This window comes from Pleurodeles waltl, chromosome 1_1 (genome assembly GCF_031143425.1).
Source record: "Pleurodeles waltl isolate 20211129_DDA chromosome 1_1, aPleWal1.hap1.20221129, whole genome shotgun sequence".
In the NCBI taxonomy this organism is placed as follows: Eukaryota; Metazoa; Chordata; class Amphibia; order Caudata; family Salamandridae; genus Pleurodeles; species Pleurodeles waltl.
In genome coordinates this window covers 509,777,301-509,921,479 of record NC_090436.1, presented here as the reverse complement: position 1 = coordinate 509,921,479, position 144,179 = coordinate 509,777,301, and positions in this window count along the sequence as shown.

Below are 144,179 nucleotides of genomic sequence, written 5' to 3'. Positions count from 1 at the left end.
TGGCCAGGAGTGCTGATGTCGGATCTAATAGTAGTCTGACATACCAGTTATGGTTTCTCTCACTGTGTTCTTCCTTTCTCCATCTCTCTTGTAGCCTCATTTGCTCTCCTACAACCTGTGGAGACGTCGGCTCACCATGGGAAGCAAGATGGCTGCTGCAGCGGACAGTCAGGGAACATTGTAAATGCCCCTGTGCTTTAAAGGAGAGACTCGAAAGGGAGGGTCAAGGACAGAGCATGAAGTTTCAGCTTGTCTTTAAAGTAGTGCAGGGAGGAAATGTGTTTATTAATCCCCGGCACTGGACTGTGCAGCACACAGGGAGTTTAGTTTGCAAGCCTCGTTCTTTGAGCAGCAGCGACCCCTGCAAGGGCTGACGCCCACCCATCTTGGATTAGCCATGATTGATTTCTGCAATCTTTCTCAACAGAATGGAGCCCGCAGAAGATATGTTAACACAACCATTTGTTCCTGTGGGCAGAACTCAAATTACAGGACGATGAGGTTTCTGCAGATAATGAGCCAAGGAACGGGGGCCGCAACTGAGAACGTAACATGTCAGAAGATTATTTACGAGAGAGAGAGAGGACCGGAGAGGATTTCTTTCATAGCATGGACCGATTCAAGACACTTTTTAGTGTTCTATATCTGTGGCAAGGGTAGTGTGTCTGAAGAAGATTTAGGAGGTCATTACGAGTTTGGTGGGCCAAAAAGGCTGTCCGCCAAAGTGCTTCCACCCACTGGGCCAGTGGGGAAGAGCCCACAACATTGACGCCAGCAATGTTGCGGTGCACAGTGTGCAACAGCATCTGTTGCGCTTTTCACTGTCTACAATGAAAAGCTCAACAGGGCTGTTCATAAGGTCGTGCACTGCACTGCAAAGTGCATGGGCAGGGCAGGTACCCCCATGGGGCCTCCTGCACCCCGTCTCCACCAGAAGTTACATGGTGGTGCAATGCCATGTAAAAGCTGGCAGAGAGGGGGGTTGTAATCCCCAGGGTGGTGCCGCATGCAGCGCAGCCCTGGCGGATTAGGACCGCCAGTCCTGCCAGTCCCTCCAGTAGAGGGAAACTGGCAGTGTTGGCAGTCCGACTATGGTCCAACCGCCACAGTCATAATTTGGTGGTCTGACCACTGCCAAAGTGGTCGAACCACATCTTTGGCAGCGGTCAGACTGCCACCGCAGCCCTGCCGGTCTGAAGACCACCAGGGTCATAATGAGGGGCTAAGTCTACAGTGGACCAAGAGGATTTGTCATTGTTGATTAGTCGCCTCCTGAGGTCGTAACACAAATACAAGAGGTTTACAAGTCACACGCATCTGATTCTGTAGTTCATAGCATTCCAAATAACAAACCTCAATATATTAAAGAAGGGCCCTCAATGACTGTTGAAATGGCACATATTAACTTGTTTTGTGTGACTGGGGTCCCAATTCACTCAGGCTGCGACTGCACCCTACACACACTCAACCACTTCTATGTTTTTTTTGTGAGATGTCACAAACGTGCTACTGGGCACCTTACAGTGCTGAAAAACTAAAATTTGTATAATGAGTAGTAGAAGAATTCCACGAACCTTAACAAGGGTCATAACAATTCTAGGCGTTCTGATTACTAGTTCGAAAAGTATTATGGTCAATTAAATTTGGACAATAAAATGTACAAGTATAGAAGCTATTGCAGAAACTGTACATATGTGATGCTCGAGTCTCACTCATTGCGATCTCGTCATAGAACAGTCTCAGTTCTGCAGTTTCAGTGAGGGCACAGTTGACGCTGCAGATCTGAGAGTCCTCTTTTTTTGCCCGAATCTTACATTTAGATTTTGCATCCTTACTCTAATATGGCATTTCTTTATATAATTTGATCCTGAAACCTAAGGGGGCACAGTAGATAATTTGCTCAAAAATCTTTGCCTCTTGATATATGATGGATGTTATATCTTTGCATGCACTCATGCCAGTGCGAGTATGTAGTCTCTTTGTGTGTGTGGGGGACGCGTGCTCTCCTGACACATGTCTGGTTTTGTTTGGTGTGAGGGGGATCTTTAAATCATGATGTTCATAGGTAATGGTTCTGTTTGTGGAAGGGAAATGTGCGCTGGTAATGTGCATACCTGACCGCTCGCTCAAATTTTTCGTGCTTATTCGTCATTCACCTAATGTGATTACCCTCTTAAACGTTTGACTTCACCCACATTTTTTTCAAGGGGTTGACAGGTAGCAGTATGATCCTGGTTATCTGTTTGCGTTTTAACTTGTAAAAACTTGGCCCAAGGAATTAGAGTGCTTTACACAAGTACTGGATTTTATTACACAAATTATCTTTTTTTAAGGAGCTTAACTATTTTTATCCAGAATCACAGGTTACCGCAAGTTCATAAGAATGGCAATAGCGCTATGCAAATATCATCACTCCACTACATACAAAACAACAAAAGTAAAAAAGAATGCCATTTTCAGCACCAAGAGCCCTAACTTTCACAAATGCGAGACTTATTGCATTGCAAATGCTTGCTATATTCACACCTCGATACACAAATAAATTTGCCAATCCCCTCAGGACATCCTCACTGGCATTCTCTTAGTGCTGCTTCATTTTTTGGATATAATAAATATATGTTGGTTCACTCGTGGTACTGTTATCTGTTTTTTTTATGTGGTTTGACAGTTACATTAGTCCCTTTTTTATGCTGCTGCTCCATGGAGCGTGTTAGCCATGTAGCTACAACTCATTCTCTACTAGGTAAGTTTTTTACCTTTATAGATATTCTTTAGGGATGTGATAGCATTACAGGCTTTTCAGTTTATTTATTGCAGCATTGATGCTTATTGTAGGAACCCTAGATTAATTTGCCCTACCTTGAAGTGTTTCATAACAAAGTGATTCAGTTTGATGCTGTAAGAGTTGATGTATACACATTAATTTGGTACTAAGGTGAGGCTTTATTGTGTATAAGTGAGGCCTTTGTAACTTTGGTTTATATCTATAAGGATCGCTTTCATCTGGTTCATTTGATTTATTTATTTATTCTTCTCCAGATTATTCTGATTGATTCATACATTCTCGAAAGAGGTGAAGATTAGGACCTTCCACTGGACCACGGTCTTTATATTTGGGCACCCCACGATCCCCATTGTTTGGGCAAGTTGGTTAACCACTGGATTACAATGGTATGTTAGTAGACACTCCTTTGCCTGTGAGAGTCTTTAGTGACTTTGGGCCAGATGTAGGAAGGAAGCAATTTGCGAGTTGCAAATTGCGAGTCCTTCCGACTCGCAATTTGCAACTCGCAAATTGCTATGCAGTACGGTGTCTCAGACACCGACTGCAACTCGCTATGGGGTCGCAATGACCCACCTCATGAATATTCATGAGGTGGGTCGCAAATTGCGGCCCCATAGCGAGTATAGGCACTCGCTAACATGGAGGCCTGCTGTAGTCAGCAGGCCTCCATGTTAGCGACCTGCTTTTCAATAAAGCAGTTTTTTTTTTTTTTTAATTGTAGCCCGTTTTCCCTAAGGGAAAACGAGCTGCATTTCAAAAAATCCGAAACCTTTTGTTTCGGTTTTTTCAGGGCAGGGAGTGGTCCACGCCCTGAAAAAATATTTTGGGGTCCATTCACAAAGGGGAAGGGGTCCCATGGGGACCCCTTCCCGTTTGCGAATGGGTTACCATCCACTTCAAGTGGATGGTAACTGCGACTCCATTTGCGACCGCATAAGCGGTCACAAATGGAATTGCATACCATTGCGAATCGCAAATAGGAAGGGAACACCCCTTCCTATTTGCGATTCGGAAATGCATTTTATTTCTGCATAGGAAACACGCATTTGCGAGTCGCAAACGGCAAATTTTGCCGTTTGCGACTCGCAAAGTGCTTCCTACATCTGGCCCTTTGTCCTTTGTTTTTTTAAGGGATTAATATCCAGCCCTTTAATCTCTTGTGTTGCTACTTTCATTGCTACTATCCATTTGACGGCTGACTTTCAGAATTTTGCTTTAATAGGCTGGTGAGTCTCTATGTTTTCCTTTTTTGGCAGCCTTGTCATCTCTTTTTAGGTCGAGCGTTAGCGTTCAGCCTGCTGTATACTAAAGTATACAATAGAGTGAATTCCAGCATTTTGATTTGTTAGTTGCAGTGTCCTTCAAAAATCCTTGCTTGCTAGTGGTCAGTTCTGCCTCGTTTTCCTGCCTTTTTTCACTTTGGGAGCAGCACAAAGTACTGTTCAATTACGCTATGTCCTGTTTATCTCTTCTATAAGAGACTTTTTTGGGGCATTTGCCTGTTTCACCTCAACAGTGTGGGTGCTTGTTCAGTCCCTTCTCCCCACTAGCTCCCTCTGTAAACATAAACCACAGCAGAGGGGGGCTTTCCAGGGCCAGCTCACCCTCGCTCTCTTACTTTTGTTATTTTCAGTCTGTCTGGCAATAAAAGTCCAGTCAGTGATTTACAACGCTATGAGCTCTAACTTGAGCAAACACCAGACTATTGCATTCCAAATGCTTGTTCTGTCTTGCATAACATCTAATCATCTCAGGAAGGGTTTCCACAAGATACTGAGCCCCAGCTTTGCCGGCTTCGCTGTAACGTGTGCTCCATGGAGTCGAACAGTGATAAATGCCACTGCTTAGAAGCGCTTGTTGCGCGCACACGCACTTGTGAAGTTATCACAGTCAAGTGCAATAATAGCTTTACACTCCAGGGCATCAGAAGGCTTCAAGTATTCTTAGCGATCAAACAAGAAACTGTATCCAAGAAATGTGGTTCCACAAAACATCAGATAACTACTGCGAACTGCGCGCTACGGTCTGTGCAACACAAAGCTGGCACTGCTTTGAAATTCCTCTGTTCTTTCGATAGCGCCTCTCAGACTCAAAATGGAGGGAACAAATATGCTTCCTGCCAGCTAAAATAATGCCACAGATTGCATCAGTGGCATGGAGCGTTTGCACTGACATTTCAGGAATGCAAGGGTGCAATGTGGTGCTGTTATCTGCACTTAACAAGCGCAAATACAATTGTGCCGATTAGTGCTAAAATAATATGCCACACAAGTCAGTCCAAATGTTTGTGCATATTTCACTTTCGTGAAAAAGGAGACCGATAAAAATCTGTGACCCCCTACCGTATGAAAAAGGGCAACCTAGGAGTTCCTTGCACTCTGTCTGCTGTCAGTTCTTGTGACAGTGATTCACGACCCATAGTGAGTGGGGTGGCAGTGCAGCCTACATGACGCAAAGGAGGCTATCTTGTTTGGTTACGTGTGTGACGCAAAGCATTTAAACTGTTCACGTACCATGAGAAAGAGCCACAACAGGAGCAGGAAATTGTGCAGCACAGTGCAAGTGGCGCACAATCATGAGTAAACGTAGGCCCATGCGTGTGTGCAAATATGCTCCAGTTCCATCTATGTAACTCAAAACTTCAGTGCAATATTTCACCAGTCTAGGCTATGTAATATGAAATTTAAAAAATTCAGCAAACGGTAGACGCTGTTCTACTTCTAGAACTTTGAACGTTTTGAACTATTTATTTCACAAGTACAAATATGATGCAAAATATTATTCACACAGTGTTGTTAAACTTTTGGTGCCAGCCAACAAGTTTGCTAATATAAGTGATACAGCTCACGATGAGGTTTTACACATTATGTGTATATGAACGGATAAATCACTGAAAAAATTAAATATTAGCACAATTGAAAGGGATATGTGGTGTACGCAGGCGGATATGGTGAGCATGTGTGCACTGTCTTTGCCATGGTTCAGACAGCACACTACGTACCTAGAAGCCTATACCGAATCAGAGGTATTCAGAGAGTTTTAATGCCCTAGGGATGGGAAAGCTTCTTAGAAGTAGAATTTTCACTGTCTCCATGTCTTTGACAACTGCATTGAGTCCTTCTAAGGTATTTGTCTGTAAAGCAGTCATGAAAAAGTGCCAGGTGATATTTTTATTTTTCAAAAAAGAACATCCTAGGAACGACCTGATAGTTTATGGTAAGAAGTTCTAATCCTGCTCTTATGAGGTGCACAAAGTGCTCTATGTCACATGACACTGTAATTCAGGAGCAGTTTTCAAATAAATTAGAAACAAAAGACGTTCTTATATGTGCTGTATAAAGAAAGATGTTTATGTAGCAAACCAATGCATCCTGGGTGTTGTAGTCTTGGCTGGCTCCACAAATGTTCCATTACCCAATAACAAATTACAATAAGTTGTCAAAAACTAAAGGACAGGAATGGAAACACTGTGTCACCCTATTCTATCAAGTACTGCGTTAATCTGACTGCCTTATACTAGCATAGTTGAATTAACCTATTGCCTCATTTCAGCACTTATGCCATTGGTTCCCTAGTGAAAATGAATCCACTGTACTTCAAATCCCCTGCTCAGATCTCTCAACCTTGTCTTCAGGTGTCTGAAGGTAGATCTCCCTCCGGCGGTGAGGGGCGATCTCATGGGAGGGCATGGAATGAGGGCAACAATTCTTCGGTGCATGAGAAAGCTTTACATGCTTGTGCCGCACCTGAAGGGCCCAGGAAGCATGTGGCATGCTGGTGGAATGAAAAAGATCCCAACGCCCTTGACACACTCCAAATGACTGTGGCGGAGGGATATGCACGATTCTTGGTATTTTGAGTTGCGATGCCAAGGACTGAATGGGACTGCAGCAGTATGCTCCCATACACTAGTTAAGACACCAAGTGAGCACGGTGAAGGGTAGTGGGCACAGTTAGGTAAGTGCCAATCTAGTCATTGTTACAGGTTCAATGCAGCATGCATAAAGTCAAGTTAATAGTATAATATTTGAAATTATGTTATTTTGTTATCAGCATTTGCATATCACCTTCTACCATTAATGTTGCAACTAAGGGCTTTCTTAATCTGGGCACTACTTGTATTTGGCAGGAACCACATGTAGGAAAACATTACAATCAGTGGTTTAAGGTTGCAGAGGGACACCACATCTAGATCCCTAGAAATTGGGTGGCTCTATCAGAAGGACCTGAATAACTTCCTCTTCTGATAGCACCATAAAGTCCATCCTAACATTTTCTAGAAGCAAACGCCACAGTCTGGGAGCACAGTCGCAAAAGACATGATTTGCAGTTTTGTCTTTTTAGGTCGAGCATTGCAGCGCGCAAGTGCTGCTTTTCCGACCTGTTGGTAAGTATCTGGGCTTTTAACAACGCCCACCTCACGCCCATCACTACCACTCGTTCGTGGGCTTGCCCTTCAAAAAATACTTTGATGACATTGGTAAGTGGTTTACCTTTGTCCCGCCTTGGGGAGGTTTTGTTACCGCCTTGGCCATCGCCCCTGTTACATGGCTAATTGCACCTTTGCCAATTAGTTTAACAGCGAGCAAACATTTTTTTCCTTTTGTGTCCCTCTTCACGCTGATGCTCCTGGCGGTCGTGGCACTGTGAATCAGCTCCCCTATGTGAAACTGTTTAACTTTTAATTTTCAATTTATGTGGCAACAAAAGTCCAGTTAGGAATCCACAACACTAATAGCTCTAACTCGAGCAGATGCGAGACCCGTTGCATTGCAAATGCTTGTTTTCTTAATGGGATGTCCATTCTCTCTTAACAGCGCCACATTGCCTATGGTCCTGATGGTGACCGTAAATCAAGATTTCATAAGGTCGTTGACAATTAAAGCAGCAAAAATGAAGGTTTTCTGTCTTACATGACAATTTCATTACTTTATAACACTGTCAAATTCACGTATCTTAAACTTACAATTTATATATATGCAAGACACTTCTCATTTTATCTCTTTGTTGTGTTTCACATATGCCGATTTGGGGTATTTATTCATGAGCACTATGTGTTCACTTTTCTTTAATCGCTGCACATTTTTGGATAAATGTGGATGCTATCATTTTCTTATGTTTATTTAATCTTTACATATATTCGCAATATTCTATCTGCAACTTCCCTTTTGTCTTGTTTCTGTATGATTTTGCCATTGTTTATTTAATTTTTGATTGATACCTGTTGCGACGTTTTTGCTGGTGTCACTAATTACCAAGGTCCGGACTACAGGTTCCCCTGTAATTGTTATTACAATAGTTAACGGGCACAGGTTTTGGACTATTTTAGTGATGTGAATAATATGTACTCAAAAAACAGCAAAATGTCTGAATCGCACGGATTCCCTACAAAAGTTGTTCCCAAAGAGATCACAGCATTGAAATGACCAAAGCGTCTTTAGCAATTAACTTTCTCAGATGTTTTTCACGTGCGTTCCATCAATTAGCAAGGCTGTTTTTTACTTTCACTGCTTAGAAGCGCTCCATTCAGTCACTGTAAATACTGTATTCTCTGGAAAAATCCCCTGTCCAACTGAGAGAACTAACAGAATCTAAAAAGGATTTCGGAATGTAAAGAACCGCAGAAGGGTGTTTTCTTAACTTGCTTGGAAGGTGAGGTCTCTGCGCTGCTCGCGTGCTAGAGCATACTAATCACACAAGTGCTTGGCTCGGGGAGTGGTCCGTTTTATTACGACGGCCATCGACAAGACGTTTGAGTCTCGCGTGATGTCACGGGGCATAACCTGTAACTACAAGCAAAGAGTTACGCACATGAGTTACGCATATTAAAGCGCATTTCTTAACTGCGCTCTGTCCCTACAAGCGAGTGCCGGGCAGTACAGTATTTGAGAGCTGTCCCCGCAATCATATCAATGTGCAGAACGAGTAGCGTACTGTAGAGCACCAGAATGAGTGTCTCTAACATATGGCAGGTTTGTAGCAACGTAGTATCCTCCTTTCCTTACGGAATGTGCATGCCATGCTACGAAACACAGTACACATGATAAGTCTCCGTGTCCCACATATGGTGTCTCATTCAGAGCATGCTTGTAACAATACCACATAGTGGCTTCAACTTATTTCTCATGGTGTCTCAGTTTGGAGCATGCTCATAGGACTAGCGTCTCAAGGCAAGAGGATGGCCTGATAGCCAGACAAACCATGACAGAGGCACGGACGGCAGGGGAGACATGAAAGGCAGGCATCAGTGAGAAAGGGACCAGCACTAAGAACTTTTGCTCCCTAGGGCCTGGAGAGGTGTTAGTGCAATAGTGAGACCTTGTTATACGGGGCTCAGCACGGCATAGGCTCTTCGTTTGGTCAGCATGTAGGAGGCTCCAAGACAAGGACTGTGAGTACCCGCCACACCAGTCCGTGGGGAGTTAGTAATAGGTGATAATATGAGTTCAAAATGAGATTCCGAAATCACTGAGGCCCAGATATACTAAAGTTTTACCCATGAGCTTGCATGATGCTAAGCAGCTCTTCAGGGTACGAAGATGCACAAACAGTAGATCAACGTTCCTGTTCTGAAGATTTTAAGCGTTAAAGTTGACCTTCATGCAGCATTAAACTTGGTTTGCGCTCGAAGTGACAACAGCTTTGTAACTATGAAAAGGGGAATAATGTCTCGAAAGATCCAACACAAACACTTCCTAAATTTGACATAAAGCAAAATTAAGTCAAATATTTTTGCATCAGATACCTACACCATGTGAAACATGGTGCAAACAAAGGGCAAGCTGCGTATCTCGTGATTTTACCTACGCAAAAAAAATGTGATTTACATGAACTGTCATATCTGTAATGGCATAGCTTTGTGCAGGTGTCTGTGTATCAGAGCTTGTACTGGAAGGTGTACCTTGAGTAGAACGCTCACACTAGATCTACTGGCTGGCCTTTGCACCACAGGACAAGGTGGGGCGATATGAAAACAGGCTCGTTATGATTGAACACTGCTGATTACGCATGCACTAATGTAAATCTTGCTCTGCACAATCTCTTATTATTCACACAAAATAGCGCAGTAATTTTTCACACGGCACTCATTGAGTGAAGGCTAGTAAATCTAGGATATAGTGTTATTTACAACAAAAGCTGAGATGTAGATTGCATATGGGTTCGCTTTACCGCCAACCACTACACAATAGGGGAATGCATAGCACTGAGATTAGAAATGAATGCCACAGGGGAAAGTGTACCAGTTATATCTAACAGTCCAACTATGAATACACACAACACTTTATGTAAGTGTGTGTGTGTATCTTTTAGGGCATGCAGACAGTGCATGAAGTTCGGGCTTGGGTGAAGTCATAAGGAACGCTTGAAATGTTTCACTGCTTGGCACAATATGTACACTTTTGGGCATGAACGTGAGATATGGACTATTGAAAAATATGTCCCCTACCTACTCAAGTCCAAAGTATGGAGTCCTGTAGTGCAAAGCTGACAAGATGTATAGGATCACTAAAGTAAAGTGCATTGTCCATAGTATTGCTGTATATTGCTGGCAATCTATGCCATCTATGCCACCTAGAGATGAGACTGGGATACTCAGTGTTGACAAAAATCCAAAATTATCCTGTGCCCACCCTCTGGTAGCTTGGCACAAGCAGTCAGGCTTAACTTAGAAGGCAATGTGTAAAGTATTTGTGCAGTAAATCATACAATAACACAATATAGCACAACAAAAATACACAACACAGTGTTTAGAAAAATATATAATATTTATCTGGATAATTGCAGGTCAAAACGAATAAAGATGCAATGTGAAATTGTAGAGATATCACTGAAAAGTGATATAAAGTGTCTTAAGTCTTTAAAAATCAAACAAAGTCTCTTTCAAGCACAAAGTACTTGGTTTAAAGTGGAAAATCTCCGCAAAGGGCCGCAGAAGAAGAGATACGTGGAAAAATGGTGTGTGCGTCGACTTCTCTCCAGCACACACGGACTTGCGTCATTATTTTTCATGCGGGGAAGTGGGGCGTCGTTTTCCGGCGCGCGGGCAGTCTCTTTCTGTGGTTCGCGGGATAACCAGATGTCCCGGGGTCTGTGCGTGGAATCCTAGGCTTGTTTTCCGGCTGTGCGTCATTCCGGTGGGCTGTGCGTGGGATCTTCTCCCTCACAGCAGGCGTCGCGTCGATTTCCTTTCTGGAGTCGGGCGGCGTTTGTCCAGACGAGGCCGTGCGTAGAAGTTCGGGTCGCACCGCAGGCGTCGCTTCGAGCGGCTTCTTTCCGGATCGGAGTGCAGTGAATTTTTCACCGCGGAGCAAGCTGTGCGTCAAATTTTTTGGCACACAAGGAGTACAAATGAAAAAGAGAAGTCTTTTTGGTCCTGAGACTTCAGGGAACAGGAGGCAAGCTCTATCCAAGCCCTTGGAGAGCACTTAAGCAGCAAGGCAAGAGTTCAGCAAGGCAGCAGGGCAACAGCAAGGCAGCAGTCCTTTGTAGAAAGCAGTCAGGTGAGTCCTTTAGGCAGCCAGGCATTTCTTCTTGGCAGGATGCAGGTTTTGGTTCAGGGTTCTTCTCCAGCAAGTATCTGATGAGGTAGGGCAGAGGCCCTATTTTTTACCCAAATGTGCCTTTGAAGTGGGGGAGACTTCAAAGAGTGGCTAAGAAGTGCACCAGGTCCCCTTTCAGTTCAATCCTGTCTGCCAGGGTCCCAGTAGGGGGTGTGGCAGTCCTTTGTGTGAGAGCAGGCCCTCCACCCTCAGAGCCCAGGAAGACCCATTCAAAATGCAGATGTATGCAAGTGAGGCTGAGTACCCTGTGTTTGGGGTGTGTCTGAGTGAATGAACAAGGAGCTGTCAACTAAGCCCAGCCAGACATGGATTGTAAGGCACAGAAAGATTTAAATGCAAAGAAATGCTCACTTTCTAAAAGTGGCATTTCTAGAATAGTAATATTAAATCCAACTTCCCCAGTCAGTAGGATTTGGTATTACCATTCTGGCCATACTAAATATGACCTTCCTACTCCTTTCAGATCAGCAACTGCCACTTCAATACTGTATGAGGGCAGCCCCAATGTTAGCCTATGAGGGGAGCAGGCCTCACAGTAGTGTAAAAACGAATTTAGGAGTTTTACACTACCAGGACATGTAAACTACACAGGTACATGTCCTGCCTTTCACCCACACAGCTCTAGGGGTTACCTAGGGCTGACATTAGAGGTGACTTATATGTGGAGAAAGGGGAGGTTTAGGCTTGGCAAGTACTTTTAAATGCCAAGTCGAGGTGACAGTGAAACTGCACACACAGGCCTTGCAATGGCAGGCCTGAGACCAGGTAAAGGGGCTACTGAAGTGGGTGGCACAACTAGTGCTGCAGGCCCACTAGTAGCATTTAATCTACAGGCCCTAGGCACATATAGTGCACATTACTAGGGACTTATAAGTAAATTAAATAGTCCAATCAGGCATGATCCAAGGTTACCATGTTTAAAGGGAGAGAGCACATGCACTTTAGCACTGGTTAGCCGTGTTAAAGTGCGCAGAGTCTAAAAGCCAGCTAAAACAGTGTCCAAAAAGTGGAGGGAGGCAGGCAAAAAGTTAGGGGTGACCACCTTAAGGCTGTCAGGTCTAACAACCTATCATTTTAGCCCCTTCTTATCCTCAAAACAATCTGTCATCATCATTCCTATTCCCATACGATCCCGAACCTGAAAGCACTTAATTGCGGGCCCATGTTTATCTCCCTTTTTATCTATGAGGTTTTGTTACACTGGTATGGGGGTCTCCATCTGGCCTTTTTTATCAGTACAGCAAAGGAAGACCATTGACTGGATTGCGAAAAGGCTTGGGAAGGAGATGTGTAGGGAAGAGAGGATACAGATGTTGCAGCAGTGCTTTATAGTTCCCGTTGAAAGTATGGTCTCCTCCTGCCACTCCATCATGCTTAGTGTGCCCACTCTCCGGACCAGATATCTATAATGAAAAAGAGACAAAATATTCTGTATATGACTGACACAAAAAGTCACTAGCCTAAGTAGCTGCGGCCCTTCTCATGTCCCTACCTGCCACTCACCTGTTGCTTTAAGCATTTGTTATTGTAACTGGTGTTTTTCTTCCTTATTCGTCAGTGTTAGTACTAGTGGGATGATGCCGAACCGCTGGTGAACAGACACTAGAAAATAGAACATTTAATTTCACTCTAGGGGCAATAATAAGCCAACTTTATAGAAGTATTGGTATGCAAAAATTAATGTATGTACATAGGGTTTATCTAATCTGTTACTTTCCTGTTCCACTGTTTGCCAGAGTGGGATTTTCAGCACCATAATATTGTCATTAAGGTCTCACAATAAATGTTTTTTCACTCCTAGAATATCACACGTTCCCACATTGGGTGCATGCTAACATGTTGGATTTTAGCACATCCAGTGTTTCCCTCAAGGTGTTCCCACTGCCATGTTCTCATTATGAATGTTCACCTCACGCTCCAATGGTTTTATGTAAGGTGTTACCATTGCAGACTACTAGAGCAATAAGATATTTGAACACCTCCATAAAATAACCACTTCTCAAAGTGATATGTGCAGAAAAGTTACTAAGGATTACCAGTACTGCAAGAAACAACAGTCATAACCACCAAAGCCCAATTCCATGCCATGTCTCATTGACACTTTATTAAAAGGCACAGGACGTGGGAGAATGTGTTGTATAAGTAGGACAATGCCCTGGTTAGAGAATAATTTATTTCTGCTGCCTCTATGAACCCATGACATAAAGCACAGCCTGCGAGAATGTGAACATTTATTTTGGGATAATTTACGAATATGAGCCAATGAGTCTTTTTAGACAGTGAATGTGTTGTGGTGGCACGAAGCCTGCTGTTTTTCTTGGCTTTTGCACTGTTTCTACTTCCAAGTTTATTGACTGGAACATTGATGAATTAAGGCAGATAGCTCAACTCCAGAAGCTTTTATTGGTGATCTTGGATGGGCAGTCCTGAGGATCTCTTCCCTCAGCAAAACGTTACCAACGTAAAACAGAATTGCCCATGGGTAGCAAGGTGATGAGACCTTCCTGGGCAGACGAAATGGAAAACACTGACTCCTCTGGATCATACTATCCATGTCCCAATCGCTCATTATGGGGAAGCACTCCTGAAGAGACATACGATTTAGCCATGGGTGTCATTCCTTTAGGCACCTTCTGGGATGCCAAGTACCCTAAGATGGTCCCACTGGGACTGGTTCTCAAGATCCTCGACCCTTGATGAAAGTGCAACCAGGTGAGACTCGTGCTGTGAGGACTGTGTTTTGATTTCCCCTACTGCAGTCTGAAGATTCTCCTGGGTCTTCTCATCTTTTCAAAGTTATGAATTAAGGTCATTCATATTCCTAGATAACTTCCTGAGAAGATTTGTGTCTTTAAGTGGGCAGTTTTAGGTGTAATCGAGTCCTTTCAGTACTCTTCCCCGTGCTGTTGCAAAACGTTGTAAATAGCAGCTAGAGTTGGAGAATCTGGCTTGGTAGTAGGGATGACAGAGGAGATGGAAGAGGTCAGAGCTCTACTACCACCAGCCTGCAATGGAGCAGTACCCACGTCTGAGACCAGGGGAGAAGAATTTGTCGGGGTAAGGCTAGTGCCGTCGGGATCCCACAGTGGCTCATCTTCCTTTACAAATACAGATATTGCACAATCAAGAGACTCTTGAGTAAAGACTAGTGTTACCGGATCCTCAATTTGAATAGCTGTGATGGAGACGTTACCTACTTCCTGTTCTTTACTGTCTGGAGTCAGGTGACCCCCTGCAGCTTTAGCTCAGGTGGTCAACAAATCTTTAAGACTGCCCATCCCAGTGATCCCTTCTGCTTCGTGGTCTTCCGAATCAGAGTCTGATGAACTCATAGAGTCTGATAGGGAGAAAAAGGTCTTGGGGATTCTGATAGATGATATACCTTCATCCACAGCTATGGTTGAGTTTGATGCACCAAGATCAGACTACCTGGGCCGCCTGCCCTGTCTTCACTTCTGGTGCCCCAGCAGCTGCTTGCTGAGCCATCATTCCTAGAGGGTCACCCATGTGAAGCTCAAGATCATGACTAAATCCAGTTGGGGCTATGGAAGGTACTTTCTCTCCAGATAATGGTTCTCCTGTGCAGGCAGTGACGGCCTCAGATGGCTCCCCATGAGCGCTCAATATCCATCTCTCCCCAATTGTGTGAGCAGCTGACTGAAGAGGAGAGATACAATGATTCAGGGTCCACTAGGAGGATGATGAAGTAGCTGGTGCGGGTAGAATTCCTTCCACCACAGCATCCATTTGGCTCAGCATGCCTTCCAAAATTTTGCCCAGGCTTTGTGATTTTCCACTCTCTGTCGTAGGCCGTGGGGCAGATGATGATGTCCCCTCCTTTACTATGAGTGCTGTGACAGTGCCCTCCCAGTTACTTATCTGGCTAACACTTGCCACTCTGCAGTCTCTTCTTCCCCATGGTCTGTGGGCTATTGATATTAGGGGGCTGAGAGCAGCCCCCCAACAATTGTATTTGACGGCATCCTTAAGGCAGCACTACACTGCAAGATCTAAACCATAGAATGCCACCGGATAAATAGTTGCAACAATGATGGAGGCAAATATCTAAACTTCTTCATTTGTTCGGACTTCTGACATGAAACAGTGGTTAGGTGGTGGCAGCTGAGGGAACATATTCCTGCACTTTAAAGCTTCGGGCTACCGTCTCATTGCTGCAACCAGCTACTTTGTGTACCAAGTATGAGGGGCAAGTGCATTTCTACTTCGACGCTCTGAAGGTAGAAGAGCTACTGGCAAAATAGCAGCAAGTGAAATGATGGTCTGCTAACCAGTGCTAAAGTGCATATGCTCTTTCCCTTAAAATATGGTAACATTGGCTCATACCCAATTGGCATATTTAATTTACTTGTAAGTCCGTAGTAAAGGACACTGCATGTGCCCAGGGCCTGTAAATAAAATACTACTACTGGGCCTGCAGCACTGACTGTGCCACCCACATAAAAAGCCCCTTAACTGTGACTCAGGCCTGTCATTGCAAGGTCTGGGTTTGCAGTTTCACTGCCACTTCGACTTGGCATTTAAAAGTACTTTCCCAGCCTTAAACTCCCCTTTTACTACATAAAAATCACCTATGAAAGGAGCAGGCCTCACAGCAGAGGAAAACAAATTTAGGAGTTTTCTACTAATCCTGCTTACTGATGAGATTGGATTTTATATTACTTTTTTAGAAATGACACTTTTAGAAAGTGAGCATTTCTCTGCACTCAAATCTTTCTGTGCATTACAATCCACATCTGGGATGGGCTGGTTGACTGCTCCCTTGTGCATGTCACCCAGACAACCACAGACACAGGATGCTCAGTCACACCTGCACACGTCTGCATACTGAATGGGTCTTCCTGGGCTGGAAAGGTGGAGGACCTGACACCTATATTTCAAAGGACAGTGGCCTGCCCTCACATAATGGACTGCAAAATCCCCTACTGGGACCCTGGCAGACAGGGTTGTACTGAAAGGGGACTTTGTGCACTCCAAACCTACTCTTTGAAGTCTCCCCTACTTCCAAGGCACTTTTGGGTATATAAACCGAGTCCCTGACCCTACCAATTTAAACACTTTGGGACACTTCAAGATACTTCTTGGGACAGACATCCTGCCCAGACCCTGCAAACTGCCAAGAGGAACTGCCTGGCTGCCCAAAGGACTCACCTGGACTGCTTTTCTGAAAAGGACTGCTGCCTTGCTGTTGCTCTGCTGCCTTGCTGGCCTCTGGCTCTGCTGAGAAGTGCTCTCCAAGGGCTTGGATTGACCTTTTCTCCTGTTCCTGAAGTCTCAGGGTCAAAAAGACTTCATCTCTGCAAAGAAGTTTCTTGTGCAGTGAAAATCGACACACAGCCTGCTGGAATCAACGCACAGCCTGTCTCTCGGTGAAAGAATCACCCCATTGCCGATCCTAAACAACGCAGCCGGGCTCCCCGAGTGGAGATCGATGCAGCGCCGGAGTTGCGACCGGAACTTCGACGCACAGCCCACCGGATCGTGCATCACCAAACCGGAATGACACAGCCCAACTTCCTGCGTGAAGAATCGATGCAGCGCCTGCTGTGAGACAGAAACTCTGACGCATCGCCCACCAGATCTGCGCAATCCCCTGTGACTTTGTCCTGCACGCCCAGGATTTCTCTGCATCATCCCTGGGCGTCAAAAGACCCCACATCGCAAAGAGGATTCAAGTCTGCATGCCGGAATTTGACGCAAAGCCCTTGTTGCGTGGAAAAGAATGGATGCATCGTCTGTGTGCACCCGGAAATCTGACGCACACCCTTCAATTTCCACGCATCTCCTCCTCTGTGGTCTCCGTGTGTGTAATTTTGATGCAAACCAGGTACTTTGTTCTTGCTAGAGACATTTGTTGCTTTAAAGAACGTAATACTATTCTTATTGATATCAAAGTAATATTTTCAATTATAAATTATCAAATCTTACTTGTTTTGACCTTAATTTATTCAGATAAATATCTTATATTTTTCTAAACCTGTGTGGTGTCTTTCTGTGGTGTTTTCACTGTGTTATTGCATGATTGATTGCACAAATACTTTACACATTGCCTTCTAAGGTATGCCTGACTGCTCAGTGCCAAGTTACCAGAGGGTGGGCACTGTATAATTTGGATTGTCTGTGACTTACCCTGACAGGAGGGAGGGTCCTTGCTTGGACAGGGGGTAACCTGACTGCTAACCAAAGACCCCATTTCTAACACAGTGCTACTATAGAAAATATGCTGTAGATCCCAAAACTTTGTGCCCTACCCCAGGATAGAAAGTAAAAAAACTTGGACCTTACTTTCAATCCAGATATTTAGTTTGATCCACAAATCAACTAGGTGGTACAATGTGAGCTTCTCACTATTTCTGACCTTTTAAATTACTCTGGTTCCTTATGACTAGGTATGAACTGTATAAATGCCACATACATGTATACAACATACATTTAGTTGTTGACTAAATCTCATCCTCTTCCACATAACAACAATGCATAGCACTAACCAGAGCCCTGACATTGCCTGGTTGGACTGTTGCAACATTATGTCCATTGACTTGCCAAAAAAATAAAAAACAAACTTAGACATCAACAGGCTTAAAACCAAGTGTCCAGACTAAGCCTCAATCTCAGAATCCTCTCCAAAAACATCAAGCTAGCTATAACAAGTTAAACTTGTCAGCATCGTCACCCCAGATTTTATGCCTTTTTCTGGACCATATGTTTACTGTTCTGAAAACTCTGTGGACTGTGACATTGCTATTCAGTACTATAGTACATGTGCTCTGGCCCTAAAATGATATTGGTATTAATGGCACCAGTGATGTGGAAGTTAAATGTCATACGTGGCTTGACAAAATATACGGCTGCCAGGAGCACTACTGTACTCTGGATGGGCTGATGTTTAACTCCTTTGCTGCTAAGCCTTTCCCCCTCCTGTGCTAAGCCTGTTTTTGGCTATTTGGAGTAGTTCACACTTAGGCCTCCATACCTTTATGTCCACACAAGCTATCCATGCCAAATTTGCATCCTTTTTTTTCAACACCTTGGGGCGTCTAAAGGTGTCCAGAGGTTTTGAATTCCCCTGATGGGGGCTGAGAAATTAGCCAAACTACACCTAAAATGTTTTTGGTTTTTTTTAAATGGGAAAAAGTGCTGCAGAAGCAAGAACATTTGCTTTCTTTTCCTGCAAATGACATTAACAAAGGGTATGCGGTGCTGAAATCACCATCTTCCCAGCTTTCAGGAACAGGCAGACTAAAATCAGAAATCATATTTTTCAACACAGTTTTGGCATTTTACTGGGACTTACCCCATTTATCCTGATTTTTGTGCTTTCATCCTCCTTCTAGTTAGTGACAGAAATGGGTGTGAAACTAATTGTGGATCCCACAAAGCTATACATTTGCAAAAAGTACACAAAATTCTGAATTTGGCAAGGGGTAATTTGGGTAGGTCCTTCAAGGTTTCTCTCTAGAACGTAACAGTTGAAATAAAAATTTAGTTGGAAAAACAGCCATTTCTGTCTTCGTTTTCATCTGTAACTTTTTTCAGCTATGGCAGATTTTCAAAAGCAATATACTGTTATGGCTACTGAACCCTTTTGTTTGCTGGGACATATCGTGTTTGTAGATTCACCAACATCCCAAGGTACCCAGAGCCAATAAATGAGCTGCACCTTGCAATGGGTTTTCAATGTGTACTGAGTACACCGCAATTCATTTGGTAAAATATAAAGATGAACAATAGGTATCACAAAAACCTATGTATTTCTGAAATGGGCACAACATATGGAGTTTAGAAGCATTGGTTATTTGCACATCTCTGAATTTGCGGGTACCTATACTAGCATCTGAATTACAGGACATTATTCAAAATGACTTCTTTCTTACACACTGTTTTACATTTGGAAGACGCAAATGCAGAGAAAGACAATTGGTAATAACACTTGCTATTCTGAGTTACCGTAAATCTCCCGATAAAAATGAAGTCTCACATGTGTGGGTAGGCCTAGTGGCTGCGGCAGGAAATGCTCCAAAACGAGACATGGACACCACATTTTTCCACTGAAAAATGAATAGTTTTTTGCAAAGTGCATAGTTGTGGAATTTGGGCTCTAACTCCACCGGCACCTAGGGAAACCTAGAAAACCTGTACAATTTTGAAAACAGACACCTAGGGGAATACACAATGGATATCTTGTGGGGCTTCAACCAGGTTCTGTCACCCAGAATCCTTTGCCACAATCAAATTTGTGTAGAAAACACATTTTCCTCACATTTCGGTGATGCAAAGTTCTGGATTCTGAGGGGAGCCACAAACCTCTTTCCACCCAGCTTTTCCCTAAGTCTCTCTATAAAAATGCTACTGCACTTATGTGAGTAGGCCTAGTGCCCGCAACACGGAATGCCCCAAAACACAACGTGGACACATCACATTTTTCTTTCCAAAGTTCCTAGCTGTGGATTTGAGACTTTAGTTCGGTGGCACCTAGAGAAACCTAGCAGACCTGTACATTTTTAAAAACTAGACACCCATGGGAATCCAGGATGGGGTGACGTGTGGGGCTCTCACCAGGTTCTATCACCCAGAATCCTTTGCAAACCTCAAAATGTGTTTAAAAACACATTTCTTCACATTTCTGTGATGCAAAGTACTAGTATCTGAGGATAGCCACAAACTTCCTTCCACCAAGCATTCCCTCGAATCTGTGGATATAAATGCTACCTCGCTTGTGTGGGTAAGAATAGTACCTGTAAAAGGAAACACCCCAAAATGCAACATGGACACATCTCATTTTTCCACTGAAAACTGACACGTTTTTTGCAAAGTGCCTGGCTGTGGACTTTGGGCTTTAGTTCAGCTAAACCTACCAAATCTGTACATTTGTTAAAACTAGACACCTACGGGAAGCCAGGATGGGGTTATTTGCGTGGTTTCTCACCAAGCTTTGTCACCCAGGATACATTGCAAACCTCAAAATGTATTTAAAGAAACACATTTTCCTTACATTTAGATGATACAAAGTTCTGGAATCTGAGGGGATCCACAACCTTCTTTAACCCAGCAGTCGCCCAAGTATCCTGATAACAATTCTATCTCCCTTGTGTGGGTAGACCTGGTGCCTACGACAGGAAATGCCCCAAAACGTAGTGTGGACATATCTCATTTTTATACTGAAAATTGACAAATTTTTTGCAAGGTGCCTAGCTATGGATTTTGGGCTCTTGCTTAGTCGGCACCAAGGGACAGCTTGCAAGCCTGCATATTTTGTAACACAAGACAGGTTGTGTAATCTGGGAGGGGAAACTTGTGGGGCTCTCACCAGGTGCTGTCACCCAGAATCCTTTACAAACCTCAAAATATTTTCTAAAAATCACATTTTCCTCATACTTCGGTGATGCAAAGTTTTGAAATCTGAAGGGAGACACACACTTCCTTCCTCCCAGCATTCCCCTAAGTTTCCCAATACAAATGGTATCTCGCTTGTGTGGATAGGCCTGCTGTCCATGACAGGAAACACCCCAAAATGCAACGTGGACACCTCACATTTTTCCACTGAAAACTGACACATTCTTTCCAAAGTGCCTACCTGTGGATGTTGGCCTCTAGCTTAGCCAGCACCAAGGGAAACCTAGCAAACATGTACATATTTTAAAACTAGACACCAAGGGAAATCCAGGATAGGGTGACTTCTGGGGGTCTCACCAGGTTCTGTCACCCAGAGTCCTTTGCAAACCTCAACATTTTTCTAAAAAAAACATTTTCCTCACATTTTGGTGATGCAAAGTTCTGGAATCTGAAGAGAGACACAAACTTCCATCCACCCAGAATACCCCCAAGTCTCCTGATAAAAATCATGTCTCACTTGCGTGGGTAGACCTAGTACCAGTGACAGAAAATGTCACAAAACGTCATATTTTTCCTCTGAAAACTGATGCAATTTTTGCAAAGTGCCTAGCTGTGGATGTTGGGCTCTACCTCGGCTGGCACCAAAGGAAACATAGCAAATCTGTACATTTTTTAGAACTAGACTCCTAGAGAAATCCAGGATAGAGTGACTTGTGGGGTTCTCACCAGGTTCTGGCACACAGAATCTTTTGCAGTCCTCAAAATCTGTCTAAAAATTACATTTCCTCAAATTGTAGTGATGCAGAGTTCTTGAATCTGAGGGGAGCCACAAACTTCTCCCCAGCATTCCCCATAGTCTCCAGATAAAAATTATACCTCACTTATGTGGGTAGGTCTGGTGCCCGTGACAGGAAACGCCCTAAAACACTGCATGGAAACATCTAATTTTTCCACTGAAAACTGAAATGTTTTTTGCAAAATGCCTAGCTGTGGATTTTGGGGTCTTGCTCAGTCAGCACCCAGGGAAACCTTGCAAACCTGCATATTTATGTAAACTAGACACATAGGGGAATCCAGAATGGTGTAACTTGTGGGGCTCTCACCAAGTTCTCTTGCCCAGAATCTTTTGCAAATCTCAAACATTGACTAAAAACACATTTTCCTCTGGTTTCTGTGATGCAAAGTTCTTTAATCTGATAGAAGTCACAAACTTCCTTCCACCCAGCATTCCCCCAGTCTCCTGATAGAAATAGTACCTCAATTGTGTGGGTAGGCCGAGTGACCGTGACAGAAAACACCCCAATACACAAAGTGGACACATCACATTTTTTCACTGAAAACTGACACTTTTTTTGCAAAGTGACGAGCTGTGGATTTTGGACTGTTTCTCAGTAGGCATCAAGGGAAACCTGCAAACCTGTATATTCTTTAACACAAGACACGTTAGGGAATCTGGGTTGGGGTGACTTGTGGGGCTTTCACTAGGTTCTGTCACCCAGAAACCTTTGCAAACCTCCATTTTTTTCTAAAAATCTAATTTTCTCACATTTCGGTGATGCAAAGATCGGGAATCTGAGGGTAGTCACAAACGTCCTTCCACCCAGCATTCCCCGCAAGTCTCCCGATTAAAATGGTATCTCACTTGTGTAGGGAGGCCTGCTGTTCATGACAGGAAACACCCCAAAATGCAACATGCACTCATCACATTTTTCCATTGAAAACTGACTCGTTCTTTGCAAAGTGCCTAGCTGTGGATGTTGGGCTCTAGCTCAGCCGGCACCAAGGGAAACCTAGCAAATCTGTACATCTTTGAAAACTAGACACCTAGGAAAATCCAGAATGGGGTGACTTGTGGAGGTCTCACCAGGTTCTGTCAACCAGAATCTCTGGCAAATCTCAGAATGTGCCTAAAAATATACATTTTCCACATGTTTCTGTGATGCAAAGTTCTGGAATCTAAGGGGAGCCACAAACATCCTTCCACTCAGCATTCCCCCAAGTCTTCTGATAAAAATGGTATCTCACATGTGTGGGTAGGCCTGCTGCCAGAGACGGGAAATGCCCAAAAATGCTACATGGACACATCACATTTTTCCACCTTTAACAAATGAGTTTTTTGCAAAATAACCCATTGTGGATTGTGGGCTCTAGCTCATCCGGCATCATGGGAAACATAGCAAACCTGTACATTTTTTAAAACTAGACACCTAGGGAAATCCAGGATGGGGTGACTTGTGGGGGGCTCTCACCAAATTCTGTCAACCAGAATCCTTTACAAACTTCAAAATTTGTCAAAAAATACATTTTTCTCACATTTTATTGACGCAAAGTTCTGGAGTCTAAGGGGTGCCACAAACGTCTCTCCACCCAGCATTCCCCCAAGTCTCCAGATAACATTTTTACCTCACTTTTGTGGGTAGGCCTAGTGCCCATGACAGGAAATGTCCTAAAACACAGCATGGAAACATCTAATGTTTCCACTGAAATCTGGCACGTTTTTTGTAAAGTGCCTAGCTGTAGATTTTGGGGTCTTGGTCAGTCAGCATCCAGAGAAGCCTAGCAAACCTGTATATTTTTGTAAAGTAGACACATAGGGGAATCCAGGATGGTGTGACTTGTGGGGCTCTCACCAGGTTCTGTCACCCAGAATCTTTGGCAAACCTCAAAGTCTGTCTAAAGAACACATTTTATTCAGATTTCAGTGATGCAAAGTTCTGGAATCTGAAGGGAGCAGCAAACTTCCTCCCGCCCAGCATTCCATTGCATCGCCCAATAAAAATGGTATTCCACTTGTTGGGTAGGCCTACTCCCCACAACAGGAAATGCCAGAAATGAGCAACGTGGACACATAAAATTTTTGCACTGAAAACTGATGCATTTTTTTCAAAGTGCCTAGCAGTGGATGCTGGGCTCTACCTCAGCCGGCACCAACGGAAAACTAGCAAACCTGTACATTTTTTTTAAACTTGACACATAAAGAAATCCAGGATAGGGTGACTTGTGGTGCTTGTACAAGGTTCTGTCTCCCAGAATCCTTTGAAAACCTCAAAATGTGCCAAAAAAATACATTTTCCTCATATTCAGTTGATGCAAGTTCGAGAATCTGAGGGGAGCCACAAACTTCTTTTCACACAGCATTCCCCAAAATGGTATCTCACTTGTGTGGGTAGGGCTAGTGTCCGTGACAGGGAACCTCCCAAAACACAACCTGGACGCATCACATTTTTCCACTGAAAACTGATGTGTTTTTTGCAAAGTGCCTAGCTGTAAATTTAGGTCTGTAGCTCAGCTGGCACTCTGGGAAAACCTAGCAACCCTATACATTTTTTAAAACTAGACACCTACGGGAAGCGAAGATTGGGTAACTTGTGGGGCTCTCACCAGGTTCTGTCACCCAGAATCCTTTGCAAACCTCAAAATTAGTTTAAAGAAACACATTTTCCTTACATTTTGGTGATGCAAAGTTCTGGAATCTGAGGGGAGCCACTAACTACCTTTAACCCAGCATTCCCCCAAGTCTCCAAATGAAAATTCTACCTCACTTTTGTGGGTAGGCCTGCTGCCCGTGACGGGAAACTCCCCAAAATGCAACGTGGACACAACACATTTTTCCACTGAAAACTGATGTGTTTTTTGCAAAGTGCCTAGCTGTGGATGCTGGGCTATAGCTCAGCCAGCACTGAGGGAAACCTAGCAAACCTGCACATTTTTGAAAACTAGGCACCTAGGGAAATCCGGGATAGGGTAACTTGTGGGGCTTTCACCAGGTTCTGTCACCCAGAACCTTTGCAAACCTCACAATTTGTCTAAAAAGGTACATTTGCCTCAAATTTAGGTGATGCACAGTTCTGGAATCTGAGGGGAGCCACAAACTTCCTTACACCCAGCATTCCCCCAAGTCTCCAGATAAAAATGGTACCTTACCTTTGTGGGTTGGTATAGTGTCAGTGACAGGAAACGCCCCAAAACGCAACATGGACACATCATATTTTCCACTGAAAACTGACACGTTTTTTGCAAAGTGCCTAGCTGTGGATTTGGGGTTCCAGTTCAGCTTGCACTTAGGGAAACCTACCAAACCTGTACATTTCTGAAAACTAGACACCTATGGGAAGCCAGGATGGGTTGTTTTGTGGGGCTTCCACCAGGTTCTGTCACCCAGAATACTTTGCAAACCTCGAAATTTGTCTAAAAACATATTTTCCTTACATTTGGTGATGCAAAGTTCTGAAATCTGAGGGGAGCCGCAAACTTTCTTCCAACCCGCATTTCCTCAAGACTCCTGATAAAAAATTCTACCTGACTTGTGTGGGTAGGCTTTGTGGTCGCGAAAGGGAAAGGTCCAAAACACAACATGAACACATCAAAGTTATCTATCGCAAAGTGGCTGGGTTTTGCAAAGAGGGCACCTGTGTTTTTTATCCGGGCTCAGCCGCCATCTAGGGAAACCTACCAAACCCCGACATTTCTGAAAAATAGACACCTTGGAAATTCCAAGGAGGTGTGGCTTGCAAGGATCCCCCAAAGTTTTGTTACCTAGAACCTCCTGCAAACTTCAAATTGATCTAAAAAATCATATTTTCCGTACATTTCTGTGTAGGATCACCATGCCAGCACAAATATCCTACCACCCAGCGTTCCCCTCAGTCTCCCAATAAAAATGATACGTCACTTGTGTCGGTGCCCAAAATAGAGTCAGCCTAAAAGCATACTTAAAAAAACTGTGCTTATGAACATGCTTTGGTGCCCTCTCAATCACAACACATTTTTGGTCCTTCCCTGTCGCAGGCACTTGGCCCACCCACACAAGTGAGGTATCATTTTTACTGGGAAACCAAGGGAAATGCTGAGTGGTAGGAAATTTGTGCCGGCGCAGTGACCCCCCACGAAAATGTGAGGAAATTATGATTTTTGAGCTAAATTTGAGGTTTGTAGGGGATTCTGGGTAAGAAAGTGTTAGGGGATACATGCAAGCTACACCTCTCTGGACTCCCCCTTTCTGGGTTTGGTAGGTTTCCCTAGATGGCCGCCAATCTCAGGACAAAAAATGCGGTTGACCCCCCTTTCAAATACAGGTCATTTTGTGATAGATAATTTTGATGTACCCACATTATTTGTGGGCCCTTCCCTGTCGCGGCACTTGGCTCACCCACTTGCTGGATGGTAGAAAATCTCTGGTTTATTTCTTTTTCTGAAAGAATATGGCACCGAAATGCAAGGGAAATGTGTGATTTTAGTCATATTTTGAGGTTTGCAGGGCATTGTGGGTAAGAAAACGTGGTGGAATCCATGAGAGGCACATCACCCTGTACTCCCCTGGGTGTCTAATTTTCGAACATATCTAGTGTTGGTAGATTTTTCCTAGACAAGAAGCAAGCACACAACCAAGTCTCTTACTTCCTGATGTCCCAAACACTTAAAGTGTGGAAAAAACACCCTTAGGTTTTGTTAAAAAGACAACTCACTCAACAACCTGTTAGTGGTAATCTTCATCATTGGGGTCCCACCCAAAACACATGGCGTGTCAGGGGTGTGATTCAATGCCTAATTAAGGTGGAGCAGGCTTTTTTCATGATAAAACACACACTGGTTGGATTTGGCAGGGGGATGAGTGATGGTTCAAAAGATTACATTTTATTACCAAAGATTCCCAAAAATTAAATGCACTGTTAATAATTAAAAGGTAAAAAAAACTGAACCAATGACGCACAGCTCGTGAGCCATAAAGCTGCGTCATTCACACACCTTTCATATGTGACTCACACATGACCATTCATGCCTCCAGCTGTGGGCCCAGCATATTACAACACTCACATCAACATACAGTGCCATTCAAGGGCCTATCACTTTCATATGCCCACATGACTGACACAACAACCACACCAGCTGATGGAGTGTGTGGACTGGCATTTGGCTAACAGTGTGTAGTGACCAGCAGCAAGTCACTACTCACAAACTGCCAGCCAAGCACCAGCTCACACACACCACCAGCCAAGCTCCGGTCCACGCACATTGCCATCTCATTTTTTTAACAAAAAAGAAAACACAAACCAGCTCTAAGTAAATACAAAACTACAAACACAACAGCTCTAACTAAGTACATCACACTAATGCCAACCGTGAAAGTGAATGAAAAATATAATACGATACAGACCAGGCAATGCTCACAGGTGATCCCACAATATTTTTTTATGTGGTACATTCTGAAGTAGGTGGGTGCACAGCCAAGGTTTAGAAGTACAATCAGGACAGTGCATACAACAGTCCTCCCACATGCCTCTTCGCATACAGACTCTATATCGCTTTCAGGGATTGTTTTTTTTTGGGCATGGGAGGAATGTAATCATCAAAGTGGCGATCTTTCAGTCTTCCCACATCCTCCATCACCCCAACTCTAGGAACACGTGCCTGTTCCACTACAAGAAGGCTGCTTATCACAGATTCCTGAACCTGAACAAAAGTCATCTTTGACTCTGGAGAACACTCCTTGAACACAACAAAAGCATTAAAGGTTGCTAAATGGAAGAGATAGATAGCTAACTTCTTATACCAAACGTAAGCCTTCCGAGCACCAACCTCTGATGTACTCTATGAACACCACCCATGTACTTATTGTAGTCTAAAATGCACACAGGTTTGCACACTTCAGCAACCTGAACACAAACAGCAACATGTGAAGTACTTTCATCTTGAATGGTAGTCAGCATGTAGACATCCCTCCTGTCTGCAAATCTCACAACTGGCAGTTCATCATTAGGCAAGGCACTGCACTGTCCCCTCTCAAGTGTTTTATACACAAGCCCCCTTGGATATTCTTTACCGTTAGAACGTACTGTGCCACAGCCAACAATGTCCACCTTGAAAAATCCCTTGAACAATTGCACAACATTGTAGAATCTATCTATGTACAAATGGTGACCTTGGTTAAAAAGTTGTCTACCAAGTTCCTACCCAATTTTCTCACTAACTTCAAAAGTAAACGGACAACTATGATGGTTAATAGTGGAATCTCTAACAGTGTAGATCCTGAAATTATAGACATATCCGACTCTCAGACAGCATATACATCTTAATTCCATAATGTGCACCTCCTTGATGGGAATGTACTGCCTAAAACCAAATGTCTCTTGAACAGGACCAATGACCCGCCCACCGTTATTTCTTTCCCTAGAACATAGATCTCTGATAATCGATCTACAATTGATCAAGGACAGGCTGAATCTAAAAAAGACTGTCACAATCAGGGTGATCTTGTGGCAACTCGTAAGCATTATCAACAAAATGCAGCATCCGAAGCAGAAGGAAATACTGATCATGACTCATGATTGCAGGAAATATGACTGTTGGGCATCAAGGGACTGGTAGACCAATATGAAGACAGGAACAGCTTCCTTATCAAGTCCATCAAAAAAGTTAACCCCCAAAATGTCTTCAACTCTTCCAGATTTGTGGGAGACTAACGGGTAGCTCTAGAATGGGGCGTAAGTCTGGCACTGGTGTCCCTCAAATACTGTTCAACATACAAATTAGTCTGCTCAACGATCTCACCCAAAAATACATTGTCCATAAGCAACTCAAAGAAATGTATGGGCAAAAGGTTTGCAGTAATCACTCTGCACCCTGCGTCACCAGTAAAGGCAGGAAACGCCGGCTACACCATGTTCGGGGTAACTCAGAGTTCAGCCCTTTCAATGGGAAGCCTTGCGGCCTCATGCGGCAGTCCAGATGCCTCTTGCTGCACTATTGGAACATCAGTGTCCTCCTCAAAATCAGGCACTTCATCCGCACTAAGAGTGACATCATAATCAGATGATTCCTCTCGGGAAGAAAATTCACTGCTAGAATCATGCACTTCCCCCTCTGTCCTAGTCTCATAATCATGCTTGGAGGAAGATTAAAAAAGCATACCATCAACCTGCTACATGGTAATCCTGCAGTTAGCCATGATCCTTATTAATAAAAGTAACTTGACAAATAAGTCAACAACAACCAACACTGTGTAAAATTAGGAATAAAAAAGTTTGGCTTTATGACAAAGATCTATATACTCAGAAACAATACCATTCACTTGGTAGAAACAGATAGGCGCTCCAGCACATGCTCTGCACAGAAATAGCAAGCACCAATGATATCACACTGAAAAGGAACAACAAAATAAAATTACACAGAAGACAACACAATACACATTGTGCACAAATCTGAGGAGAATTTCACATACAAGAAAACATAAGCTAAATATGCTACTATTATTACACCATTTACAAAAAACTCATTCATGCCTGGCAACGAAACTCTTTTGGGGTAAACAGTACAAAAAAGTTTTTCTTACCATACACATGCAACTACACAAACTGCAGGCTTACAACTGCCAAAACTGCAAGCGGGATTCACAGCAAAGGAATCAAAAGCTTTGTACTAGAATAAAAAGGAGAAGTAAAACATTATGATCACAAATGCAAATAATTTGTCAGTCCAAAACAACTCACCACCAAACATTCAGAAACTTTCCCTGGTGTCTATTGGTATTCTGCACCCCAGGGGGGCCGATGGGCTTAAAGAAAATGTTTGATCTGCCCCCAGGGGAAATGGGGCAGAAATGGCCAAAATACATGCCCCCAAAAGGGGAGCAACCCTTCCTGAAGGGGCCCCTTCCCAAACAAACAAAGCATTCAACAAATCATTCCTCGTGGTTTCTGCCTCAAAGGGACCAGATGGGCCTAACATAAAGAGGCCAATCTGTACCCAAGGGAGGCAGAAACAGCCAAAATTGATGCCCACACAGGGAAGTGACCCATGCCCAAGGGGCAGCTCCCCAAACAAAAAATAAACATGTGCCAAAAATCATCCCTAGTGTCTAGTGGTTTCTGCCGCCCTTAGGGGCTGATGGGTCTAACATAACGAGGCTGATTTGCCCCCAAAAGGGGGACAGAAATTGCCAAAATGAATGCCCCCAAAAGGGAATGACCCTTGCCCAAGGGGCAGCTCCCCAAGCAAAAAAACGCATGCCATAAATAATCCCTGATGCTTAGTAGTTTCTGCCCCATTTGGGGGAAGATGGGTTTAACATAAAGAGGCAGATCTGCCACTAAGGGGGGCAGAAACAGCGAAAAATTATTCCCTACAAAGGGGAGGGACCCTTACCCAAGGGGCCACTCCCCAAACAAAAAAGAAATTGCCCAAATAGCATCCCTGGTGTCTATCGGACATTCCTGCTGTATGATCACAGCATAATTGTGCAGCAGGAATGTTCAAAGAGACATCGGAGGAAAGGAACACCCTTTCCTTTTCCCCAATGCCTTTATTGTAAAAAAAAAAAATCTCTTGAAGACAAACTCATCTGTCCAAAGGGCTTCCAGCATGTAAGGGACGACTTCTAATGGCATTGGCACGTGGTGTGCACTGATCTCATTAAATGCTGCAGAGTGGTCAGGGTGGCAGCAGAAGCAATTACGCAGGCATCTTTGGTAGGGAGTGCTGGGGGTGTCCCACAGGGAGCACCAGCGCTTACCCAAAGGATGGGTGCTAGCATGGCTGGGCGTCGTCTGATGCACATGCCCACCGCGGTGTCAGATGACCCCCTGTCATTTGATGCACGCAAGGCATTAAAGGCACTGCAGTAACACAACAATTTTGACATGCAAGGAAATCTATCTTTACTCCCCACTTTACCATGCAGTCTGTTCTTTACAATGATGTAATTTCAGCTTTCACAAGTGTTGCTATCAATGCTACAATTTTACATGCAATAAGGCATGAAATATGCAAAGGTGCAATGAATGCAGGGAAAAGGAGCAAGATATAGTTAATGGAGTGTGGTGAGTGAGGTGACAAGACTGTGTACAGAGGTGTGTGAATATTGTAAATTGACGGTGGTGCATAAATTAATAAGTTAAGTCATACCTTTAGAATTTCTAATGTTTGTAAGTTTAAGTTAGGTTTGTATAGAAAGAATAACAAAGTTTTCCTAACTATAATTTATCCATCACCTTTGGTGTTTTTATGAAATTTAAATGGTTCTTATGTTTTAAGAAAAATGTATTTCAAATTGTAGCATTGAGTGTAATTTTGTTTGAGTGTTGTTAAGTACACTGCTGTAGAGTATAGTGAAGGACAGTGCCATACAGTCTGAGAGTCCACTGTTTGAGAGTGGAATAGAGTAGAGTGGAGTGGCACTGCATGTAGTGGAATAAAGTGGTGTAGAGTGAAATGGCAAGGTGTGTTGTATAGTGTAGTGGAGTATTAGAGTGGAGTCTCGAACAGTACAGTTGAGTGTCATCCAGTGTAGTGGTGTCGACTGCCGTGTCATGGAGTCGAGTGTTGTGTAGTAGAGTGTCATTCTCTATAGTTTCTACAGTGGTGAAGAATATTGTGTCATAGAATGCAGTACAGTTCAGTAAATTGTTGTACAGCTCAGGGTTATGGAGTAGAATGTCATCCACTAGAGTGGTAGAGAGAATCATAGAGTTCAGTGTTCTACAGTGGAGTGTCGTAGAGTTATGCGTTATACAGTGAACATTGGTACAGTGTTGTACAGTATAGCATAGTGTTGTAGATTAGAGTGCAGTGTCATATAGTGGAGTGGAATGTCATAGAGAAGAATGAAGTAGTGTATACTAGAGTGGCATACAGTTTACACACTGGCAGAGAGTGGATGGTATAGAGTGGAGTAAAGTGTCATTTAGTGGCACAGAATATAGTAGAGTCTTGTAGAGTGGAGTTGTCAGGAGTGCAGTAGGGTAGCATACGGTGGACCAGCGTGTTATGTCAAACAGTGGCATAGAGTGGCCTAAAGTGTCATGTGGGCCCTTTTAGGACCTGGGTTGGTCACCCCTGTTTTAGCTTAGTTTTACAGTTTATGTTCTTATTCCACTTTTATTTATCTTAGCAAGGCTGCTTTTTAGCACTGGTTTTTTACACATTTCATTCTAGAAAATCTGTCTAATCAGTTTTTGTGCCAGTAGTGTTGCCAGTCCAGGAGGCAACTTCTCTCACCAAGACACACCATTACATCAAAACTATTTTCCAGATGTGGTGTGGTTTATTATATAAACCGTGCAGTGACCTAAGGAGGGCAGAGGGCATTCCAGCCAAAATGATCCTGGGATACATGCTGTGTGACATGAAGCTCGGCTGGCACTGATCTGCTAGCTTCCTATGAGGATTGCCATCTACAGGACAGGCTAATTCCTGACACTTTATCCAGGTATGGGGGCGCAGCTTATCCCTTATATCAGTGTAGGCAGAGTGTTACAACAACTATGCTCTCTGAGATAAACATAGGGTTAGGCAGGAATCTCTAGAACCCCTAGAGCCACATTCATCATGGTTGGATTGTTTATCTCTTTTACCTGATCATAACACATCGCAGCTCACTCTTTATATATTAGATTGCAATTGATTCAATAAATATGTTAAAAACTTATCTTGCATCTTTTTGTCCTGCCTCAACATGCATGAGTAACTGCTAAAAAGGGGTATGATCTGTTTTCACTGCTTCTCTGGCGAGTCAGAGTGTCATGTTCAGGTTGTCATAATCACTTTTTACCACAGTAGGTTTTGAGGTTTGGGTGAGGGACTGTGAGCTAGCCAGGAGTTAGGTCGACAGCTACTAAAGGGGTGGATTGCACACAGTCTTCCACACTCTGCACTGCTGCTGTCCTAAATGTGCAGTCCTGTTACCAAAGTAGGAACCACATAACAAAAGTGTTATACAGTGGGGTAGAGTGGGGTTCAGTGGAGTCACTTAGGCTAGAGTGTAGTAAACTAATATTGTGGAGTGTTCTGTTGTACAGTACAGTGTTGTGGAGTGGAGTAAAGTGGTCTGGCTTAGCATGTGGAGTCGAGTACAGTGGTCTGGTGTATCATACAGTGTACTAAAGTGTCAAATTGCAGTGTTGTGTGGTGCAGAGTAATGGAGTGGCATGTTGTGCAGTGTTGGAAATTGTCGTACAGTAGAGTACAATGGAGTGGCCTGAATGGAGTGTTGGGGAGTGGCATACGGTACAGTGTGGTCGACTGTAGTGGTATAGAGTATTATAGAGTCAAGTGTCATAGAGTCATGTAGAGTTGAATGCCATACAGTTGAATTGTGGAGTTTAGTGGGGTACAGTGGAGAAGTGTGTCAGAATACAGTTAAGTAAACTGTAGTTGAGTGGGACAGAGGTAGTTGTGTAGTGTGTCCTAGAGAGTCTTACAGTGGCTTAGAGCAGAGTAGAGTGTTATGCAATGGAGTATAGGGGCCTACATTTTAGCACTGTGTCATACAGTGGCACAGAGTGTAGTAGAGTGTTGTAGAGTGAATCAGTGCACATTGGAGTGTTGTACAGTGGTGTGGAGTGGGGTAAACTGTCATACAGTGGGGTAAAATGGAGTGGCCAATTGTAGAGTGGAATAAAGTGTCAAGTAGTGTAGTGCTGTTGCATATACTACAGTGCCATGGAGTGGAGTACAGTAGTGTTGCACGGAGTGGTATAAAGTGTTAGAGATTGAAGTGGCATGAATTCAGTGTGCAGGAAGCAGGGGGTGTAAAAAGGTGAACATTTTGCTTACATGTTGATGTTCATGTGCTTGCTTTCTGGGAATGTGCTGCGCTAGTTACTAAAAATGTAGAGGTGTGTTGTTTATCAATCATAGAAATGTTCGGCTACTTTGAAACAGCTGAGAGCTCCTGCAAGCAAAAGCCAACATAACTCTGCTTTCAGCAAGCGGGATCTGTCAAATATGCATGCAAGGAAAGAGGTAAGAACATTGCTCCAGCAAGCATGGAGCTGCTATTTAAAGCAGTTCCCTACTTGCAGGAGCTATGCTGGCTCCCACAGGATGCGAGGAGCTGGCTAGGCTAGCCTTGAGGCTCCCTGTGGTGCTATCACTTTGTCTCTCTTTCTCTCTCTCTCTCTCTTTCTCTTCCATCCCATAACGGGATGGAAAAGAGGAAGTGTGACATTGTTATTGAAATAGTCTCTCCGCACAAATACTTTAAAGCGTCACACTAGCAAGATGTTTGGATGGAATGCTATACTTACCTTTTGATGCACAGCAGAATAGAGTCCCCTCTGGCCTTCTGGTAAAGCTCTTGGACTGTCACCTCAGTAGGTTGAAGGTTTAAATCATGTTATCTCATGGCAGCGTGTCTGTTTATTTACTTGTGTTATGAATGTTGTGTCAGAACATTTGCTTTTTCCCCATCATCATCTTTAGCTTGAATGTCAGAGATGTCTGGGAACTGAGTAGTAAGGAATCACCTATGGCCTAGTGGTTAAGGTCTCAGGGCCTCATTCACCAGGCCGACGGTGCAGCCTGTGAAAGCGCCACCCTGTGCCACTGGGAAAGAGCAGAAATGTGCTGTATCTTCAAGATACTGCACATTTCTGTCCTCTCTACTTGTGTTGGCATACAAATTGTTGCCTACCACCAATGCAGGCACCCTTGCACCATGATGCAAGGGTGCCTGCATTGTGGGGATGATTGTTTTTGTGCAGGAAGGGACACATTCCTGCACAAAAACAATGACAAGGGGTATTTTCCTCTTTCTCTGTGTGCTTCAGAATGCAGCACACAAATAAAGAGGAAAAACAGGGAGCAATAAAGATATTTCTACCAGTTGCATCACTCTTATGCCACCCCTGATGTGGCATAATAATCTGAAGCATTCCCAGACATGTAAATCTGGGAACGTGCCAGATTTCTTCAGGCTCTCTGAGTGCTCTGTTTGAAGATCCCATGCAACACCAATGGAACAGAGGTATGCATAAAAGGGGGCCATATTTACAAGGCCATGAAAAGCCATGCAGTGTGGCTTTATGGGGGTCATTCTGACCCTGGCGGCCGGTGACCGCCAGGGTCACCGACCACGGGAGCACCGCCAACAGGCTGGCGGTGCTCCCGAGGGCATTCTGACCGCGGCGGTTCAGCCGCGGTCAGAAAGGGTAAACCGGCGGTCTCCCGCCGGTTTACCGCTGCCCCATTGAATCGCTCCGCCGCCATGGGGATTCAGACAGCCCCTACCGCCATCCTGTTCATGGCGGGAAACCCGCCATGAACAGGATGGCGGTAGGGGGTGCCGCGGGGCCCCTGGGGGCCCCTGCAGTGCCCATGCCAAGGCACTGCAGGGGCCCCCGTAAGAGGGCCCCGCAAAGTATTTCAGTGTCTGCTTTGCAGACACTGAAATACGCGACGGGTGCAACTGCACCCGTCGCACCCCTGCAACTACGCCGGCTCAATTCTGAGCCGGCGTCCTCGTTGCAGGGGCATTTCTGCTGGGCCGGCGGGCGCTCTTTCGGAGAGCGCCCGCCGGCCCAGCGGAAATGTTGAAATGGCCGCCGCGGTCTTTTGACCGCGGTGCGGTCATTTCACGGCGGTACCTTGGCGGACGGCCTCCGCCGTCCGCCAAGGTTAAAATCACCCCCTATGTGTCCTTATAAATATGGGCTGGCACACTGCGCCATTGGCGCATCAAAAAAAATAATGCTCCATTGGCACAGCGTGCCATAGGGGCTCATAAATGAGTCCCTCAGTCTCTCACACAGTATGTGGCGAGTTCCAGTCTAGGTGTGTCAGCTGTCATTTCTTGGCTTTAAATTATTTTCTACTTCAAAAATTTAAGGTACATACAGAAACGTGATCTCACTGGTTTTACTTGTCAAACATATATGTTTCTATTTGTCAGAATATTTGCCATTCAAGTGGCATGGGGTTGGGTGGGTATAGGGGGTTGGCTGCGGGACATGGCCACCGGTGAGGCAGTGCAGCTAACCCCCACCATGCACGGCCAAAAGAAATGCATGGTGCGGGGTTGGGTGGGGCCAACCCCCGCAGAGCATGGCCAAAGGCAATGTGTGACACAGCGTTGGGTGGTTATACAGGGTTGGCTGCAAGGTTAGGCCACTGGCCAGGCTCTGCAGCCAACCTCTACTGTGCAGAGCCAAAGGCAGTGCACAATGCAGGGTTGGGTGGTTATACACATTGGCCACGAGGCCTGGCTGTTTTCCAGGGTCTGTGGTGAAACCCCCGCCATGCACAGCTAAAGGAGGTGCATTTTATGGGGTTGGGTGGTTATAGGGGGTTAGCCACAGGCCAGGCCCTGCGGCCAACAACTGCAGCACATGGCCAAAGGCAGCACACAGCACATGGTTGGGTGGTTTTAGGAGGTGGGCAGCAAGGCCTGGCCATAGGCCAGGCCCTCTAGCCAACCACCGGCGCACACAGCCAAAGGACATGCATGGGGCAGGGTTGGGTGGTTATAGGTGGTTGGCTGCAGGCAGCCAGGCCATGTGGCCAACCGCTGCCAGGGCATGGGGTTGGGTGGATATATGGGGATGGCTGCAATGCCTGGCCTATGGCCAGGCCCTTTGGCCAATACCCGCCATGCACAGCCGAAGGCGGGTGCATGGTGTGGGGTTGGGTGGTTATAGGGGGTTGGCACCAGGGCCTGGTCATAGACAGGCTCTGCGGCCAACCCCTAACACACACAGTCAAAGGCTGTGCGCGGTGGGGGCTGGGTGGTTATGGGGGGTTGGGGGTGCTTATAGGTTGTTGGTGGCATGGCCTGGCCACAGGCCAGGCCCTGCAGCAAACCCCTGCTGGGTGGATTAACGTATAGTAATTAAAATGCTTTTCCTATGGAAAGTAGGCGCTAACTATAACTACTTTCTGGCGAATATATGTATTATAACCTATTGGTGGTCATAAGAAAGCAGTTATAGTTAGGACCTAGTTTCCATAGGAAGTGTTTTTGTCTTGGTAATAACTTTGGCGCCATTTGAAGATCTTCACAACATTTTCAAACCTAATTTGCCACTCACTTCCTCTGCTATATAATAGGTTTCAGGGTGATTTGTCAATTGGGGGCCGAGAAAAAGGGAGTTCCAAAACACATTTGCCCATGCAATTTCCCATAGGGATTTTAGACAGTTGGGTGGAATTACACCAAATTTGGCAACAAGCTAGCTCTTGGACCAGAAAGAGGCCTTTTTGTGATTTGTTGTAAATCTGCTCAGTAGTTGCAGAGTTATTAAAGGAAAAGGAAACTTATATATGTAGGGATGTGGATCCATCACAGTGGATTCACAAATCCACACAGCACTATATTGGGGAATGGACCCAGGGTGTTAGAATTGAAATTCAATGTAATAGAAGGGGTCAGGGTAGAGATACCCTGACACAATAAGTGCAATATAAGGGTCTTTAAGGGACCCCTACTGGGCACGAAAATGACCCTACACAATTTTTTTTCTCCTGCGTGGCTCTTTGGATCTACCATGGTGCTCAATGTGTCCCTTTATGTAAAGCTGCAGTGGATCCCTAAATCTAGTGGTAAATTAAAACAAAATACACTCACACACTCATACCCACTCAAAGACCAAAACCGACACTCTCACACCCACTCATAGACCACTCACTGACCCAGCCAGACACTCCCACTCCCACTTGGACACTCACACACCCACTCAAAGTCCCAAAGAGACACTCACAGACCCACTCATTTAGCTACACAGCCACTGACAAAAACAAACTCAAACACCTATCCAGACACTCTCATAACCACTGACACACCCAAAGAGGTACATATACAAATACCTATATACATACAGTCACTGAAACCAAGTTACAGTGCCTCATAAGCAGTGAGACACCCACTTAGAGGTTCACACACTCACTTATGTACCCAGTGAGAGACACATATTCACAGTCACACACCCATTTACACATTGATACAGTCACTCTCACACTGTCTCACATACAATGTACCCAGTTATATTCCTAGTGTAATAAATGTATTGTTGGGCACGGATCAGCAAAGCCACCACAGGGCCAAAACGTGTTGCTATTCTGTGTTGAATATCAGCTTTTGCTTTGGGATTCGCAATGGATCCACGGAAATTAAACAAAACAAAAAACAATTAAACTAGTGTTTGATAATAGAGTTGACTCTGAAAAGAGCCTTTGTGTTTATGATGTGTAGATGATTATTATACATAGAATAGGATGCAGTCATTCAAGTTGTTGAGGAACACCCTTTTCCCTTTCTCTGTGAAATGAACTACATTGCTTCTATACATTCCGTCCATGTGAAAGCGTAAATTGTTGTGGCATATACAGTAGAGCCGATGTTATGGTCTCTGAAGAAATTTTATTGAGATGTTTCCTGGATTTGTCTATCTGTGGACAGAATTCAATTGACCACTTCCACCTTTGCCTTTGACAAATGTTGGAGAACACTAAGGCAGTGTGTCAGAAAAGTGCCATTCATTTTCCAAAACTACCCTTCATTAGGATTTCCAGTCCAACCCCAGTAATTGTGCCTAGGTCATTTCCACCACAGTATACAATCATAAGATCTGGATGTTGACAATCCACAATGCGTTCAACCAAAGGCAGCAATTGATGCCACTTTATTCTTCTCTGGCCAGGCCAAGGAATGTCTACATTTAGTAAATCGAGGTCCCTGTCAATGGCACTCTTTCTAGCACTCTCTCTGGCCCAAAACACAAACCTCTGGCCCACAATCCACACGATGACCATTTCGAGGAGAAGGCTGCAGTTAAATGAGGTAGTTTTCAAAATTAAAGCCAGTTAAAATTGAGGACAGCACCTAACTTAAAAAGAACATACTTAATTGGATGGTTTAAATATGCAGGTAGCTAAAGTTAGGTAGTGATGTTGAGAAAAAAAGTTCATGCTATACTGTTTGGGATTTGCTTATAATTCCAAACAGTCAACCACACCTGCTACAATTTCAATTTTAAGCTAGTATGCTGCTCACTGAAAATGTTGTGAACTTCTGACCTAGCAGAGAATGTTCCAAACACAGCTACTATGAAAATGGAGCTAAAAGAGTGTAAAGTGATGGGAACAAGAAAGACTAGACTGTTGATCTGAAAAGCAGAATTGTATGAAAATATTGCTCACTAGGGAATGCATGGGCTGAAATTCAGTACTTTGTACAAAGTAAACTATGCAAGCCTTGCTATACCAGGAGATTGTTAAATGATTTTTTGTGCTCCCGTGTGGATATGTGGATCCGTCAAGACTTCACACGGGGGTTCATGCTGAGCACTGTGGTAGATCCCTGAATACATCCAAAACCACTACCAAATTGGGCTTCTTAACAAGAGTCTTACAAAGGGTTAAAACGATTGACCATCCAGAAGTGGTATAACGAAAGTACGCTATGAAAGCAAGATTGTGATTTGCTTACTTCATCAGTATCACTGCAAGCAGAGTGGGGAATGTTGCTATTAATGGTTCCTTTGTACTGATAGTGGTATACCATTCCTATGCTTCTAACTTCAAATTTTCATTGAAAACATATTGGGGGTCATTCTGACCCCGGCGGTCTAAGACCGCCGGGGCCAGGGTCGGCGGGAGCACCGCCGACAGGCCGGCGGTGCCCTGCAGGGCATTCTGACCGCGGCGGTTCAGCCGCGGTCAGAAGAGGCAAACCGACGGTCTCCCGCCGGTTTACCGCTGCCCTTAGAATCCCCCTACCGCCATCCTGTTCCTGGCGGTTCGCCCGCCAGGAACAGGATGGCGGTAGGGGGTGCTGCGGGGCCCCTGGGGGCCCCTGCCGTGCCCATGCCAATGGCCCATGCCATGCATGCCGTGCCCATGCCAGTGCCCATGCCAATGGCAATGGCATGGGCACGGCAGGGGCCCCCGTAAGAGGGCCCCGCAAAGTATTTCAGTGTCTGCTAAGCAGACACTGAAATACGCGACGGGTGCAAACTGCACCCGTCGCACCCCTGCAACTACGCCGGCTCAATTCTGAGCCGGTGTCCTCGTTGCAGGGGCATTTCCTCTGGGCCGGCGGGCGCTCTTTTGGAGAGCGCCCGCCGGCCCAGAGGAAATGTCTAAATGGCCGCCGCGGTCTTTTGACCGCGGTGCGGTCATTCAGCGGCGGTACCTTGGCGGACGGTCTCCGCCGTCCGCCAGTGTCAAAATCAGGCCCATTGTAACTGATACTGAGATACTAATTGGACTTCAGAAAATAATTTTTGCAGGTATGTCAATTAGGATGTACTTTCAAAAAGTATATGTATATCAAAATGTAAGAGTGTATATAAGGTAGAAGAAAGTGTGTCACTTGTACACAACAGAAAAATTGAAAATAAAAGGGAGGGTATATGACGATATTAAGGAACAGAATATTGAGAAGCACAGATGGAAGAAACATTTCTAAAGACAAAGTAGTTATTTTAGGAAGCTACTAATAATACATGTGTTTGGAAGTAGATGTAGGCGATTGATAACAAAAAATAAATTAATAGAATATAATTTGTACCTACTCACAAACACAGGCAGGTACTCATAAACCTAGTTACAGGAAACTGTTTATAAACCCAAACTGGCAGAGCCAGAGAGGAAGTGACACACTGGGAGAGACAATATTAAAACCATTCACACAGTCATTTACTCATCTATACATCCACTAATATATTCATTCTCACCCCCATACACGCAGACACATACAGCCATTCGTGTATCCAGGAATCACTCTGTTACAGACAGCCGTAGACAGCCATACACCCAGGTATACAAACAGGTGCCCACCCATACACACTGACATATCTATTAATAAAATCATAGAGCCATTCACACATCCAGTAAGAGGGCAACAGTGGCACTTAAATACCCACTCACACATTTACACAGTACTTATGTATACAGCACAGAGGCACTTGCACACACAGGTACATACCCTGACACTCACTAATAAGCCAGTAAGCAATTCATACAGGCACTTCCATACCCATTTAGAGACCCGTAGAGACACTAAGTAAGCCAGTCACACACCACATTAGATACTTACTTATTCAGTGGCACACAAGCAAGGGACTGATACACTCACTTAGATATGAACTGAAGTAATAACAGAACCAAGTCACTCATCCATACACTGACTCATCAATGCTTTTATACATCCAAACTGACAGATTTACACAGCCTGCTACACACTGACATAATTACTTATCTACCTACAGAATTGCTTTGAGTATGTAATTTAATAGTATGTAATGTAAAGCTTAATGCATTGTTTATTTACTTTTCAGACATCTATTTGTTTTTACAAAGTAAGATTTACTATGCCGAAAAAGACAGACCAAGAAAAAAACAGAAGAAAGAGTACTATCTGCTTGAAACTCAGAGTCAAAAGGGACACAATGCAGAGAATGTGCTTAAAAAGGAAAGAGCTGCTGGTAAGAAAACTAAGAAGTTTCTTAAAATAGTTTGTGGAAAAATGCAAACTGTTCAAAAGCATGTCAATGAAAAGCGAGGTTTAAAATCAGCTCAGAAAAGAGAAGGAGTAAGTGAAATTGAAAATGAGAAATCTTATTAAAACAGCTAGTTCAACAAGAAGACAGAAACAATTTAAAGAAGTAAAAGTGAGAATGTTTTGTGGTAGGGTAATACAGAATTTGTTAAGAAACATGAATGAGGATAAGAGGAGAAGTACAGCACTGAGGCCAACACAACATATTCAGAGTGTAGTTGATGAAGCATTTGCTGTGAAGTATAAACTATTTATCTTAATACTGAACGGAATGATAACACTGGATAAAATATTATTGTCTATGAAGAGATTAAGTAAAAAAAGGCTTATTAATACAAGTAATTTTTGGAAAATGTTTGAAGGTGAATGGAAGTACATGTCTAGTAAAGAGCCTTTCTTTAATGAAGAAAGCTACTTACAAGAGAACATGTTGGTGCATATGCAGTTGAAAAAACTGGCCAATGCTATGAGGTAAAAGATGGTGTCACCATTGCAAAAGAGGAGATGGTTTCTAGAAATGTAGAGGAAGTGATAGTTGAAGAGGTAAAATGAAGGAATAGACATGCCCAGGTGTATTTAAATGGGGCTTTAGCAGTATATGTCATGTTCCCAGAAATCAATTGATATATTACAAAATATTCTTCATTAATTGCGAGATAGAAATGTGAAGCAGAAAAGTGCAATGCTGCAAGGATTAGATCCATGCAAAATGAGGAAATATAAAAATTTACAAGGACTTTCACTGGCGGGTCTATCCAAGAAAGGGCGCAGATGTACTTTTCATCATTTCTGAATCTTGGCTGTTCATTATTCTAAAATGCAAAGTTTAGTTAAGAGACTTTACTTTGTAAAAAGTCCAGCATTGTGTTTAGGATAAATGAATAAAACATTTTTGTATGTTGCACTATCAGAGGTAGAAAAAGTTTGTGAAGCTATTTAGTTATGTTTCTTTGGTCCTCAAGAGGAGTCTAGGGAAAATGAGGAGTTGGTATATTCAGGTATAGAGGTATTAGTACTGATAACTTTGCACAAGTAATTGCAAAGTTTAATTCAGTTTCTACAGAGAAACCAAACAATATTTGTATTTCTTGTTGATGCACTCACCCAAAAGCCAAACTCGAAGAGTTGATTTGTTGACAAAAACTGAGCAAGAAGACAGAGATAAGTGGCTAGAATTGGCTGTTTTTTTTTTTTGTATAGGAACACTTTGATTTGTTGGCACGGCAAATCATGTGTAAGTATTGGTGTGGCAAATTAGAGGACAACAATTTGCCTTCCAGAGCAATACATAGCAAAGTAGAGTTGATTCAAATTCCAGCAGAACTTCAACATTTAAATATTTATGAAACAGGAGGTGAGAGAGTAGAGAGCCCACAGCAAGATGGCCACAATTTAGTGCAGCTCAGACTGCAGACTGCAGACTGCAGAATTTAACAACTAATTGACTTATGGCTCACATCAGATGAACTGCCTGACATGTCACTGAAACCAAAGTGGCAGCCAAGTGGAGAACTGTGGGGTGGCTATCTCACTGCTGTGCAACTGCAACCATTCTATAAGAGAGGTAGACAATGCAGCTACAGCGGAACCCGCTAGAAATGACTAGGAATGCTGGAATGTGCTGAGATAGCTGTTGCAGTGAACCGACTGGGAAAGTGGATGTGACGCTTTGGGGCTGATGCTAGCTGTGAGCGGTGCAGCTGCAGAGCGGGTGGTGAGAGTGACCGGCCTTTCGCTTGAGCAGGCCCTGGGGGCCAAGAAGACCCTGTATTCAGGGAATCAACAAAAAGGAGCCAGTGAGCATCTGGGGCATGGAGCGCCATCACGGAAGACCAAGGGCCCAAAGTTATCTTGAGCGGTGCAGGCCCAGGCTGATGCAGGGTCTCGGTGTAAGCGGCACTCAATGGGGACATGGATCATGGTGCTAACCCCAGTGTGGGATCTCAAGAGAACGCTGTCCTGCTAAAACAATAGTTGAGAGCATGAGATGGCCATAATATTTATAGCATTGACAAGGGCAGTAGAAGACTGTAAGACCTCATAAGTGGTGCACGGCTGCACAAATCGATGCTGAAAGATCAGACACTAGTGAAAGGGCCCTGTGCTTTGGTGAACACACTTGAGACCAGGGGAGAGCATTGATTAATTAAGATACCTGTGACTAATCCAGCACAGCTTGTCCGCCTCTTGTGTGCATGGGCATCAACAGAGACCTTCCCCTCTGACACACACTGATAATTGGGCTGATTTATATGTGGCAGGCCTAATACACAACAGAAAGACGTTGTTGCACTACATACTATGAATATTGCCTACGAAATGCCCAAGCCACAATACCTGAATACATCACTGTGATAAGCTGAGACCTGATCCGAGCTGTGGACAGACTGTTGGGTAAGAGAAGCGGTTAAGTGACTGGCAGCACTGCAGCACCTTCTAAACCAGGATCCCGCGGGGTGAGAGACAGGCCCTGGGATCCCCCCTGTAACTGCTGCACCCCCCCCCCACTCTACTAAGTAGGAAAAACAGGCAATACCCAATCATGGCTTACATTCGAGTCGGGACGGACCACCAGAACCTCGCAAACTGCGAATTGAATCAGCACTTGAAGCCACACTAATTGCCATGAAACAGAGCTTGTAATATTGACAGCAAGATTGGCACCCTAAATCTGTGCATGGATAATCTGGCCTCCAAGCTCGATGAGCACACCATGCGTATAATGGCAGCAGAACAACACATCCCTACACAGAAGATGGCATTCAAGCAATGAGCACAAGATACCTGATTACGGAAAAGTTGGTGGTAATTGAAGCCAAGAATGAAGACCTAGAGGCACACTGTAGATGCAATAATCTTCTTATCAGAGGGATCCTGGAATTAACCAGCATGAGAAAGATGGAACTGTATGTAGAAGCCATGCTAACAGAAATCTTTGGCTCTGACAACCTATTGTGCATGCTGGTGTTGGATAGAGCACACACTGGTCTCTCATCCCAAGGCAGCCACCGTGGGCCCCTCCACGCCCAATAATAGCCAAGCTGCTCAACAACAGGAACCGCAATACAGGACTCTGGCTGATGCGTGCAAAGCAAGACATCAACTATCAAGGAAACTGTGTAGTATTCTTCCCTGAATTCCCAGCCGCAGTGCAGGCATCCCACAAGGAATTCATTCCTGTAAAAAAGAAACTTAAAAAGGCAGAAATACCATACACAATGCTATATCCAGCCCGCCTGCGTATAGAGCATTGTGGATCCACAAAGATCTTCACAACCCCTAAAGCAGCAATGGAGTTCCTTAAAAGGTATCCCGGCTCCGCTGAGAGCGACCAGATGCAAGGGATGAACAGCAAGGAGTACTAAACTACTAAGAGCCAGGATAGCATTGTAACCATAGACTATCATACCGTCTGTAAAAGCTCTTGGTAGCTCAATGTCACACTCCAACGTGGGACTCCAAAAAACATGGCTCAAAACCTACTGTGATGTGGATGGGTATGAGAAAACTGACTGTGACCTCGCCAGCCCTACTGAATAATCTGTACGTCTCCTTGCCTGGCTTATCACCAACATGGTCCTCACTGAATACCCTGAACTTTTCCCTCATACTGCCTGGTTCCGTGATCCAACAAGGTAGATCTGCAATAGTCATCATGTGTCTCCCAGCCACCCCATCCACAGGGAGACTAGTGGGAATCTAGATCCCCCCACAATGGTACACCCCACATAAATGCACACTGTGTCATACCAGTGGCCACTGGTGGTTGCTGGATTTATTTACAGTTGCATGTTTTTTCCTTTCACGTTTTGGGACAATCTTCAGCATAATTGGGATGATGAAGTGGGAGGGATTGGGGTTAATGCATTTTGTCACTGTTGCCACAGACACACCATTATCAATCAACAATTTTCTCATTACCACAGGTTGCACAACATTCTGCACTACATGACTCATACTTACACCAAACCACATTGGTCCAACCACCTGGAATTTTATCCCTTCTAACTTGTAATGTAAGGGTACTCAACAAGCCTATAAAACACGCCAGGTACTTGCCTACCTGGACAGGCACAACATTCACATGGACCTCATCTAAGAGATGCACCTGATACACTGCACAGAGAACACTGTGGTCACCTGCTGGGTAGCGAAACAGCTGGCCTCATCCTAGAAGGGATTCAAGAAGGGGTGAGCTGGACACTGTAGTGTCAAGGGCTATGGGTGGCCCTAGACTGTACTTAAAATAGAATTGATGTAGGCACTGTAGGTACCCTTGAGCACAAGAAATCCCCTGAGACTGTCCTTACAAGAGGGGTGAGCTGGGCAATTGCACACACACCACACATCTACAGAAGCAGAATGGGAGGTTGATCATTTTCTTACGAAGCTGCCACATTCTGGAATTACCTCCTCCTACACATCAGGGTCTCTTCCTCAATGTATAGCCTGGCTTTCATAAAAGCCATGTGCACAACTCCATCCCGTAGTGCATCACATTTGGCCACAGTGGTTGGCCATAGGTCCTGACCTCTGTCCAGGTCCTGCACCAGCATTCTGTGGGTTGCCAACCTGCTGCTCTTGGCCTTATGCAGCAGATTTACGCATGGGCCCTGAGCTTTAGGTCTTGTGGTATGTGCAGAGATGTTGGCTGTAGGGCCTGGCCAAATGTCAAGTGCTGCACTATGCCTTCCATGAGTTGCCAGCCCTTGCTGTCCATTTGCTGAGAGGGTTAGCCAAAGGACCTGGACTGTGCCCAGGGACAGCCCACACTCTACCGTGTACAGCAAAGTCCCATGTTAAGCCATTAGACAATCACAGCATTAGTGCTCTAAATACTTTTTTTTTCTTTTTTTTTTCCTCTGGCTCTGTCGGTCCCAGAATAGATCTGTGATTCACAAATCCATCACAGAATCAGCAAATTTTTGGAGAAAAATATATGTTTGGATTTTTACCTTAATACCCGGCATGGTCCCTTTGGTGCAAGCCCCTCCCCAATATGGGTATGAATAGGTGTGCTCTGTTCCTTATGTCTTTTTTATTTTTCACCACATAGTGCTCAGTGCACAATGTTGTGTAACGGCAGCCTCAACAGAAATATTTCTGTGATAGGTAGCCAGACCATCAAAACGCAGCAAAATCACAAAAGAGGAGCTGGATTTGCTAATCCAAAATGCATGATAGGAGGACAAGAATGAAAATTGAAAACAATGTTTATTTTCACAAATTGGAGAGAATTCATTTGGTAGATGCTTGCATCAAGGATCTGCTTGCAGGGACGAGCATGTCAAGTGTGCTAATTAATGCCTTGAAAGTAGCACTGCCATTATGAAAGATTCTTCCTTATCAATAGTTAAAGAAAGAAGAAATGCTGTGGTAACCATCCATGTGAATGTTTTGTTTAAGGAAGCTACTTTCCTGCAACTCCCCCTGAATTACGTAAAAAAATTTAAAGTGAAGACCTATGAGCTTTGAAACACTCAATAAAAAGGCTTACCCATGTAATATAAATACATTTAAAAATCTTAGAAATTCACTGAAAAAAACAAAGGTCACAAGTATCTTATAATTAGGAAATACAATTTAAAACAGTTTAGAAATTCGTGCAGGAATGTTATAGTAAGGAAATAGAATTAAAAAAACGTAATTACTATACGTTAATACAACCACTGCTGCACATGACCTTTAACTGTGCGCAGCAGGGGTTGACCCCCTCTAACCACCCAAACCTGTGCAGTAGGCCAAGGGGCACAGTAGGCTTGGTAGGGGGTTGGACAAGCCCTGCTGCCAACCGCCTACAACCACCCAACCCCACACCATGCACAGCTTTGAGCTGTGCATGGCAGGGGTTGGCCACTGGGACTGGCCAACCCCCTATATCCACCCAACCCCGCACCATGCACCGACAGTGAGTGTTGGCTGCAAGGCTTGGCCTGTGGCCAGGCCTTGCAGACAACCCCCTATAACCACCCGAGGCCATGCGCAGCAGGGGTTGGCCACAGGGCCTGGCCTATAACCGCCCAACCCTATGCTACTTACAATGAGAAATGTTTGAATAAATAGTATTTGGCATGCAAAAAAGAGTGAGATCACCTCTCTGTATGTACTTAAATAGAATTTAAAGCTGAGAAAGGACAACTGACACAGCTAGACTAGATCCCTTAATCTTCTGTGTGAAGGGCTGAGACCTTAACCACTAGGCCACAAATGAATCCTTACTTCACTGAGTCTAGACATCTCTATGACATTCAAGCTAAACATGGTGATGGGGAAAAAGATGCAACGGTTCCTGTGCCCAATACCGCCAAAATGGCCTCCATCAATATCCCACATGGAAATGCGAGACACGAGCAAGATGTCAGGAACAACGCAGTTACATGGTCAGGTGACATAAAAGAAGGACTAACCCTAAACCTGGAGTCAGGTACGAGGAGGTCAGAGGACGCAGAGCAGCAAAAGGAGCAACGTGGGAACCAGAGGCGCAAGAAACAGAGAGACCCTGGAAGCCTGACTGGTGAGGACAGACAGGACATGAGCAGAGCAACCAAGGGACTGATCGGCGGGAGGAGATGGAGGAACACGAGGAGGAGATTGCACAAAAGTCTGGTGAACCCCAAGGACAGGTGGACGTAGAGGCTTCCCCAACCACAGTTCAGGACTGTGGTCTCAGGCAAGTCAATCACCAATGGAAGGGTTCCTAAAAAGGTGGTGGGCTGGGCTGCATGGGGAGAAGAACAAAAACATGGGGCACTAGAGTGACACATTAAGTTACAGTGCACTTTCACCTAAGCATACAAAATTACCTGTTCTCAGCCCCTATAGGTATTTTGATTTAGTTGAAGTAACTTTGAGTTTCATGTACTTTTCTATTTGAGGGTTGCCACAATCACCTAACCCTGAGGGAAGCCCAAGAGTCATACATACACACCAGATTGATGCCTTTCGATTCTTCTACTGGCTAGAAAGACCCAAATCTATCTAGGTTTTATTGGTCAGGAGTCTACCAGCCAGTGGTCAAATTTTGTGATGCTTGTTCCAGATGTCATTTGATGAATCCAGGGGGTGTACCCAGAGCTCCCCACCAACCACTACCTATCATTGACAAAATATTCAAGCTGGTGGGGATGGATGTGGTAGGTCCCTTGACTCCGTCTGCTAGGGGACACCAATATATTCCTTGTACTAGTGGACTATGCAACACAGTACCCCAAGCCGATTCCTCTCCCAAGTATGCCATCACCCCGGCCATGACCACCTTCTTTTCTAGAGTCAAGATCCTCTAGGAACTCCTAACAGATCATGGGACCCCATTTATGATCCGATTAATGAAACATCTGTGGTTTGCTGGGGAGCAAACAAATATGTATGGCCATCTACCATCCGCAGACAGATGGCTTGGTGGAAAGATATAACTGAACCGTCAAGACCAAGCTATGTAAGCTAGTCTAGGAGTCAGGTAAAGACTGGAATCGAAAACTTCCTCTTGTGTTATTTGCCATTAGAGCTAATGAAAAAAGGTCCACTGGATACAACCCCGTTTCAGCTATTATTTAGGTGGAAAGGCTACACCCTATTAGACATGGCAGCAGAGCAGTGGACAGAGGAGAAAGACAGTGGTCAGCCCCTCTTGGGGTACAGTGCTAACTTAAAGAACACCATAGCTACACTATGGGAAGAGGTACATAATAATTTGGAGAAAGCTCAAGCCTGACAAAAGAAAATTCATGATGTATGAACCATAATTAGCAAATTTGACATTGGTGATAAGGTGTTAATTATGTTACCCTCCTCTGAAAAGAAACTACTCGCAACTTGGCAAGGGCCTTCGAGAATACAAGAAAAAGTGATCCCTGTTACCTACCGAGTGGCTGTTCCTCATAGGGGTAGACAGGATAAGTATTCCATGTAACTCTGTTAAAGACATGGGAAGAACCCACCTATTAGCACAGTCCACTTTGTAAATACAGTTAGGCCCCTGGATGTACCCCTTCAGCCCTTCCAAGACAAGATATATATGAGACAGACTATGTAGGGTAGACAATTACTGAAGAAGAGAAATCCCAATTAATAGCAATATTAAGGCAGTATCTCTGATTTTTGTCAGGCAAACCTGTTAGAACAAATTTAGAGCAACACAAAATCAGTACTGAGGGGACCTGGGTGGTTAAAATCGGATCCTATTGTATCTCAGTAGCAAGAAGAAAGGCAGGAGAACAGGAAGTAGAGGCTATGTTTAATGCAGATATTAGTGAATCCTTCCAGAGTCCCTGGTCCTCCCCGTATTGTTAGTACCCAAAGCAGATGGGAGTCTTCCGTTTTGTATCGACTTTTGACAATTGAATTCCACATCAAAGTTTTATATATACCCGATGCCCCGAGTTGTGAACTAGTGGAAAGACTTAGCGGAGTTCGAGCGATGTCCACCATTGACCTGGCCAAGGTTTATTTGTAAATACTGCTTTCTCTGGGCTCCAAAGAAAAAACAGTTTTTGTGACACCTACAGGGCTCTACCACTTTAAAGTCATGCCTTTTGGCATGGTGCTCCTGCCACATTTCAGGGACTGTGGGAAAACTGGGATGATTGTAGAAGCCCCTTCACATTTTGCCCCCATTTTTCTCTCATACTGGTGTTTTCCTGACTCTGTCAGTCCCACGGCCTGTGCTCTGATTAAAATGGTATCTGCAAATTATGTTAATTATAATTGGCTATAACAACTTGCCTATAAGATCCAAGTATATGGTAGGGCATGTAGGTTTAGGGGCCCCAGTATAGATAGTACACCCGTTGGGGGAACTCGTATCATTTTAAAAGCAGGCCTACCTTGATGGCTGCTATCAAGTTAAAGTTAACCCCAAATTCGATTTTGGAAGGTACTTCTAAAGCCCCAAGCTACCTTATTTTTACATATAAGTCACCCCTAAAGTATGCCCTAAGTGCCCCCAGGGTTGGGTGCAATGTAATTATAAGGAGGGACTTTATAAAAGATGTTGTATAAGCCCTGGTGAGTGACAAATAGCCAAATGTGTTTTTCCCATTGTAGTGCAGGGGCTCCGTAGGCTAGCATGGCTAGCTGAATATAGCAAGTTTGGTATCAGATTAAAAGTTTTAATAAATCCAACAATGTGTCACTATTGAATTTAATATAACCTGGAGAGGGAAAGAGTTTTAGAACTCTTGCTAAAAAGTTATCAACTTCAGCCCTGTAGTGCCCTTCTCCAATTGGACAGCCTCTGGTAGCCAGAGACAGGCTGCTGCAATGAGGAGTGAAGTGGCCTGGGCTGAAACAATGGAAGCATCTAGTGGGAGGGGAACTGCCCCAGCAGATGGTAGATCAGGATGGAGGGAGCCAAACTGAACTTCAAAGGAGGGAAAGACATTTGGGCCAGCAACTGGACTGCCCCATTTTCTGCAGCCAGGTGCCCCCGATTAGATTAAGAGTGGGCTGGAAAGGGGTGTGTTAAGGGAAACTTAGCCACCCCTGTGGGTGGACTCAGCCAGATCTAGACTCCAAGATTGAATTATTTTCTATCCTAGATTTTGGAGGATTGTTGCTCCCTATGATTGACTTTTGCCACACTTCCCAGGAAGTGGTCACTCAAGAGGGTGGTGGCCTGCACGTAATTCGACAAGAGCATCCCCCTGCTTTCCACCCCAGAAGCAAGGATAAATATGGCAAAGCTGTCCCATTGCTCAGATTCTACTGGGAAAAGACAAGAAGAAGAAGGATTGCCCTGCTGGGCCCTTGTCCTCCACCTGCACCCTGCACTCAGAAGGACTGCACCAGTTGCACACTTTGGCCTTCACCAAGAAAATGACTTTGCCTTACTTGTACAACCTCAGGAAGGGACTCCCTGTAAGCTATAGATAGAAAGGAGATGACCAGAGTCCGCTGCATCAAGTCCTGCATAAATATCCCAGCTGAAGAGTAGCAGGTGGTCATTTAAAGATTTGAACCAGGCGCATTCAGGGAGTTGAAGTCCTAACCCCCAATGAGCACCTCAGAGCTTTTGAAACCTTGGGGTGAGTTGTGGATACTTGAAGGACCTTAAAAGAACTTCTGGAAGAAGATCCAGACGTTTCGAGAAGTTTGGGGCAACTTTGGAAAAAAGCTCCATAAGTGGAACGGCCCGACAGCGACAGTCAAGCCGGTCAACGTCGATGGAGACCTGGCCTGACTTGCAGGTTTGTCCCACTGAAAAGCTCTGGAGCCCTAGACTTGCAGGATTTGACTGAGTGCTCATGGAATGGCAATCTGACAATGTTGCATTGAAATCGTCCGACATCAGGGAAGAAAAACTCAAAAATAAATTCTAAGTCTGAAAGTAAAAGTTTGACCAAGGCCTCCCGCGCAGTGTATTCAATGAGGGCTCCATTGTGGTCGGCCTCAACTTTCAACTTTGTCCTGGTCGGAGGATTTCTTCCCGAAAACGTTTTTAAGTCTGAACGTAGCAGTTTTGAATGAGGCCTCCCTTGACATGTATCCGAAGAGAGCTCCAGTGAAGTCGTCCTCAACTTGTGACATTGTTTTGGTCGGAGAGAAATCTTCAATAAATTTTCTAAGTGTGAAGGTAAAACCTTTACCATGGCCTCCCGCTCAATGTAGCTGAGCAGGCCTCCATCGAGGTTTACCTCAAAGTTTGACTTTGCCCCAGTCGGGCACACCCAGATGTTCAGAGTGGCACTTTTGACTTCTAGGTGCTAGAAAACATTTAGGCCCTCATTTCAACCTCAGTAGTCTCTTCCAGAGACCGGCGAGGTTCCGCCGGTGCCGAAGACCGACAGTGTTGGCGGTCTTCCGCCAACTTTATTATGACTGCTGGCGACCCTCTGCCCTTTTTTGACGGAGATCCGCCAGCAGCCATACTGGCGGTCGGCGGTGTAGTGGAGGCTGCTCCTCCATCACCGCCACGTCATCAGAACACCACCCACCGTAATACGTCTCAGTATTCCGCGTGGCGGTGTTGTGGTTACGGGGTGCTGGCGGCAGAGCAGCCCCCATGGATCCCGTTCCCTCCCGGAGGATCACCGGAACAGGTAAGGTGATCGTCCATTAGGGGAGGGGGTGGGGGGTGTTGTGTGGTGTGTGTGTACATGGGGGCGTGTGTGTGAGTGTGTAGAGGGGTTGTGTGAGTGTGTGTATGTTTGTGGGGGTGTAATGTGTGTAGGGGAAATGTAACATGTATGTATGTGTGCATGTGTGCATGTATGTGTGCGTGTATGTGTGAGAGTGGTGTGAGCAATGCGTGTAAGGGGGTGTTGGGGGTATGTTTGGGGGGTTTAATGGGGTGGGGGAATGGGGCGGCAGTGGGGGGTCCTACTACCTTTGGGGGTGGTAGAGAGGTTGTGGGTGTTGGGGGTGGACTCAGGGGAGGGGGAGGGGAGAGGGGGAGACCTCAATCAGTGCCAGAGAATGAATTCCCTGGCACTGATGGTGCATACCGCCATGGATTTCGTGGCGGTTGAAAACCCCACAAAATCCATGGCGGTATGCTGGGTCCTGATACCGCCGGCGGACAGCCTGGCGGTCGTTACTGCCGTGGCGAACGGTGCGGGACATTGGTGGTTTGGCATATGCCAAACTGCCAATGTCATAATGGGGCGGTAATGACCGCCGGCCTGTTTGCGGTCTTACCGCTCATTTTGCACCATTTGCCAGGGTTGAAATGAGGGCCTTATTCTTTAAAAAAATTATATCTCTGGTTCCCTACATTATATTTGTGTCATTTTGGTGTCATTTTAAAGATAAAACTATAATCTAGTTTTATAAATTGATGTTGGAGTTGTATTGTGTTTTGTGTTTTACTTATTAAATGTTTTACACACCTGTCTCCTAAGTATAGCCTAACTGCTCATGGTCAAGCTACAAAGGGTTGAGCAAGGATTAATTTACTGAGACCTTGACTGGACTGAGTAGGGGTTTCCGGCCTATTGCCAAAATAGGCCACACCTACCTGCCCTTCCCTACCTGCCCTTACCAATAATCCACTTTCAACAGAGACTTGTGGATATTTTGTAATGGGCTCCCCATGCCTATGCTGTAACGTATTTTGATGACATCGTAGTCCATAGTCTCTAATGGGGCACCCATTTGCAACATCTAAGCCAGGTTTTGATACTTTACACCAGATGGGGCTCACATTAAACCCAAAGAAAATTATGTTTGCAACCAAAGAAGTAGAATACTTAGGTTTCACCATCCAAGCACGGATAATCAAGCCACAGGTGTCCAAGACTGAAGCCATCGAAAAGATACCCTGGCCTACTACAAAGAAAAAAATGTCATCCTTCTGGGGTCTGGTGAGGTATTATAGCTTATTTATACCCCGCTTTTTGGCTAACACGGCCACGTTGCAGACCTCCTAACCCACAACTATCCCAATAGGAACTCTCATTGGACTGAAGAAAAGGAACAATGTTTTCTGACAAGACTTTTGTCCTACAAACAGATGTGTCAGGCCACGGACTCGGGCGGTTTTATACCAACCAGATTCACATGGGGAACTAAGACCTATTTTACATCTCAGTCGTAAAATGTTTCCCCAAGAGGAACATTAGGCTACCATAGAAAAAGAATGCCTAGCCATCAAGTGGGCTATGGAAGCCCTACAGTATTACTTGATAGGACACCGTTTTATCTTACTGACTGATCATTCTCCCCTTCATTGGTTATTACAACATAAGGACACAGACCCGAAAGTGCTTCAGTGGTTCCTTGCCTTACACCCTTCAGCCTTTCAGGTCTTTCATGTCCCTGGGTCCTTACAGAACCATGAGAATTTTTTGACCCGTCATCCAGTTTTCAATGACCTGAACGTCCACTGATAGTGGAAGAGGAGTGTAGTAGGATAAGTCGAGAACTCACTCCCTCACCATGCACTGGTAATTACCCCACAAATTACATCACTCATGATATCTTCAATAACATCATTAAGAATATCAATGTAGTATTTGCAGTAAAATGTTTGACTAAAAAACTGTGTATGGCAGGGGTGAGAGTTATATTTACATTAGGGCATGAGTTGTAGTTATTTGAGATAACTTTAACTATAACAAGTGAATTTCTATGGTTTTGTACATTTAAAATGCAAACATAACTATAATGTCCCTGTAGCCTTTGTTTTTTTTTTAAATTGAATTTAAATGTTTTTTTAAATTCTATTTCCTAAAAATAATTTCCCTGTAACCTTTGGTATTTTCAATGAATTTCTATCATTTGTTTTAACATAAAGTAATTTTCATACTATAGTTTAATCCAACCACCACCGCACATGGCCTTTGTCAGTGCCTGAGAGTGTGAGTGTCTGAGTGGGTCTGTAAGTTGGTGCATAAGGGTCTGAATGGGTCTGTGAGTGGGTGTATGATGGTCTGAGTGGCTCTGAGAGTGGCTGCATGATGATCTAAGTGGGTCTGTGAGTGGGTGCATCAATGTGAGCTGGTCTGTGAGTGGGTGCATCAGTGTCTGTGTGGGTCTGAAAGTTGGTGGGAGAGTCCATGAGTGGGTGCAGGAGTGAATGCATGTATGAGTGAATGAATTAGTATATGAATGAGTGTGAATTTAAAAAAATATGATTTTGTTTATGTGCAATTAATCTTGATTAATCTCGATTATTCATGAATATTGTGTGTGGTGATGAAAAATAACTTCAAACCTATATTTTGATCCTCAAATACTGGGGTCAGGGTACCTCACCTTGACCCCTTATGCTACTTATGTGAATTATTCACAACCTCAGAAATACAAATGTGTATTTTCTTTAATTTCTCGTAAACAACAGGACAGATTTACACCAAGTATGCAAAAGGGTAATCTGAGTTCCGAAACCTACGTTTATGCCAAATTTCATATCATTCCGTCCTGCTATTCAGGCTGTAGTCGTGTCAAAAGGTCTGATGGGAAATAACATGGGAAGCACAACCTTTATGACCTCCCCCCTTTTTCTCGGCCCACGCTTGAAGAATCACCCCAAAACGTCCCATGTGCAACAAGAATCACACCACACTTTTTCGCGGGATAATTTTGTGAGGATTCGTCAAACAGTATCAAAGATATAGGCAAGTCAAAAAACACTTTTTCTATGGAAGCATGGTCCTAACTATAACTACCCACTGGCAATTGCCAGTAGGTTATGTTATATATATATATATATATATATATATATATATATATTTCACTCACCTCTCGAAACCCGCAAGAGAGACGCGCACACTGATGTTGCAAAAAGTAAGATTTCTTCTTTATTACATCATACATTCAGAAACAGAAGGTGTGTAGGGAGGAACTTTTGATCCCTAAGATATGTTAGGATAGTCTATTAATGACCAAATGTAGAGTCATTGCCACCTTTAATCATAAGGCACGGGAGTTCCAAAAAATCTTGCCTAAACTTTGGCAAGTATTATTAACTGAAAACAGTTTAGATGGCATTTTGAAGAATCATGTGAGGATTACATGTAAGAGTGGGGTGACCATGAAGGGTAGGCTAAGCAAAAATTATGTTTCCAGAAATTTGATATTCCTGGATGAGAGAAAAGGGACTTTTACGTGTCAGAGTTGTAAGGTCTGTAAAAACAGCACTAATGTTGCTAATTATTTCCTTCTTCTTTTATTGATGATGGAAAGGTTTATTAATCAGTGACTCACTTGCCACTCTGATTTTGGTGTAATTGTATTAGCCTGTACTTGCAGGAATAGCTACGTGGGAGGTACCACACAGCCCATGAAAGGGCGGATATTGGAACACAACAGAGTGAATAAACATGTTGATTAACAATATCGAGTGGCATGTCATTTCTCCATCCATCATGAAGGTGCCAGTAGACTGTTAAGATTTTAGGCCATTCCACAAAGCAAGAGAGGGGGCAATAAAACATGTGCTTTTAGACAATTGGAATCTACATATATATTTTGGAGTTAGATACAACAACAAAAACTGAATGGTTTGAATTCTGAAGAGGAGTTACATGTACACCTAGATTGATTGGGTCATAGTCTCTCAGTAGACTACATGGGGTTACTGTCGAGCCTTTTTGTAATGTTTGAAAATGTTGACTCTTTTCATACGTTTGTTTTCCTTTTATCTAGTTTTTATCACATTTTTAATACACATTTTGTTTCCCTTGTAGTTTTTTTTTCATCTATACAAGGCCTGGGACTGAATGAACACTAAGGCCTTTGATGGCATTTGAATTAAGATATCTTCTATTATTCTGAACTTACTCACCTGGGCTTTATTGTTTGGAATCTTTCAATTTATAGTAAAATGGGATGTATTACAAATTGATGGGAGGTTGTTGGTCATTATTTTGGTACCTAATGTAGAGAATTACTATATAAGGTATAATATGTTACCGATTTAATTGGATGATTTATGAGCAAGTCCATTTTAAGTAGGGGAGGGCAGTGAGCTCCTATGGTGGAGTTATCAGAGTTTTTGGCACTCTTGGAGCATGGAGTATGGCCAAAAACTGAGGCAGCAGCAGTGCAGAACTCACTGTGTGTGTGCTGCAGCCCAGTGATGGGCTACACAGCACAAGCGCAGACAGTCTGAACTTGCCCTGTGTGGTCCATAACTGGGCTGCAGTGCACACTCGGCCCAACATCAGCGGCGAGGAGCTGCTGCAAGCTGCGGGCTGCACTGGCTCCAGGTCTGGATTCAGACCTACCTCCTTTCACTGTCCTCAGCAGCTCTGGACCAGGGTGCAGAGGGAGGCAGTGAGCCAGGTCACGGGCAATGGGGACCTTGGGACACAGGTGAGACCCTCATTTTGATTTCTCTACTATGTGCACATGGTGGCCGACACTGGACATGGACAGTATTTGCATTAGGGTGCTGGGATGGGGGGTCTGTGCTTGGAAAAAAGGAAACTTGTCATCAGAGCTCCACTTGAAAAGAACCTGCCTCCCCAGAGTCCCTGGGAAAGGAAGTGGTGTTATGGGGTATGGTGCTGAAGTCAGCAGGGAGAGTTGTAGACCTTGCAAAACATCAGCTGTGTGCTGAGTTGTAGTCTAGCAGCCCCTGCTAGATAGAGATGTTTGTGGCCAAAGAGAGTGCCTTAGAGCCCAGTGGCAAGCATGGCTAGGCACCTTGTGAAAATACCAGTCTGCTGGTGGTGAGCTGGTTTCTGCTGCATATAAGTGCACAGGAAGCAATTGCAAGGGTGGTACACAATGGGGGGGTGCTTGGCTCTCCACAGCAAGTTTGTGAAGGAGGGCAATGGGTGAAGGGAAGTGTGCAGGTGTTGAGGCTCCAGACCCGTGGGTTGTGTCGGCACAAGAGGCCTCAAATGGTAGCTTTCGCTGCCTAGGGCCCTGACATGAATGCGTGCAATCTCGGAAGCGCTAAGCAGGGTTGGGCTTGGTTAACCAGGCCCGACCCTGCTTAGTGCTTCTGAGATCGGGTGCATTTGGGCCAGGGTGCTAGTAAGGCAGGCGGCTAGCTGCCACAAGCGGACCTCACAGAATCCATGGAGCTTTAAGCCAGCTCTGCAGAATTCCACAGAATAGTACTCTGTGAGCTCCACCCACTTCTAATTTTCACTAACTCACCTGGGTAAAATTTTATATGATTTCAAGATTATTATGTTTAATGTAATGTAAACTTTGTTCATTCTACCATTAAAGTTATTAGGATTTGATCGGGTATTAGCTATTAGTCGACAACACACTGTAAGATGGCCGACACAGAAGCAAGTGATTTCAAGTGGCCTAGCCCTTTCTTTATGTTAGTCACACTTTAGGATTTCTGGGTGGTCTGGGGGGAACTACACTTTTCACCTGTGACCAAGACGTCAAGAACGCCGAAACATGTTGGGTGTTTTTTTACTTTGCTGCACGTTTTTCTTCACTTTGAATCTAAGATATAATGAAGAAATCTTATTTGTGCATGCCTCTCTTGTGGATGCCAAGAGAGGAGTGATTTGCATAGCATAGCATATGTGTTCCTCATCCTACAGCATCACCGACACTCTGAATCTGCTCACCTCAAAAGCCTGTTTTTCTAGCAAAGCTTTTAATCTCCCTTGTAGCTATAGCGTATCTATGACTGCAGAACGAACAAGATGGTGTTAACTACTGGACACTTAGCAGGAATTAGCCATCTAGGAGGTGTGCAGCAGAGCTGGAAGAACAAAGGGCAGCCTTGAATTTTCTTTTGACTTGCTGATCACGTGCGTTTTTCCTATTCATTCCCACAGGCCCCATAGAGCGTTTAGATCCAAATCCAGCAGGAGGGAGAACCATCACCTGGGGTCAGAGCTGTTTCTCCAAACAACTTGACCATTAAGTTGAATTTTGAATTACAATGTAAGCATTAAAAGGTTGGGTTTGTAATGTAACCCAGTGTTTTCCTATAGGACAGCCAGTCTTACAACCATGAAAAATGACTTTGGTAATTGCAGTCACCTGAGTCAATTTTTCACAGTGGTAAGGCTGGCTGTCAATGTGTTACATTATTACGCCTTGGAGTGCTTAACCTTAGTTTAGCAACAGTTAGAAAAATGATTTAAGCAGTCACTTTAATGGCAATTTGAAATCCAACTTAATGGTCAAGTCAGATTTTAGATTTTGAAAATGACACTTTTGGATAGTTGTGATTTTCCTGCCTGAGCCAAATGTGCCTCTCTGCAAGTATTCAGCGTCACCTGACTGTTGATGATTCTCCTGTGGTGAAATGGTTATTGCTCCCAGAGAGTGGAAAGGTTCTTGGATGTGAATAGATGTTTTTTCTCCATCTGGCTTGTGTCCAGGAGCTTAACTGACTTCCAATGGTGCATATCCTGTTACACGCAGCTGTAGCTACACCTGGGTCTGCCTACTCTATTGTCCTACTAAACAGCAAGTAACAATCCCAGAGGCCTGCTCCCAGAACTTGCTCTGAGTGACCATAAAGGATGGTTTTCCTAATTTCAATATAGAGGGACACTGTGACATAGATTACAGTAAAACACGCAGGAAGTGCTGCAAAAGTGGTCTAAAAATTGCCATTTGTTTTGATCATTTTGTGCTTTGTTATAGCTGTTTGAAAACATTATGGTGAGAACAGTAAAATGTACCCACTCATAAAGCATCCATTGCAGTGACAGGATTGCAGATTCCTTATTTTACATATTCTGATCGTGATCATGATCAGCCATTACTGGTAAACTCTGTTTAATGCAGAGGAAAAGATGCTCATGTATTCCACAGTACCACCCTAGTACAGAGGATATACATATCACATCCTTCTGCTTGTGCCTGAGGCTTCACCCACATGGGGTTCCATTGGGGGATGAAGCTGAAGCGCTTCCAGTTTTGCCACCATCCCTTCAAAGTAGATCAATGGTGTCAGTTCACCCCAGGTAGACTGACATCATTGATACCGAGCAGATGTTGCCACTAGAGTTGCAATATCTCCCTCCAGCACCATTTAGAATGTGAGGGGTACCACCAGAAAAGGAAAAATTTCCCCATGCTAACTGTGCCACTATCTGATGGATTGCTGCTAGTGGGTCATAACCACACTGTGATCCCCAGGCAGAAATCCACCACTAGACACCGCAGATATTTGTCTTTGAAGGGGTTGCCCCTCCCACCACCCCCGGCATAGGGGTGCCCTTCCTTTGGTGAGAAGTTATATTTTAAGCATTTCCCTTTCCCTGGGAGATAGGCCTGGGCCCTGCTGATTGGCCCTCAGGGAAAGGAAATTGTTGTCAGCTTTCTTTTTTTTCACTTCATGTCTGGGGCCTTTCTGCCACCCTGTTGGTAACAGCATTCACATGAAGGGTGCTATTACAAAGGGGATAGTTTATACTTTCCTGACGTGCTCCTCTAGAAAGGAAGGCAGTCTCAGAGAAGGAATCCACCATTAAACACAAGAAATGTTTTACTTTGCTGCAGTTGGACCCCTCTCCTCTGAAATAGGATATGACAGCCCATGGTGGTTAATTTATTTAGTAAATTTTCCCTTCCTGTGTTAGCGCCCTGGGAATTTATGCTGTATGACGGACAAATATAAGCATATGAGGGCTGCTATTGAAAAGGGGACATCTCCCCTTACCACTGGTGCCCCTACAGGAAGGACTCCTACTCAAGGATCATGACAAGGTCATGATCTCTCAGTAGGAGTCCACCACTAGACACCGGGGATGGATATTTTTGAGGGAGTTAGCCCACCCGGAATAGTGGCTGACCTCCCTCCCAACACAGGGCAAATATATTGAAAGCATTTTGCCTTCTGTGGGTGTCTAAGTGGTACCCTGATTGCTCCTACCAGAGAAGGCTAAACGAGGGACGTCAAGCTTCTTTTGGTGCCCAAACCCAGGAGGTTTGTGCCACCTCCCATTTGAACTAAATCATATGAGGGGCACCATTTCAAAAGGTACAGTATCTTCTTTCAAGTGCTGCCCCTTTAGGAAGAATTTCTGCTGTAGGCCATGAGCCAAAGCAACAATCCTCCCAGAAGACTGCCAGGGAGGTTTTGGGGGATTGTGCCTCCCTGCTCCCTGGCATGAGGTCAAACACCTTGGAGCAAAATAAAATGAGCATTCTGGATTTGGCCTCTCAGCATATTGGGGGAAAAGTACCTCTAAATTCTATTTAGCACACAGTGTTTGAGGAAAAAACGTTTATATAGACAGAAATGGTGTCTCATTGTATGACTGTCACCTAGGCCCAAAGACAAATAAGGCAATTAACAGAGGAGATTATTTCCAAGACTGGTTGTGAGTTTAAGACTGCAAGTGAGGGAGAGGATCATGGATAAGAATCTGGAAGCGATTTTATGCTACATAATCATTCTTCAATGATTTAGAATAAAAAGAATATGCAGCATGTGAAGCTGGTGGAATGTCCCTTCACAAGCACAAATGTGCCCCTGAGACACAGTGCAATCTAGTCCAATCTGTAGTGGAATCAGGTACTGTACAGATCACAACATGAACACTCAAATGAAAGCCCCCTAAAAGAGTCCAGCCTTTAATTCCTCCTTTTATTGGAGATGAAGTTGGATCATAATTTATTTTGGCCCTTGACTACTTTTTCTATTTTTGTGGATGATGTGTTCCTTGAGGAAATTGTGCAGTAAACACCTTTGCATGGTGAACAGTTCTTGGGGGAGCAAGGAAACCCTCTGATGCCTCATTCTAGAGTACACATGTTGACTCCTGCTTCACTGGTGAGTTGAAAACTTTTGTGCAGTGCACTTCTGGTTTGACTATTTTGCAAACCAACAGTAGAGTCTTATTGGTCTTCTCTTACAGTTCAGGCAACAGCTTGCTTCCCATCTGTGATGAGCAGAGATAGATTAGTGATTCAGTATTATATGCTGCATTTCAATGATTGATTTGCAGCATTGTCAAGGGACCATAAAGACAAAGGCAGATTGTTCAAAATTCTCAAAATTCTGCCTTTCATGGAACACATCTCTGGCAAGTTTCTTGAGGTGTGTACTCCAGGGTGGTAAATAGGGGTCAATGAGTCATGACCCTTCACAAAGGGCAACCACTGTTCAGGCAGCATATTCCAAGCAGCAACTTGATACATCACCAATCTTAATATGCTGTACAAGTGTTTCCCTGGTTATGTATGGAGGCTGAGAGTGAATACTGGGAAGGACTCCAGTTTAATCCTGTCAGTTAAACTTCCACATTAAGATTTAGTAAAAAGATTGTGTGAGGTCATGCTCAATCACCCTCTCATAAAGGTTATACTTACAGCCTTTATGTGGACAATTTCTACACAAGAGTACAACAACTTAGTAAGCTTTAAATGTTGATGATTTGGCTTGTGAGACAATTCAAATTCTCCAAAAACATTTTCCTCAAGAGCTTGTTTGTTTGTCATTCCGAGACATAGATGTGGCCATTATCATTAGTCTTACTGTGGTACAAAAAGTAGCCTTTACTTCATGTGATGAAGAGGATATTTATTATAAGTATGCTGTTTCAAAGGACTTTGCAGGGCTGCAGGATAACACTTTGGATACAGAGAAAATACATCAATCATGTCACAGATGCAGAGTTTGCAAGGAAATATTCAACAGAATTATTACAGCTGTCCCCATCTAATCCTGAGCATTCCAACTGCACTTCACTTGATGGCGTACAGAGTGAAGTTCTGTGAAACTGATTGGAGCAGTCAGTTTTAAGAGTTAGTATGTGACTTTAAATGACAGCTCATGGACACATACCTTCTGCGGCCCATTTCTTGACTTGCCGAAGCAGCCGTTGAAATTGTTTAATCCAAGTTGGAAAAGCTTTATAATAGTTCTCATCAAGACCTATGATAAACCACATGTTTGTTCTTCCTAAATTAGTTTTTAGCCTCTGTTTTCACTGTCTCTAGTAAATAGGTACACTTAAGTCATACTTGTGGCCTCCTTGCTACATTCATCCTCCATCAAAATGTAGCAGACATCATGTCCACTGTATTACAGAAAACATATAATCAGTGCCACTGCACTTAATGACAGTTTTTAAATGTAGATATGCTCACACTGTCTGAGGAATTGGTCAGAAGATATCCTTGTACATACTCTGACTTACCACCACACAGTGGAAGGAGGTAGACTTGACAGTTGAGAACTGACAATTTGGCAGGTTTGCTGCAAGTCAGGAGACAAATTGCACCTAGCGGAGGGCTTCCTTCAAGCAGATTAAGCACGCTAAAGGCATGAAAAAACAAGTTATCTTGAGCCTAAGCAGGGTGCCATAGGGAGCCATTCATAAAGTTTGACTTGACCACCTGCAGAGTATTCGTCAGGATTCAGAGTAAGATAGAAACATGGAGAGATAGTCAAAGTTTAGGCTACTCTTGGTTTCATAAGGATCTTCTGTAAATAGGAAGCAGATGCTCATGGTAGAAATCAGACACAGATCACTGGCCGAGTCTAGGCCGAAACACCCCAGCTACCTACATCACCATACTGAGTGAACTGGGAAGGAAAAACGTTCTGTGTCCATGGTGCATTTTTGAACATTTCCTGTTTGTGAGTGATAGGTCCATGCACACAAACGGGCAGAGTTTTAATCGAGAGAAGTATGGGAATGCTATGTGGCAGAAATTTAGTGGATCTCCACAAATTCTGGAACGTTGTCTTAAAGAACAGTGAGGTAAATATGGGACTTTAGACAACGTTTGACCTTGCAGGGCATTCTGTGGAAGAAAATGTAGGTAGATCCTTGCCAGGTACACCACTCCAGATGTGCCTCACTTTTAAGAAATCTCTGGTGTTGATTGGTTTGCCAGAGTGCCGGCCAAGCTCTAGCCAAAATATCACAGCTACTCAGATGGTCATAATGAGTCAATTTGAAAATAAACTTTTGATGTGCCTATATTGCTTTTGGAACATTTTCTGTTGCAGTGATAGGTACAGCCACACAAAAAAAACATACTTCTTTAATAGGAGAAGTTTAGGAACATAGAATACTATAACATTTGTTTTTAGGAGTTGAGGTAAATCCCTTTTGTGTTTCAAATATAAGCCAGTGTCCAAAACACACTGTGCAAAATCCTTTATGAATCATACAAAATTAAGGGCATCTCCAACACCACGTTTAAAGCACATTAAAAAAAAATGCATAGGTTTCCTTCATACTCATTTTTTTAGTCTTTACGATTTACCACTGGAATTAATACGTAGTTGATAGACAATATAAATAAATATAAGCTGTAACCCAGTTGATGGATCTCGGTATCAAAGTTTTTGCACAACCAACAAACTCTGCATATTCCCATGACCAGAATAGTTTGATGTATTGGTATTTTAGTCTTGTATATCGGCCATCACAGAAAAAAATGCAGATTAAAAATGTTTCACAAATATCTATATTTTACTACTTGTTTTCATTACCTTTTGACTTCAGTAATTCTTTGGGAAAACTGCAGACAATCTACATAAATAAGCCTTTGCTGAGTTAAGAACGTTGTCTACTTTGTAGAATGTATAGCTGTTCCTGTACACACGAGTTTCACACCTGTTTCCACAAACTGCAAATAGGTTGAAACCACAAAAATAGGGATAATTGATCAGAACTTAGAAAAATGCAAAAACTGGTCATTATTTTTCACTATGCTACTGGTCCATAAAAGGTGGGAAGACGGAGATCTTATGAGAGCAAACATTTTGTTGATGCCATTGTTTGAAAATGCACCTGCTTTATTGTGCAATACGCACTTCCCATTTTTATTTAAAAAAATGCATTTAGCAAAATATTGGTTCTTTACTCAGTTCTAGCTAGGAAAAGTCTCTAACCTTGGGTGCCTCTTGGAGGAAAAAGGATGCATGTTTAGCCTTGATACCTTAAGCAGAAAATAAGGTTATGAATGCCTGAGTGTGAACCGCCCCAGACATAGAGAAAGGGCTCTGCACAGGTAGGAGCAAGAGAGGGGAACAGGGGAATACTCAGCACTTTAAGGGTAAATGCATCTCTGGGCCACAGTGGGCAATTCCATGACACCATGGACCTAGAAGTCCCTCATTGGAACCTAGGTGAGCAAAGGGATGCTGATATCCTTCGCCTATTGTTTCAATTTACCATTAGTCGACTTGCAACAATTTTGGCTGATGAGTTTAATATAGCCACAATTGCCAGCATTATATCAAGTGGGGAAAAGTTGATAGAAAATGTACTTATTGATTGGCTTTCATGAACCAGTTTTGTCAAATTCTCTCAGTAGTTGCACTCACAGATCAGAGAGAGTATACATGTGAGTGAACTAACCTATAGCATCAGAAAAGGAATAGGAATGACTGGATTCAGAATAGTGAAGAAATATTGGCAGCTGTAATTGAAGACCAGCAGTCCTACCAGCTCAGATTTAAGGGATGTTGGGCCTGGCCATCTCTGCATGCCACCCCCAAAACTTTTGCCTTCATTCTTCCTATTTTTACTAAATCATTTTCTGTTGCCTTAGGACTTTGCAATTTCCCCACTGTTAACCAGTGCTAAAATGCTTGTGCTCTCTGCCTAAAAATGGTAACACTGGTGTATTCCCAATTGGCATATTTAGTTTAGTTATAGGTCCCTAGTAAGGTGACACTACATTTGCCCATGTCTGTAAATTAAATGATACTATTTGGTCTGAAGCAGTATTTGTGCCACCCACATAAGTAGCCCTTTAAACATGCCTCAGGCCTTAACATTGCAAAGCCTGTGTGTGCAGTTTAAACTGCTGTTTCAACCTGGCAAAATAAACCTTTCTGCCAAGCTCAAACCTTTCTTTTTGATACATATAAATCACCCCTAAAAGAGGCCCTGGAACAACCCAGAGGGCAGGGCGCAATGTACTTAAACAGTATGACATGTACAGTTAAGTGTTCCATGTCCTGGTAGTGAAAAACTCAAATAACACTGGAGTGGACTTATTACATTTTATAAGTGCAATTTCCAAAGGGGAATAGATAACCAGTTCATGTTTGGTATCTCTAGAATCACAAATTGAAAATCCAAACTTCTAGTGAAGTCAGATTTTAAATTGCAATTCTGAAAATGCTACTTTTAGAAAGTTGCCATTCTCTTGTCTTAGCTGTTTCGTGCCTGCAACATGTTTCTGGTCACGGCTGGGTGTAGCTGACAGTTTGGTTTTGTGTATTTCTCCTTGATAGCCACAGAAAATGGGAGTTTAAGTGTGACTGGATGGGCCATCACTGGCAGGATGAGTGGGAGGAGCTGGTCCCAGCCCGCTTACACTTGAAAAGGCTGTGTCCTTTATCCACACACAAGGAGGCATATGTCCAGTAGCTAGATGGGAGCGAGAGGCAGGAAGGCAGGGCATCTGTGCACTTCTAAGGCATTCTTCTAGAATCTCTCCACTTCAAAGCAACAACTGTGTATAAAAGATGGACCTCAGACATCAACTCTTCAGTGCACTTCTGGACCTGTGAATACTCTGCTAGGAAGAAGGACTGCTATGCTGCTACAAGGACTGCCACTTTGCTGGACTGTGCTCTAAAGGAACTGCTGCACTGCTTTGCTGACCTGCTGCCCTCTTTCCTGGGGAAGAAGAAGTGGACCACCCAGGACCCCAGAGTGACTCAAAGGGCTAGTCTGTTGGCCTAATGATGCGAGCCTCAAGGACATAAAAACCTCCCTAATAGCTCTTGAACCTAGTTGCAACATTTTCCTGACCCCCAAGTGGTGCTTCTCAGGTTCTGGACCCTTGGTGTGGCTCAGTGCTCTTAAAGTCAAGCTTTTTGGCTCTTCACGAATGCAAACTGGCCCATTCCCACAGAGACCAACTGCTCACACTGAAATCCAGAGTGCCCACTGCAAGCCCATCTCTTTGCACAGCAAGCAATGATAACCGTCGGAGGACTGCCAACGTGAAGCACCAGCCTTTCCATCCGCGATTCCTGGCCTGCTCCTCATGCCACGCCAACCACCACCTGTGATGCTCTCCTTGTTCCCACTGATCCTCTCATATGCGAACGGGATCCTTGGCACAAAACTTGAGAAGGTAAAACTTCAATAGGACTAATCTGGGGCTGTATATGAGCTACATCGTGGTCAGCCTGAACATTTGTCTTTGGCCTGGTCCAGCATGACCAGATAGCTGTGGTTGGAGCCTTATGCTTTTAGGGGCTAATTTACAGATTATTGTTTAAAAATGCATAACTCAGGTTCTACTGATTACATTTTTGGCATTTTAAACTTGTTTTATTTATTGAATTAAGGTCTATTTTGTAGCGAGAGAGGGATCCTTTTTGTGTGATGTTTTCACTGTTTTACAGTTAGACGTGTTGCACAAATACTTCACACATTGCCTCTAATTTAAACCTGACCACTCTGTGCCCAGCTAGCAGGGGGTTGAGCAAGGATAATTTGGGGTTTGCTTGTGCCGTACCCTGACTAGGATTGTGGTTGTTCAGGGCTCAAACCACAGTCAACCAGTAACACAATTTCTTACAGAGGAATTCACAATAAATCAACTATGTTACAGATCGAGCTGCAAAAAGGGTGATAGCATGGTAACTGTGTGCATGGCACCTGTCCTGTTCCATTCACAGAGGCATCCTCTAAAACATCTTTATTTTATATATTGGGATAGTTTCAGACAGGACGAGCCATTCACTTTTCTTAAATTTTCAGGGCCACAGGTTACTTTAAATGTTATAAATACATGTGGGTGTCTGTAATGCTATCTGTGTTTAACTACTGATTCCATCTTGACCACTGACTCCATTTTGTGCTTAGCTTAGCTTCAAATGCCGTCACATCAGTGGCACAGGTATTTTTCCACGCACAGCTTGTTCTCTACAATGAACGTGTTTTCACTTTTCTCACCAGAGAAGGGAACATAACATGGGGAATGCAACGATAATAAGAGTGTACAAGGATGAGAATGTTTATAGCAGAGAAGGGTATGGCTCTGTCTTGGAAATGCACATTGGGATCTGGCCAATCCTTTTGTGTGTTTTTAATACTGACCAAGTACAGCCAGCACTTGAATTCCACAATTTACTTGAAGGGACAGGGAAGGTTATCAGAACCTTCCTCTTGAGTTTGTTTAAGGTATGTAAGGTGGGGATACTTGGCACTGAGACAGAAGGAACTCATTTCTGAGGGCGGATGAATTGTTGAGAAAATCAGAGTCCCATTGGGGAAAGTTTCTCCTGTCTCAGCTGTCCAGGATTCCACAGCTTCACGTTGGCAAGGACAAGGATGATGATGGATTCAGTCCCCATCGTGATGCATTTTTTATTCTTAATCATCCAGCTTTGCTGTGTGCATACATAGGTATACAGTATACATATATAGGTATATGCATATATATATATATATATATGTGTATATATATATATATATATATATATATACTCCTTACACACACATATTCATTGTTGATATATTGCATTTTTTCTACTTATTATTTTCAACTGCTGATTACTTTAGTATCTGCAAGTGTTTTGCTGCAATGAAGTTAAATGCTGATGATAATATTTTTGTATGTTTTTGTTAATACATTTGTTACTCACACTAGGAGTGCTGCATTCTTTATTCTTGTTCCCTCTTAGTTTGAAGTTAAGCGAAACAGTTGTGAAATAATGCAACAAAGGAGGACAGAGACAGTAAAATCATGATAAAAGTAGACCAAGAAAGATCATCGTTCTAAATAAAATTGCCCCTGAGTATACATTTGTGTCTCATTTAATACTTTGCACAGAATGTGAAACATTAGTGCATATTTTCAAGTTGTTTCAGCGAATGTTCGTTATGGTATTTTAGATAATTTCCTACAAAAATCCTCAAATAATTTCCACCTGCCTTGACAATTCTTTACACAAATGATTGGTTATTTTACCTCATAACACACCAGATTGCATGTATTTGGTCTAATGATTTTTAGGACCAACCACCAGAGGCAACCAACTTGCTACTGGTTTGCACGTCAATCTGCACTTAACCTCTCATTAACCCCTTCTTTGCTGTACTCTTTAGAAATCCTCCACACAGTCCTCCTTTGCACTCCATGTATGTGAACCGATCTTGCATCTCATCTAAACGACTAATAGGGATCTATTCCTTTTTATTAATTATATTTTATTACTTGATAATTTGCCTTTTATACTTTCAATGAATTTCAAAAACTCACAAAGGAAACGGCTGGGTTTTCAGTCACTTTGTCTGAATTATTCATCAGTTCTCTATATTAGCACAAGGATTTCAGTTGGAAGAAAAAAGTGGGTGTCTCGAACAGGGATGTGAACTATATAATTATGGGCATGGCTTTCAACCTACACTAAGTTTCTGTGATTTCCATAGTGTGCCACATGCCTGGTGTTTTGGTGTTTCTCCAGGTTTTCTGTTATTGCATCTAGATATGTAACACAACAAATGGCATATACCTAAAACCAGCCAGGACTACTAAATGGTTGTCTGTGTGCGCTCTGCAGAGAGGCAAACACATGTATTCTGAACTCCTTTTTTACCCAATGACAGGCACTGTGAGGAACTCAACTAAAGTATGTGCCTCAACTAAAGTATGTGCTACACAAAAACAAATACAGAAACACAACATCTTTAACACAGCTCACACTCTTGGGGAGTGCAACATTAAGTAAAACATGTGAAATATAACAAGAACTAAGTCACAGACATGGACTACCTTAATGTTTTTACCAGTAAAGTTAAGGACATGAATATAGGCCTCGAAAGTTGCCCGTTTCAATGTCCGTTTTGGGTCACTTAAAGCCATGTGTAAGGAGAATTAGTTTTTTCTTATTTTGTACTCCTGGCGTGCGCTGGTATTATTTTGGTAAACATAGATAGACTTTAGGCTATCCTCCTGCGACATTGTGGCTTACAAGAGAAATTAAATTGTTAATTCACTGTTTTCAAATTGTTTAAATCAGTCTACCCTAGGTCCACTGCGGTAACAGCATCATGTCTCATATTCACATTCATTTTCATATACTCTCTATTAACATAATATATGCTGCTTTACAAGTCTGGTCAAGAATTCCACTAACTAAATAATTTTCAGGTTTTGTTCATATCTGATGTATTAAATGCAGTGTGAAATTACATAGCCAGCTTTATTCCACAGTTACAAAGCCAGGAGAGCAGAGCAATGAATTATATTTTATTCTAAGGAGTTATTATTTTCTCTCACATAAAAATGAATATTTCTTATATCTGACCATAAACTATTTACTTTACCCGAGCTTCCTCACATTACCACAAACACAGGACGTGACAAAAAGAACCCTCATTTGCTGATATTTTTCTGTTGAAAATCTCATCATGCTGCAGTTTGCTGCTGACAGTGTCCATTACTTACCCCCTCTTACTTTCAGTGTTTATTATATTTAACAAAATAAAAAGAAAGACGATATAAATAGCATTCAAAATCTGAGGTGTCTCAATAAATGAAATGGCAAGTACTACATGTAGTAGTTCTGAAGGATGCACATTTATCATACATGCTAATAATAAATATTTTCTTTACAGTGTTTCAATGTCATTTACCTTTACAATACTTCATTTTTCTTCATTGATTTTCTATTATATCTAGTTCAACATACACTCGTTGGCTTCAGAATCCGGTAAAAGATGTACTATAATTGGTGGTATTGCATTCCTCGTGTTATGTGTCATGTGAAGATATGCCGAGCCAGTCTCGGGTTTTCAGCAAGAATCACAGTGAATGTTGAAATTTTAAAACGTTGTTTATAATCGGGAGAATGAAAACCATCCAATATGCTATTAAGTGAAAAAAAAAGAACTGGCTTAAGGTGTTAGGTGAGACATGGGGCCAGTTAGCACCACTGGCAGTCTCATCTGTCATAGGTACCAAATTATTAACATGTGTAAACTAAAATATAAAATACATTTTTTACACCAAGATAAAAACCTAGACTTTTTTCTTTAAAAAAATATATCTTGAACATATATTTACACTATTAATTGTAGTTTATGCAATATTTATTTAAGGGGTTTTTGTATCACACAAAAAGGCCATTTGAAACTACTTAAGAAGAGTTGTGAGCCCAGGCATGATTAATTCCAAAATGGAAAGAAATAACATGTTTCTTCGTCACCCTACAAGAAGTACTCCATTACCTCGCGACCCTCAGTACACTTTATTCCTCCTGTGCCTGTTCCTGACTTTTTAAAAAATAATTTAAGCTGTTTGCCTTGTCTCCACCTCATCTACTCAAAGTTAAAAAGGTTCGTGCATTCGCACCCATTTTCTTGAAAATATTGTCTAATGCCGCTCCTGAATTTCTCATATGTATTCTCACAATCAGTTATTTTAACATCCCCTGTGGTCATAGCTAATGAGAGGAGGGCAATGGTCTTCCCATGGTTTCCTAAAACTGTCATCTACTTCTTCAGTGATCGCGTAGGAAATCAAATGGGAAAGTATGCCTACATTGCCGAACCATGTTACCTGAATTAATAGATCTATAGGGTAAACACGGAAATGTGCCGAAATCGCATGGCCATCCATCAGAGCACAGATAGTAATGTTTTGTTTTGTAGCATTTCACAAATTCATTGCGACCGCCATAACGCAGATAACATCAACAGAGAAAATATTGTATTGTATTGCAGCACACAGAGCCACATGCCCCTGCTTAAACCCTAAAACACGTTCTGGGATTTCAGGTAAGAGCCTTCTCCGTTAGTTGAGTATTGTTGGTAGAGTGTGGATTTGCAATGTGCCTGTGTGAGAAGCATTGTGCCCCCTGTGTGAAGTTGGGAGGAGTGCTCCAGTTGTGTCCCTACGCAGTTGTAGTTGTACCTAAACTAAAAGGTGTGGCAGGAAGGTGTGAGACAGGTACAGTGGCACTTGCAGAATTCTTCAATCTTCTTCTTGTCTAACCTTTACCTAAGTGGTAGCCAGGTCTTTAGCAGGCTTTGAAATTTGGCCATTTTCTTGAAGGGAGTTGACTTCAAAGCCTGGCCATCAGTGCAGAGAAACAAGTACCAGCATTGTGATTGTTTCTGAAATAAGTGATGTAACGTGCGAGCACATTTGAGTTCAAGGCAAATCACTACAGAACCACAAATAGCGCAGTATGCCAGGTGTAGGTACTTTAAGTAAATACACTTTATCGAAGGTAGACAGTCTAGACCTTGAAGTGTTGTGGCTGTGCATACCTTTCTATGCATTATGTCTGGTGTCTGCTTTGTGGATTCTTCAGAGGCTATTACTCTGGGAGAGCAACATAAAATCTGTGATCCAAGTTCTATCACATTATTTCACTAGCCTACTTTCTATAGGACCCAGCGACCCCCCACAATAGCCAGCGAAAAACAAGCAGCATTCACAATATGCACCTGCAAATACGTCCCCAGAGATATGTTCCACCAGTTGCTATCATGCACATTCTTCCTATCACCAGCATTACCCTACTGCTTGCAAACCGCAATAGTACTTGCAAACCCAAAAAACATGGAAAGCCTCAGCACTGGCAAGGAACACATCTCTATTGGGAAAACGCCCAACACAGCACCCAAACCAGTTTGTACTCCCTTCTCAAAAGAGCACCCGAGACCTTCATTGCAATAAAGTCCTTTTTCAGCCTCCGTCCTACTCTACTGACACCCACCAATATACTGTCCTCAATATTAATACTTTCAGGCAGATTATAAATGATCCAAACACTTAAGTGGACAAACCCATGATACTATCGAATCCCATACATTTAATGTGCATATTGTAAACTATGATCATTCAATCCATTTGCAACATCATCTTATCCTTGCTCACCAGCACTACCATCCTTTTTTTAACACAAACTTTATTGCCTTTTTCACTAGTAGGCATTGCAGGAGAATGACTGTCAAATAGTGAATGAACACAAATAGTATCAATGATATATATATAAAGTGTCAAGAGTTCAACTTTCAAGTGCATTCTCCGTTGTGCCAGTGTGAAAAAGGCAAACCAAGATCCCATCCATAACAAGAACCCCTGATGTGACACTTAAGGGCCATGCTAAAAAAAGAAGGGGGAAGTGTACATGCAAGTGAAGTGCATTCCAGCTATAGATCTGGCTGAAAAAGCAGTTATAGAGCCTCTGCAGGACACAACCCCCCCCCCCCAAGGTGGAATCAATGCCAAACCAACATGGACAACCTCGCTGTGAGTCAGTGTCTCCTCAGGAAGAAGGATCTTGTTCCTTAAATCACTCCAACATTAAATCCCATTCCATGGAAATGGGCGATTTATGGAGCCCCTATATTCCTTCCATTGGAAAGCCAAACTGTGTGCAAAACCCCAATGCTGAACCCATCCCACCAGTTTTCTAGTTTTGGGGCCAATGGGGACTTCCAGCATATAGTGAGAAAGTGTTTTACTAGTAATACTGCCAATTTCATGAATCACACTCCCACTTTGTATCCTCTAGGTCTCATAGGCAGCCTTACTACACAATGGACAATGTTAGCCCAGTAGGCATGACCCGTGACTTCACCCAGTGCTCTCGCTATTCCCGCCCAATAGCCTGAAAGTTGTGGACAAACCCACAGAATGTGGATCAGGTCTGCCCCCTCCACTCAGCAACGGGCACAAGTGGAGGACGCAGGGGGGTATATCTGATTGATATTACAAGGTGTTAAGTATGCCCTGTGTAAAGTGGCAAATTGAAGAAATGTGAATCTCGAGTTGGGACACACTTTTTTGGGGTATTCTAGCACATTTGTCCATTCGTTGTCCGAAAGTGCCCTAGATAAGTCTGCCTCTCACCTTTCTCTTAAGGATGTAAATGACGTAATAAGGGGGACACGGATGCCCCTAAATAGCCATTGCACTAGGTGCTGACTATGTCCCATTGTGTGCAACATCTGGAGTAACTCATGAGCCAGGGGCTCATGACTGTCCGCTGCCCAATATTTATGTACATACTGAAGAATGTTGGCACAAGTGAGGAATAAGGAGTCAGGAAGGTTATGTGTATTTATAATGGTGTGTCATTAGAGTTCCCTGCGCAAATAAATCCTTTACTGTAGTGATCCCTTCTTGTTCCCAGGGTTCAAGTCTACTCCTTGTTAGGGTGCCCAAGTGAGGCCTTGTAATGGTATATTGGGTGTGTAAGGTGCCCGGACCGCTGTGTATTTTGTTGCTAGTTTTCATCGAGGCACAGCAGACAGTGAAGCTGGTCGCACTCTAGTTGAGCCCCATTATGGTCTAGTTTCGACAGGTTATGATAAGGGAGTCAGTATGCCAACCATTGCAGCTGCACAGCTCTACAGTATGCTTTAAAGTCGGGACCCCATGCCTCCTAGATCAGTTGATAGTTGTTTTTGTGTTAAGCTGACTCTGCAACGTCCCTGCCCCCACACTAGATTAGTAAGTATGGTGTTTAGGTGTCAGAAGATCCCTGCAGGTGCTAATATTAGTAAATTCACAAAGTGATATAGAAGGTGCAGTAACATCACCATTTTGGCATGAGCTATCGGCCCAGCTACGGACAGCGGTAATGTAACCCAAAAGGCTACCTTTGATTTGAGAGCTATGATCATGCCTGAAAGATTGCCTTCCAGTAGGTCAGGGCCATTTCCATATATTTGGACCCCGAGGAACTAAACATTGCAAGGAGCCACCAGTATCACGTGATCACCAAAACGCAGAGTGGGCTCTGTATATGTGCCGATGGAAGAGTATGCACAGGATTTCTTTGAATTAATGCGGAGGCCCAAAAGTTTCCTGAAGATGGATAACAATTGGGACATCTCTGCTTGTGCCTTCTGAATATCTTTAAAATACAAAATCATGTCATCCGCATAGAGTGATATAGAATGGATTGCATTGTCCATTGAAATCCCCTTATGGGCAGCTTCCTATGGAATTCTTTGTGCTATGGGTTTGGTTTGACCGTGGGTATGAACCCAAGAGGTGAAAGGTGACAACCTTACCTCATGCCACGCCTTCCCAGATAGGACTGGGATATTTGTGGACCTGTTCGAGTCTGAGCCTTGGGAGCGGTATAGAGCAGTATGACCTGTGGCTTGTGGTGTCCTGAAGCAGTGCAGGGCTACATGAAGTCCCAATTTAAGGAATCGAAAGCCTGTTGAATGTCCAAGGAGAGACAACGAGTATAAAGGTAGAGGTTTCGGGTGGCATCCATTATTTTAAACAACCACTGGATATTAAGCAAGGTGTTTCGGCAAGGCATAAAGACGCTTTGGTCGATATATATCAGCTGTAGGAGCAGCAGAAGTAGCCTACGAGCTAGGATCTTGCTAAGGATTTTATATGCAGTGTTTAGTATCCATAGTGGGCGATATAGCGACAATTACCATGGGAGCTTCCCTGGTTTCAGTAAGGATATCACTAGGGCTTCTCTGGTGGAAGAGGGAAGAAGGCCTTTAACAAGGAATGTGTTATATAATTTTTCTAATTGTGGGCTCATTTGAGTTTAATATTTGGAATAACACTCCATTGGGAGTCCACTGGACTCCAGCATTTTATTGCATTCCGGCTCTTTCAGGGCCCCTCTAATTTAATTCACCATAATAGGAGCAGAGAGAACATCCCTGTCAGTGTCCCACACTATAGGAAGTTATGCCTACCAAAGGAACCTCGATATCTCCTCCAGGTCTCCGTGTGATAATTTCGGAATGCTGTATTAATCCTGAGTTAAATTACCCCTGCTCCTAAGGCTGGGGTGTCAACTGTTAGGATTGGTGTGGGGAAGAGAGTCGGACATATCAAGGGTACCAGGAGTGTGCCCGATCTATCCACCTCCGCATGTACCCTCTGAGTGTACAGGCGATAATCTACTACCCGAGGCATTCCAGCAAATCTGCATACTGGACCCTAGCTTTCTGCAACTGGGGTGCCATATCTGCATTATCAGACTTTGCCTGCTCAATGGACCTTAGGGAATCTTCTACTTTTTTTCAGCTCTGAAAGAAGCACCATCCTAGCCCCCATCACTGAACTGATGATCACCACCTTGAGCGCTTCCCAGTCCACAGTGGGTGAGGAAGTGGCACCAGCGTTGTCTGTGAAGTATGTGTCAAAGGCAGCCACCAGGGTGCGCCAGAATACTGAGTCTTCTAGTAAGCTGGGCTGGAGCCTCCATGCGGGTTTGGAGCCACCACTCGGCCCCACACTAGGAATATCGCTAGGGGATTGTGATCCGATATCGTTTCACCAAGGTAGATGGCATAACTGACCTTCAGTTGGAGGTGTACTGGACACAGGAATTGATCTATTCATGAATGCAGTGCATTTGGGTGTGAGTAAAAGGAGTACTTTCTCATGCCTTCATTACAGCCTACCCACTCATCACATAAGTCCCACCCATCCACCCACTGCTTTAACATTCGAGCTTGGCGGGCCGGTTTGGTCCCTGACAGAGCGGTGTATGATCTATCTAGAGTGCATCTATTACAGCATTGAAGTCTTCTCCCAGCACACATCCACTAGTACAGCCAACAGATGTGCATAAAAGCTGTGATAGTCCATATTAGGGCAAGTAGCTACACCCCAACACTACTACCTGCCCATCTAGATCACCCCCGAACCAACACATATCGAACCTGTGTATCCACCCTTGAGTCCTGGACCACAAAGGGCACCCCAGCCTGGCTCCACGTGGCTGCTCCTCTTGAGTAGGCTGAGTAGGATGCAGGAAACAATTTGCCATGTCAACCTTTGCCCGTTTTGGTGGCCTCAGAGGTAACCCAGTGTATGTCCTGTAAAAAGATATGTGCCTGGCACCTATGAGGTTGGGCTAGTATTCTGTGTCTTTTTTGTACAGATCCCCAATCCCACACATTCCAGGTTACCAAGTTATACAGTTTAGTTACAACGTCATGTGTGTACTTATGTAATAGCATATACTACAGGGCTCAGCACACAGGATATCCCCCTCCCCATTATCACAGGTCACACAATCAAACAGATGAAAACAGTCCCCTAATATTCAGTCCAGTGATTTTCCATTGACCACTCAAACTTGCAAAAAGGATATTAACAATACAAACATCATAAACCAAGTGCACCTGCTATAGGGGTGAAAGCAGCCAAACCTGTAATAGGTGTAGCTGTGATGCAACATACAATAGAGACCATCCATGAAGCTACCTGGTCCCCGGGTCCTGAACAAACACAAAGTAAGGGCAAACTATGGATCAGTTCTATATCAAGTTGCTTTATTCAGCTGGCTGGTTTAAAAAAACAGAATGGCATTTCAGAAAGACAGCAGTAAGTAACATTGTCGAGGCTGACCTTTCTTGTGGGGAGCAAGGAGGCTTGTGCGTAGTTTGCCTCACTCCCAGGTGTGTCCAGCCTTGGACCATAGATGCAGCATGACCCTCTCTTATAGATCATCTGAGGTCTGTGGAGTGACCATTGGAAACAGTGCCACACTCCCATTCATTTCTGAGTCTGAGGCATTGTCCTGGAATATGGTAGAGCTTATGGGTCAATGCATGTTCCGAAGCCTGTCCACCGACCAGATAGCTGCTAGTTGACCCTCCAGCACTTCCTGTGAGGAGGGAGTCCCTTAACCGGTGTTGCCAGTTTGGGCAGTCGTTCCCCGCCGTCGTCTCCTGGGGATTCGCATTGCTTTTGTTGATGCCCAGCCTGACTATTCTCGCCTCCGGGAATTAGAAAAATGTTGTTCTAACCACAGAAGGACTTGCTCTGGGGTCTCAAACAAATAGGCATGTTGGTGATGTAGCACTAAGTCTGTTGGGAAAAGGGTCTCATAAGGATCTCTAAGTTGCCTCTTGACTTCCTGGAATGAGGCTTATTTGCGCTGCACAGCAATGGTATAGTTAAGGAAGAGAGAGACCCTCGTATTGTCCACCAGGGTAGGTTCTCGTTCCCCGGTGGCTTGCAACAGAGCATCTTTTCCCTAAAGGTAAGGATTTTTACCTGAATGGGTCTCGGGGGAGCTCTAGGGATCCGCCGTTTCCTAGCAGGGAGCCTATGGGCTCTCTCGACCATAAACATGATGGAGAGACCGGGAAAGCCACCTCTGTTTGGAGTCAATCTTCTACAAACTCGGTGATGCATGTGCCCTCAGCTCCCTCGGGGAATCTAATGATGCATACATTGTTGCCGCAAGCTCCTCCCTCTGCATCCTCTGCCCTCTCCTTTAGAAGATGCACCTTGCTCTGTGGCCGGGCCACCTTTGTGGTAAGTTCCTCATTTCCAGGGGACAATGTTGTGAGTGATAGTTCAATAGTTTTGACCTTATCAGACAGTCTGCAGTGGTCATCTTTAAGGAGACTTACATTGGTGTTGATGGCCCCTAGTCTTTGCTCCTTGACTGTTTGCGATTCCTGTATTTCTTGCAGGATCAGGTCTAATTTGTCCATTGGAGGAGTCGCCTCAGAGAAGGTTATGTCAAGCTCTGGTTTCTTGGCTGTGGATTGTCTGATGCAGGCGAGCAGGGGCACTCAGATGGAGCCGGCTTATCAGCCTTGGTCTTGGTTTACCTCAGGGTATTTTCCAACCTGCTATGTTACCCAGGATGGAGCACGGAAACAGCAACTGTAGGTATTAGTGGAGGGCCACTGGTTTTAGTTTTTTTAAAAATCTACTACTGGCCCCTGAAGGCAATTTAACCTAAATAGTAGCCTGGCAGTTCGGTGTTGTGCATCCAAGAGTGCTGCCTCCTGTGGAGCCCAATAAATACAGGGAGTCAGGGCATGTCCAAGGAGTCTCACATGACCCTGGCACTAGCCAGTGCAGAAGAGATGTGCCCCGCGTTCCCCCGTCCAGCAGCCCAGTTTAGCAGGAGGCCACTCAGGGCACGCATGGCCCCTCACCATTCAAGCCTCATATGTGTGGCAGGAGTTGCCATCACTCATCACCTCCAAGGACCCCTCAGTGGCACCAGGGAGCTCAAGCAGTAGCAAGGCCTGTAACAACAGCGTTATAGCTGGGAGGAATTAGGGGACCCACTTTTGTATTCCGAGCTCCAGTACCCCTATATGTCAAGGAGCCTTGGGTCCCCAGGCAGCAATGTCCCCAAGTCTAGGGAACCCCAGGAGCCGTGCTGACTGCACACACCAGGGCAGTGTCAAAAGGCTAACTCTCAGTGGGGCCCATCCACTTTATTAATTGTCCCCGGTTGTCTCATCCCAGGACTCGTTCACTCACTTGGTGAAGTAAGTCGATGTCGTTGTGCCCCCTGCTGTGATCTTAAAGAGTGTAAATGAGTGAAGCAAGGGGGGGTGACAGTCAGTAGGGGGAGAGAGATTGATGTAGAGGGAGGCTGCTTATTACGCTCACTCCCAGACCCCCTCCCACCTCTCGGGCCACCTGGGGTCCAGATATTGAGTTTCCTCCCACTGGGCAGCTGGGTGAAAGGGTGTTCTCCAAACCCATACTCCAGGTCAGGTGTCACATCAAAGCAGGTGCTAGGTGTGGCCACTTCCACCAGTGCCACCCGAAAAGTACAGCTGATAGGGTTACCAAGGGGCCCACCTCTTGTTGTCTTCCCCGGTTGCTTTATGCAGTCACTAAGGCTTGTGCTATTGGTCCCCCCGGGGCTCCAAGCCATCCGGCACTTCAGATCACCTTGTGCGGTGTTGGCACTGGTGAGTGATTTCTCTAATGCTGTTCATGTGTCTGTGCCAGTTTGTTCCCCTGAGTCTAGCAGCCACCTGCCATTTTAACAGCGCTGCACAGTCTTTAATCAGGCAGCAGGCAAAGCTGCAGCAATACTCCTCGCTCCCTGATAATGACACTACTCTAGGCAGTAAGGTCGCCTGTCACTGTCTCCCCAGGTTAAACTGCAAATTGTGTGGCTAGGACATGATTTTGGTAAGATTACAGGGCCCAGGTATGGGATCCCTCAGACTACAAGTCTGCCATGTTTGGGTGTTGGCCATGCCCTGCCCCCCCCACCCCCAGCAAAACCATCTATTTCAGTGCTCTGACTCCCAAATTTGACATTGTGAATTCTTCACTCCTAATTTCCATGTACCCTCCAGACCTAAACTCATGAAAAATCCTACTCTTGCTGAAGAAACCCCTACTCAACCACATTAACTTTTCAACTACTACTTCTTGACCCACTTCCCCAAAGCTACAGAATTTGTTTGAGAGGACTGCCACTATAGAGCCCAAAAATAAAAATGATAATCCTCTATTACTTAAAACCTATTAATCAGGGTCCCACGCACCATCAAGTAGGAAAAGACATGCTCATTGGTGTTCGTCCTGGCACTCATGGCATAGTTTCCCTTAACATTTTGGCTTCAGACCTCCTGTTTTGCTGACTTTATTTTGCTGTCCTTATGATTCTGTGTACTTTATCACTGCTAACCAATGCTAAAGTGCTTGTCCTCTTCCCCTAAAACATGGCAAAAGTGGTGTATTCTCAACTGGCATATTTATACTACCTAGAAGTCCCTAGTAAAGTGCAATACGTGTCCAGTGCCAATAAATCAAATGCTACTAGATGGACTGAAGCACTGATTGTGCCCCCCCATTTAAGTAGCCCTGTAAACATGTCTCAGGTCTACCATTACAGAGCCTGTGTTTGCAGGTGTGAACTGCCATGTAGACCTGGTCAAATAAACATTTCAGAAGGCTCAAACCTTTTGCTTAATAACATAAGCCACCCCTAAGTTAGGCCCTAGGCAACAACAAGGGCAGGGTGCAGTGTTTATTGAACATTGGACATTTATTTTTAAGTTTTACATGTCTTGGTAGTGAAAATCCCTTCAATGTGTTTTTCACTATTGCAAGGCCTACATCACCCATATGAAAATATTGGAGTTGCCTTTATATAACTTCTAATTGGGAAGAGATATATTTTCCAACCTTGGTGTCTCTTGAATCACAATTTAAAATCACAATTCATGGTGAAGGAGGATTATAAACTGCAATTATGAAAATGCTACTTTTAGAAAGTTGGCATGTTCTTAATTTAGCCATTTGCTGCCTGCTGCCTGTTTCTGCTCACATGTTTGGGGTGGAGTGACAGCTGGGCTTTGTGTATTCCTCCTACAGAAACACAATGGGAGCTTAATGGGCCATCCTGGGCAAGATGGGAGGGAGGGGCTGGCCACAGCCTCATACCTGGTTAGGCTGTGCCCTATCCACACGCAAAGGGCTGCATAACCCCCATAGTGTGTCTGGAACCAGGGCTGGAAGAGCATGTCATTCAAGTCTCCCCACTTCAAAGGCCCAACTGAGTAAATGTACCTTACCTTTGACACCACCACTTCAGTATACTTCTCTGCCAGGAACAAGGACTGGTTTTCTTCTGAAGGCCTGCCCTTCTGCTGAACTGCTGTTTTGCTGGACTCCTGCTTTGCTGTGCTAACCTGACCGGTGCCTGCTGCTCTTCTGCCTGCGAGTAAGAAGCACTGGACCCTCACCTTTTAACCCAAAACCCCAAAAGACTCCATGTGCTAGTTGGATGGTCCCTGACCTGAAGCCTCAAAGGCATAAAGACTTGCAACCACCCTGCTTCTGCACCTAGACTCTGACAGCTGTGAATCTGCCCTGCTTAGTGGTGCCACCCCAGTCCTAGACCTTGGAAAGTGGGCCTAAGGTGCTTTCTCTAGTAGAAACTAATACATTGTGTGCTGCAAGGGCAGAATCAATGCAACAGTCTTGCATTGCTGCATTTTGGGACCAATAAATCGTCTTTGGAACCGCCACGGTGCAACGCATTCCCCAGTGCAAGGTCCACACATCCCTCATTGACTGCATCCTCAGTGATGACAATGAATTGCAGCACTCAATTTCTCAAGTAACTCAAGGCATTTTAGTGAATTGACACCCATGACTGTCTTGAGATATTATTTCATTTTCCCAGTGCCAAGCAATATTTTACAAAGGCTTCATGAAACAGGGTTACAGAGTGGAATACCAGGACCTGAATCTGCTTTTTCCTATATTAATACTATTCACCAAGATTAAGAGCCAGTATCTCCATCGATACAAATGCTAGTGAAATGCCTGCAATGTTTTCAGATTTCACTTGTTTTGAAATTTGCCACTAAAGGCTTGGAACCTTGGCCTATTCTGATTCTGCTTACGAACCGATGCAGTGCTCATGCCATCCCACCCGCTTCTTCAGGTTTCGTGTTACTGCTCATGGCTTCGCCACAGATGGCACGGACGCCATGGCAACTTAGGCCCTCATTACAACCCTGGCGGTAAACGCGGCCTACTGCTGATGGCCGCCAACATACCGTGACTGCGGCGGTAATACGCTACGGGTATTATGATCCAAACAGAGAAATCCGCCACTATACAGACACCCACACAATTCCGCCACACCAAAGGTCAGTGATAAACTGGCAATAGCAAAACCCACACCGTTACGGCAACAGGAACACGCCCACAGTATCACGACCCACGAATCACCACGGTGGACTTTCAACCGCGGTAAACCATTGGCGGTACACACCGCTGCGCTCAAAATACACACACACTTACGAAACGACACCACATTGGACAATTCAAACTATACACACCTGACACACATACACACACCCACACACCCAATTGAATATAAGACACACACCCACATTACCCAGAACCCCTTCCACGAAAAAAAGATTGCGAACACAGAGAGACACAAGGCAGGAGCACCCACTCAATCAGAGGCACAAAATACCATCACCCATACACCATCCATGCACATCACAGCATACACCACAACACATCACCCCACACTCCCTCACATATACCACTCACACCACATCCATGGCACCCCAAAGACGCCCCAGGTTTTCAGAGGAGGAGCTAAGGGTCATGGTGGAGAAAATCATCCGGGTAGAGCCACAGCTATTCGATCACAGGTGCAGCTGATGTCCATTGCTAGGAAGATAGGGCTATAGCGGAGAGTCGTGGACAAGGTCAACGCCATGGGACAGCATCCAAGAAGAAGGGATGACATCAGGAAGAGGTGGAATGACCTACGGGGGAAGGTGTGTTCCATTGTTGCTAGACTCCAGGTAGCTGTACAGAGGACTGGCGTTGGACCCCCACCTCCTCCCCCACAACTAACAACATGGGAGGACCAAGTCTTGGGGATCATGCATCCTAAGGGTCTCACAGGAGTAGCAGGAGGACTGGACTCTGGTAAGTCAAATCTTTACTACCATATTCCCCACCCTACCTGCATGCCATCACAAACTCCTACCCTCATCCCCATCACTCCACCAACTCACACATACCCCACTATCAAAACCCACCCACTCCAATACCAAGCCCTGCATGTAACACAAATGCATGGACACCCATCACAGACGTGCATGGACACCCATCACCACAGCATGCCCAGTAGAGAGACTCACCCAGCCCACAAAATCACCACACACAGAAGGCAAAGCTGACAGGGAAATCACAACCAGACAGGAAAACACACCCATGCACAAGATGGCACACACAGATACACTAACACTGCAGTTGCATCCCCACAGGACCCCTATTCAATGTCACCGGAGAGGAGGTGCCAACTACATCCAGCCCCCCCCCCCCAGAAGAGGCCCACAGTGACAACAGCAGCTTTGCACGCCTGGATGACCAGCCTGGCCCATCAGGGACCTCTGGACAGTCGGTTCCCCTGCCACAGTCCCATACCACCACAGAGCCTCCCCCCTCAGGAAACACCAGCACAGAACCCACCCAGCAGGCCCATGCCACTGTCTCCAGGACACGTCAATCAGCAGTGTGTCCACCACTGCAGGGACCCCAGGCAACCCCACAAACACAGGATGATCAGGGGTTAGTGGCAGGGGGCACACGGTTCAGGTGACAGAGGCACAGGACAACAGGGAAGCTGGGAGGACTGCTGTGTGACAGGGCGAGGACAGGCCCAGGGAACCCACTCTCCACGAGGCACTCTCCAACATCCTCGGAGCATACCACCATTCCCAGGAGACCATAGGCCAGATACTGGCCAATCTGTAGGAGACCCAGTGGCTGCAGGAGGGACAGTACCTAGGGATCAGGGATGACCTAAAAAACATCTACACCATCCTGGTCACCATTGCAGGGGTGCTGGCTGCCATGGCCAAGACCATGAGGGAGGCAGTGGCACAACAACGGGCCCCTAACACTAGCCACACAGATGAACAGTCTTCCACCTCCACCCGCACTAGTGGACAGGAGGCACCGCCACAGGACCAACAGGCCACCAGCACCCCACCCCCTGCAGAAGGAGAACCACCCCGCAAATGGTCCCTGTGATCCAGGCAGAAAACAGAGAACATTGCCAAGACCCCCACCAGGAAATAAGACTCTCCCGATTGTCACCCTTCTGTCCCACAATGTCACCCTGTCCACTTTGAACTGCCATCACTCCCCTTCCTATGCCCCCTTGGACAATGCACCTGTGATACGAAGAGACTGGCCTCAAACTGGACCTTCCTCCACCATCACCCCTGCCCATTGCACATCCCCCTCTACTTATGAGAACTGAAATAAACACCCTCGGATCAAATACAAATACTGAGCCTGTCAATTGATTGCAATATGTATTAGGTTAACAAGCTGTAAACATTTCAATCCATATGTCCAGTTATATATACATTGGTATGACCTGTAGTGGGCAGCAGTACACATAGCAGGAGCCAGAGTGGGGCACAGGGATCTGAAAATAGAAATGTCAAAGGGTAAAGTCAATGGCCAGAGACATAGGGTAAGAGGCTGTCGTGTACAATGTGCAACAGTTAACTGAAATGTAAATTGAACTTACAATGTCTTACCTGTGTGTCACTGGAAGAATTGCTGAATAATGTTTCTCCGGTTGTCAACATCTTCTTCCTCTGCCTCCTCTTCTTCACTGTCCACAGGCTCCACCGCTGCCACAAGACCATCTCCAGGCACATCCTCCTGCAGAAAAGGCACCTGGCGTCTCAAGGCCAGGTTGTGCAACATGCAACATGCAATGATGATCTGGCACACCTTCTTGGGTGAGTAGTACAGGGATCCACCTGTCAGACGGAGGCACCAGAATCTGGCCTTCAGGAGGCCGAAGGTCCGTTCTATAATCCTCCTTGTACGCCCATGTGCCTCATTGTAACATTCCTCTGCCCTTGTCCTGGCATTCCTCACTGGGTTCAGTAGCCATGATAGGTTGGGGTAACCAGAGTCACCTGGAAATATCGAGGGATACCTGTTAGACACACACTCACCCTTAGGGACATCCCCATACCCATACACCAATATATACTGGGTGGGGACCTTGGGCTCACCTATTAGCCACACCCGGTGCCCCTGGAGTTGGGCCATCACATATGGGATGCTGCTATTCCTCCAGATAAAGGCATCATGGACAGAGCCAGGGTATTTGGCATTCACATGGGAGATGTACTGGTCCGCCAAACACACCATCTGCACATTCATAGAGTGATAGCTTTTTCTATTCCTGAAAACTTGCTCATTTCTCCGGGGGGGTGGACAAATGCCACATGTGTACCATCAATGACACCTATGATGTTGGGGATGTGTCCCAGGGCATAAACGTCAGCTTTCACTGTGGCCAAATCCTCCACCTGGGGGAACACGATGTAGCTGCAAATGTGTTTCAGTAGGGCTGACAACACTCTGGTCAACACGTTAGAGAAGATTGGCTGAGACATTCCTGATGCCATGGCCATTAGTGTTTGGAAGGAACCACTTACCAGGAAATGGAGCACTGACTGGACTTGCACTAGAGGGGGGATACCAGTGGGCTGCCGGATAGCTGAGATCAGGTCTGGCTCCAATTGGGTACACAGTTCCTGGATTGTGGCACGATCAAGTCTGTAGGTAATGATAATGTGTCTGTCCTCAATTGTTGCAAGGTCCACCAGGGGTCTGTACACCGGAGGATACCGCCATCTCATATTTAGCCTCAGTGGTTGGAGCCTATGGAAGAGAACGGTGAGCAGAGTCATATTCCCACATCTATTGCACTAATGCTGTTTTTATTACTTTACAGAAACAAAATGTGAATCTGAAAATCAGTTGCCGTGCCAATGTCTGCTGTGACGCAGTTAGGTGCCATGCCCTGTTGCCCTCTGAAATGGCAGATGCCTGACCTGTGAGGAGTGACAAGTAGAAATGAGGTAATTGCGCTGGCGTTGTGCGCCGTCGCGGTAGGGGGTCGTGGATGACCGCTGCGCAACTTCGCATTGATTATCATTGGGCCCTATGGGTTCCAGGAGCCAATGGTGATGTACGCTGGTGGTGACGGTACGCACCGCAACGGACATGACTGCCATTTTCTATCTATCCACTCACTTGCTACCTGGCCATCAACAAGAGAGGACCTACACTGCAAGTGCTGCTGTGACTTGTGTCTGGAAGCAACAGTGGCTCGAGTGTCTGGGGAAAGGGCCCCTGCCTTCACTGTGGAGGAGTTGGAGAAACTGGTGGATGGGGTCCTACCCCAGTACACATTACTCTATGGTCCTCCAGACAAACAGGTGAGTACACTGTGAGCATGATGCGTGGGCCATGAATGTCTGGAGTGCTGTGTGTGTAATCCACATGTGGAGGGGGCTGAGGGGTCCTGGGCAGAGTGCAGCATGTAAGGTGGTCAATGTATGTGCGTCAGGGGATTGGTGGGATCTGGTGGGCAATGAGTGTGATGGTCCAGACGGGTGACTAATTCCCTTTTCTGCTGTATTTTCCCTGCAGGTCAGCGTTCACCTGAAAAAGGGTATTTGGCCTTGCCATCACCAAGGAAGTGTGGACCCTGCGGGTCTTTGACAGGCGGAGCACCCACTGCCGCAAGAGGTGGGAGGACCTGCGCCGCTGAGCAAAGAAGACAGCGGAGGCCCAGCTGCGGCTGGCCTCCCAACGAGGAAGGGGTGCTTGTCGCACCATGACCCCCCTGATGTTCAGCATCCTGGCGGTGGCCTATCCGCTGTTCGATGGGCGCTTAAAGGCATCACAGCAGCCACAAGGGGGTGAGTACTGAATCAGACTCCTGCTGTGCGCGCGTTAAGAGTTACCTTGGTGGGGGGTGGGGGCTATGGGTGCCCCTAGGCCAGGGCGAAGATGGCAGGGTAGGTCCCTTGTTGGGCAGGCTCTGAAGCACACCTACACCAATAGTGTCAGTGGGTATCTACTACTGTGCAGGGTCCTGTGGGTTTCTGGGGTGCAGCTGATGGCATTAGCCATTGTACTTCATGGGCTGGTGACTATCTTAGTAACTGGTTGGGCATGGCCTAGTTAATAGGGCTGCTCCCTGTGTGTTGTGTACTTCAATAGTAGTGGTGTTGCTGGCATTGACCAAGTGTATCCTCTGTCTCTTCCCCCCTTTTTGTTTTGTCACCCTGTCTTTATGTGCATTAGCAAAACCTGGTGGAGGAGCAGAGGCACGGGCGACAGTGGGAGCTGCATCCCACATGGGCCTGGAGGCCGAATCCACCGAGGGTGAGGGCACCAGTGGGACGGTGGGCGAGGGGAGCACCACGACGGGGACAGGAGGGGAGACCACAGACAGCGACTCCTCCTCCGATGGAAGCTCCCTGATGGTGGCAGACACCTCTGTGCCCACCCCAACAACAGGTACCGCCCCCCCCACCAGCACCGCCCTCCCAGCAGCCCCTCAGCGTGTTTCCCGTGCCCGCTCACCGAGGTGTGTGGGCATCTCCTTTGCCCCAGGCACCTCAGGCCCTGCCCCAGTCAGCCCTGCTGCCTTCAGTGAGGAGGCTATTGACCTCCTGAAATCCCTCACTGTTGGGCAGTCAACCATTCTGAATGCCATCCAGGGTGTTGAGGGGCATTTGCAAAAAACAAATGCATACCTGGAGGGCATTCATTCTGGCATGGCAGCCCAACAGAGAGCATTTCAGGCTCTAGCCTCAGCACTGATGGCAGCCATTGGCCCTGTATCTAGCCTCCCCCCTCCAACTTCCTCTACCCAGTCCCAATCCCCTCAACCCCAGCCTATCCCAAGCACATCTTCAGACCAGCATGCACACAAGACAGCACACTAGAGTGGTTCAGGCAAACACAAGCACCACACCTCATCCCACAGGCACTCACACAAGCACCATCCCCAGGCAGACACACCAACATCCACTGCCTCCACTGTGCCCCCTCCTCCTCCTCGTCCACCTCCCTCCCAGTATCGTCTCCACTCACACCTGCATGCACTACATCCTCATCCACTACCTCCATCACCAGCACGCCCATCACCACTCACCCCTCACGAGCAGTCACCACCCCACAACCATACACACATCCCCTGTGCCCTCTCCTAGTGTGTCTGTGACCCCTCCTCCCAAAGTACACAAAGGCAAGCACCCACCCACCCAACAGCCATCCACCTCACAACAGCATCCTGCACATGCACCTTCACCCAAACCTAGCAGACAGACACCTCCTACAACCACTCCCTCTTCCTCCACTCCCAAACCCTCTCCTTCTTCCCACCCCAGTGTGTCTAAAAAACTTTTCCTAGCTAACATTGAAGTGTTCCCTACCCCTCCCCCCGTCATTCCCCTCAGGCCAGGGTGTCCAGAACCCAGCCCAGCACCTCAGCCACTAAGTCGCCGTCCAATGTGGAACCTGCAGCTCCCAGAGGCTGAAAGGGGGCACCCATCAGGAAAGCCAGTTTACCACCAACCCCTGCAAAGGACCAAGCCATACCACCACCTGCCAAGGTGAAGAAGGGGCCAGCATGCAGCAGGGACAAGGATCACGACCCACCCAGCAAGGCCTCCTCCAAACCTCCAGCTGACAGAGCCAAGGGCAAAACAGCATCAGCCAATGTGAGGAAAGGGCAGATAACTGAATGCAAGGCACTTCAGCCGAAGGAGGATGCAGGTGAAGCCCTGGTGCCCAACAGCAGAACTGCCAGCCCCGCAACCTGCACTGGGTGCAGCAATGCCAGCAGCCCCGTCGCAAGCACTACCACCTGCACCGCCGCTGCCACCACTACTGTCAGCAGCAGCATCCCCAGTTGGCAGCTGTCTGAGGCTGAAGGAGACGGGCTGGAGCCTCCCTCCACCACTGGCAGCCCCGGCACCTACACCACGGCCAGCACCGCCAGCAGCCCCGCCGCAAGCACCGCCACCTGCACCGCCACCTGCACCGCTGACAGTAGCACCACTACCAGCACCAGCAGCCCCAATGGGCGGTCGTCCGAGGCTGCAGTAGATGGGCTGGAGCCCCCCACCACCACTGGCAGCACCCCACCTTCACCGGAACTACCACCACTTAGCAGGATGGAGTCTAGCCCTGCCTCCATGAGCTATCATGTTACCTGTTCCCTGCAAATCTCGTGCCTCAGACACCCAAGGGGACGAATATGTACTGGCACACCCCAAGTACTGCATCACTGAGCACCAAGCCCCCTCCAGAACCAGTGGAGAGATGCATCCACTCATCCCCTCATTGGCAGGATGAACCACTCTGGGCACCAAGCCCCCTCCAGAACCAGTGGACAGATGCATCCACTCACTCTATCCTTGGCAGGATGAAGCACTCTGGGCACCAAGCCCCCTCCAGAACCAGTGGAAGAAGGCATCCACTCACTCTATCCTTGGCAGGACGAACCACTCTGGGCACCAAGCCCCCTCCAGAAACAGTGGAGAGATGCATCCACTCACTCTATCCTTGGCAGGGTGAAGCACTCTGGGCACAAAGCTGTAGGAAGGTAGCCTCTTTCAAACCTTGTTACCCCCACTTTTGGCCTGTTTGTGAGTATATGTCAGGGTGTTTTTACTGTCTCACTGGGATCCTGCTAGCCAGGACCCCAGTGCTCATAGTGGAAACCCTATTTGTCAGTGTGTTTGATATGTGTCACTGGGATCCTGCTATCCAGGACCCCAGTGCTCATAGTTTGTGGCCTATATGTGTTCCCTGTGTGGTGCCTAACTGTATCACTGAGGCTCTGCTAACCAGAACCTCAGTGTTTATGCTCTCTCTGCTTTTAAAATTGTCACTGCAGGCTAGTGACCATTTTTTGCAATTCTGATTACCACACTGGAACACCCTTATAATTCCCTAGTAGATGGTACCTAGGTACCCAGGGTATTGGGATTCCAGGAGATCCCTATGGGCTGCAGCATTTCTTTTGCCACCCATAGGGAGCTCAGATAATTCTTACACAGGACTCCCACTGCAGCCTGAGTGAAATAACGTCCATGTTATTTCACAGCCATTTTACACTGCACTTAAGTAGCTTATAAGTCACCTTTATGTCTAATCCTCACTTGGTGAAGGTTAGGTGCAAAGTTACTAAGTGTGAGGGCACCCTGGCACTAGCCAAGGTGCCCCCACATTGTTCAGGGCAATTTCCCAGGACTTTGTGAGTGCGGGGACACCATTACACGCGTGCACCACATATAGGTCAATACCTATATGTAGCTTACCAATGGTAACTCCGAACATGGCCATGTAACATGTCTAAGATCATGGAATTGTCCCTCCAAGCCAAATCTGGTATTGGGGTGCCAATCCCATGCACCCCAAGGGCTCCAGCATGGACCTTGGGTACTGCCAAACTAGCTCTCTGGGGTTTTCTCTGCAGCTACTGCTGCTGCCAACCCTCAGACAGGTTTCTGCCCTCCTGGGGTCTGAGCAGCACAGTCCCAGGAAGGCAAAACAAAGGATTTCCTCTGAGAGAGGGTGTTACACCCTCTCCCTTTGGAAATAGGTGTTAAGGGCCTGAGAGGAGCAGCCTCTCCTGGCCTCTGGGAATGCTTTGAAGGGCACAGATGGTGCCCTCCTTTCATAAACCAGTTTACACTGGTTCAGGGATCCCTCAGCCCCTGCTCTGATGCGAAACTGGACAAAGGAAAGGGGAGTGACCACTCCCCTGTCCATCACCACCCCGGGGGAGGTGCTCAGAGCTCCTCCAGTGTGTCCAAGACCTCTGCCATCTTGAATGCAGAGGTGTGAGGGCACAATGGAGACCTCTGAGTGGCCAGTGTCAGCAGGTGACGTCAGAGGCCCCTCCTGATAGGCTCTTACCTGGTTAGGTAGCCAATCCTCCTCTGAGGGCTATTTAGGGTCTCTCCTGTGGGTTCCTCTTCAGATAACGAATGCAAGAGCTCACCAGAGTTCCTCTGCATCTCTCTCTTCGACTTCTGCCAAGGATCGACCGCTGACGGCTCCAGGACGCCTGCAAATCTGCAACAAAGTAGCAAGAAGATTACCAGCAACATTGTAGCACCTAATCCTGCTGGCTTTCTCGACTGTTTCCTGCCGGTGCATGCTCTGAGGGCTGTCTGCCTTCACCCTGCACTGGAAGCCAAGAAGAAATCTCCTATGGGTCGACGGAATCTTCCCCCTGCTAACGCAGGCACCAAACTTTTGCATCACCGGTCCTCTGGGTCCCCTCTCATCTTGACGAGCATGGTCCCTGGAACGTAGGAGCTGGATCCAAGTGAACCCAACAGTCCAGTGGTCCTTCTGTCCAAATTTGGTGAATGTAAATCTTAGCCTCCCCACGCCAGACAGTAATCCTGTGTACTGCATGATCTGCAGCTGCTAGGGCTTCTGTGCACTTTTGCAAGGATTCCTTTGTGCACAGCACAGCCCAGGTCCCCAGCACTCCATCCTGCATTGCTCAACTCGCTGAGTTGACCACCAGCTTCGTGGGACCCCCTTTTGTTGTGCTGAGATGGCTGCCATGCTCAGATTTCTTGAATGCCTCTCAAGTGCTTCTGCGGATGCTGCCTGCTTCTGCATGGGCTCTCTCTGTTGCTGAGCACCCCCTCTGTCTCCTCCTCCAAGGGGCGACCTCCTGGTCCTTCCTGGGCCCGGGCAGCACCCATTATCTTCAACCGCAACTCTTGCAGCTAGCAAGGCTTGTTTGCGGTCTTTCTGCATGGAAACAACTCTGCATCCTCCACCACACCGTGGGACATCTTCTGACCAAAGGAAAAGTTCCTGGCACCTTCTGTTGTTGCAGAATCTTTGGCTTCTTCCACCCAGAGGCAACCCTTTTGCACCTTCATCCAGGGTTTCGTGGGCTCCTGCCCCCCCTGGACACTTGCGTGACTCTTGGACTTGGTCCCCTTTCTTTACAGGTCCTCAGGTCTAGGAATCCATGCTCAGTGCTTTGCAGTCAGTTGAGGTCTTTGTAGAATCCCCTATCTCGACTTTACTGTCTTTCTGTGGTATTAGGTACTTTACTCCTACTTTTCAGGGTCTTGGGGTGGGGTATCTTGGACACCCTTAGTGTTTTCTTACACTCCCAGTGACCCTCTACACACTACACTAGACCTGGGGTCCATTCGTGGTTTGCATTCCACTCTTGGAGTATATGGTTTGTGTTGCCCCAGGCGTATTACAACCTATTGTGTTCTATACTGTTTGCACTATTTTTCTAACTGTTTACTTACCTGATTTTGGTTTGTGTGTATATTTTGTGTATTTTACTTACCTCCTAAGGGAGTATATCCTCTGAGATACTTTTGGCATATTGTCACTAAAATAAAGTACCTTTATTTTTAGTAACTGAGTTTTGTGTTTCTTATGATATAGTGCTATATGATATAAGTGGTATAGTAGCAGCTTTGCATGTCTCCTAGTTCAGCCTAAGCTGCTCTGCTATAGCTACCTCTATCAGCCTAAGCTGCTAGAACACTACTAATCTAGTAATAAGGGATAACTGGACCTGGCACCAGGTGTAAGTACCACAAGGTACCCACTATAAGCCAGGCCAGCCTCCTACAAAAGCCCCCTCCAGAACCAGTGAAAGAACGCATCCACTCACCCCCTACTTGGCAGTATGAAGCACTCTGGGCACCAAGCCCCCTCCAGAACCAGTGGAGAAGCCACCCACTTGAGAGACTGTGGGTTTGCACTCCCCAGGAACAAGCAGGGGGAAAACCACCCACTTGAGAGACTGTGGCTTTGCACTCCCCAGTACCAAGCAGTGGGCAAACCACCTACTTGAGAGACTGTGGCCTTGCACTCCCAGGACATCGCTGTGGGCATGGAGCCTCCACGAGGAGCGGTGGCGTTGTCCCATTTTCTGGCTGAGGAGCCCCATCCCCTTCCCATCCCCAAGAGATGCCTGTGTGTTTACGACCTGATCCCCCTGCAGTGTTCTCTCCGTATTGAGGCAGGAGTCAAGTGTGTTCTTGGCCCATGAATTTTGGCGCAGTGGCCCACGGACGTTTGTGAATTGGACAATGTACGACTTTCTGTACATATTGTATATTTGTGTAAATACTGTTTTTCACAATCTATAGTATATCTGCCTATTTCTAAAATATCACTAATTTGACTCAATCCCTTTGGTCCTTGCATTCTTCCAGGGGGTATCGGGGTGCATCTGTAATGTAGTTGGATCTGTTTGTATGTATGGTGTTGTGGGTGGGAGTGTTGCGTGTTGCGTGTGTGTGTGTCACTCTCTCTTTCCTCCCCTGTGTACTAGGTGCAGTACTCACTGTCGTCGCCGTCTTTGATGTTCCTGGTAGATGAGTAGGTAGACCACCATTGGCAGGACCTGTAGTTCGGGCTCCATGGCGTCCTGGTTCTTCGTTGAGTGTCGAGAGGTGGGTGGTTTCCCTTCTGTGTACTGTTTTCACCGTGCTTTTGATGGCGTTGGTACTGCCCCGGAAAAGCTGGCGGATAGGCGGGTTGTGATGTGGTGGGCGGTACATTGTCTTCCACCTGTCTGTTGGCGGTTACCGCTGCGGTGTTTGTTGCTACCGCCATGGCGGTCGGTGTATTAAAGTGGTTGGCTGTGTTGGCGGTTTCTGCCATGGTCGTGATCCCTTTTTATTTACCGCCGGCCTGTTGGCGGTGTTACCGCCGCTTTAAAACCGACCTCCAGGGTTGTAATGAGGGCCTTAATGCCTAGTTTAGAGGGTTTGATTGGCATATGGTTCAAGGAGCAAGTCCAAGTCATAGAAACAAGAATCTTAGCCAAGGAGGCATCCAGATTAACAAGGTCATAAATGGCTCAGGACCCTGAACTTGAGCTTGGGCTTTGGAGCAATTGCACAGTAAGCACCTTTTTTAGTGGCAGGGGCATAGGGTCCTGAGGTAGAGTGGGCCCTCCCGCACTACTGAGTTGTCCCCCCTGGGGGAGCCATGGGAGTTTGGGGATGTTGTCCTGCACCATGTGAAAGGAAGGAACACTATTTTTCTTGTACTTTAAAGAAGTGCACAGATGATAAGTGTGTGGTGTAGGCTGTGGCAGTGTGTTCTTGGCTGATGACAAAGCGAACCACCATTTCCATAATTTTATCATTTGTAGTAGCCTGTTTCATTGTATCCACTCTATTTAGAGGCCGCAAGTTTATTTTCTGATCAATAATTTCTTGTTTAACACAGCACTCCAGATTAATTATGGATTATGCGCCCCTTGTTTCCACTCCAACACTTTGCCATAAGAGGGGGCTACATAGGAACTGTAAGTTTAAAAGGCATGAGAGACCATGTAAGAGGAGAAAGGAAGTGGTTAAAAAAACCTAAGGATTTAATAGACTGTAATCCAAGCGCATCAAAATGTACCTCAGTAATGAATGAAAACATCTCTCCCTCACCCCTTGCCAGTTCCATAAGGAAATGTGTTATAAAGCACTTTAATTTCAGTGCCAACTCTCCTTTGAAACAGGTTGGGGGGGGATTCTGGAGTCCAAAGTGCAGTCCAAGAAGTGGTGGTTTTAGATGGTAAAGGTAGACAGTTAAGGATAACTTCATTCATTTTCTACCAATCTGGACAAGAGGGCCAGACTTTCGTCCTCACCCTGTCGTAATGCACTGGCAGCCTCATTGGTGGTTGAAAGGTCTGAAGTGTGAATTCCAGGAACAGAGTGGGTCTCCAATTCTTAAAGATCCATTGGTCCGAGAGTCAAGTATAACCCAAGAATCAATGGGAGCATCTATTGATATTTAACCATCCAGATCATTGTCATGGTTAGATGTAATTTTACTCATCCAGAAAATGCTACAAGGCATTTAAGACACTCTAGTGGCTGTTAGAACTAATCAAGTTGTCCAGTCAAGACATCTGAAAGAGATTCATGTTGGGCTATGTAAGGCTAATAACTGCATGGCAGTGGTAACGGCGGTTACAGAGACCAAGGTGATGAATCTTGGAGTAGTAAATGGGCATGTCTTAGGTACCATGATGGGTAGTGGAGTATAACAGGACCTGAAGGGAACAGTTGATGTCTCAAAATACCCTATCCTAGTTAGAAAAGACAACACAGTTTTGCCCCCAACCCCCTCAAAAGTGCTTCTCGGCTTTTACAGCTCACAGGAGTATAGAGGGATAAGAAAGGAACCAGGCCATCTGAATTGAGGTTGGGTAGAAAAGAACAGGGATAATAGGAAGAGAGGAACCGTACACATACATTAAAAGGGTTTGAAGTTAGGGAAATAAGGTTTCCTCACCCACTTTAGTGGTACCACATCAGTCCCTGTTACCCCCAACCATTTGGAAGGTTTAAAACATGTTAAGAAACAACTGTCTGAGAAGTCCCAGCTAATAAAAGACTACACCACTACCTGTAATGGCATCAAAGCATTTGGCAAGGGGTAGGCCCTATACCACGGGGCTTAAAGTGAACATTGTTTTAGCAGTGAAGTTACTCACACTTGATCCAGGGGCCCATGTTCTGATGTTGGATATAACTAGCCGGGGTAAGAAAGCCAAGAAACTGCACCCACTGAATCACTCCATATTTTTTAGCATATTTCAGATGATTCATTCAATTTCTGGGATCTCCTCAAGTGATCTAGTCTATGTGGGGTCTGAGGCTAGGGAGCAAGGGAAGGAATTAACAAAAGTTGATTTTATCTCCCCCGCATTGCAAATATGATAGCTAAGGGATAAATGGAACTAACAAATATTGGTTTTGAAATAAGCATCCCCATAAAGAATAAGTCAATGGTGAATGGCCAAGCTTCTTCTCCTTTCTGAGTATGCATAGTGAGTTGGCTCCTAGGAGTTGATTTTATTTTACCCCTATTTGGGTCAATGTCAGCCACTAAGGGGTTTGGGCAGAATTGAAAAAACCCTAAATATGTAGAGATAGTTTTTGCGAATGAGAGAATGGCAGCTCAGAGTGGGATTCCAAAGTGGAAGCAGGAATACGTTGGATGATTGGGTCAGCACTCCATAGATGGATGATTCCTCTCCAAATCTGAGAATCCTAAGCTGGAACATCCATGGGTTTGAGCTTTTTAAGAGGGTTGTCAATTTGGAACAAAGAATAAAGCCTTACCATGTGGTGTTCATTCAGGAATCTTGGTTGAGATAGGATAAAACAGTAGAAGGCTTTGTAGCAATAGTAAAGGCGTGCAAACAAGGGAAGGGAAGAGCTTCTGCAGGAGTGCTAACCCTAATCTCTACAAAAGTAATTAAAAAGTCTCTTGAGGTTGTCAGTCTGTCCAGTGGCATACAGCTGTCTGTCATATAATTAGGGTTGAGGAAGTTATGTATATACTTCATATTGCTAAACATATATAATCATAAAGAAGAGTATTTTAGAATAAATAATTGGTTGGAGTCTATTGATCAATCTTTTCTGGAAATTCTGGGAAAATTTCTGGACGCCATCATAATAAAGACAGGGGATTTTAATGCCCGTTTATATCCCGATCATTTGGATGATCAGATGGAAAAGGCATTGAAATGCTATAATATTCCCCAACTTATTTCCAGTTAGGTACGATAAGAAGGGGGCTAAGGCATTGGGCCAGTGGCTGGTACTGGGTTGCTATGTCTCAATGATTGATTTAAAAATGGCATTCCAGCAGCTGCACGTTCTGGCATGCCTGCCTAGAGGACCCTATTGACTATGGGCCAGATGTATGAAGATTTTGCTTTGCGAGTCCCTAATAGCGAATTTTAAGAAATCGCTATTTCCGGCATGCCAAAATGTGATGTACCAAAATTGCGAGTCGGAAATAGCAATTTCTTACAAATCGCTAATGCAATTTGCGACGTCCAAATACAGAATCGCAAACAAAATTGTGATTCGGTATTTGAAAATCGCAAATTGCGAAAACATTTACCTGCACAGCCTGATGACATCACAAGCAGGAAGTGAGTCAGCCCATGCTGTTTCCAGGTACCACACCCACAGGTGCAGTCAGAGAGTCACAGACCAGCCCCAGGGAGCAAGTGTGGGAGCAAGCCAGGACCTAACACCAACATGGCCAAAGCTGGCAATGGGAAGGAGAAGGGAGAGAGGAAGAGGAAGCTGAAATTCAGTGAGCAAGAATTGGAGGTGCTCACTGGGGAGGTGGTCAGGAGCCATGACCGGCTCTTTGGGAAGAGCTCACTCCAGGTACCAGAGAGTGAGAAGCGGAAACTTTGGGCTGACATCCAGACCAAAATCTGCGCAGTGGGGGTTGCGCAGCGCTCGGTGGAAGAGATACGCAAGAGGTGGCACGACCTGCATTCCCGTTCCAAGGAGAGGGGGGCCAGCAGGCTAAAGGAGGCAAGGAGCACAGGAGGTGGACCATCCACCCAGACACCCTCCACCCCCATGAAAGACCTGGTGGAGTCCACACTGCTTCCAGAAGCTGTCAGTGGGGTCACTGACATTGACACTTCCGATACACCCAGCACCAGCAAAGGTAAGTCCAATAATGATGTGTATTCCCATATATGCATGTACAAATGCCCCTTAGGAAATAGCAATTAGTGCAAAGCATTGTGATAAGTAGTCCATTCCACATCTTACATGCTGCACAACAATGCCTTATGGGAGAGGTAGTCCACAACCCTGAGCTGAAAATAGCACATAGATAGCAATTAAGTATACCGACACACAGAAGAACAAAACACACAGTTCATAGTGATACGATCTAAGTGTACATTTATTACCATTGTGCCCCATTTGGTGATACATACATAAATGACATGCTGCACATTGTCGTTGCAGATGGCTCAGGCCCAGCAGCAGCAGATTGTGCCAATGTGGGGGATGCAGAAACACAGCCTCTGTCCGACTCAAACACCAGCGAGTCATTGTGTATAGCACCAATCAGACGCAGGGCAAGGGTGTTACCTCTCCAGGAGTTGAACCTGGGCTCCGATGAAATGGCGGATGAAGGCCACACACTACCCCCAGAAGCTAGATCCACAGGAAGGCAGCAGTCCCTGCCTCAGCGTCACTCAACTCCCCGCAGGAGGACTCACGATGCAGGCACACAGCACACAGATGAAGGTGAGGGCCCATCATTCTTTGGTGGCCTTGAAGCGTCCATGCTCAAAGTGCAGCGCCTGCAATGCAAAAACATGAGTGCAATGCACAGGCAGTTGCAGTCACACAATGCCAATATGGGGGGACTGCACAAGCAGTTGGAGTCTCTGAATGCAAACATCTGCAAGCTGCATGAGGGACAGCAAACAGCAGCAGATAACACCAAGGAACTGACAAATGCCATTAAGGAACTCTGTAGTGAGATCAGGCATGAGCGTGTTAGCCACCGCAGGCGCGAACGGCAATTCATGGGAATGTTCAATGGCTTTTGCAGATCTGTAAATCATCTTGCTACATCAACTGCCCTGATATCACAGCGTGCTGTGGCCACACAGGTGGAGGCAGCACATAGCAGTTGGGACGTTGCCCAGGGATTGGTACAAATAACCAACGTTCTGGATGCTATGCTGACAGCACGCAGTGCTACACCCAGCGAACTGGGTGTTGGGGATACTGAGGAGTCATCTAGCCTGAGCAGTCTTGCAGTCCCTGTGATGGATCCTAGGCATCGCAGTGGCAGGCACAGTACTGCCTGTGAGCCTGATACAAGAGGTGCCGGCGAGGCCACTGTGCACTCAAGTGGAATGCGCGGTCGTAAGAAGTGACATTGAGGGCTACAGGGGACTACCTTCACATGTAGCAATACAGTAAAACTATGATGATAATAGTGTGACACTGTTAATGGCTCATGTCTGCCTCATGTCTATTGCTTTGTCCTAGTGACACTTATGTTACCTGAAGTCAAGGTAATGAAGGTGCTAACTACCGGAATACATGTCAGTGAGGTGGTGTTGTCATTACTTACATCTGAAATGGTTGGGCGTGATGTCAGCATTCCTTTGCCTGCCCTCTGCTGCACTGGTCCTGTCTGCTGGCTGTAGGGGTGGAATGGGATCATCATCCTCATCTAGGTCTGGCTCCGATATTTCCACAGGTATGCCCCTAGTGGTAGCTATATTGTGCAAGATCGCACATGTGGCCACTATTCTACAGGTCATGTCCAGGCTGTACTGTAGTGCCCCTCCACTTTTGTGGATGCACCGGAAGCGACTTTTCAGCAGGCCAAAGGTGCACTCCACCACATTGCGGGTTGCCCTGTGAGCTGAATTGTATCTCCGCTCTGCTGGTGTTGCAGGATTTAGGTAGGGCGTCATCATGTAGGTGCGCATTGCGTAGGCACTATCTCCTGGAAGGAACAGAGGGTATAATGAGTAGCTGTGACATCTGACGTCACACTGCCATCAATGCAACATTGTAAATTTGAAAATTACCTAGTAGATATCCTTCACCAAATTCCCCAGCTAGCAGTCTTGTGTGAATCCCGCTGTGGCGAAAGATGTACGAATCATGTGTGCTCCCTGGGTACCTGGCCACGAGATCAGTTATGATGTAGGAGGCATTCCATATCACTTGTATGTTCATCGAATGTTGGTATTTACGGTTGCGGTACACATACTCTGTGGTCAATGGTGGACAGATTGCAACATGTGTCCCATCTATGGCACCTAGGACATGGGGGAACTGTGCTATCTGGTAGAAATCGACTTTTGTCTGCTGTATTTCCTGTGGGCTGTGGGGGAATCTGATGTACTGGTGTATCCTGCTCAGCATGGCATTTCGAAATGCATTGAAAATTTAGAGAGGGCACTCTGTGATACCCCTCCAGCTGCTGCTATGACCCCTTGATAGCTCCCTGAGGCAAGTAGGTGCAGGGAGCATAATACCTCCACATGGGTGGGTATGCTATTGGTCCTGTGTGTTGTGCGCTACAGTATGGGTTGTAGCTCAGCTATCAGGTCAACTATCATGGCTGAGCTCAACCTGTACTGATCAAAAATGTCCTCCTCAGTCTGGTCAAAAAGGGTAATGCGCACTCTGAAAATGCGCTCCTGTCTCTTCCTCCCTCTCCTCAAACCTGCCAAGGTCCTCATTCTCCTTGCCATGACGTAGAATGCAGCCATTGTGGAAAAGAGGCTGAGGCATTCTGGGCCTCTTTATATAGGTTGCACCTGGTTACCACCTGGTTTCAATCCGTGGTAAATTGCAAGTGCAAAAGGCCATTCTGCGAATATTCGCAATTTTCGATTTTTTGATGCATCGAATTGCGACATGGTTTCGCGTGTCGCATTCTGCGTATCACAATTTGCGACAAAAATACTGATTCTGTATTTGTGAGTTGCTATTCAGGCTCACAACTTGTGGGCTGCAAATAGCGATTCGGTTTTTCATGTCGCAAATTGCGATACACAGATTGCGACACGCAAAACCATGTTGCTTCACAAAAAATCGAAATGTTTGTGATTCCTTGTTTTTGGCCTGCGAATGCCTTTCATACATCGTAAAACAAGTTTTTGCATTCGCAAATGGCCAATTTCTGCGATTCGCACCGTTTGCGAATGCCAAAACGTTTGATAAATCTGGCCCTATATGTTTATCCCAGCTGGGCAGTTTGGATTTTATTTGGATTTTAAAGTAACTAAATCTGGGGACAGTGATCATTGGGCTACTGCGGCTGTCCTAAGCTTCCAAGAACGAGTGACAATCACAATAGTGTTGCCTTTGGGGATGAGCTTCCCACAGATACTCACAGCAGAACTTGATCCATTCTATCTCCAGCAATGGGCCGTGTATAAAGTTTCAGAAAATTCTGATGTTTTTTTTGTGGGACTTGAGAATAGAATTGAGTGGTTCAAAGAGATTATAAAAAATGAGATTGATTGCACACATGTAAACATCAAAAATTATGGAGCACAAGACAATGGGAAGGGCTGGTTCGATTCCACCTATCAGGAAATGAAAAGCCTTTTTGAGAAAGGTATCAAAAAATCTAGGTTGAGACCAAAAGAATATCCTAAACAGGTACTGGATAGACTAAAATCTCAGTATAGACAGTTGCCTAAAGAGTAAAATATCACGTTGTACCGTAGTAAGTGGGATGATATATAGGGAGCAATAAGTTCAGGATATCAGAGAGAGTTTTGGAAAAAAGTAAATGAAACTTATGTGAGGGCATAAGAAGATATCAGGACAACATATTTTAAGAGTCTATCTGGCACTTCATCCAATCTATCTAGCCCCCAACTGGGTCTCCCTAAGATTATGAAGCCCAGCTGGTTCTCTGAGAAAGAGTTAAGGTTGGTAATTGGCTGTATTGAGTTAACAAGAGCAGCTGGCACTGACAATATCTCAGCATTCCTAATTAAAACAAACAGTGCATAGTAGGCAAGCATTTTTTCTCTTCTGTTCAGCTGGATAGTCACGGCTGGCCAATATACTTCATCAAGGAGAGGGTCAATAGGGAAACCTATACTATAGAAGAGTAATGACTCACATTCCTTGCATTATAGACTGATTATACGACTGCCATCTCTGAGAAGGTGTTCTCAAAAATCTTATTGTCTCACTTGGAGATCATACCGGCTGTACAAGGAGGGTTACGGGAGGGGCACTCAACCAAAGATCACTATTTTGCCCCCCACCCCCTCAAAAGTGCTTCTCGGCTTTTACAGCTCACAGGAGTATAGAGGGATAAAAAAGGAACCAGGCCATCTGAATTGAGGTTGGGTAGAAAAGAACAGGGAGAATAGGAAGAGAGGAACCGTACACATACATTAAAAGGGTTTGAAGTTAGGGAAATAAGGTTTCCTCACCCACTTTAGTGGTACCACATCAGTCCCTGTTACCCCCAACCATTTGAAAGGTTTAAAACATGTTAAGAAACAACTGTCTGAGAAGTCCCAGCTAATAAAAGACTACACCACTACCTGTAATGGCATCAAAGCATTTGGCAAGGGGTAGGCCCTATACCACGGGGCTTAAAGTGAACATTGTTTTAGCAGTGAAGTTACTCACACTTGAACCAAAGGCCCATGTTCTGATGTTGGATATAACTAGCCGGGGTAAGAAAGCCAAGAAACTGCACCCACTGAATCACTCCATATTTTGTAGCATATTTCAGATGATTCATTCAATTTCTGGGATCTCCTCAAGTGATCTAGTCTATGTGGGGTCTGAGGCTAGGGAGCAAGGGAAGGAATTAACAAAAGTTGATTTTATCTCCCCCGCATTGCAAATATGATAGCTAGGGGATAAATGGAACTAACAAATATTGGTTTTGAAATAAGCATCCCCATAAAGAATAAGTCAATGGTGAATGGCCAAGCTTCTTCTCCTTTCTGAGTATGCATGGTGAGTTGGCTCCTAGGAGTTGCTTTTATTTTACCCCTAGTTGGGTCAATGTCAACCACTAAGGGGTTTGGGCAGAATTGAAAAAACCCTAAATATGTAGAGATAGTTTTTGTGAATGAGAGAATGGCAGCTCAGAGTGGGATTCCAAAGTGGAAGCAGGAATAAGTTGGATGATTGGGTCAGCACTCCATAGATGGATGATTCCTCTCCAAATCTGAGAATCCTAAGCTGGAACATCCATGGGTTTGAGCTTTTTAAGAGGGTTGTCAATTTGGAACAAAGAATAAAGCCTTACCATGTGGTGTTCATTCAGGAATCTTGGTTGAGATAGGATAAAACAGTAGAAGGCTTCATAGCAATAGTAAAGGCGTGCAAACAAGGGAAGGGAAGAGCTTCTGCAGGAGTGCTAACCCAAATCTCTACAAAAGTAATTAAAAAGTCTCTTGAGGTTGTCAGTCTGTCCAGTGGCATACAGCTGTCTGTCATATAATTAGGGTTGAGGAGGTTATTTATATACTTCATATTGCTAAACATATATAATCATAAAGAAGAGTATTGTAGAATAAATAATTGGTTGGAGTCTATTGATCAATCTTTTCTGGAAATTCTGGGAAAATTTCTGGACGCCATCATAATAAAGACAGGGGATTTTAATGCCCGTTTATATCCCGATCATTTGGATGATCAGATGGAAAAGGCATTGAAATGCTATAATATTCCCCAACTTATTTCCAGTTAGGTACGATAAGAAGGGGGCTAAGGCATTGGGCCAGTGGCTGGTACTGGGTTGCTATGTCTCAATGATTGATTTAAAAATGGCATTCCAGCAGCTGCATGTTCTGGCATGCCTGCCTAGAGGACCCTATTGACTATGGGCCAGATGTATGAAGATTTTGCTTTGCGAGTCCCTAATAGCGAATTTTAAGAAATCGCTATTTCCGGCATGCCAAATGTGATGTACCAAAATTGCGAGTCGGAAATACCGATTTCTTACAAATCGCTAATGCAATTTGCGACGTCCAAATACCGAATCGCGAACAAAATTGTGATTCAGTATTTGAAAATCGCAAATTGCGAAAACGGTTACCTGGCACAGACTGATGACATCACAAGCAGGAAGTGAGTCAGCCCATGCTGTTTCCAGGTACCACACCCACAGGTGCAGTCAGAGAGTCACAGACCAGCCCCAGGGAGCAAGTGTGGGAGCAAGCCAGGACCTAACACCAACATGGCCAAAGCTGGCAATGGGAAGGAGAAGGGAGAGAGGAAGAGGAAGCTGAAATTCAGTGAGCAAGAATTGGAGGTGCTCACTGAGGAGGTGGTCAGGAGCCATGACCGGCTCTTTGGGAAGAGCTCACTCCAGGTACCAGAGAGTGAGAAGCGGAAACTTTGGGCTGACATCCAGACCAAAATCTGCGCAGTGGGGGTTGCGCAGCGCTCGGTGGAAGAGATACGCAAGAGGTGGTACAATCTGCATTCCCGTGCCAAGGAGAGGGTGGCCAGCAGGCTAAAGGAGGCAAGGAGCACAGGAGGTGGACCATCCACCCAGACACCCTCCACCCCCATGAAAGACCTGGTGGAGTCCACACTGCTTCCAGAAGCTGTCAGTGGGGTCACTGACATTGACACTTCCGGCACACCCAGCACCAGCAAAGGTAAGTCCAATAATGATGTGTATCCCCATATATGCATGTACAAATGCCCCTTAGGAAATAGCAATTAGTGCAAAGCATTGTGATAAGTAGTCCATTCCACATCTTACATGCAGCACAACAATGCCTTATTGGAGTGGTAGTCCACAACCCTGAGCTGAAAATAGCACATAGATAGCAATTAAGTATACCGACACACAGAAGAACAAAACACACAGTTCATAGTGATACGATGTAAGTGTACATTTAATACCATTGTGCCACATTTGGTGATACATACATAAATGACATGCTGCACATTGTCGTTGTAGATGGCTCAGGCCCAGCAGCAGCAGATTGTGCCAATGTGGGGGATGCAGAAACACAGCCTCTGTTCGACTCAAACATCAGCGAGTCATTGTGTATAGCACCAATCAGACGCAGGGCAAGGGTGTTACCTCTCCAGGAGTTGAACCTGGGCTCCGATGAAATGGCGGATGAAGGCCACACACTACCCCCAGAAGCTAGATCCACAGGAAGGCAGCAGTCCCTGCCTCAGTGTCACTCAACTCCCCGCAGGAGGACTCACGATGCAGGCACACAGCACACAGATGAAGGTGAGGGCCCATCATTCTTTGGTGGCCTTGAAGCGTCCATGCTCAAAGTGCAGCGCCTGCAATGCAAAAACTTGAGTGCAATGCACAGGCAGTTGCAGTCACACAATGCCAATATGGGGGGACTGCACAAGCAGTTGGAGTCTCTGAATGCAAACATCTGCAAGCTGCATGAGGGACAGCAAACAGCAGCAGATAACACCAAGCAACTGACAAATGCCATTAAGGAACTCTGTAGTGAGATCAGGCATGAGCGTGTTAGCCACCGCAGGCGCGAACGGCAATTCATGGGAATGTTCAATGGCTTTTGCAGATCTGTAAATCATATTGCTACATCAACTGCCCTGATATCACAGCATGCTGTGGCCACACAGGTGGAGGCAGCACATAGCAGTCGGGATGTTCCCCAGGGATTGGTACAAATAACCAACGTTCTGGATGCTATGCTGACAGCACGCAGTGCTACACCCAGCGAACTGGGTGTTGGGGATACTGAGGAGTCATCTAGCCTGAGCAGTCTTGCAGTCCCCGTGATGGATCCTAGGCATCGCAGTGGCAGGCACAGTACTGCCTGTGAGCCTGATACAAGAGGTGCCGGCGAGGCCACTGTGCACTCAAGTGGAATGCGCGGTCGTAAGAAGTGACATTGAGGGCTACAGGGGACTACCTTCACATGTAGCAATACAGTAAAACTATGATGATAATAGTGTGACACTGTTAATGGCTCATGTCTGCCTCATGTGTATTGCTTTGTCCTAGTGACACTTATGTTACCTGAAGTCAAGGTAATAAAGGTGCTAACTACCGGAATACATGTCAGTGAGATGGTGTTGTCATTACTTACATCTAAAATGGTTGGGCGTGATGTCAGCATTCCTTTGCCTGCCCTCTGCTGCACTGGTCCTGTCTGCTGGCTGTAGGGGTGGGATGGGATCATCATCCTCATCTAGGTCTGGCTCCGATATTTCCACAGGTATGCCCCTAGTGGTAGCTATATTGTGCAAGATCACACATGTGGCCACTATTCTACAGGTCATGTCCGGGCTGTACTGTAGTGCCCCTCCACTTTTGTGGATGCACCGGAAGCGACTCTTTAGCAAGCCAAAGGTGCACTCCACCACATTGCGGGTTGCCCTGTGAGCTGAATTATATCTCCGCTCTGCTGATGTTGCAGGATTTAGGTAGGGCGTCATCATGTAGGTGCGCACTGCGTAGGCACTATCTCCTGGAAGGAACAGAGGGTATTATGAGTAGCTGTGACATCTGACGTCACACTGCCATCAATGCAACATTGTAAATTTGAAAATTACCTAGTAGATATCCTTCACCAAATTCCCCAGCTAGCAGTCTTGTGTGAATCCCGCTGTGGCGAAAGATGTACGAATCATGTGTGCTCCCTGGGTACCTGGCCACGAGATCAGTTATGATGTAGGAGGCATTCCATATCAGTTATATGGTCATCGAATGTTGGTATTTACAGTTGCGGTACACATACTCTGTGGTCGATGGTGGACAGATTGCAACATGTGTCCCATCTATGGCACCTAGGACATGGGGGAACTGTGCTATCTGGTAGAAATCGACTTTTGTCTGCTGTATTTCCTGTGGGCTGTGGGGGAATCTGATGTACTGGTGTATCCTGCTCAGCATGGCATTTCGAAATGCATTGAAAATTTAGAGAGGGCACTCTGTGATACCCCTCCAGCTGCTGCTATGACCCCTTGATAGCTCCCTGAGGCAAGTAGGTGCAGGGAGCATAATACCTCCACATGGGTGGGTATGCTATTGGTCCTGTGTGTTGTGCGCTACAGTATGGGTTGTAGCTCAGCTATCAGGTCAACTATCATGGCTGAGCTCAACCTGTACTGATCAAAAATGTCCTCCTCAGTCTGGTCAAAAAGGGTAATGCGCACTCTGAAAATGCGCTCCTGTCTCTTCCTCCCTCTCCTCAAACCTGCCAAGATCCTCATTCTCCTTGCCATGACGTAGAATGCAGCCATTGTGGAAAAGAGGCTGAGGCATTCTGGGCCTCTTTATATAGGTTGCACCTGGTTACCACCTGGTTTCAATCCGTGGGAAATTGGAAGTGCAAAAGGCCATTCTGTGAATATTCGCAATTTTTCGATTTTTTGATGCATCGAATTGCGACATGGTTTTGCGTGTCGCATTCTGCGTATCACAATTTGCGACAAAAAATACCGATTCTGTATTTGCGAGTCGCTATTCAGGCTCACAACTTGTGGGCTGCAAATAGCGATTCGGTTTTTCATGTCGCAAATTGCGATACGCAGATTGCGACACGCAAAACCATGTCGCTTCACAAAAAATCGAAATGTTTGTGATTCCTTGTTTTTGGCCTGCGAATGCCTTTCATACATCGCAAAACAAGTTTTTGCATTCGCAAATGGCCAATTTCTGCGATTCGCATCGTTTGCGAATGCAAAAACGTTTGATACATCTTGCCCTATATGTTTATCCCAGCAGGGCAGTTTGAATTATATTTGGATTTTAAAGTAACTAAATATGGGGACACTGATCATTGGGCTACTGCGGCTGTCCTAAGCTTCCAAGAACGAGTGACAATCACAATAGTGTTGCCTTTGGGGATGAGCTTCCCACAGATACTCACAGCAGAACTTGATCCATTCTATCTCCAGCAATGGGCCGTGTATAAAGTTTCAGAAAATTCTGATGTTTTTTCTGTGGGAATTGAGAATAGAATTGAGTGGTTCAAAGAGATTATAAAAAATGAGCTTGATTGCACACATGTAAACATCAAAAATTGTGGAGCACAAGACAGTGGGAAGGGCTGGTTCGATTCCACCTATCAGGAAATGAAAAGCCTTTTTGAGAAAGGTATCAAAAAATCTAAGTTGAGACCAAAAGAATATCCTACACAGGTACTGGATAGACTAAAATCTCAGTATAGACAGTTGCCTAAAGAGTAAAATATCACGTTGTACCGTAGTAAGTGGGATGATATACAGGCAGCAATAAGTTCAGGATATCAGAGAGAGTTTTGGAAAAAAGTAAATGAAACTTATGTGAGGGCACTAATGTGTACGATTGAAGAAGATATCAGGACAACATACTTTAAGAATCTACCTGGCACTTCATCCAATCTATCTAGCCCCCAACTGGGTCTCCCTAAGATTATGAAGCCCAGCTGGTTCTCTGAGAAAGAGTTAAGGTTGGTAATTGGCTGTATTGAGTTAACAAGAGCAGCTGGCACTGACAATATCTCAGCATTCCTAATTAAAACAAACAGTGCATAGTAGGCAAGCATTTTTTCTCTTCTGTTCAGCTGGATAGTCACAACTGGCCAATATACTTCATCAAGGAGAGGGTCAATAGGGAAACCTATACTATAGAAGAGTAATGACTCACATTCCTTGCATTATATACTGAGTATACGACTGCCATCTCTGAGAAGGTGTTCTCAAAAATCTTATTGTCTCACTTGGAGATCATACCGGCTGTACAAGGAGGGTTACGGGAGGGGCACTCAACCAAAGATCACTATTTTGCTCACTGGATAATTATTCAGAAATCCCTAGAACTTATTCGAGGCTCTGCTCTTGTTTTATTGAATTTTGTACAGCCTTTGATACAGTAGACAGAGGTCTCCTATGGGGGAAACTCCTCTCTGGAAGATACCAATTTACCTTCTTAATGCAATGCAGCATTACATACAGATAACTGGTTACAGGTTGAACTTGATAAATCTGGTACATTATCACAAAAGAGATCCCAATTCAGAATTCCCTATGCAAAGGGTGTATCTTAGCTCCATCTCTTTTTAGCTTATTTTTGGCAAACCTACCATTAGCCATAAAATGATCAAAATCATTCTCTGCCTAAAGTTGGGGAATGGAATATCCCATGCCTGCTGTGTGCTCATAATCTGATTTTGCTGGAACATACTTCTATTGGTTTGCAAAGTAAATTGGATTCTCTTGATCCATATATCAAACAGAAGTCCTTGAAAACTAAAATGGAAAAAAACAAAGGTAACGGTCTTTGGGAACAAAGTGAACAATTTTAAATAGTTCCTTAACTCTCTTGCTGTAGAAGTGGTGGAATCCTATAAGGTCTTAGGGCTGGCCTTCTACAGGAACTTAAAATGGGATACTCACATGTGGCATGTAAAGCAGGGGTCTATGTTATAAGCTGGTTGTTGGGTTAAATTTAATCAGAGATATGGGGTTTGGCTCTTACCCACTTATGAAAGCCGACAAAGGAAAGATACCCCCATTGGTACTGTACAGAGCAAAGGTTTGTGCACTTGATCCCTCCTGTACCAGAGGGGGTTGTCCTTAAAGCTATTGTTGCTTCCACCAGGAACCAAGATACAAAGTATAAAGAGGGAATATAATCTGTTTTCCTAAAACTTGCAGGCACATTTCCACATTCTGAGATTTCTTGAAAAGCTATTGGTAGATAATCAAGCTTTAAAGGTTTCCAGATTATGCTGGGTTGAAATCCGCACCACTGAAAGGAAGTGAGCCAAGGATACTTGGTTCAGAATAAATGATTTCATAAAATGTACTCATTTTGGGGCACAATTGAAACATTCTCTCCCTTTCCAAGTAAACATGCAGTGGAATCATCTTTAGAAAGGGTTGGCTGTTCTTTAGGGGCAGGCCTACTTGAGGGAGAAACTTTTATTAGCTTTTCATTAAATTCCCTTGGCCAGCATACAAATGGGGCTATTATCTAAAGTGAGTTATTTGTGTTGCAGTAAGAATCACACATTACATGCTTCATGTTAAACAGAGTTTTAAAGCTGCCACACTGAAAACAAGCCAGCCATTGACATTAACCTTGTAACTGTAAGTTATCCCTTACAAGAGTGAGTTCACCTTCATAAATAGATTACCCTTCCCTTTGTCACCACCCTCTGTTAAATACATAGGGCCACATGTACAAAGATTCGGTTTTGTGACTATCAAACTGGTAATCTTAGTGGCTCGCAATTTGCGAGTCGCAAAACCGAATGTACAACAGTGTACGTTACACTGTTTACGATTCCCAACGGGGTCGCAAATGAGCTACCTCATGAATACTCATGAAGTAGGTCGCAATTTGCGACTCCATTGGGAATGGCCGCCCTCACAGGGATGGTGGCCTGCTAGAGACAGCAGACCACCATGTCTGTGACTGCTTTTAAATAAAGCCGGTTATTTTATTTATTTTTTTAAATACAGCCCGTTTTCTTTTAAGGAAAACGAGATGCATTTCAAAACAAAAAATTTAAATTTTTCTTTTAATTTTTTCAGAGCAGGCAGTGGTCCCGGCTCTGAAAAAATATTTTCGCTGACATTCAGAAAGGTGAAGGGGTCCCATGGAGACCCCTTCCAGTTTCCGAATGGGAGCTGGTGCTAACTGCGATTGTTTTGTGGCCGCATTCACGGTCACAAAACAATCGTACATCGGACTGCGACTCGCAATTAGGAAGGGAACGCCCCTTCCTAATTGCGACTCGCAAACCCTTTTTGCGATTCGGTAAATAGGTTACTGAATCGCAAAAATGGGTCTGTACATACCAAAAAACATTTTTCTCATTGCAGACGGCCTGATTCTGTGAATCGGGCCGTTTGCAACAAGAAAACATTTATGTACATGTGGCCCTAAGTTTCCTCATAATTGCAGTGTGTCCTCAAAAAACACATGAAGAAAAAAGCCTATTCTGACACACTCACATTTTTCTATTATCTACCAGCTTTCCATCTGCCACACAGATGGTGCTAATTTTCTCTTCACTATGAGGGCACGTCTCCCTCTAATCTCAAAGGCCTCATGTTGTTAAGCTGTCAACATGTCATCTTTAACATGAGATGCTAATGAGAGTAGCCAAGTAACGAAAAGTGGTATATTACATGTGCTTATTACAGCAAAACTTGTACCTCTCAACTGACCTGTGTTTTCAGTAAAAACATTTTTCAATAAAAACATTTTTTCAGGACTAATGCAGAATCAAAAATACAATTTCAGTAATTTGGACTAGTGACAAACATTTAGAGCAATTTGATAGGGTGCACAAGGAAACATAAGTTCACAATGGAGTAGCATAATTTGCTTTAAAAAATGAACTAAAGACATCTATTTTGTATGGATAAATATGTTTTTTAAATCAGCAAAGCACACTTGGTTTTCACTAGAAAACCATTAACTAATAGTGAGTCATGTTTGTGTGCTTTAATTTCAAATAGGAGAGGAACCAAAAATTGTTGATTGTTTTTATCAAGATTGAATAGACATAACATTTGTTCCCTCAAAGCTATAAATATATTTCCCAGAGAGACTAAAAATGAATATGCCTTTGCAATGTGTAAAACAAGGTGTTTTTAGATTTAAGAAGCTTTACTTCTCAACACGTACAACTATAAAGAGTCATAAGATAAAAGATACAATAGTATTAAAACACATTACACCAAGAACATAATACTAAGAAAACAAAAGTTTTCTTAGATTTATTTCAAATGGGAGGAGGGAAAGTAGGGAGATAAACAAGGGAAGTGTACTGTAAATATATATCAATAATGCGTAAAGTCCTCACAATCCATATCATAATAGCATATAATATTGTAAACAGCATGAACATCAAATCAATATATATATCCATATTCAATAATAAAGGATAGGATAGAGAGGTAAACATTTATGGAGGCTGGATGTTTTCAGAGCAAGTTCCGGAAGTACGAGAAACATTAACAATAGTTTGAAGGAAGACAGTCAGTGGTAACCATATAGAATCTCTAGTATGCTAATATATACAGGAAATAGGCATAAATAATGTCTAATTTATAATGATGACAAATAGATTCTTACCAAGTCTTATATGAAATTTTAGACAAGTGCTTTCAATTGATAGCTATCTGTTGAAAGGCTACTGCCAAAAATACATCAATTAATTTGGTTTTAGGATATTGGGAATACAACTCATTAGTGAAAGTCCCTATCAAAAGAATAAGGATATAGAAAGGTTGGGAGAACTGAAATATCTGTGTAATTTCAGCCCAAACCCTATGCCAAAATGATAATGTATTGGGGCACCAAAATAACATGTGTATGGACTCCTACTATCTAATACAAGATAGGAAAGTCTCAAGTGCTAAAACAAATAAGGGTGGGGAAAGAGAACTCCTTGGCAAACTCCTTGGGAAAGAGGGAAATATGAAGCAGTTAATCCATTAATGAACACTACTGTAAAGCTATAGGAGAATGGTACAATAGTGAAATTAGGGCAATTATTATAAGACCAAACCATGCCAAGACAAGGATTTGAACATAAATTCCAATTGTATCCTACTGAAAGCCTTTTTCAGAGTCAATGGATATTGCTGCTAGTGGATATTTAAGGAGAGGGGCTTTACCTAAAATATTAAGAAATAACAATGAATTGTCAGATACTAAACTTCCTTTTAAGGCTTTGATGCAAGATGCTAAAACTTTTGTAAATATTTCATAATAAACATTAAACAGAGAGATAAGTTCATAGTTTTTACAATGAGCATGATCGTTGCCATTTTTATGTATAAGACAGATTGTGGCTTCTTGAAATGTACCTGAAGTGTAACCTACTGCAGTAAAAAATTGGACATTTTTTAATAAGTTAGGTAAAAGAATGTTCAAAAAGTGGAGAAAGAACTCCACAGTGAAGCCACCTGGACCATGCGTTTTCCCTTTATGCAAGAGTGAAAGCCCTTGTGAAATTTCCAATATGGATATATCTTCTTTTCAAGAATTAAAATTGAGATGTGTGGGAATAAGTTTAGGAGTATGATGGAGATGTGAGTCAATGTTGGTGGACTCCACTTGGGATTCAGAAGCATATAACGTTTTGTAAAATGTAATAAACTCCTCAAATATATCTTGCGAGCTAGTCAAGGAATCTATCTTAAAATTGTGCTTTTTGGCGTTAAGATAATTAGCTAACAATTTATCAGCTTCTTTTCGGCCACCATAGAATCTAGCACTACTTTTCAGCAATATTGAAGAGGCCTCCTCAGTTGAAATTAATTTAAATTGTAGTTTGGCTTTAAGGAGGTTTTGAAAATCATTATTTGATTTGAATGGTATAGTGTTTCTGGTCCAACACTTTTATTGAGTTTAATAAAGATATATGTTCTTTAGCAAAGAAGTAGTTGAGACATATCCAACAATAAAACCATGAGCAGCAGCTTTAAAAGTATCCCATAAAAGTGAAGACCAGGTAGCAGGAGAGTCACTGAAGGAAAATAATTTAGAGCCAGAAAACATAGAAGGTAACGAAAACGAAGGCCCTTATTATGAATTTGGCAGGCAGCAGAGGCCGCCCGCAAAACTCTCCCATCATCTGACAGCCAGTGCGGCCAGAACACTGCCGGCCCTATTGCAAGTTTCCCACTCTTTCTGCCCACCAGCCCAGTGGGAAACAGGGCCTTGGCATTGACGCCAGCTCATAATTGAGCCAGTGGCAATGTGGCCGGTTGGCAGGTGCAGCAGCACCAGCCACGCTTTTCACTGCCCATAATTTGGGCAGTGGAAAGCCTGATGGTGCTGTCCATGGGGGTCCTTGCACTGCTCATTCCAAGTTCATAGGCAGTGCAGGGGCCCCTGGGGGCCCTCGACGCCCCCATTCCTCCAGTCTTTCCATAGAGGTCCAACTGCCATGGAAAGGCTGGCGGAATGGGGAGTCATAATCCCCAGGGCAGTGATGCATGCAGCGCCACCCTGGCTGATTACAATCGCCGAGACTGCCAGGCTGTTGACTGGCGGGTTGGCGGTCAGACTGTGGCAGCTCCACCACGGTCGTAATGTGGCCACGGCAAGTCTTAAGGCTAGCAGACTCATAATGAGGACCTTAATGTCTTTTAATTTTCACAAAGAGTTATTGAATCACCAGTGGCATAAGTGAGCTTGAGAAAGAAGAAAGTCTAAATCTGTGCCTAAAATAGCTTGTTCTGAGTGTAGGATAGGGCTAATGGTAGATTAGATAATATATTGGGACAAAGATTTGGAAATACAACTGTGATCTAGTCTAGTAAGGGAACTATGTGTGTCTGAATAAAAAGTATAGTCTTGTGAAGTGGGAGTACAAAGTCTCCAAGAGTCAATTAAAGTCCTTTGTGACTAGCAGAGCTAAATTGTTTATATTTTTTATGGGGAGAACTCTAACTGAAGATTGTTTGCACAGTCCATAATTTGGTTGCAATCACCTCCCAAAATAAAATAAATATCATTATACTGGAGGCTTGTTTGTAAAATTGTGGGCCAAAATTGTAATCAATTTAGGTTTGAGCATGAACATTAAAAACTGTTATGAGTACTATGTTAATGAGCCATTTGACAATAAGCAATCTACCATCAAAATCAGTTTCTTGCAAGCAACCTTAAGGGTCTAAATTCATTCTGCATAAAATTACACCACCATTTGTTTTTATTAGAAGTGGGAGACACTAATAATGAGCCTACCCAACTGTGTTTAAGTTTTAATGCTTCAGAGTCAGCAAGGTGAGGTTTTTGCAATAAAGCCAAATCGGGATTAGCCTTAGCTAAATGAGATAACACTCTTTGTTGTGAATCCCTTCTTTGTTGTGAACCCCTTTGTATTCCACAGAATTATCCTGAATGCGACATGAAAAAAATCAGTATGAAGGACTCAGGAGGACAATGTAATCTGTAAAATGATTCCAAAATACATATATCATAAGATAAGAACAAAAGACACAACACATAGTGAAAAACAAATTATATTAATGATGAGAGAAGAAGAAAAAGGGGAAAGGAACAGCAGGAAAGAAAACATGAGAAATGACAAGGAAAGAGAATACATGTCAAAAACTGACAACTGAACACATATCTTGATACAAAACAAGAAGAAAACGTGGGGTGGTGATAACATAGATGAAGATGGCACATCTAACAAGGGACACCCACCAACAACAGAATGGGATGAGAGAAGAATGGGGAAAATTCTAGAATTCGAGTACCCCTGTTATGAGAAAGAAAAAATTAAATTAGCTTATAAACTTCTCCAAGAAAAAACATCATAACAAGCTAACAAGATTGAAATCCAATTGAAAGGTTAAGACATTTGCTAGCTATTAGAGGGGCCAGCTGTGTCCAAAGTATCAGTCTTGTGAGAGTTTATAAATCCTCTGAGAGGGGATGGGTCTTCAAACATGGTAGTTTTGTTTTGATAGATGACATTGAAGCGACATGGATGGAAGAGGACATAGCAACCCCCAAACTATGCAGCGCACGACGAAGATTGACAATCACACACTGGAATCACATCACACCTCCTGAAGAGACCGTCCAGTACTCGCTAGCCAGACTTATCCCTGATCTCCTTGGATGGATCCACTTCACCCCCCAACTGAAAAAACTCCACTGGGTCCACGACTTTGAGATGCCAATTCAAGATTCTAATGCAAGCCTACAAAGCCCTCCACAACCAAGGACCATCATACATTAACCACTGCCTGAGCTTCCGCCTTGCTTTCCTTAGCTCACCCCCCCCAAATCTGCTGCAGCAACGGTGGTGGTTGTTCCTTCTCCTACTTTGTCACAAAGTCCTGGAACAGCCTCCCCATTCACTTTTGGACCTCGCCTTCCCTTCATTAGTTCAGAAGGGGACTCAAGACCGTGCTTTCAACTGAAGCCCCCGAGCAGCTTGAACCTAATGCCTGGATACCCTCACGGGTGATTACAGCACTCTGCAAATCCTGATTGATTGACTGATTGAGAAATTCTTTCAGTTAGCAATAGCATTCAAAACATCTTGAGTGAGAAAAATACTTTTTCCAGACCACACAATCTGTCTCTTGGATTTAGCTGCAGTAAGTAATTAAAGAGGTCAGTAAAGTCCAAAAACAAATTATCACTCCTCGAGGTTTAGTACACAGGGCAGAAGAAGAAAGGTGCTGACCAAGCCTGTGTGCCAACTAAATATTAAAGTTAGTGGAGGATGATCCAATAATTGCGGCAAGAAAGATACAAAAAAAGAAACTGGATGATTATCTCTCTCTATTACTTCTGTAACACAATGCACACACATATTGTTACATCTATTTTTATTTTCTAAATCCTCTGAGTACTTTTTTAATTGAAGAACTTTCTTTTCCAAATTCACAATTTTGCTAGTTTCACCCGGCCAATCACTAACTCGCTGTTCTACCTCAGTTACCCTTCTCTCCATAATAGACCATTTCTTATCCAAAGTTTTAATTCTCTTGTTGGTTTCCTCAACAAATGGGTGAAGAACCCTTATTTCCTTTAATAAAATCTACCTTGAGATATGAGAGGATATTTTTCAGGAGACAGAGGATCCTGTTTAAGTCTCTTATTTGTAGATGAAGCTGCATGCTTTACTGCAGTAGTGGATGCAGACAAGGAGTGCACACTAGCAGCTTGTGACATAACATCAGAGTAAGTAAGGTTTTCCTTAAAATGGGCACCAGAGGGCAAGCATGGGTCAGAGAGCTTGTTCAACTAAACTCTGGCTGGAAATTGAAGTTTCTTTATTCTGCCCATACTTTAGCAGTGGAGAAGTTGTAGGAAAAGCTACAGAATGAGTAAAAGTAGTGCCCTTTAACAATTCCTTACAAGTTAACAGAACAGTGAATGAGATTGCCCCATGTAGAATTAACCAAATAAGCCTGTGAACTCCACAGAGAAGAAGGGACATAATGGGACATAGATTCAAGAGAATTAAGCTTTCCGTCTGACTGAGCATGAAAACAGATGTAGGGTTATGAATGAGTCGGCTGCATCTTAAAGGTCAAACAAAGATATGTGAGATTGTCATACAGCAGTGTTAGGACTCCCAACAGTGTAAAATGGAAGCAGTTGCAGGGGTTGCCACAAAAATAGCATTGAAGATACAGAGCAATAATTACTGTAGAAACAGCCATTGGAAGTATCAAAGTCACAAAAGAAGCAGGTGGGTCCATATGTCCGAAGCGAAGACAGCCTCCTCAGCGAGCAAGGGAAAATTAATAAAATGAAAGCTGCAATGTGAAGCACGGCATTCCACACTAGGGACCAGATGTAGGAAACGTTTTGCATGGCGCAAACTGCGAAAATCGCAGTTTGCGCCATGCAAAACGTACATCGCGGTGCACATTCCCATTTTGCGAGTCGGTGACTTGGTTACCGACTCGCAAAATGGGAATGCGACTCGCAAATAGGAAGGGGTGTTCCCATTCCTATTTGCGATTCGCATCGCGATGCAGAATTGCTTTGTGACCGTGATTGCAGTCACAAAGCAATTCACAGTTAGCACCCATGTGAAGTGGGTGCTAACCCATTCGCAAAAGGGAAGGGGTACCCATGGGACCCCTTCCCCTTTGTGAATGGCCCCAAAAATATTTTTTCAGAGCAGCAGTGGTCCTATGGACCACTGCCTAATCTGAAAAAATGAAACCAAATGATTTCATTTTCTCAAGTGTATTGCAACTCGTTTTCCTTTAAGAAAAACGGGCTGCAATACCAAAAAAAAAAAAAAAACTGCTTTATTAAAAAAGCAGTCACAGACATGGTGGTCTGCTGTCTCCAGCAGGCCACCATCCCTGTGAGATCAGGGAATCGCAAGGGGGTCGCAAATTGCGACCCACCTCATTAATATTAATGAGGTGGGTCTTTGCGACCCCCTTGCGATTCGCAGATGGTGTCAGGGACACCATCCTGCATATGGGATTGCGACTCGCAATCCCAAATCTTCCTACATCTGGCCCTAAAAAACGTAAGAGAAGCAGTGTTGCTAAGGTACTTGCCCAGGGGTCGCTCCTGCCATGGCAGCATCAGTGAAGTAAAAGCATGTTTTCCCCAGTTGGAAATGCGGCAAAACTGCACTTACAGAGACTTTTGTTATAGTGCGGCCATTTTGATTGGTGCACAACCCACGCATCCTAAAAACAAGGTTTGAAACAATCCAATACTAAGGAATCACTCATTACCAGATTTAAAATTTAAGAAAGGGGATTTCATGAACAATGGGAAGTTTCCTGATATGGCTAGGGTTTGTGGTAAATCCCAAATGCCAAAAATATAAAACCATGCAAACACTTGAAACTATGCAAGTGAGTAGAAGTCAGATTATCACTGTACCTGCTACCTGAGAAGAATCATAGGAGCTCTAAGTCTCTGCTTCCTGCTGGTATTTGCTGCATCACCCTTGCAGGGGTCTTTGCTTCCTGTAGGTGCGATTGCCTATCTTGTTGGGCTTCATTACCTTATTTCCATGGTTTGAACAGGGTACCATACTTGCTATTTGAAGATTTCAGGCTGCTGTTGGCTCTCCATGATTGAACGGATAAGAGGTTTGGCGTGTCAAACAGGGGCATTTCTTAGACTAAGGTCCCTGGTGAGGTGAGCAGTAAAAAATCCACCAGAAGTTCCACCCCTGAGGAGAGGTAAATAGATACTCAGGCCCGTATTTATACTCCGTTTGCGCCGAATTAGCGTCGTTTTTTTCGACGCAAATCCGGGGCAAAACGAACGCCATATTTATACTTTGGCGTTAGACGCGTCAAGCGCCAAAGTATGGGCAAATAGCGTAATTTTTTTGCGTGAACGCCTTCCTTGCGTTAATGAGATGCAAGGAAGGCGTTCCCGTCTAAAAAAATGACAGCGACGCAAATGCGTCGTATTTATACTCCCGGGCAAAAATCACGCCCGGGAGTTGGCGGGTCAAAAAACCCCGCATTTGCGCCACTATTTAACGCCTGGGTCAGGGTAGGCGTTAAGGGGCCTGTGGGCTCAAAATGAGCCCACAGGTGCCCTCCCCTGCCCCCAGGGACCCCCCCTGCCACCCTTGCCCACCCCAGGAGGACACCCAAGGATGGAGGGACCCACCCCAGGGACATTCAGGTAAGTTCAGGTAAGTATAATTTTTTATTTTTTTTTATTTTTTCTGGTGGCATAGGGGGGCCTTATTTGTGCCCCCCTACATGCCACTATGCCCAATGACCATGCCCAGGGGACATAAGTCCCCTGGGCATGGCCATTGGGCAAGGGGGCATGACTCCTGTCTTTACTAAGACAGGAGTCATTTAAATGGCGTCTGGGCGTAGAAAAAAATGGCGCAAATCGGGTGGAGGCGATTTTTTTGCCTCAACCTGACTTGCCCCATTTTAAGACGCCCTAACGCCATTTTCCCCCTACGCCGGCGCTGCCTGGTCTACGTGGTTTTTTCCACGCACACCAGGCAGCGCCGGTCTGCTAGCGCCGGCTAACGCCATTCCATAAATACGGCGCCCGCATGGCGCTTCAGAATGGCGTTAGATGGCGCTAAATTTTTTGACGCTAAACTGCGTTAGCGCAGTTTAGCGTCAAAAAGTATAAATATGGGCCTCAATCTCTGAAACTGAGCACAGCAATATTCTAAAACATGATGCTAATTCCAGTTAGAATAAAAACAGCCATACACATTGAATGTGGATTATAAAGAAGATTTTGTCTTTTTTTTTAGCAAGACAACCCTCCTAAGGCATATATAATGCCATCTTTATAGTTCCTAATAGTAAGAGAATAAATATAAATTCTGGCTAAATATAGCTCCATGGCAAGGTTAAAAAGATCTGAAAAGAAAATCAGAAGCACTTCACACTATCAGGCAATATACATTGGTAAATTCCTTCAGGCCTTAAGGCATCATAAATCAAAATCTAATTATGTAACAATAGGCAAGGGCTGTTAGGTGCAAGTAAGCCACCATTAAACCAAAAATGTGTATCTAAGATAAGGTCTCACATTCATGATTTAAAAATTACCTTGTTGCTGTGATCAGTTCTCTATTTTGGCAAAGTAACATTTTTTGTCACCTGATGTCCCTAAGAAAAATGCTTTGTTTGAGCAATTGAAATTTGTAGCATGGATTGGATATACACAAATAGTTTCAAATACCATCAGCAGAAATAACATTTGTAATTATCACATATATTATTTTTACTGCATGGGTATTTTGAGAAGTTTATTGGGATGTAAGTAGGGGGTTTAATATATTTTAAGATCAGAATGAATACACTGACCGTTGAAGTAATACATTTCTGATTGAGAAAGAGTGGAAGGTTAAACAGCAGTGACAAATAAATTACATCAATTTCATCTAAAGTATGTCATTATTGGATTGGTTTATTCACTTCTTAACTTGGACACAATATGGATTTTGGTTTTCTTGAAATTATATGTTTAATTTAGAGAAGAGTGTCCTTTGAATGTGTTTGTTTCCAAATTCTAATCACATTCACGCAAATCAAAGATTAACCCCTTAGTTGTTGGGCCTCCCCCTCCTCCCATGTTGAGCCCTTTTTTGGCTATTTGGGGTAGTTTGCGCTTAGGCCCCCATAACTTTTTGTGCACATAAGCTATCCATACCAAGTTTGCATTCTTTTTTTCCCAACATTCTGAGGATTGTAACAGTAGCCAGAGTGTGTGGGTTTCCCCTTGAGGACACAAAAAATTAACCAAAATACAGCCAACATGTGTTTTAAGTGGGAAAATGGGAAAAAAGACCTGCAGAAGTAAGCATCTTTTTTCCCCCTGCAAATGGCATCAACAAAGGGTTTGTGGTGCTAAAGGCACCATCTTCTCAGCTTTCAAGAACAGGCAGACTTGAATCAGAAAACCACATTTTTCAACATGGTTTTGGCATTTTACTGGGACATACCCCATTTTTACTATTTCTGGCGCTTTTAGCCTCCTTTCAGTTAGTGACAGAAATAGATGTGAAACTAATGGTGGACACCGGACACCTAAACACTTCTGAAAAGAAGACAAAATTCAGAATTCAGCAAGGGGTCATTTGTGTAGCTCTGTCAAGATTTTCCTACAGAAAATAACAGTTGAAATAAAAAAAATATTGAAATTGAGTTAAAAAAACAATAAACTGTTACGTTTGCTGGACCCTCCTGGTTGTGGGGATATACAGGTCTTGTAGGTACATCAAGAACCCAAGCTACTCAGAGCCAATAAATGAGCTGCACTTTGCAAAGAGTTTTCATTGAATACCGGGTATACAGCAATTCATTTAGTAAAATATAAAGAGTGAAAAATAGGCATCAAGGAAACTTTTTCATTTCTGCAATGGGCACAAGATAAAGAGTTTAGAAACAGTGATTATTTGTACATCTCTGAATTCGGGAGTCCCCACACTAGCATGTGAATTACAGGGCATTTCTCAAAATGACTTCTTTCTTACACACTGTCTTACATTTGGAAGGCAAAAATGTAGAGAAAGACAATGGTAATAATACTTGTTCTTCTATTCTCTGTTTCCCCAAGTCTCCCATTAAAAATGGTACCTCATTTGTGTGGATTGGTCTAGTGCCCGCAACAGAAAACGTCCCAAAACACAAAATGGATACATCACATTTTTCCATTGAAATCTCACCTTTTTTTTGCAAAGTACCTATCTGTGGATTTTGGCCTCTACCTCAGCCGGCACCTAGGGAAAACTAACAAACCTGTGCATTTTTTAAAACTAGAAACCTAGGGGAATCCAGGATTGGGTGACATGTGAGGCTCTCACTTGGTTCTGTATCCCAGAATACTTCGCAAACCTGAAAATTTGGATAAAAAATACTTTTTCCTCATGTTTCGGTGCTGCAAAGTTCTGGGATCTGAGGGGAGCCACAAACTTCCTTCCACACAGCATTTAAACAAGTCTCCCAATAAAAATGGTACCTGTTAGAAATGAGGTCTTTGGTTGACAGTCAGGTTACCCCCTGTTCAAGTAAGGACCCTCACTCTAGTCAGGGTAAACGAGAATCACCCACAGCTAACCCCTGCTTACCCCCTTGGTAGCTTGGCAGAGCAGTAGGCTTAACTTCAGAGTGCTAGGTGTAAAGTATTTGTACCAACACACATAGTAACTTAATGAAAACACTACAAAATGACACAACACCAGTTTAGCAAAATAGGAAATATTTATCTAAACAAAACAAGACCAAAACGACAAAAATCCGACATACACAAGTCAAGTTATACATTTTTAAAGATTAAACTAAAAAATAGCGCTTAGAAACACAAAATGCTTCGATGAGGTGTTAACACGGCGTCGTGACGGAGTCGTTCTCAACAAGCCGATACCAGCGGCGCCGGACACGGAGTTGCATAGACCCCCAAGTACAGTACCTTTGGTGAAGAGTGAAAACAAGTCAATGCGCAAAGTCGGGGATCGCGGCGTCTGTGCGAAATGTTGAATCTGCGTAATTCGAGCGGCGTCAGTCATGACGTGGTGTGGCGACTTCCACTGAGTCGCGGACTTCAGCAGGACTGCAGTGGTGTCTGGCCTGTGAAGGTCGTCGCGTTCCAGCGAAGATCACGGAGTCGGTTGCAGGCGGCGTCACCGGATTCAGCAGCGGAGTTGGTCCGAAGTCATCTGAAGTCAATTTCCTTGGATTTCCACCAGCTTTCCTTTCAAAGGCCCAGGGACTGGATAGGGCACCACTTGTCAGAGCAGGAGTCTCTCCAGAGACTGCAGGTACTGGTAGAGAGAAGTCTTTGCTGTCACTGAGTCTTCAAACAACAGATGGCTAGCTCTAAATCAAGCCCTTGGAGATTTCTTCACAAGATGGAAGGCACACAAAGTCCAGTCTTTGCCCTCTTACTCTGGCAGAAGCAGCAACTGATAGCTCCACAAAGCACAGTCACAGGCAGGGCAGCTCTTCTTCCTCAGCTCTACAGCTCTTCTCCAGGCTGAGGTTCCTCTTGTTTCCAGAAGTGTTCTAAAGTCTGTGGTTTTGGGTGCCCTTCTTATACCCAATTTCTCCTTTGAAGTAGGCCTACTTCAAAGTAAAGTCTCTTGTGAATGTGAAATCCTGCCTTGCCCAGGCCAGGCCCCAGACACTCACCAGGGGGGTCGGAGACTGCATTGTGTAAGGATAGGCACAGCCCTTTCAGGTGTAAGTGACCACTCCTCCCCACCCTCCTAGCACAGTCTAGTGTGAGGTGCAACCAGCCCAACTGTCAAATTGACCCAGAAAGGGAATCCACAAACAGGAAGAGTCACAGAAATGGTATAAGCAAGAAAATGCTCACTTTCTAAAAGTGGCATTTTCAAACACACAATCTTAAAATCAATTTTAAAATCAACTTTACTAAAAGATGTATTTTTAAATTGTGAGCTCAGAGACCCCAAACTCCACATATCTATCCGCTCCCAAAGGGAATCTAAAGGTAGCCCCCATGTTAACCTAGGAGAGGGACAGGCCTTGCAAAAGTGAAAAATGAATTTAGCAATACTTCACTGTCAGGACATATAAAACACATTACTATATATCCTACCTTAACCGTACACTGCACCCTGCCCTTGGGGCTACCTAGGGCCTACCTTAGGGGTGCCTTACATGTGAAAAAAGGGAAAGTTTAGGCCTGGCAAGTGGGTTCACTTGCCAAGTCGAATTTACAGTTAAAACTGCACACACAGACACTGCAGTGGCAGGTCTGAGACATGGTTACAGAACTACTTATGTGGGTGGCACAACCAGTGCTGCAGGCCCACTAGTAGCATTTGATTTACAGGCCCTGGCACCTCTACTGCACCTTACTAGGGACTTACTTGTAAATCAAATATACCAATCATGGATAAACCAATCAACCATACAATGTACACAGAGAGCATTTGCACTTTAGCACTGGTTAGCAGTGGTAAAGTGCTCAGAGTTCAAAAGCCAACAGCAACAGGTCAGAAAAAATAGGAGGCAGGAGACAAAAAGATTGGGGATGACCCTGCATAAGCAGAAAAGTACAACAGTACCTCACTTGTGTGGGTAGGCCTAGTGCCAGTGACAGGAAATGCTCTAAATCACAACTTGGACACATCACATTTTTCCAGTGAAAACGGATGTGTTTTTTGCAAACTGCCTAGTTGTGGATTTTGGCTTCTAGCTCAGCCGGCACCTAGGAAAACCTACCAAACCTGTGCATTTCTGAAAACTAGACTCCTATGGCAATCCAGGATGGGGTGACTTGTAGGATCTCACTGGGTTCTGTCTCACAGAATCCTGTGCAAACCTGAAAATTCGGTTAAAAAAACACTTTTTCATCACATTTCAATGCTACAAAATTCAGGGATCTGAGGGGAGCCACAAAGTTCCCTCCACCCAGCATTCCCCCAAGTGTCACAATAAAAATGGAACCTCACTTGTGTGGGTAGGGCTAGCGCCTGCAACAGGAAATGCCCCAATATATAACGTAAAGACATCACATTTTTTCAGTCAAAACAGTTGTGTTTTTTGCAAAGTGCCTAGCTTTGGACTTTGGCCTCTAGTTCAACCTGCACCTAAGGAAACCTACCAAACCTGTGCATTTTTTAAAACTACACCCTTAGGGCAATCCAGAATGGGGTGACCTGTGGGGCTCTCACTGGGTTCTGTCTCCCAGAATCCGTTGCAAACCTCAAAATTTGGCTGAAAAACACCTTTTCCTCACATATCGGTGCTGCAGAGTTCTGGGATCTGAGAGGAGCCACACAATTCCTTCCAACTGCATTTCACCAAGTCTCCACATCACATTTTTCCTGTGAAAATGGATGTGTTTTTTGCAAAGTGCCTAGCTATGGATTTTGAGCTTTAGCTCAGCCGGCTTGTAGTTGAACCAACCAAACCTGTGCATTTTGTAAAACTAGACACCTAGGGAAATCCAGGATGGGGTGACTTGTGTCGCTCTTACCACATTTTCTAACCCAGAATCCCTTCCAAACCTCCAAATCTTTCCCTCACATTTCAGTGCTGCAAAGTTAAGGGATCGGAGGGGAGCCACAAACTTCCTTCCAACCATCATTCCCCCAAGTCTCCTGATAAAAATGGTACCTCGCTTATGTGGGTAGGGCTAGTGCCCACCACAGGAATGGATCACACAAGAGTCAATGGCAGTCTTTGTATGAGGGCTACTGTTGACCCTGGAGTGATCCATTCCTGACGCAGGCACACAAGTGGGGTTGTGTTTTTTATCAGGACAAGTGAGGAAACAGTGGGTGGTAGGAATTTTGTGGATCCCTGCACATTCCTGTAGGTTACATGATGAAAAACAAAGAACAATTGTGTTTTTAATCAACTTTTCACTTTTGCAAGGTATTCTGGGTAAGAAAACTTTGTGGAATCCAAACACGCCTCTCTTCTGTGGACTACCCCAGGAGTCTAGTATTCAAAATGTCTGGGTTTAGTAGGTTTGCCTATATGGCTACCAAGCCAAGGACCAAACATACAGGTGACTGTCTTACAAAACCAGAATGGTTTGTGGTAAGTAATTTTGATGTCTCCACAATCCGTTTTGGGCAATTCCTTGTTGCGGTCACTTGCCATGCACACAAGTGAGGCAAGGTTTTTCTCTGGAGACTTAGTGGAATGCTGGGTGGTAGAAAATTTGTGACTGTCTGCAGATTCCAGGACTCTACCTCAATAAAATGCAAGGCAAATGTGTTTTTTAAGCAAAATTTGTGATTTCAAGGGGATCCTGGGCGAATGAAAACTGGTGAGAGCCACGCAACTCCTTCACCCTTGGACCTTCCTGGTACTAGTATGTTAAAGTTAATCCACCACTCAACTCACACTCGTTGGTGTTAGCACCTCTGCAAACTATGGTTTCAAAGCATGAATACTTATCAAAGTATCTCAATATTAAATCCAAGCCTTCTAAAGGTGAGACATAAAGCCACTTCAAGGCACCTACCGCTTTCTGGTCCATTCACACATCATTCACACACAACACTTTCATACCAGTGGCTACGGGCCCAATCCAACCAATCACTACACTCATATCAACTTACCTCTGCCAGACAAGGGCCCATCATATTCATACGCCACAGGACGGAATAAGTTTGACTCCATTTTACCACTTGTCAAGTAACTGCCTCCTTCTTCCTGAACATTACCGAAGGCATGTGTAAGGACTTTTTACTAATGACTCCCATGACAGTCACATGAGGCTCAGGAAGACATGTTTTTCATGCACCTCTAGTGCACTCACTGTGCTAAATCCAACTTCTTCCAGTTTGTGGTTGCAAGTTGGGGGTGTCCGAGTATGCCTTGGAAGGCCTATTCCTCAAACTGAGCAAGAATATCTACCTTTGAAACTAAGGCAGACATGCTGGGGAATTTTTGCAATGTTCCATAAATAGAAGGTCATAATCTATGAAAGAAGGTAGTGTTTGGCACACAGAGTAGTCTTTGAGAACGTAGCATATGTCTCAGTCAATATTATGTGCAGTGCTGTGACTGTAATACACTTCTGATGGATGATGAACAATGCAAGCAGGTCAGACACCGACCCATACGTGTCATTGTCCTTCGGCGCTGGGGTGGCACCAATGGGTTTGAATCCATTGGTGTAAAAGATGTGCATCTGTACTACCGTTACTATCTGCCTTCTACCTGTGCAATATCCCTGCGAAAGCACATCAACCATAAGCTTTCCTTACCCATTCATGTCTCTGTCCTCATCAGAGTCCTGACTAATCCTGTATAATTGACAGGTGAACCTATACTAATGCTTACCGCCATTAGCTACTTGAAGATCAAGAAAACATGTCTTTTATGCACCATCAGCGCACTCACTATGCTAATCACAACTCCTTCCAGTTTGTGAATGCAATTTGGAGGTGTCCGAGTATACCTTGCCAGGCCTATTCCTCATATTGAGAGAGCATATCTACAGTTGAAACTAAGGCAGTCATGCTGGTGAATACATCCTAAGGTCTCTAAAGTGAAAAGTCAAACACAAATCCTGTGGGACTCATTCACCAATACTTCTACTTTTGCTCTGAAAGTGAAGGTGCAAACTGAGTTTGCACACTTTTAAACAAGTAGAACTGTTGGTGAACATGTCCGGCAGGACATTTGTTTGAGTTATTACACTTACTCTGGTTCTCGTTGGCAATCATGGTGGTTCTTGTGTAGCATACATGAGTTCCCTAACATGCACTTCAAAATTCAGCTATGCCTTTAACATTTTGCCACACAGGGTACTTCATGACAATGTGGCATATGTTCTGTCCACTTGTATATGCAGTGTGGGGACTATAAAGCATGTTAATCAAATAGAACACCTACAATGTTTTGACAGTGGATTTAGGTGTTGAGCAGACCATGAGGAAGTCCATGATTTCCTGAAGTAGATGAAGTAAAATTCTGTGGCTGCTTGCTTAATGAAACAGTGGCCCATGGGCGTTAGGTATCCATGCACAGCCACTGAAAGGTTTACCCAACTGCAGCTCCACCTCAGTCCATTTCCCAGAACTTTGGTTTAGTATGATGTAACGTGAAGCAAGTAGGGACACATAGGCCTGGCTGAGATGGGCACTGGGGACAGTAATATTGACTGTCCTGCTGCTTTCCATTCTTATAGCACACTTTACAGCAATGATATGGACGATCCTTTTTGGGTGTTTTAGGAATGTGATCAGCAAAGTGTCACTCCTGCAGCCTTGCCACATCCTCCAGAACATATGAGGTAGAGACTGCTGCTTCTGTAACAGCAGTGAGGCTTTCAATTGCAGACAACTGGAAGCCAAGGAAAGTCATGAGTCTTTCAGTGGTTTTCTGACGATAAACAACATACACATTGTATGTTGACATCTGGATCAGGTGGGTAAACAGTTTATTTTATTTTTTTCATCCTCATTCACTTAACCGGCAAAACAAAGTCCTGGAGACCTCATCTAAGGGATCATTTAGTTTGTGTTCGATCTCCCCTTGGAGGCTCATGTCCGGGGTGGTACGCATCTCCGATTGGTGATGCCTTAATAGCACACTTTCAAAGCATTTCCCAGGACCAGCACTTAATGTAATCATAGGACAGGCCTAATATTGCGTTTCTACCCATCTTTTAGTGGATCCCAAAATGTATATTTCGTCTTCGCCTCGTCATTCACCCTTACATCTAGTGTATATTAATGAATCTTTCCACTCCAGCACCGTCGGGGGAGAGGCACTTCCATTTCTTACATATTTCCCTCCTAGCCAATAACATCATATAGAACAGCAATTTAGTGTTATCTCTATTTAACTTCCTGAATCCAATTGACAACCAAAAAATAACCAATAGGGGCTTACCTGACCATTTGAGGGTGAAAGTTTGTTAACTATATCACCGACCTCTTTCCAAAACAGGCTGAGCTGAGGACACTGCCAGAACATGTGTAGGTCACCCGCAAATTCCAGACCACATTTTTACAACTAACCGAGGTACCTCGCTTCAAGGCCCTGTGAATTGAAAACAAATGATTCCTTCTTAAACAGGCGGGTTTAACTGTAGAGCACAACAAGGTAATAGATACTTGCCATAATTCTCTTATCTGTGATCCTGGCAAGTAATGTCCCTAGATTTCCTCTGGCATACTGAATTCTCCATCTGCGGATTCCATCAGCGTCCAGTACCATCTTGCCACTTCTTTCTTCTCCTGGGTATTCTGATGGAGTAGCCCTTCCACTTCTTTGAACCACCCACCTCTTCTTTAACGCTCTTTACCCAGCTCCTTATTTACAAGTATTTAAAATGTGAAAGGTTCCCATCTGCCTCCATATTGAGGTCCTCGTACGATATTAAGCCCCCATTATTACACAGTTTTCCCCATTGCACAAACCCAGCCTCTTTCAGGGGTATAGCCAAAGCATCTTTGGTCCATTCTGGTGAGCCCGGTGAATCCCATAGGGGCACATATTTACTGTAATATGGTCAATTTATGGCCTTCCTTACCGCATACCACAGTTTTGCCGAATCCTGCATTATTTTAAATCTCACCTTCTTAAAGTATTTAGGATCTCCAAATTTATATAGAAATCCCGCCTGTATTTCATAATTAAATTCCATCATAACTTTTAGCACCTGCCCCAACTCTGAGACCCCTGACTCATTCATTGCTCCTCGCATATGTATAATGAAGAGTGTCCAAGCATAATATTGAAGGTCAAGCAACGCTATTCCCCCTTTCTCATTCCTCCGTCTCAGTTTCTTCCATGCTATATGCACTCACTTAGAGGCCCATATAAAACTACTAATTTTAACCTGTGGCCTACCAAGCCATTCTTTCTTGTACTTCAAAGGCACCACATTAAAAATAATTAACAGCTTTGGTAATATCATCATTTTAATGAGGTTGACCCTCCCCAAGATGGTAAGAGGCAAATTGGCCCAAGTCTTCATTAACGTGCAAGAGGCCCTCATAACTCTCATAAAGTTAATTTCTGCTATTTTTTCTATATCTTGAATTATCGTAATACCTAAATTCCTTGTTGACCGGATACCCAACAATTTCCCCAGACTTCGTTGACAATTCTTCCAGGGCTGGTAGGGATTGCTTTAGAATTGTTGTATACACCATCAGATCATCTGCATACAAAGCAACCTTCCTACTCCAGTTCCCACATCTAAACGCGGCAATCTTCTGCTCTTTTCTAATTTTGCAGGCCAGGGGTTCTATATACAGGTTAAATAACAATGGGGGTAATGGGCACCAATGTCTTGTTCCCCTCCCGATTTTAAAAGGGCGAGTTAAGGTCCCATTAACAAATTTTTGCATCCAAGTTTTTATATATTATCTGTAATACCCTTTTAAATTTCCTTCCCAAGTTAAAAACTTTGCAAAGGGTACTCAGATATGACCAGTTAACCCTATTGAATGCCTTCATAGCATCAATAATCACCAACGCTAAAGGTTCCTTGCAAAAGCTGGCTAGATCTATAGAGCCTATCAGACTCTGTGTCAGCTCATGCATATATCTGCCTTTTAAAAACCCTTTTTGATCTTCCTGTATCAATGTACCTAAGACTCCCACCGATCTGTCTGCCAGGACTTTTGTAAATATTTTATAGTTACAAATCAGCCTATACGAGTCACAATATTTGGGTTTTTTCCCTGGTTTTAGAATTAGTGTGATGATAGCCTCTTTCCAAGAGGTGGGAAGCATACCCCCTTCTTCTAAAATATTACTGCACAGTCCGCTAAGAATTTCATTATGCTACCCCCTAGAGCTCTATAGACTTTGAAGGGTAATCCATCCGGACCTGGGGCTTTCCCTAGCTTCCTAGAGTGTATTCATCGCTCCACTTCTTCCTGCCCAATTGGTTCATTCAGGGTTATCCTCCTCCCTCAAGGCCAATAGACCAAGATCCTTTAACCATGTTTTAACTGTCCCTGGTAACACCTACAAGTTCTCTGTATAAATTTCCTTGAAATCATTTTGAAAGGACTCTCGGATTTCCTCATTACCCCTGCAAATTTCTCCTGAGTTTTTATGGTGGATTTTTCCTACCTTATTGCTAACCAGGTTTGTCTTTATTTTCCAGGCCAACAGTGTCTCACAGTTTCCCCCATGCTCAAAATGGGCTAAACTGTTCACCTCACATCTTGCCTTTACTCTCTTATCTATCACTGTTAAAATCTCAAAACGTAAATCTTGACGTGACTTACGGGGTCTTTCAATTTCCCCTCTTCGCGATCCTGATCTATCAAATCCCGCTTCACTTGTAGTATGCACTCTTCCAATCGGCTGATCTCTTCTTTATATATTTTCCTTTTAATATGGGCCGCTCTTATCAATCTGCCTCTCAAGAAGGCTTTAAAGGCATCCCACACCGTGGCTAATGACGATGACCCTGTGTTGAAATTAAAAAACGCCTCTTCATCTGCTCTTAATTCAGCTACAATATTCTCATCCAATAGGAGAGTTCTGTCTAGAGTCTACCTACTCTGGGCTACTCACCCCCTTAGTGGAATACTCAAGCTAACTGCTGAGTGGTCAGATAGGTGAGCCCTGACATGGGCTTTGTCTTCAACACAGTTCCTCAAACTCCCATCAAGTAAAGCATAATCGATTCTGGATTGATGTATATATTTTTTATCATTATATGTATACCCCCGTTTTAGTCCCATCCTCTCTCTCCATATATCATGCAAACCTAACTGAGACATCATAGTTAGTACTTGGGATTAAGGCCCATATTTATACTTTTTTAGCGCCGCATTTGCGTCGTTTTTTGACGCAAAATCGGCGCAAACTTTCTAAATGCAGTTGTATTTTGGAAGTTTGCGCCGATTTTGCGTCAAAAAATTACGCAAATACGGCGCTTAAAAAGTATAAATATGGGCCTAAATCTTCTCGTTAGTTTTTGATCTACTACCTGAGGATCTATCTAATTCATAATTGAACACTACATTAAAGTCTCCCATCCATATTATGGGATCCGGAAATTGTATTAACTGCCTAAATAACTTATCCAAAGGTGCGCGGTCATCCTTATTGGGCCCGTAATAGCCCACCAAAGTAAACGCGAAATCAAATGCCAACAATAACCCACCTACCTGCCTTATCCACTGGCCCGCTCTGAAAAGAGATTTTAGGATGTTTTTTAATTATGATAACCACCCCTTAACTTCCCCCAGCTTGGGTAGTGCTTAAAAGCTGCTGTACCCATCTACACGGTTTAAATAGCTTGATGCATTCTTCACTGGACAAATATGTTTCTTGCAAGACCAACACATTACTTTGGGTATCTCTAAAGTATTGCAACAACCTTCTTTGCCTATTCGCTACCCTAAGACCATTAATATTCCAGGACAGAAGTCTCAACTCATTTTCCTTCATCATCTCATTCTGCCATCGAACCCCGAGAAGCCTCCAGAAATTCCACTAAATGAGGACACTTTTCTTTTTTATATATTTTTTTGAATTTCCCACATCCTCCCCACCCTGTGATTACTCCCCCGTCCAACCCCAGTCGCACCCCAACCTCAACCCTTAACTCCCTGAGAGAACCCACCCTGTCTCCTTTATTCAGGCAAATTCGCCTTGGGAGGTCTCCCACTGGGCCCATGCTTGCTATCTATAAAAAATCCATGCTTGCATTAAATGTTGGTCACCTTTCCTTCTCCAAGGTTTTAATCAATTAATCTACTTCTCTACAGTCTCTAAAGTTATACATTTTATTTTTAGCCATTATTTTCAGGGAAGCTGGGAATTTTAATTGGGCCGTAGCCCCTAACCCCTTCAACACATCAATTCTCTTCCTCAATTCCCATTGTTTATTTAGTGTCCTACTTGATAGATCTGATCTAATCTCAAAGTTGGTGTCCTCCACTATTAATGATTTTTTTTTCAGAGCAGCAGCTAAAATACGCTCCTTAAGTGCATACGTCTGAAAACTGACCACAATTTTCCTAGGCTTGTCCCTATTTGGGGGTTTCCTAAACGGATCCCTATGCACCCTTTGAATATCTCTTGCAATGGCATCTTCTGTATCTTCAATCTGCACCCCTTGTTTAATCAGGCGGACTACCAAACTTTTCAAGTCCCCCCTTCCACATCTTCTGGGAACCTTTAAGAACCTCAGATTGTTTCTTCTCTGATTGTTCTCCAGAGATTCCAGCTTAGATGGGACACGTTCCTTCCCTACTTTCAGGCTTTGGATTTTTACCTTACTTCTCTCCATTGCCATCCTCAAATCTCCAACTTCCTTCTCGAGGGCTGCGGTCCTCCCTGCCAAATAGTAAATTTTTTCTCTAAGGGCCTGACATAGCCCTCTTATCTCCTTCTGATTAATGTTCGAGGTCTCAAAACCGCCCTTACCCTACTACGAGAGTGCTCTTAACATTCCTGTTATGGATTGAATGAGAGGTCCTTCTACCGAACCCCACACCTTTCCTTCCTCCCCCTGAGATGGTAATCTCAGAGGGGACTCACCCCTCGGGCCCAAAAGCTGGTGCCCCTGACCATGTTGCTGACTGCCCCCCTCTAATCCTGGTGTCTCATCCATTTCTGGCCCCTGCAAATCCCTCTTCGGCGCCTCGTTAGAAGAGTCAGCTAACAAGTCTCCCAAGTCCGCGTCTTCCAGAACTTGAAACCTATTGAGGCTGCACTCAATTTGCGCATCTTGGCTTACCCCTAGACTCCAGCTGCTACTCACATCCACCCTGTTCATATGTCCGCCGTGTTGGATAGGCTCTCTTTCCTCCATGTCTGAGGTGCTGGGCAAAACTATAAAATATGTTTTTAGAGAAGGGGTAATCCTAAGCCTCTTTCTCAGCAGCCTCTCATCATTCAAACTAAAGGGAGCTTTACCATTACCTCTATCATTACATCTATCATCCCCCCTAATTTGATTCTCCTGGTCGCCGAAGATACCAGAGGTAACACTTTTGTGGGGGGCTGCACCACCAACAGAAGGGTAAATCTCCTTTGGGCCCCAAAATCCTCCTACCACTTCTTAAAGAATACATTGTCCCAGCTTTATTGGCCCCTGCTGCTCCTCCTTTCCTTTTGTTAGCGTTGAACCCCCTGGAGCCATGCATTACAATGTTCCTAACTCCTATAATTGCTATTCCCTCACTAATGGGCCCAGGTCGAGCACTCACATAGCTGGGGGGGGGTGCAAATTACCTTGCCTTTGCAATTCTGTTACCAACAAGGACCGCGCCCTGTCTTTGTTCTCTCTTTTGTCTCGAGTTTCACTGCAGCATGTGCTGCCTCTGCCTCTCCTCCCCCAGAGGGGAACTCTCGCAGCTGCCTCCCTGCCGCACCGAATCCCATACGCTGTCTGGGACCAAAGAATGGGCACTGCACGCTCCGGGTGCTCTCTGCGCTGTGTCCCCTCCACCGCAGCTCGACTTCTGTGCCGGGGACACCCTGCAAGAAGGTAGGAGGATGGCTTTACTTGCTGCTACCTCGTCATTCTACTATGGATCCGAACATTGCAAAGCCGAGCCCAGCAAGACCCTCCCGTGGCCCGCTACCTAGCCGGCCACCATGTTCTCTCCTCTTGGTCCGGGTAAACAGTTTCTTGTACCAAGTGCAGGTTTTATGACACACATTGTATGGTTGAAGAACCTGGTCGTTCTTGTCCACTCCGCCCATGTACTTATTGTAATCAAGTATACAGGTGGGCTTGTGCAGGACATCTTGTAGGGTGATGAAGGAACATGTTATTTCTTTCTATTTTGGAATTAATTATGCCTTGGCTCACAACTCTTCTTATCAGGATCCCTGAAGTGGTTTCAAACGGCCTTTTTGCGTGAAACAAAACCCCTTAAATAAATAATGCATACACTACAATTAATTGTGGACTTCAGCCATCTGACCCCAATCCATGTTAGGGGAAAGGATCTCATCATGAATTGTAGTGAGCACGTATATATCATGCCTATCCAAGAACTTGACTGTGAGCAGTTAGTTGGAACACAAAGCAGTACTCTGGGATTTCTAGAGCTTCTTGCAAACAAGCTCCTGCTGGAATCCTTTGCGGTCACAATAAACTGTACGGCAGGCCACAGTGCCAGCTTTGCAGAGCTCACTGAACAGCACTACTCCTGTACAGAAATTGTCCACATAAACGTTATCACCTTTGTGAAGAAGTGGCTGGACAAGTTCCCATACAATTCTACCTGTGACCCCTAATGTGGGAGGACAACCAACAGGGTTTAGCGTGAAGTCCTTCCCTGTATACACTCTCAAGCTGTACATATGGCCAGAAGAGATCTCACACAGCATGTACAGCTTGATACCCTAGCGAGCTCTTTTGCTCTCAATGTACTGTCTAAACAGCAGCCGCCTTTTGTTCAGGATCAAAGACTAATCGACTGCTATATTCTTTCCAGAAGTATAGATCATTGGAAACCTGGCAGACAAATGTTTCACGACAGGCTGAATTTTGAACAACCTGTCATGGTTTCGATGGTCCCAGGGCAATGCAGCAGAATGCTCATTGAAATACAGCATGTGCTGCAATACCGAAAAACGATCTCTGCTCCTGTACAGTGTGAAGATGGGGCTTACCCAAATTGTGCGACTTGTCCTATATGACTGCAAGTGGGTTTCTGTACTAATCCCATTTTGAGCATAAGGCCCAAAAATATCTTCAAGTCTGCCAGCGAAGTGAGAGTCCACTGGCGTGCCCTAGAATGGGGACATAGAGTGTCTCCATGGTCCCTCAGAAATTGGGTGCTGCACAATTTGATGAACATCCAAAAATAGATGAACGTAGTCGATTGGCAAAAAGTTGGCCATATCGACTTTACATCCAGCGTAATCAGTAAAAGGTGGTATTTGGGGCTGAACTAAATCGGGGGGCTGCCAAGAGAGCACTCTCTCAGTGCTTGCCGCCACACACACTGGCTCAACTGCTGTTGCCCGCTGCACAGACTGTGCTTGCGAAGGGACAGCACGACTGTTCTAATCATCTCCCTCAGAATCACTGGAAGATGTGTCGTAGGATGGGACTCTGCCGACTGAAAAATCACTCCCAGATTCTGCCCCATTGTCCTCTCCCTCAGGTGCTGTCTCTGATTCTGCCTCAGAGCTGTCCTCCATAACCTGAGTTAGGGCTTGAGCAGCAGTCATCCAACAAGATGCCATCTCTTCTACTGGCTAAATTGTTCCTCTAAAGCACTAACCTACATAGAAGGAAGATAGTGTCACAAAATTGCTTATGGGTTTGCATGTGTGTGTGATGTGTCCAACAGTAAATGTCAAGTCACCTTACCTTCGCTTCTTCTCTGAATCAGCAGATTCTCTGAAGACAATAAAAAAAAGACACACTATTACTTCACCTTACCACATACCCATCATCACAGGCTTTAGTGCTGGTGGCACCCAGTGCGACAGCCATTTTTGGTGCTCCCCCTCCCATGACCTCCTCCACTAATTCTTTCAAAATTTGTGGAGGAGCAAAACTGTCACTCATATGTCCATAGCCCCCCTCCCACATACATTTTATTTGTTTTAAAGTGCAGGTAACGCCTGGCTTTACTAATCGACTCAGCTAAATACATATATATCCTTTGCAGCAGGCATATAAACCTTCTGTGCTACCATCTGCGCTACTTTGTGGCATCAAAACTGCCACTAGACAAAAGACAGATCTACTTCTATATAGAGAGAATCTATCACTGACAATACCACTTGATTTCTGCGTATCTGAAGAGTTCTCAGGACTGCATTGATTCCACATTCCAACTGGAATCTTCACTCATGATGCTTTTTGAAAATCCAGCAGTGTCAGCTGTGCAGCTACTGAGCAAACCATCCTATACTACTTGAGGAACGCAGAAGCTGAAACGTTGTACTAGAAATATATTTTTGTTCTTTGATGAGATCATCGGTTTGATTCAATTCTTTCTTGGATATATACATATATATGTATATATATATATGTGTGTGTATATATATATATATATGTATATATATATATATATGTGTGTGTTTGTATGTATATATATATATATATATGTGTCTGTGTATATATGTGTGTGTATATATATATAGATATATAGATAGATAGATAAACATATATATATATATATATATATATATACATATATATACATACATGTCTATAGAGAGATTTGTCTCTCGCTCTATATTACCTTGTGGCGGTCGCCACTTGGTAGTTATAGGTGGGACTACGTTTCTAGACATAAAGCATTTTTACTTGCCTATATCTTTGGCACCGCTTGACGAACATTTATGAAACCTTCCCCCAAAATTTGTCAGTTCTGTCAGCTGCTGCCTGGAACATTTTGGAGTGATCTGTCCAGGGAGGTCAGAGAATAGAGGGGGGTCCCAAAACATGTTTTCCCCATTCATTTTTTCACAGGGAAAATGAGTGCTGCGAATCCTTGAGCCACACGGAGGAGTTTGATTGGCTGGGTGGAAGCTCTTCAGAAAATTGCAGCTGGCATTTTCTGCAGTGGTCCTGGGGGATGGATTTTATTTGTGAACTAGTTATTAGGGGTCAAGGTAAGGGTACTCTGACCTCATGAGAATGATGTGGAGGTTTGTGAGGGATAGGTTATGAGTTTAAAGAGGTGAAAATGTTTTTTTTTTTTGGGAGATCGTAAATCCGTGACTCCATCATGGTACTCAGGACGGCCCCCTGTGCAACATCATGACGGAGTTGTGGACCCTGCTAATGAAAGAAAAAATAAATACATTTCAACAGATAATGCTTCACACATTGTTACAGTTACTCAGACACACTCTGAGAGACTTTTTCACTCAGCCACAAAGCCACTCAAATCCTCATGTACCCATTCATAGATGTACTTAGAAGCTCAGGTACGCACTCAGCGAGCCATATAGACACTTATGGACACACTTACACATGTAGTCAAAAATATATATTTCATCAGTCAGTGGTGCAAACACTGTCTCACTTAATTGCAGACACTCTGAGAGTCTTTTTTACCCAGTTAGAAATCCACTCAAAAGCTCATGCGCCCAATCACAGATGCACTCAGAAGGTGAGGCACGTACTCAGAGACCTATACAGACAGTCATACACCCTCTCCCAGAGTCACACAGATAGTAATATACGCACTGGGAGAGACATGTAGACAGTCATGTGGCCACTTACATGTGTAGTCAAAAATATATATTTGATCAGCTAATGCTGCACACACTGTCATACTTAGTTGCAGAGAACCTGAGAATTTTTTTTACCCTGTCAGAAATCCACTCAAAAGCTCATGCACCCACTAACATGTATTCTAATGTATTCAGAAGGTGAGGCACGTACTCAGAGACCCATATAGACACTCATACACTAATCTCAGAGTTACTCAGATAGTAATATTCCCACTGAGAGACACGTGTAGAGAGTCATGCAACCACTCACACATGTAGTCAAAAATATATATTTGATCAGCTAATACTGCACACTCTGCCACACTTTGTCAGAGACACCCCCAGATACTTTTTACACATTCACAAAGCCAGTCAAAACCTCATGCACCCATTCACAGATCAACTCAGACTCTTAGGCACACACTAAGAGACCTTTATACACACTCATACACCCACTCAGAGAACTACTCACATAGTAATGTACTCATTGAGAGACATATTAAGACAGTCATGCACCCACTCACACATGTAGTTGAAAATATATAGTTTATGAGCTAATGCTGTCCACCCTGTCATAGTTTGCCACAGACACTCTTACAGACTTTTTGATTCACTCATATACCCAATCAGAGCAGCATGCACTTAGTCAGAAAACTACTCAGAGGGTGATGAACCCACTCACAGACCCACATAGCCAGTTAGACATGTATTGACAGACTTAATGAGATAGTAATGTATCCAGAGAGAGACATTGAGGCACTTATGGATGCACTCAGACATGTAGTCAAAGAGTATTCTATCCACTCATAAATTCATTAAGAAGCTCATGCAGTGACATACAGAACCACTGAGAGACTTATACACTCAGTCATGGGCACTGATATATAGTTCTGCAACTATTCAGAGACCTACTTACAGTGTTTTTCTTAGTGAGAGACTGAGTGACAACCTTATGTACCATGTTACAGATCTACCGAGAACCTCAGGTACCCTCTTACACAGTTAGTTAGATAGGCACATATGGATTTGCAGTCTATCTGAGGTAGTAATATATTGACTAACAAATCCACTGAGATATTTGTGTACCCATAGACAGATCCACTGAGAGACTCTTTCACACACTCAGAAAGCTACTGAGAACGTATTCTACTCAGTCACATAACCTGAGTTAGCTAATCATGGAATTACTCAGAGTGTAAGACTCCTACTCAGAGTTGTGGTGAGATAGTGATATGGGAGCTGTTGGGCTTTTTTGCTTATGCAGGGTTATCCCCGATCTTTTTGCCTCCTGCCTCCTATTTTTTCTGACCTGTTGCTGTTGGCTTTTGATCTCTGAGCACTTTACCATTGCTAACCAGTGCTAAAGTGCATATGCTCTCTTTGTAGAATTTTATGTAATTGGTTTATCCATGATTGGCATATTTGATTTACTAGTAAGTCCCTAGTAAAGTGCACTAGAGGTGCCAGGGCCTGTAAATCAAATGCTACTAGTGGGCCTGCAACACAGGTTGTGCCACCCACATAAGCAGCTCTGTAATCATGTCTCAGACCTGCCACTGCAGTGTCTGTGTGTGCAGTTTTAACTGTAAATTCGACTTGGCAAGTGTACCCACTTGCCAGGCCTAAACCTTCCCTTTTCTTACATGTCAGACACCCCTAAGGTAGGCCCTAGCTAGCCCCAAGGGCAGGGTGCAGTGTATGTTTAAGGTAGGACATATAGTAATGTGGCTTATATGTCCTGACAGTGAAATATTGTTAAATGTGTTTTTCACTGTTGCAAGGCCTGTCCTTCTCCTAGGTTAACATGGGGGCTACCTTTAAATCTGATTAAAGTGTAGATTCCCTTTGGGAGCGGATAGACATGTGGAGTTTGGGGTCTCTGAGCTCACAGTTTAAAAATACATCTTTTAGTAAAGTTGATTTTAAGATTGTGTGTTTGAAAATGCCACTTTTAGAAAGTGAGCATTTTCTTGCTTATACCATTTCTGTGACTCTGCCTGTTTGTGGATTCCCTGTCTGGGTCAGTTTGACAGTTGGGCTGGTTGCACCTCACACTAGACAGTGACACAAAAGGAGCTGGGGTATAGTCTGCATTTCCTGGTGAGCCATCTGTGCCAGGAGGGAGGGGAGGAGTGGTCACTTACACCTGAAAGGGCTGTGCTTGTCCTCCCACAATGCAGTCTCTGACCCCCTGGTGAGTGTCTGGGGCCTGGCCTGGGCAAGGCAGGATTTCACATTCAGAAGAGACTTTACTATGAAGTAGGCCTGCTTCAAAGGAGAAATTGGGTATAAGAAGGGCACCCAAAACCACAGACTTTGGAAAACACTTCTGGAACCAAGAGGAACCTCTGCCTGGAGAAGAGCTGAATAGCTGAGGAAGAAGAGCTGCCCTGCCTGTGACTGTGCTTTGTGGAGCTATCCTGCAGTTGCTGCTTCTGCCAGAGTAAGAGGGCAAAGACTGGACTTTGTGTGCCTTCCATCTTGAGAAAAAATCCCCAAGGGCTTGATCTAGAGCTTGCCTCCTGTTGTTTGAAGTCTCAGGGACAGCAAAGACTTCTCTCTGCCAGCACCTGGAGTCTCGGGAGACACTCCTACTCTGCCCTTTGGTGCCCATCCAGTTCCTGGGACCCTGAAAGGAGAAGCTTGTAGCCTAAAGACAAGGAAATCCACGCACAGAGCGCCGTGCAGGGAAAAGATTGACGCAACTCCGATCTACGGCTTAAAAAAAACGGCGCGCCGCCGGCTCTGCAGCTGAGTAACGACGCTCGCAGGAAACGCGACCGAAGAATCAATGCACGGAGCAGGAGAAACGACGCGCAGCGTCGCTGATGGAGGCTGGGAGATCACAACCTGCGCTGCAGGGTTTTCGGATCATCGTGCGGCTGGATTTCTGACTCACACCTACCCGTGCAGAGTTATGTTTGACGCACACCCACCCGTGCGGGGTTATTTTTGATGCGCACCAGGTACAATTTCACGCTAGCAGTGCTAGTGTGTGTTTAAAACTACTTAAAGACTCTTTTTGATTTTTAATTGATAACTTGACTTTTGTATTGTGGATTTTTGTTGTTTTGGTCTTGTTTTGTTTAGATAAATATTTCCTATTTTTCTAAACTGGTGTTGTGTCATTTTGTAGTGTTTTCATTGAGTTATTGTGTGTGTTGGTACAAATACTTTACACCTAGCACTCTAAAGTTAAGCCTACTGCTCTGCCAAGCTACTAAGGGGGTAAGCAGGGGTTAGCTGAGGGTGATTCTCTTTTACCCTGACTAGAGTGAGGGTCCTTGCTTGAACAGAGGGTAACCTGACTGTCAACCAAAGACCCCATTTCTAACAAGAGCTTAGGTATTCATTGTGACAGTTATGCACCCAGTAGGAGACCCTGCCATATAGTGATGTAATCACTGAGAGAGATAGTTATATAATTATGGAGCCACTGACAGACATACTGATAGATTTTTTTATCCAGAATTCTAGGGTTATGCTCTAAAGTAGTGTACGTACTTATGTGCATTGTTGTTCAACTGTATCATAATATATAAAAACATTCAAATATTTGTGGAGTTTAAATACATTTCTATTGTTTGCTGTTCTAATGATGATGTATGTTAGGTGGAAGTGCAGTAGAAGAATGTTTCAACATGCTGCATTGGTTGTTCCATTGTGTGAAACAGCATTTTTGTAATTGACACAATGAGAGTATTTTATTATGAAGGAGTTCTAAAATTTTCTTTTATTTGTACAGATATATTGTTGGAGTGGAAGGGAAGTGCAAAATGTCAAATCAAATATAACAGAAAAAGAAAGTGTGCAAATTATATTATCTATTTCCAAGTAATAAGAAAGAAAAACAACATGTAGAAATTGGCACTAAACACAAAGAAGTTGTTGGTAAGCAAATCTATTTTTTTTTAAAGCTCTGTGTGCCAAACTGAAATGTTTGCAAAATGGAGAAAAGAAAGAGAAAACCCTGATGTCCACTGTGGAAATTAAACAAAGTTGTGACAATGGACAGATTAAGTTAAAGAAGAAAGCTGAAAGATCATCTAGGAGGCAACAACAGAACAGGGAATTTAGAGTGTGAATGTTTTGTGGTAGAGTAATTCAGAATCTTGTTAAGAGTATGACAAGAATACAGAAGGAGAACAAAACTATTGAAACAAAATAAAATGGTGGAGGATGTAGTTGATAAGGTGTTTGAGTTGGAGAGGAAACTTTATATTTTGATTATAAATAGGATGAGAGGCTTGGACAAAATGGTATTGGTACGAAAAGATGCAGTCAAAAGAAAAGACTTGTTAATAAAAGTAATTTTTGTAAAATATTTGGAGGAGAATGGAACCATACATCCAGCACAGAAGCTTTCTTTAATGAAGAATCATATTTGAAAGAGAATACCTAAGTGCATGCAGTGGATTCAACTGATCGTTGCCATGAAATGAATGAAAGAACTCCAATAGAAAAAGAAAAGATTGTTCATAGAGGTGATGAAAGATCCATAGCTGTGGATGTTCCAGGGAGATGTACAGAGAGCCCTATTTACCAGTGGAGTTGTAGTAGTATTTGTATATTCATCAACAATCTATTGATTTATTACAAGTTTTTGGATGTGAATTTCCAAGTAGAACTCTTGAGAAAATTTTCAATTTTGCAAGGTTTAGATCGTTGCAAAGTAAAAAATCTAACACATTTACAAGGACATTCTTTAGCATGTTTATCCAGGAAAGTGTGCCAGAAAACCTTTCATCACTTTAGAATGGTAGCAGTTCACTATTCGAAGATGAGAAGCTTAGTTCGGAGACTTTACTATGCGAAGACTAGCAATATGCTTAAGAGAGATGAATAGAGTACTTTTGCATGGCACTGTACAAGAGGTAGAAAAGGTTCATGACAATGTCCAGTTTTGGTTCTTTGTTTCTGAAGGGGATTGTAATATGAATGAGCAATTTGTAGTCAGAGATACTGTAGAAGAGAGTTCAGAAATTGGTACTGAGAACTTCCAGGAACAGATTACAAAGATTAATAAAACTAGTTGTGAAAAGCCAAACTATGTTTGCATTTGTATTTTCAAAAACTGAAGGTGAAAACAAGGAAAAGTGGCAAGAACTTGCTGCTTTTTCATTTTTTTAGAAGAGTGGGTTGATTTTACAGTACAATAAATATTTTGTAAGTATTGCTGTGACAAGTGAGAGGATCAGAAAACAGCAGCTAGAGCAGTGTATAATGGTCTAGAACTTATTAGTGTTCCAGGACAACTAAAATATTTAAATATGTATGAATTTATCCTTATACAATATGTACATCTATTTCAAGCAATTATACATTTGGAATAAAAGACAGGTAAGTTGCATCCCACAGAATTATTGAAAGGACTTAAAGGAAGAGTAGTGTGTTTACCATTAGATTTTAAGAACATTTTTGAAACTATTGTAGTTGACAAAGATAATGAAGAACCACTTACTATTTTGGTAAATGTTGTACTTACTTTAAAAAAAAAAATGGCAATAGTTGTTTGATGTTAAAGAAGGTAAACAAGCCAAATTATACCTGGTACAAATAATGTTTATTATAAAAATGTTGATGTACATAATTGAATTGAAAATATTGCTGAAGATTATGAGTGTTTGTCTGGAGTGGGACCAATAGAAAAAGTAGATTCTTCCCAATCAGAAAAATTCTATGAGGCCTTTAGCATCCATCCATCACATTCAAAATAAGTCACTGGTGATGCTATAAACCTTTACCAGATGAAGCAAGCTAAGGGAGCTCCTATGAGTGTGTGTGAATAGACCTTGGAGGCTCATTGCTTCCCAAACTTGTTTCCTACAGGAGTAGTAGGTTGGTGTTATGATCACCCTACACAAAATACCAGCAGCTGAGTACCGATCAACAAGATTATACTAGATCTAGGTAGTGCCTTCCATATATATATATCACATTCTATTTGAAAGTGACTTGTTTGGACTATCTTATGCAGTGAATCAGATCTTAAAAACAGGAGTTGATCTTCAGACTATGGCCCTCATTACAACCCCGGCAGTAAAGGCTGCTGACCGCTGTGCTGACGGCCGCCAACATACCGTGCCCGCGGCGGAAATCCACTACAGGTATTATGACCTACACTTAGAAATCCTCTACAATACAGACACCCACACAGGTCCGCCACCCCAAAGGTCAGTGATAAACTGGCGATAGCAAAACCCACACCGTTACGCCAACAGGAATACGCCCACACTATCATGACCCACGAATCAACGCAGTGGTCATTCAACCGCGGTAAACCATTGGATGTACACACCGGTGCGCTCAAAATACACACACACTTACAAAACACAACCACATTGGACAATCCAAAATACACACACCTGATACACATACATACACCACACCCACACAATCACACCACTATAAAACACCCACCCACATTACCCACAACCTTTTACAATGACATTTTTGGAAGAAGCAGAGAGACAGAAAAGCTACGACAACACCAGCATCCAGAGGCACACAACACCATCACTCATACACAATCCACACACATCAGAGAACACACCCCAACACATCACACTACACATCACATCAATCATCACCTCACACATCACCCACACCACATCATGGCACCTCAAAGACACCCCAAGTTTTCTGAGTAACAGATAAGGGTCATGGTGGAGGAAATCATCCGGGTAGAGCCACAGCTATTCGGATCACAGGTGCAGTAGACATCCATTGCTAGAAGATGGAGCTATGGCGGAGAATTGCCGACAGGGTCAACGCAGTGGGACAGCATCCAAGAACACGGGATGATATTAGGGAGAGGTGGAACGACCTATGGGGGAAGGTACGTTCCGTGATATCCAGACACCAGATTGCTGTACAGAGGACTGGCGGTGGACCCCCACCTACTCCCCCACAACTAACAACATGGGAGGAGCAAGTCTTGGCAATCATGCATTCTGAGGGCCTCGCAGGAGTAGCAGGAGGACTGGAATCTGGTAAGTCAAATCTTTACTACTATTACTCCCCAACCTGCATGCCGTCACAAACTTCTACCCCTACCCTCACACCCATCACCCCAACACCTCACAGATACCCCACTATCACAACCCACACATCCCAATACCAAGCCCTGCATGTGACAACAATGCATGGACACCCATCACAAATACGCATGGACACCCATCACCAAAGCATGTCCAGTAGACAGACTCAGCCAGGACACACAATCACCACTCACACAAGGGCCAAGGCGATAATGCAAGCAGAGGAGTAGAGGGAAACTCACCTATTGCACAAGATGGCACACACAGATACAATAACTATGCATTTACACCGCAACAGGACCCCTACACAACGTCACCGGACAGAAGGTGCCAGCCATATCCAGTCCCCCCACAGAAGAGGCCCACAGTGACGACAGCAGCTCTGCATGCCTGGATCAAGATGACCAGTCCGGCCCATCAGGGACCTCTGGACAGTCGGTTCCCCTGCCACAGTCCCAAACCACCACTGAACCTCCCCCCTCAGGAAACACTATCACAGCACCCACCCAGCGGGCCCATGCCACTGTCCCCAGGACACGCCAATCAGCAGTGTGTCCACCACTACAGGGACCCCAGGCAAAACCACTAACCCAGGACGATCAGGTACCTGGGGTCAGTGGCAGTGGGCACACGGTTCAGGGGACAGAGGCACAGGACAACAGGGAAGCTGGGAGGACTGCTGTGTGACAGGGGGAGGACAGGCCCAGGAAACTCACTCTCCACAAGGCACTCTCCAACATCATGGGAGCATGCCACCATTCTCAGGAGACCATGGGCACGGTACTGGCCAAGTTTCCGGAGACCCAGAGGCTGCAGGAGGAACAGTACCTGGGGATCAGGGAGGAATTGAAGTCCATTAACACCACCCAGGTCACC